Here is a 144179-nt window from a genome sequence, read left to right as displayed (position 1 = left end):
GAGAGCAGCAGCAGAAAGGAAACACCCCCTGAGCTGTGATAGGTAGAGAGCTGCAGCAGAAAGTTCACAGCCCCTGAGTTGTGATAGGGAGAGAGCTGCTTCATAAAGGATACACACCGTGAGCTGTGATTGGGAGAGAGCAGCAGCGGAAAGGAAACACCCCCTGAGCTGTGATAGGGAGAGAGCAGCAGCAGAAAGGAAAAAACCCCTGAGCTGTGATTGGGAGAGAAAGAACACACCCCCTGAGCTGTGATAGGGAGAGAGCAGCAGCAGAAAGGAAACACCCCCTGAGCTGCCAGCCTGAAAAGAATATAGAAGAGCAATTGGATCAATGAATGATTAGATCTCTGGATCCTTCTGAGTTCAAGGGCTGGTTCTAGCTTTATTAGAAATAGATTGTCATGTACTACAGTCATTTTTTTACATCAATCATGGGACAACCCTTTTAAGGACGAGTCACAGCTGTGTGGATGTCTCTCCTTCCTTTATACAACGGGTTCCTCGGAGCGGCACCGAGTCTCAGCCAGGTCATAAAACTCACCGGGAAATGCCCGGCTTAACTATAAGTGTCTTAATACAAAATGATTCCTGGGCTGTGAACACTTCATGAGCGCGGTACGCACCCCGGTGAATTTATAGCTCACGCGGCAAGTGACTGTCACATCCTGAGAGTCCCAGGGACTGCTGTGTTAATACGCTCAGTCCGGAGTAATGGCTCGTAAATAAAGCGCGCACATCTGAGAGCTTTATCTCCTAACCTGTAATAAGAGCCAACAAAGGCTTTTGTTAAATCTCCTGTGAACGGCCGCTTTTTGGGGTTTTTTAGGTATATTTACTGCCTGCTTCACCTTCTTTGTTTTGTTAGAGGCCGTATATAAGTAATGATTTATCAGCGGCGTCGTACAATCAATACAAAGCCTCCAAACCAGGGGAAAATGGTAGAAATGGTCCTGATAAAAAATATGTTACTGTTATAGCGCTCATTCAGACGACCACATCCGTTTTTGCTCTCCGTAAATTGCGGTTCCGCAAAACACGGATACCGGCCATATGCGTTCAGCATTTTGCGGAGCGGAATGCCCAGCCCTATGATAGAAATGCTTATTCTTGTCCGCAATTCTATCTTTTTTGTGGGGCCGTGGAACAGAACTACGGATGTGGATAGCACACTGTGTGGGGTCCACATCTGTTCCGCAAAATTGCAGAACAGATGCGGACTCACACATACAGTGGTGTGAATGGGCCCTTAGAAACATAGAGGAACCTGCCCTCATATTATGTCCCTTCTAATTTTCTCTTGGAATAGATACATCCCAGGTAGGAGTTTCTTCCAAGTATCAACTACTCTTTCAGTAGAATAATATTTTCGGACAATTCTTCTGATCTTTCCACCGCTAATTTCAGATTGTGCCCTTTGTTCTCAGTTTCTTCCTCCCTGAACCGTATTTAACCTTTTCATATTTGAAGGTTTCCATTGTGTCGCCCCTCTTCCTACAATATAAGTTTTTTTTTTACGTCTTTCAAGGGAATCCGTCATCTCCGAAACACTCCCCAAACTAGAGTAATGGTGCCGAGTCTGACAATGTGATTCATACTCACTTGCATTCTGACGCTGTGCCCCTATAAACCAGCAGTGAAGTGCACTGAGAGGACTCTGCACCACTTACACTATACATGCAGCAAGCCCCCGAGGGAAGAGGATGGGAGTGGTAGTCACCCTGATGAAGTGTGGTTGTGTCACATGTCCTACCACAGGCCCTCGCTCTCTGGGGTTCGATGCAATGAAAAAGGTGATGATGAAAGGAACCCGGCAGAGATGTTTGAACAAATAACGTCTTCCTCTATTGAGTGCAAAAACAAATAGCAGCACATTTATCAGCAGTTCGTAAAAAGTTCACTTTCCCTCTTCCCAGATGATGGGTTATGGTGGCTGGCAACGTGGCAAAGAAGACATTAGCTGACGCTGTCTCTCTTTGGATTCCTTTCTCTACAGCTTTACTGACTGTCCCTTGGGACTGTAGGTGTCCACTGAATGATGCAGGCTTTTAGCTTGGCCTGTCCTGAACTCTCGTGATGGTGTCTAACTGTGTTACCCACCACTTTGCAGAAGAGTCTTGACAGCTCAGTCGCTTGATCACTCTGCTGACTCGAATACGCCATAGTTTGCAATTTCTCTGTGGTCTAGGATCCTGCAGTCTCCTTGGGACAATTACATCCTCCTAGGTGAGCCACCTCTGTGGTCCACCTGGCCTGGAGGACTGGGAGAAGGATCACCCTCACGCCTCACAATCCTCTCTCCAACTCTAGACTGACTCTCCCTGGCTCAGCCCCACCTTTGGCAGGCAATCAGACCACCAAACATTGTCAACAGTACCCCATCTGCTGGTGAACAAGGTCCATCACATTACATTAGACTGCATATAAAACACAACAATAGCAGATACCATAGTAGAGCATAGCTTCTGTGAAAGGGAACCATATGGCGTCATTCTGGCTGGCATTATTTATAGGAGAATTCACTGGTTGGCATTGTTTATGGAGGCACTCTATTTCTGCCACTATTTAAGCGGGAAACTTACTGGCTGGCATCATTTATGGAGGCACTCTATACCTGGCACTATTTAAGGGGGGTATTCATTCTCTGGCTGGCATTATTTATGGATGAACTCACTGGCCGGCATCATTTATAGAGGCACTCTATACCTGGCACTGTTTAAGGGGGGGGGGGGGAAGATAATTCTCTGGCTGGCATTATTTCTGGGGTCAATCTAGCTGGCATAATCATTGTTTCCTCTGCATATCATCTATATATAATACACTCCTATGGGAGGAAAAATGCTTATCATATCCCCTGTGTTGGTCCTAGACTGCGGCCCTCATCTGAGCGGGCTGCCTACCCACCATGGTATATGCTTGAGGGTGAAAACAGGTTAAATTTACAAAAAAATAACAAGAATAAATTATAAAAGCTGTGATGCATTTTGGGTGTAGTCACTGACAGAGGACGCCTCTAGTAACCGCATCCAGAGAAATAACCCTCATGGGGGCATGTGATTAGGAATCCTCTGTAGCTGGATCAATTCTCCCTATTGTCTGGTGCCTGGGAACAGAAAAATAGCAAACGTTTTTTTTTTATAATTAATTATGTGTAAATCCCGTGTTCGGGGCACAGTTGTCCTTTCTGGTTTCTGTGGTCTGATAATGGGAGTTGTCTGCTGAGGCTCTGCTCACTTTTTCTGTTCTCAATTATTAATAATGTTTTTAAACATTTGCAAAACACGAAAAAATAATTTAAAAAATATCAAATATTTTTTATTTTTTTAGTTCATTCTTATTACACAGTGTTTTTGTACTTCAGCAGTGTCACTTTAAATGGGCTTTCTAGGATTTTTATCATGATGGCCTGTCCTCAATATCTCGACGCTCCGCAACGGGAGTAGCTCCAGTGCCAGAACTACACAGCTCCATCCATTGTGTAGTGGACGCATCTGGTTACTGCAGCATCAATACTGTGCATTATAGACATTGGAGCTATTCCCAAACAGCTGATCGTCGAGGTTGGCAGGTGTCAGACTCCCGACAATCTGATATTGATGACCTAGGACATCAAAAACATCCAAGACAACTATAAATTCCACGCCCCCAACTACCATTTATAATAATGAGGTCTTCTTATGTGTCTGGGGGGCTTTTGGAAACCCTTAGGCCTCTTTCACACGGGTGTCATGTTTTTTGCCCGGATAAGAGGCGGGTGCGTTGCGGGAAAATGCATGATTTTTCCGCGCGAGTGCAAAACATTGTAAGGCTGAGTTCACACGAGCGTGACAGATTTGGTCCGGATGCGTTCAGGGTGCGTTCAGTTAAACTCGCACCATTTTGCAAGCAAGTTCAGTCAGTTTTGGCTGCGATTGCGTTTAGTTGTTCAGTTTTTTCCGCGCGGGTGCAATGCGTTTTGATGCTTTTTTCACGCGCGTGATAAAAAACTGAAGGTTTACAAACAACATCTCCTAGCAACCATCAGTGAAAAACGCATTGCATCCGCACTTGCTTGCAGATGCAATGCGTTATTAACGCAGCCCCATTCACTTCTATGGGGCCAGGGCTGCGTGAAAAACGCAGAATATAGAACATGCTGCGATTTTAAAGCATTGCAGAAGTGATGCATGAAAAAAAATGCTCATGTGCACAGCCCCATTGAAATGAATGGGTCAGGATTCAGTGCAGGTGCAATGCGTTCACCTACTGCATTGCACCCGCGCGGAAATCACGCTCGTGTGAACTCAGCCTAATGCGTTTTGCACTCGCGTGAGAAAAATCACGCATGTTTGGTACCCAAACCCGAACTTCTTCACAGAAGCTCAGGCTTGGGATTGATGTTCTGAAGATTGTATTATTTTCCCTTATAACATAGTTATAAGGGAAAACAATAACATTCTGACTACAGACTGCATAGTATAATAGTGCTGGAAGGGTTAAAAAAAATAAAGAAGTTAACTCCCCTTATCCTCTTGATCGTGTAGTTCCCGGTCTCTGCTTTACTAGCTGTGGGCTAAATGACCTGTGGTGATGTCAGATCACATGCTCCAATCACATGGTCCATCACCACGGTGATGAAGCATGTGATCTGACATCACCACAGGTCCTTTAGCCCACAGCTAGTAAAGCAGAGACCGGGAACTACACGATCAAGAGGATAAGGGGAGTTAACTTCTTTATTTTTTTTAACCCTTCCAGCACTATTATACTATGCATTCTGTATTCAGAATGCTATTATTTTCCCTTATAACTATGTTATAAGGGAAAATAATACAGTGAATAGACTGTCACCTAGGACCCATGCGTGAAAATCGCACCGCATCTGCACTTGCTTGCGGATGCTTGCGATTTTCACGCAACCCCATTCATTTCTAAGGGGCCTGCGTTACGTGAAAAACGCAGAATATAGAATATGCTGCGATTTTCACGCAACGCATAAGTGATGCGTGAAAATCACCGCTCATGTGAACAGCCCCATAGAAATTAATGGGTCAGGATTCAGTGCGGGTGCAATGCGTTCAACTCACGCATCGCACCCGCGCGGAATACTCGCCCGTGTGAAAGGGGCCTTAAGGGGCTCCCGGTACTATAACATACCCTATCCACATGATAGGGGAATAGTGTCCGAGCGCTGGGGCCCCCTCCAATCATGAGAACGGGGGTCTATGCTCCCCTCTGCTGATCGGACACTATGGATAGAGAATAAGTGTCTTACTGGAACAACCCCTTTAAGGCCTCATGCACATGACTATGTGCCGGCCGTGCCCGTATTATGACCGCAAACAGTGGCTCTGCAATATGCAGGCACCGGCCGTGTGCGCACCGTATCATGGATGCGGACCCATTGACTTGAATGGGTCCGCAATCCAGGAGATACGATGCAGTGCGGAACAGAGGCATGGATCAGAAGCCCATGGAAGTACCACAGAGTGCTTCTACAGTCGTGGCCATGCATTGCATACCGCACGACAGGCATGGCTGGTACACGGTCATGTGCATGAGCCCTAAGGCAGCTATACGGGTTAGATAACGGACAGCTAAAGATTTGTTTAGTTAACAGCTATTTCTCCTGACTCTCCCATATTGGGGAGAGGAGAACATGATCTTCTGCAAGCGCCTTATCTCTTGTAAGAGAAAAGGATCAGACATATTGAAATCCAACATGCCCGATCCTCTTTTTCACAATATCTTTTGTCAGAAGAGATAGCCAACAACCTCATAGGCTTCTTTCACACGGGCGAGTATTCCGCGAGGGTGCAACGCGTGAGGTGAACGCATTGCACCCGCACTGAATCCGGACCCATTCATTTCTATAGGGCTGTGCACACGAGCAGTGATTTTCACGCATCACTTGTGCGTTGCGTGAAAATCGCAGCATGTTCTATATTGTGCGTTTTTCACCAATGCAGGCCCCCCAGAAGTGAATGGGGCTGTGTGAAAATCGCAAGCATCCGCAAGCAAGTGCAGATGCGGTGCGATTTTCACGAATGGTTGCTAGGTTACGATCGGGATGGGGACCCGAGCATTATTATTTTCTCTTATAACATGGTTATAAGGGAAAATAATAGCATTCTTAATACAGAATGCATAGTACAATAGCGCTGAAGAGGTTAAAAAAATAAAAATTTTAAATTAAACTCATCTCATCCACTTGTTCCCGCAGCCCGGCTTCTCTTCTTTCTTCTTCTTTGATGATGTGGGAGGAAAAGGACCTTTAGTGTCCTCACTGTGCTCATCACATGGTCCATCACATGATCCATCACCATGGTGATGGACCATGTGATGAGCGCAGTGAGGTCACCAAAGGTCCTTTTCCTCCCACGTCATCAAAGAAGAAGAAAGAAGAGAAGCCGGGCTGCGGCAACAAGTGGATGAGATGAATTTAATTTTTAATTTGAATTCTTTTAACCCCTCCATCCCTAATTTACTATGCATTCTGTATTAAGAATGCAATTTTTTTCCCTTATAACCATGTTAGGACTCATGCACACGGCCATGTTCCGCGGCTGAGAGCGGACCGTGGAAACCCGGCCGGGATTCCTCCTGACAGCATGAGCGCACGGCGTCATTGGTTTCTATGACGCCGGGGGCTTCATGCAGCCGCTGCTGTACAGTAATACACTAGTATAGTGTATTACTGTACAGCAGCGGCTGCATGAAGCGCACGGCGTCATAGCAACCAATGTGTATTACTGTACAGCAGCGGCTGCATGAAGCGCACGGCGTCATAGCAACCAATGTGTATTACTGTACAGCAGCGGCTGCATGAAGCGCACGGCGTCATAGCAACCAATGTGTATTACTGTACAGCAGCGGCTGCATGAAGCGCACGGCGTAATAGCAACCAATGACGCCGTGCGCTTATGCTGTCAGGAGGAATCCCGGCAGGGTTTCCACGTTCCGCTCTTGGCCGCGGAACACGGCGGTGTGCATGAGGCCTTATAAGGGAAAATAATTAAATCTACACAACACCTAACCCAAACCCAAATTTCTCTGAAGAAGTCCGGGTTCGGGTCTGGGTACCAAACATGCCGATTTCTCTCACGCGCGTGCAAAACGCATTAAAACGCTTTGCACTCGCGCTGAAAAATCGCGCATTTTCCCGCAACGCACCCGCACTCTATCCGGCACTCACACGAGACGCCCGTGTGAAAGAGGCCATACATGACCTCATCCCTCCGAAATTGTCAGAATTGGGTGATATTCATCTACCTCTGCTCCACGTATACATCCTGAGCCTGTGATGGCTAACCTCCGGCACTCCCGTTGTAGTAAAACTACAACTCCCAAGAGGTACACTTGCTTGGCTGTTCTCAGAACTCCATAGAAATTAACAGAGCATGCTGGGAGTCGTAGTTTCATCATAGCTGGAGTGCCGGAGGTTAGCCATCACTGTGGACCTAAGCTGAAGATATCAGCCGATCGTAGACTTAAGGTTTCCAGTTCCTGCACCAATTCCTGCTAAAAATATTGGAACGTGAAAGCAGGAGATGAAGCGGCCGTCCTATAACAGCCTCTTTACAGAATGACGCCATACAATCCTAATGCAGGATCAGACTAGCAGTCATTGTTTGTAGTCTGTTGCTATGGAGACGCACAGGTCTGCATAGGAGCTGAATAAACAAAATTGTTGGATACTTTTTAATCAAAAATATTTGCAAAGAAGCTTCATTATTTTTGCTTTAGGCACAATGGAGCACAAACCAAGGTGTTCTACAAGCCCTCCTATGCGCTGCAGCATTGCCGTAGATATTTTATAACATCTTGTACATTCACCTTTTACGTCTCACATATGTATTTTCTACCGCACGGAACAGGGCACTCTCGTTACTGAGCTTCCTGGCTTGTAAATACAATGCAATCGCTGCAGTGAAGACTGACACAAAAGAAAAGCAGCAGAAAGCTGGAACAAGGTGGGAAGGTTCACGGCGCATAATAATAGAGCCTAATATATCATGTGGTTGCCGTGGAAAAGCAGGCAACATCCCAACCATGCTAAAATAAAATAAAATAAAATTCATTTGAAGGAGAAATCTTGAGATTGAATATTACGCTTAAATTATATATTTCATGCAATCCGTTCCGGAATCTTCTAACCATAGAAAAAATAAAAAAATTCAGAATTGCAAAAAGCTAAAAGAAAATCCATCGAAATGAGGATCACGTGACCTGAGCGGCGGTCTGGAAGGTCTCATACAATCAGTACACATTTTCATTCATTGGTAGACACAGCCCGTCTCCTCCGTATATCTTTGTTTGTCCTCGGCCTTTTGTCGCCGTCGCGGAGAAGACGATTCATCTCATGGTGAATTCTGCATCTTTATTTAATGTGTAACAAGCCAGGAAGACGAGGAGGCGGGGATGAGAGAGGCGACGCAAAAAATAAGTACGACTGTTGAGACTTCTTATTAATTAGCGCCCTGTAGGAGGAGGCGCGGTTAATCATCCTTCGAGAAAAATACCAGCAGGTTTGGTGACGACGTGTAAAGCCGCCATGGATCAGGCGCGATAGTCTTGTGTACGAATCATAAGGAGATTTCCTTGCAGCGAAATCTAAATCTTTAATTATGCTGTAATCTCAAAGTGACTTACAGTCTGTGCAGAGAGAACGGCGAGACAGCAGAGTAGCGGGAGGAGCGACTGTTATCATAGAGATCCAGATGTCTCCTGGGGGGACAGTGATACTGCATTCACATCACGTTTTTCCTCATCCTTTTAAAGTATACAAAAAACGTATACGTTAAACGTTCACTATAGAGTTGAAAAAATAAATAAAAAAAATACTTATTTTTATCATTGTAAAAAAAGTATACTTTTTTTTACCGGACTGTGCCGGATACAAGAACGTGGTGTGCTGCGTTTTTGTATCCTTTTTTGTACGTCAAACAGAGGCATAAAAAGTGATGTGAACGGCCCTTAAAGGGGTTATCCCAAACTATTAAACGCCCCCCCTATGCGCGGGCCCCTCACAATGAATATACTTACCTGGCTCCCCGCTCCCTGCGCCGCTCCTGGTCCCCGCACCGCATTCACAATTCACAAGTTCGTGTCCATTTTGTGCACACAAAAACTCAAGAGCATATTGAGATCCAAGTTCTGAATTCGCAATTTGTCGTAGTTCAGGACGTGTGTCAGCGTTTTTTATCTGTGGTTGTTTTTTGCATTTTTGTGCATTCATGAAATATTTTTTTATTTTTTATCGTTTTTCTATGCATCGGATCTACAAAAAAAAAAAACAGATCAGCCATGGGTGCTGTCCGTGGTTCTCATTGACCCGTTGCATAAAATTGTGCACTCGATCCAAAACAAGGACCAAAGCACTGCACGCTTCCGCTTTTTTTTTTTATGGTGTTCCGTGGAAAAACATAGATGTCTGAATACACTTACGGAAGTCAGAGGATCCATGAAGAAGATGTGAATCACTGAGGTGTGAATAAGCCCTAACACCGTGAATTCAACCTTAGGAGTTGTGCCCCTGTGTGTACATCACATGAGCAGGACGATGAAAGTTTTGCAGGCAGAGATGGTAAAAAATACAGCAAGCAGAGATATTGAAAAGTAGGAGGAAGGGATACACGAAGCAAATGGAAACACTGTTGAAATGTTACCCCGAGAACCCAGAATAGTCCCTACAGGAATGTGGAGACAGACACAAATCTGGCATGAACCTCCCAGACAATTAAGTGGGTTGTCTGATCTCGGCAAGTGGCATTTATCATGTAGAAGAAGTGAATACAAGGCACTTACTAATGTATTGTTATTATCCATATTGCTTCCTTTGCTGGCTATAGTCATTTTTCCATCACATTATACACTGCTCGTTTCCATGGTTACAGACCACCCTGCAATCCATCAGTGGTGGTCGTGCCTGCACAATATAGGAAAAAGCACCAGCCTATGCGCACTCCCACAGTCCCGGCCACCAGGGAGGCTGACGCTTTTTCCTATAGTGTGCAAGCACGACCACCACTGATGGATTGCAGGTGGTCTGTAACCATGGAAATGAGCCGTCTATAATGTAATGGAAAAATGAATCCAGCCAGCAAAGGAAGCAATATGGACAATCACAATACATTAGTAAGTGACTTGTATTAACTTTCTCTACATGATAAATGCCACTTACTGAAGTGAGAGGACCCCTTTAAGGCCTCGGGTGTGCGCGCCTTTCTTCTATTGGCAGCTTCTTTGTTATGTAACTGATGATTTACAGTTCTTAGAACTGCTGAATATAATTATAGATAGGCCCTCATCATTAGGAACCACCCAGAAGCATAAACGCCTATTAAGATATTTAATATAATACGTTCCTAAACAAAATATGCTTCTAATTTAAAATCATAAAGATAAAAATACAATCGAAACATCATATAAAAAACCAATGAGGTCAATAGATTTCTTGCTTTATCAACTTCCTGTATATATATCTGCTAATAATATACAATTGTCACCTATGATGTGACTATTGGTAACATATAGCCGTCACTTATATGGTATAGTGCAGTATATATCACAGCCCAAAAAAACGTATAGTTTTGTGCTCGAACGTATATAGATGTTGTTTCAATTCATATAGTCCACGTTCATAGATGTGCTGGTCGCTGGTGCACATACTGTACATATATATTTGTTTGATGATTAATATTTGTTCATTATTCAGAGATGATTGATATTTATAACACATGTCCACAGTTCCCCTTATATTGTTTTCATATATCCTTGAGTTATTATTGTTTCCTCTTTAGTGATCTATCCTCAGTGGTGATGGGGTTCATGTATTCACTGTTGGTGGATAGTTGTATACCGACCGTGGCATCCCACGTGGTAATGGTACCCTTCACCTCCGTGCGAGCGCTGTCTGTACTGTAGCAGCACTCGCTAGCTCACGATGACTCACGGGATCGCCGTTCTGGCTCGCCGTCCCACGTGCTGCAGCAGATTGCGCTTAGATTGCTGGAGTAGTCACAGGATTCGTAAGGTTGTACCAGTATTGTCCGTGGAGCGCTCCACATATATCCTTATTTATCCAGCATAAGCAATCGATCTTTTTAAGTGGGTCCTGAATTTTAAAAGAAATCCTGATTAAAACCAAACGCGTTTCAGAGTTAATCCAACTCCTTCTTCAGGGGCCATATTAGCCCAGGAGATCCAACCCACGTCTCACTTAAAACCCAAAATGGACTTTTCCTTTAGTCTATATAGTTCTCTTTTCATCTTTGTGGCCATATATATATATATATATATATATATAGCCTCACATAATCGGGCTTTTCTTCTCATCTCTTGTTCACAGATTGCCTTATATCTTCCAAAAATACACATTGCGGTTTCAACGCGTTTCTAATACGTTTTTTGGGGCATGATTGCTTCCCATCTCAATTGATGGGGGTATATAGTTATTTTCCTGAATATACAAGGTGTGTAACATACAATAATCATATAAAATAAATTAAAAATGTGTAACCATAGAAATAAAAATAAATACAAATAAGAATAAGAATAAAGTAGAGACACAAATATCAAACCGTTTAGATATCGATGTTTTATCATCATCCTGTAACTTCTATACACATCCCATAATTCATCCCGAGTCATTTTCTGTGCAATACTTTCTTCATTTCCCTCACTCTATATTTCCATAATCCTTTTATATATTCTTTCTTACAGCCTTACATATCTAGACGTGTGGGGTGGGGGGCCTCCCGCCAAGGGGAGATCGGAGTGCTGGTATAACAGCGTGACTCCGATTTCCCATCAGCGAAGGGCACCCAACCTAATTCTACAGAAAACCGAAGAGTTCTAATTCTGCATTGAGTCCCCCAGGTAAGAGTGTGTCAAAATCAAATATTCTTCTTGATTCCTGCCGTGACATCCTGGAAATGTGATTTTCCCCTCTCTAATGTTTTGTGACCTTCTCGAAGGCTGCAAATTTTAGGTCTGTTGGATCTTGATTATGAAACTGTTAAAAATGTTTTGATAGGGAGGGTTTTTCACAACCATTTTTTATATTTGTTATAGGTTCAGACATTCTTTTTTTGAAAGCCCTTTTCGTCCTCCCTATATACTGCTTCTTACAGGGGCGTTGGATAATGTATATGACATCAGTTGTACTGCATGTTAAAAATTCATTTCTTTCGTAAGAAAAATAATTTTGTGTAGAACTGACCTTACTTGACTTTTTGGAGAATGTAGTATTTTTACAATTGCTACATTTTTCACATTTATATAAGCCTTTTAAATTGAGCCAATTTTGTATAGAGTGTTCCCCTCTTTTGCCCTTGACTGGATTTCCGACAGGCCGTCAAGGGTGGAAAAATAATGGTTATGCACAAGACAGAATATATGAAGGAGGCGGAACGCCAGCTGAGCGACAGGGTTACTTACATGCCCCTAAAACTAGTCCCATATCCAAACATTAACAGCAGTTGAGAACTTTATTATGGAAGTATGTCGATTTGGGAGTGTTATCGAAACGGACTGCAGAGAAGATATTTCCCCCATCAAACCAGTGTGGTATTATATGCCAAAAATCCACAAGTCACTGGTGGATCCACCTGGACGCCCCATAATTTCGGGAATCAGATCACCTACTGAGCCCTTGTCCCAGTACTTGGACTGATTGTTGCGTCCATTGTTGCAAGGGATTCCCTCCTTTTTGGAGGACACCAGTGACTTTTTGGAAGCCCTCAAAGATATTGAGTGGCAGGAAGATTACATGTTGGCATCAATTGATGTGGAAAGTCTTTATACTAGAATACCCCAGGGGCTAGGAATGCAACTTATTCGAGAACTGTTGATTAAGACAGGAAAAAGTGCATCCTATATTAATTTTGTTACTGAAGCATTATCCTATGTATTGACACATAACTCCTTCTTATTTGACCAACAATGGTATAATCAAATATCAGGTACAGGTGCACCTTTGCTAACCTCTTTTTGGCATCATTTGAGGAGAAATAGATTTTTACGGTCGATAACCCCTTTTGTGCAACATATTACAGTATTTTTAAGATACATCGATGATCTTTTTATAGTTTGGGCTGGTGATAAAGAACTGTCTCACTCCTTTGTGGAGTATCTCAACATGAATATGCCATTTACGAGTAGAATAGAAGAGAAAGAACTTGAATTTTTAGATGTTCAAGTCAGGATCAAAGATGGCAGTCCAGACCACTGTATATGGAAAGCCCACCTCCACAAATTCCCTGTTGCATTATAGAAGCTTTCATCCCCCACATGTGACAACGGCAGTCCCCTTTGGCCAATTTTTGCAATTAGCGAGAATAGTAAAAAATGGGGAGGAATTTGAGGAACAATGTAGAGATCTGAGGGTGCGATTGTTACAGAGGGTATATCCCACACGTATCATAGATAAAGCGTATGAAAAGGCGTATAAACGGAGACAAAACTATTTAATAATTCGAAAGAAAAATAAAACAAAACAAAAAGGACAGTTCCTTGAAGTCGCAAGAGCCGTGTTCAATAGTGTTGAGCGTGAATATTCGAATATCACAAATATTTATTGCGAATATCGCAACTTCGAGAATTCGCGAAAATTTTGAATATAGTGCTATAGATTCGTTTTTCGAATATTTAGCATTTTTTCCATCTGAAGTTATGATTCCTCCCTGCTTAAGTTGCTTGTCAAGCAACTTAAGCAGGGAGGAATCATGACTTCAGATGGAAAAAAATGATGAATATTCTAAATGAACGAATATATAGCACTATATTCAATTTAGTGCTATATATTAGTTTTTTAGAATATTTGTCATTGACGAATAATTTAAAAAACAAATATATAGCACTAAATTGAATATACTACACCAATATTATAGCACTGGCCCTAAAGTAATGGCTGTGAGGTAGCTACAAAGCAGATAACCTCTAAAAATACACTACACAGCTACTAATAATAGAAACGAGTTTATTGTACAATTACCAAATATAATAAAATATATGTATATGTGGCTGTACAGACACAGGACAAAAAACAAGGACTACATAAAATTTGTTAATAAATAATTACAGATTTTCCCAAACACTCCCAGGCTACCTGCAAGAAAAAAAATCTCACTATACAGGTATGTAACGTGCACAGTGCATAAGGGAGAGAGTAACCAAGGGACAATCAACTGCCATTTGTATACAGACCAGTGTAGTCCAGGCCCCGAAGCGTGTTTCGCTGTCACTTCCTCAAGGGGTATATTGAATATAGTGCAACTTAAGCAGGGAGGAATCATAACTTCAGATGGAAAAAAATGACAACTATTCTAAAAAACTAATATAACGCACTATATTCTACAGTGCTATATATTCGTTTTTGACCCACGCCTGTATTGATAGCGTAATATTCGCATTTTACGTGATCATTACCTTGCCGATTTTCAAGTAAAAAAGAATATAACGAATATTCGAAATCACCAATATTCGACGAACATTCTACAAACCGGATTCCCAAAAAGTTGGGACACGATACAAATCGTGAATAAAAACTGAATGCAATGATGTGGAGGTGCCAACTTCTGATATTTTATTCAGAATAGAACATAAATCACGGAACAAAAGTTTAAACTGAGAAAATGTACCATTTTAAGGGGAAAATATGTTGAATCAGAATTTCATGGTGTCAACAAATCCCCAAAAAGTTGGGACAAGGCCATTTTCACCGCTGTGTGGCATCTCCCCTTCTTCTTACAACACTCAACAGACGTCTGGGCACCGAGGAGACCAGTTTCTCAAGTTTAGAAATAGGAATGCTCTCCCATTCTTGTCTAATACAGGCCTCTAACTGTTCAATCGTCTTGGGCCTTCTTTGTTGCACCTTCCTCTTTATGATGCGCCAAATGTTCTCTATAGGTGAAAGATCTGGACTGCAGACCGGCCATTTCAGTACCCGGATCCTTCTCCTACGCAGCCATGATGTTGTGGTTGATGCAGAATGAGGTCTGGCATTATCTTGTTGAAAAATGCAGGGTCTTCCCTGAAAGAGATGACGTCTGGATGGGAGCAGATGTTGTTCTAGAACCTGAATATATTTTTCTGCATTGATGGTGCCTTTCCAGACATGCAAGCTGCCCATGCCACACGCACTCATGCAACCCCATACCATCAGAGATGCAGGCTTCTGAACTGAGCGTTGATAACAACTTGGGTTGTCCTTGTCCTCTTTGGTCCGGATGACATGGCGTCCCAGATTTCCAAAAAGAACTTCGAATCGTGACTCGTCTGACCACAGAACAGTCTTCCATTTTGCCACACTCCATTTTAAATGATCCCTGGCCCAGTGAAAACGCCTGAGCTTGTGGATCTTGCTTAGAAATGGCTTCTTCTTTGCACTGTAGAGTTTCAGCTGGCAGCGGCGGATGGCACGGTGGATTGTGTTCACTGACAATGGTTTCTGGAAGTATTCCTGAGCCCATTCTGGGATTTCCTTTACAGTAGCATTCCTGTTTGTGGTGCAGTGTCGTTTAAGGGCCCGGAGATCACGGGCATCCAGTATGGTTTTACGGCCTTGACCCTTACGCACAGAGATTGTTCCAGATTCTCTGAATCTTCGGATGATGTTATGCACAGTTGATGATGATAGATGCAAAGTCTTTGCAAAGTTTCGCTGGGTAACACCTTTCTGATATTGCTCCACTATCTTTCTGCGCAACACTGTGGGAATTGGTGATCCTCTACCCATCTTGGCTTCTGGGAGACACTGCCCTCTGAGAAGCTCTTTTTATACCCAATCATGTTGCCAATTGACCTAATTAGTGTTAATTGGTCTTCCAGCTCTTCGTTATGCTCAAATTTACTTTTTCCAGCCTATTTCTTATTGCTACTTGTCCCAACTTTTTGGGGATTTGTTGACACCGTGAAATTTTGAATCAACGTATTTTTCCTTTAAAATGATACATTTACTCGGATTAAACGTTTGATCTGTCATCTACGTTCTGTTACAAATAAAATATTGACATTTACCATCTCCACATCATTGCATTCAGTTTTTATTCCCGATTTATTTAGTGTCCCAACTTTTTGGGAATCCGGTTTGTACAAAATATTCGCGAAATATTGCGAATTCGAATAGGACCCCTGCCGCGTAATTGGCATATGTTGCAGAGGGATGATTCATTGAGTGACAAAACAAGGGGAACATGCCCATTGTGAGCTTCAGACAAAGCGAGACCATAGGAGATATTGTTACCAGTAGTAATTTATTTAATACTAAGGAGAATTGGCTAGATCGATGGGGACCAAGTGTGGACACTGCTCTATGTGTAATTTCGTGCACAGAGGTACACAGATACGGATGGGCGGTATAGAACTTACAGTTAGACAATTTATAAATTGTAAAACAAAATTTGTGGTTTATGTTGTTTTCTGCCTATGTGAACGTTTCCACATCAGCAAGACTTATAGAGCCCTTTGTGAGTGTTTTAGGGAGCATAGAAAATTAATAGAAACTGGCATTGGAGCTGCACGTCTCATTGAACATATACATGATATGCATCAGGGAATACAAGAGGTGCTAAAATGTGCAGGCGTAGAAGTAGTTAACTTTACCAGCACGAGGAGGAGACAGAAAGCGTACTTATAACTAATGCAATGATAAGAATGACCTCGCTATCTTTTCTTGATTATTTAGTTTTTAATTGTGAACTTTTGCATTTGCACAATCTGTTCGTGCATGTGATTGTTTCACCTGTCTGGCTGCCCAGGCCCCGAATGTTTTAACCTAGCAACGCCCCTGAACAGGATATATATATATGGCCACAAAGATGAAAAGAGAACTATATGTGTAATACCCCAGAGTTGTGTTACTACACGCCTCTACCCTGCTACTATCTTCTAAGAGCCGTTATATTGTCATCTGATGTACCGTATTTTTCACCCTATAGGACGCACTTTTTCCTCCCCAAAAGTGGGGGGGGAAATGGTAGTACGTATTATGGGGCGAATGCTGCAGTTTACACTGATACACCGCTGACCGCATGCTGCACAGTGCGGCAGGAGGGCGTATCAGCAGGGAGGGAGGAGGGGCTGGGAGCCGGCATCGGGTTACGGAATGGCAGTGGGGCCCGACGCAGTCACTGTATTCTATTGCACCAGGCCCCGCTCACTGTAGTAATCTTATCGAAGTGTAGGCATTGTTTAACAATAGAATTAATCTTCATTCCAGCAGCCTGTACTACTGTACTTACTAACTTCCGTAGCAGGCAGGAGGCCGGGCTGGAGGGCAAGCGGCTGTAGCGTAACTCACTACGTCACCTGCTCCTCCCACTTTATGAATGAAGCAGGCGGCGCGGGCGCGTGACGCAGTGAGTTACGCTACAGCCGCCCGCCCTCCAGCCCGGCCTTCTGCCTCCTTTGCCGTACCAAAATGAGCAGGGGCATCAACACTAGCAACCTCACCACCACCACCAGAATGATCCGCGACATGGCAGCAAAGCACCCTAATAGGTGGGCCGAACGCCTAGGTGTCTGCGAGTCACACCACTGCCTCCTCTTCCCCGTGTTACGTGCTGGCCAATCCCCTGTCCAAGACGCAGGCCCGGATGCTTCCCGCCCTCCACCTGGACCTTCGCAAGCACCATCAGCTAGCATGTCCACTTCTGTGCCCCAGCGCAGCGTACAGATGTCCATACCCCAGGCCTCTGAACGAAAGTGCAAATACTCAGCCACCCACCCACAGGCCATAGCATTAAATGCGCACCTTTCTAAATTTCTGGCCCTGGAAATGTTGCCATTTAGGCTTGTGGACACTGAGGCTCTCCTCAGCCTGATGGCGGTGGCCGTCCCTCGTTACTCAGTCCCCAGCCACCACTATTTTTCCTGGTGTGCCGTCCCCGTCTTACACCAGCATGTGTCCCGTAAAACATCACCCGTGCCCTGACCAACGCAGTTATTGGGAAGGTCCACTTAACAACTGACACATGGACAAGTGCTTTTGGCCAGGGACACTACATTTGCCTGACCGCACACTGGGTGAACGTTGTGGAGGCCGGGAGCGAGTCATACCCTGGGATGCCCCCCTTCTCCTTCTGCTCCACTTCTACCTCTGAATTCTCATCTTGCAGCACCAGTCAGACATCAGTCAGTAGCTGGAAGCAGTGTAGCACTGCAGTGGGGAAGCGGCAACAGGCCACGCTGAAACTAATATGCTTAGGTGACAAACAGCACACCGCCGCAGAGCTGTGGCAGGGGATAAGGGACCAGACTGAGCTGTGGCTCTCGCCACTCAACCTACAACCAGGCATGATTGTGTCTGATAATGGCTCTGCAAGCTCACACACACCCCATGCCTAGCCCACGTGTTCAACTTAGTGGTTCAGCGGTTTCTCAAAACCTACCCTAATTTGCCTGAGCTACTGGTGAAGGTGCGCCACGTGTGTGTCCATTTCCGAAAGTCATCTACAGCTACCACCGGTCTGGCAACACTGTAGCAGCGCTTACAATTGCCAGCTCACCGGCTGTTGTGCAACGTGAGCACGCGCTGGAACTCCACGTTCCACATGTTGGCCAGCCTTTGTGAGCAGCAGAGGGCAGTAGTGGAATACCAGCTGCAACATGGTCGTCACCTTTCCAGTCAGCTTCCGTTCTTCACAAGCGACGAGTGGGCATCGATGTCTGACCTCTGTGAGGTTTTACACAACTTTGAGGAATCAACACAGATGGTGAGCGGCGATGCCGCTATTATCCGAGTAACCATCCCACTTCTGTGTCTACTGAAACGCTCGCTGCTCACACTGAAGGCAGACGCTTTGCATGTGGAAGAAGTGGAAATGGGGGAAAATACAGGGTGATAACCAGACCACCCTCCGTTCGTCTTCTCAGCGCAAATTGGATACTGGTGAGGAAGAGGAGCAGGAGACGGTTGCCTCCGCTACAGAGGGTAGTACCAACAGCAGGTTTATTCCATCTGTTCAGTGTGGATGGGCCGAATAGGAGGAAGAGGATGAGGAGATTGAGAGTCATCCTCCTGATGAGGACAGCGTAGTCTTGTCTGTTGGGACTCTGGCACACATGGCTGACTTTGTTATGCTGCCTTTCCCGTGACCCTCGCGTTATATGCATTTTGGCCAACACCGATTACTGGTTGTTCACCCTTCTCAACCCCCGCTACAAATGGAACTTCTCATCTCTCATTCCTGTGGTGGAGAGGACTAGCAAAATGGTGCAATACCTGAAGGTCCTTGTGGAAAAATTGCTCCAAAAATTTCCAGCTGACAACACTGGCAGCAGAGTACGTAGTTCCTTGGGCAACCGAAGAGGGGAGACGAGGGAAACACACAGCAGTTCCAACAGAGGCAGGGCAACACTCTCCAAGGCCTGGGACAGTTTCATGGCACCCCGCCAGCAACCTCACCCTGATGCGTGGCCTAGTGTCACAAGGAGAGAAAAGTTTTGGAAGATGTTGAAGGACTACGTAGCAGACCGTGTCAGCGTCCTCAATGATCCCTCTGTGCCTTACAACTACTGGGTGTCCAAGCTGGACACGTGGCACGAACTGGGGCTATATGCCTTGGAGATGCTGGTCTGCCCTGCTGCCAGCGTTTTGTCAGAGCTGGTATTTAGTGCTTGTGGGGGCATAATAACTGATGAGCGTATCCGCCTGTCAACTGAAAATGCTGACAGGTTGACTCTTATCGAAATGAACAAGGCCTGGATTGCCGCTGACTTCTCTACTCCACCAGAGGAAAGCGGCTGAACATAAAGGCACTTTAAATGTGGCTTTTATGGTGTATTGAATACACTGTATTCCCATGCACCCCTTCCACCACAAAATAGGTTACATGGTTCAATCTTCCTTTTCTCATCCTCCTCCTCCATCATATCAACATGCTTATTAGGCTGCCCTTACACCTAATGTTTTAGAGGGTCAGCAGCAGGCCTTTTCCCATAATGTTTTAGAGGGTCACCATCAGGCCCTTGCCCTTAATGTTTTAGAGGGTCACCAGCAGGCCATCAATCATAATTTTTCAAGGGTGTATGATGCCCTGCATTATGTGATATACAGGTTGTATCGGAGTGCCTCTTTCTTGTAATTTTTGGCAGCACTTGCACTTTATATACAAGTAAATATACAGGAAAGAATGTTTCCTAACACTTTTTCCTCTAAAATCGATTTTATCTTCCGTTTTGTGCGTATTATTGTCAGTCTGTAAAAGTGGCGTACTACTCGGACAACATCGTTCCCAGCAGCGACCTGAGAGTCCAAGATGCATCCAGACATCCTCCCCATGCTGTTCCCGAACCATTTCAGTGGAGTTTCCATCAATTTCTGACCTTTTCCTGTGAACCAGAGCAGGGGGTGCCTGGTTTAATGCTCGGGTTCTCCTATTGACTTCCATTGTGCTCGGGTGCTCAGTAGAGCCCCAAAGCATCCCGAGGTGTTCGACCCGAGCACCAGAGCACTGTGGTGCTTGATCAACACTAGTGCCTATCTATAATAATTATTTTCCTATTATCCTATTTTTTGACGGGGTGAGTCATACAGATAGATTATCCAAAACAGTCCAGGTGGTGAGCCTCTTATATTTATTTTTGTATAGTCAATATACTACTGATGCATTCTTTATAGTTCACTTTTTGAATCTGTTATCTTTACAGATGTCCAAAAAATTATGAATGTAGAGGCCTAGACTTTCTCCAGTACTAGGTAAACGTTACACCTAATGATTTCATGGGTGCAAAGGCTATGCGTGTGGGTTTCCATACTCGCCTATTGGAAGCTACTATAATATAATATTTACTTTCTGATAATAATATTTTTTTATAGAAATAGTGCCACACCCATCCATAGGTTGTCTTTGAAATTGCAGCCCAGCCCGATTTAATTCAATTAAACTAAGGCTTTCTTTCACACTAGCGTTTTTACTGGATCCGGCAGAGTTCAGCAAAAACGCTTCCATTACCGTTATGAACGGATCCGTTTGTATTATCTGTAATATAGCCAAGACGGATCCGTCATGAACTACATTGAAAGTCAATGGCGGACGGATCCGTTTTCTATTGTGGCAGATTATGTGAGAGAGAAAACAGATCCATCCACATTGACTTGCATTATGTGTCATGCCGGATCCGTCTTGCTCCGCATCCCATGATGGAAAGCAAACTGCAACATGTTGCTGTTTTGCTATCCGGTCTGGGAACGCAACTAAACGGAACGGAATGCATTTTGAAGCATTCCGTTCTGTTCAGTTCAGTTTTGTCCCTATTGACAATGAATGGGGACAAAACTGAAGCGTTTTTTTTTCCAGTATTGAACCCCTATGACAGATCTCAATACCGGAAAACTAAGATGCTAGTGTGAAAGTATCCTCAGCTGCCATACCATCCAATAGAATGGACCACCTTAAAGAGGAACTGTGGAAAGCCCTCCGCTGGGTACCCCTCCGATCCAGGGAATGAAGTGGCAGACGTGAATCAAGTGAATGAGTTTAGGATCAGAAGTTGTACTACCGCTTATGACATATTTACTCATCACCATAGACTCCAAAGCACCCTATAAAACATATTTAAAGTGTTTTTTTGGAAATTAAATATTGATGGCGTATCCTCAGGAGAGGTTATCAGATTGGTGAGGGTCTGCCTCCTGGCACTTGTCCTCACTCGGACAAGCTCTGCAGCTTCTTCATAGTATACCAAGCACAGCGCCATATATTTCTTAGTGGTTGTGTTTGGTATTGCAGCTCAATTCCATTTATTTGAATGGGACTGAGCTGCGGAAAGGCCATGTGACCGATGAACGTGACGCCACAGGGGTAGGAAGAGACCGCAGCGCTCATCTTAATGCGGCAAGGTCCCTTACAACAGTGCTGAGAGTCAGACCCTCACTGATCACAATTTCAGCATTTAACCTGCATAACTGTGACAGACTATCACAGCTATGGCTGATAATGAGGATACTGAAAAGGCTAACCCTAGTGTGTCCCCTATAACTGCAGCACCTAACCCTAGCGGGTCTGCTACAACTACAGCACCTTGTATGATGCCTTTAACCATGCCGTACTATTAAGGACCATCATGGTTCCCCCCACTATAAAGGGGAAGCCCACACTTTGATGGAAATCAAAGAGAAATTGCTTGCTTGATTCAGGTTCTATCCTGTGTCCACAAGATAGGAAATACTCAATGGTCACATTCAGAGAAAAAGACGTTGAAAGATATTTGGAAGACGTGTGCTATGCATGAAACCAGGACTATGTCCAAGGTAAAGATTCTTCAGCATTAATAAGAAGGCTGGTAAGACACTCAGAGACTTATCTCTCCAGAAGGCCCTGAAGGTTGTTATACATGTAGACCCCCGTGAAGCAGAGAATCAAGACAAGACAGTGAAGGTCTCTTTACACTGCTCAATTGAGCAGAATATTGTTGGAAAGGAAGCGTTCCTTCCCGACAATCGCCTGCTCATCATTGACCACTGTATCTACATACAGTATGGGGAGAAGCGCTCGCTAATGCCATCACCCGTCCCCATACAGAATCATTGTTTGCCGGCACCCGGCAGCAGATGCTGTTTAGATGGCACAATCTGCTTCCTACAAACGGTGGTTTAGGTGACCACATGAACAATCCTATTACCAGATGAATGAGTGGCACCTTTACACCGGCAGATTATTGCTAACAAGCGTCCGTCCGAATGCTTGTTAGCGATAATATCCCGATGTTCAGGCAGTGTAAAGGGGCCTTGAGAGAACAATTCAATGAGGGTGCCAGTGCAGAAACTTTAAGGAGCCAGTCAAAGATGTTATCTGCTCAACATCCACATTCCACTTTTTTGGACTTTAAAGATCTAGCTATTAGCATTCTGGGAAGAGACCATCAACCCGAACCTGCCAAACCTGCTCTACTATCCACAAATGAGCTCCTCGTATCTCGAAAGGTAAGTCTCATGGCCAGATAAGTAGCTCAAGCTTCAGTTCCAAATGCTGTTGCTGTTCTAAGAGACAAAGTCACTCTCCTGACCAAAAGTATAGAGAAAATATACCAAAAACTTGAAGACCGAGAAAAGCCCCTACTGCTAAAGGACGAGACAGTTAAAGATGTTTTCTACTCAACATCCACATTACACTTTTCTGGACTTTATAGAACTAGCTATTAGCATTCTGTAGAAAGACCATCAACTCGAACCTGCTGAACTTGCTATAATCAGGTTAAATCCCAACTTCCTTGGCTCCAAAAATGCCTTTAAGACAAATCTTGTCAGGCAGGCTTATCATGTTCCCTAAACAGACTCCTCTACATTTACCTCCCCCCCATTCATTCTTCATACTCGCACCAAATCTTCCAACAGTAATCCAGACACTCAATTCACTAGCTCATGCAGCTCTGTTTGCACCACTCTAGTACAAAGATTGCTGGAACGTTTTATTGCTGGACATCTATCGTTACTCCATTAGTTAAAAAAAACATCTCTTGACCCATCCTGCACAACTAACTACAGACCAGTCTCCAATCTTGGAGCGTTTGGTCTACTCTTGCCTCATCCGTTATCTCTCTGCTCACTCTTTCCTTGATCCATTACAATCTGGTTTCCCCACTCTACATTCTAAAAAAACTGCCCTCACCAAAGTGACAAATGACCTCCTTACAGCAAAACGCAATGGTGACTACTCTCTGCTCATTCTCTGTCATGGTCTTACCTTCTTGCTGTTCTCCTTCGTTTGACATGTGCTGGCGGCCATCTTGGTTTCTGGGTTTCTTGTAGCCTCCCACCCTGCGGCTTCTCCTTCCCACTGGGAGGAGCTGGATGCCCAGCTCATATATATAGGAGGTCTGTAGCTTCAGTTCCTTGCTTGGTCCTCCTGTGTTCACATGCTTCTAAGACTGCTGCTGCTTCTGGTTCCTGATCCTGGCTTCGTCTGACTACCCTGCTGGTTCCTGATCCAGGCTTCGTCTGACTACCCTGCTGGTTCCTGATCCAGGCTTCGTCTGACTACCCATCTGGTTCCTGACCTCTGGCTTCGCAAGACCCTGCTTCGGTTTAGCCATCCGTTTGGACTTTTGCCTTACAGCTTGATTTTCAATAAAGCCTTCTTATTTCCACTTATCTCTTGTTGTACGTCCGGTTCATGGTTCCATGACATTCTCCTTGACCTCTCTGCAGCTTTTAACACTGTAGACCACCATCTCCTACTCACCATGCTCCAGGCTATTGGCCTAGAGAACACTGCCCTCTCTTTGTTTATTTAATATCTCTCTGACCGCTCTTTCAGTGTATCATTTGCTGGCTCTACTTCTCCACCTCTCCCTATCATGGTTGGGGTTCCTCAGGGTTCAGTCCTAGGCCATCTCCTCATCTTTCTACACAGCCCCAATTGGACAGATCATCAGCAGATTTGGTTTCCGGTACCATCTCTATGCTGATCACACCCAACTATACACTTCCCCCGACATCACCCCTGCTGTATTACAGAACACCAGTGACTGTCTGCCATCTGTAATATCATGTCTTCTTTCTGTCTGAAATGGAATCTTTTGAAAACTGAACTTTTTGCGTTCTCTCCATCTACTAACCTACCAAAACCTGATATTTTCCTCTTAAGGGTGCGACACCATCATCACTCCTAGGCAATACGCCCGCTGTCTCGGGGGGACGTTTGACACTGATCTCTCCTTCACCCCTATATTCAGTCTCTCGCTCGCTCATGTCGCCCGCACCTCAAAAACATCTCTAGAATACGCCCCTTTCTCACTATGAAAGAAACAAAAACTGTCACTGTCATCCTGATCCATTCCCGCCTCAACTATTGTAACTTACTATTAAATGACCTCCCCCTCACCAGACCCTCCCCAATCTATTCTCAATGCAGCAGCCAGAGTGACCTATCTGTCTAACCACTACTCCGATGCCTCCGCCCTGTGCCAGTCATTGCACTGGTTGCCCATACAGTATAGAATCCAATTTAAACTGCTTGTCCTCACCCACAAAGCTCTCCACAGTGCTGTACCCCTTATATCTCTTCTCTCATCTCTGTCTACCACCCTACCCATGCACTCCGTTCAGCCTATGACTTACGACCAGGGGTGGGATTCAACTCTTTAACAACAGGTTCCCTACTCAGTGGCGGATATGCGGCGTCACAACACGTTTACATATACATACACCATATATATGCTACACACATACACATAAATACACCATACACATGGCACACATATACACCATATATACACTACACACATACACTCCACTCAACGTTTGAAAAGCCTAAGGAGCCAGACTCGAGCACTGCAACAAGTTTTTTTTAAAGTGCTGACCCACAACTCTAACTCCACCCAATGTCTATCTGTACATGTCCCGACCCTGCCTAGTTTTCATTGGTTCCTCCCCCCCCCCCCCCCCCACACACAGTAGTTATGCCAGATCTGGGATGGTTGGGAGGTACATAAACAGAGTATATAGTCACTACACTTACATAATCACATATACATTATACACCCATATATGATAGATACAGTATATAAATTACACAGAGGCTACACTTACAGTAGATTTACCTACTCCATATACATTTTATACACATTTTGTACCTAGCACTAAAGACATATTTGCTAGCACATTATATTCAGTGCTATCCAAAATACAGCCCCATGCCTCTTACATCCAGTGACGTCTCCTCTGATGTAGATGTTCTCTTTCTTTATCTTCTCCATTTACACCAGACCACCATGATGACTTCTTTCACCCATCTCTTGTCTCTGCAGTTTGACAAAAAGACTTGTCCATCATCCTCCTACCTTCTGAATAACTCATCCTGCCAACCCCAATACTGTGCCCGCTGTGCTCCCAATACTATACTACAGAAACAGATAATCCCCCTGATAATAGTACTACCACACAGATAGTGCCCTTCAATAATTATTGCCACACACTGCCCTACAATAACTGCACCCGGCAAACATTATGCCCCCCAATTACTACGGGGGGACTATGGGGAACATGATTACTATTATGGGCACTATGGGAGCATTATTACTACTGGTACAAAGTGGGGACATTATTGTTAGGGCACTGTATGGGCACTATTATTACTAAGTGCGCTCTGGCAGAGAATTATTACTATTGGTGGGACTTTGGGGAGCACTAGTACTGTGAGGGGCAAACTGACCACTTAAAATGAGCACCAGTACAAGGCATGTCCCTTATAATGTGCGCCAGTACAAAAAATTCCCCCTAATGATATGCACTAATTCAAAAATGCTCCCGTTCTGTGTGGCAGTACAAAATAATTCCCCAGTACCCAGCTAATGTCTGCATAGTGCCCTCAGAATTTGTGCAAGTATAAAATACCTATATAATGCCCCCACTAAATGCCCACATAGTGCTGCTCTCCCCTACCCCATAGTGTCCCCCATAATGTGCCAAGTATAAGATGCCCCCATAGTGTCCCCATGATGTGCCAGTATAAATCCTCCCATAATGTCCCCTATGATGTGCCAGTGTAAATGTCCCCAGATGTGCCAGCATAAATGCCCCCATAGTATCCCCCATGATGTGCCCATAGATGTTCCCATAGTACCCCCCATGATGTGCCAGTAATGGCCCCGAGTAGATGCCCCCATAGTGTCCCCTATGATGTGCCAGTAATTCCCCCAGTAGATGCCCCAATGGTGTGCCAGTAATGACCCATAGTGTCCCCAATGATGTGCCAGTAATGCCCCTATAGTGTGCCCATGATATGCCAGCAATGTCCCCAGTAGATGCCCCTATAGTGTCCCCATCATGTGCCAGGAAGCCCCCATAGTGTCCCCCATCATGTGCCAGTAATGCCCCCATAGTGTCCCCATCATGTGCCAGTAATGCCGCCATAGTGTCCTCCATCATGTGCCAGTAATGCCCCATAATATCCCCAATGATGTGCCAGTAATGCACCCAGTAGATGCCCCCATAGTGTCCCCTATCATGTGCCAGTAATGCCCCCATAGTGTCCTCCATCATGTGCAAGTAATGCCCCCATAGTGTCCTCCATCATGTGCCAGTAATGCCCCCATAGTGTCCTCCATCATGTGCCAGTAATGCCCCCATAATATCCCCAATGATGTGCCAGTAACGCACCCAGTAGATGCTCCCATAGTGCCCCCTATCATGTGCCAGTAATGCCCCCATAGTGTCCTCCATCATGTGCCAGTAATGCCCCCATAATATCCCCAATGATGTGTCAGTGATGCACCCAGTAGATGCCCCCATAGTGCCCCCTATCATGTGGAGGCCCCCATAGTGTCCTCCATCATGTGCCAGTAATGCCCCCATAGTGTCCTCCATCATGTGCCAGTAATGCCCCCATAGTGTCCCCAATCATGTGCCAGTAATTCCCCAATAATGTCCCCATCATATGCCAGTAATTCCCCCATAGCGCTCCACATAAAAGAAAAAAAAACACTAATACTTACCTCCATGCTGGCAGCGTTGCAGCCATCTTCCAGTCTGTGTCCCGTGCAGTACAAACACCTGCTCAGGCGGACGCACCCATGCACCCAGAAGCACTACAGATACCAGCTAGTGACTGGCTCATACAGCTTTACATCTGTTCCCCTATTTTCCCAACATGGCTGGACCATTGTACAAAACAAGCACTTTTACCTTTTGTGTCACCCCTAATTATTGACGTCTGTTGCTATGTTATTTATGACTGTACATGAACCCCCTGATTGTAAAGCATTGCAGAATATGTTGGTGCTATATAAATACAACGACCAGACACCCTAGGGGTGGAGTGCGCGTGAGCATACTAGTGATAAGTAGAGATGTCCCGAACTATTCGCCGGCGAATAGTTCCCAGCAAACATAGCTTGTTCGCGTTCGCCGCTGCGGGCGAACATATGCGATGTTCGGTCCACCTCTTATACGTCATTATTAAGCAAACTTTGACCCTGTACCTCACAGTCAGCAGACACATTCCAGCCAATCAGCAGCAGACCCTCCCTCCCAGACCCTCCCACCTCCTGGACAGCATCCATCTTAGATTAATGCTGAAGCTGCAGTGTCACAAAGTTGTAATCACAATGCGATTAATACAGCTTATATATTATTCGCATTGCGATTACAACTTAGAGCTGGGTTCCTAATGGTTATATTGATAGAATATAACGAAGATTGAGAATATAGCGCTATAGTCGTTGTCAATTCTAGCAATACAACCATTAGGAACTCAGATCTAAGTTGTAATCGCAATGCGAATAATGCAGGTTATATTAATCGCATTGCGAATGCAAGCCAAGTTCCTAATGGTTGTATTGCTAGAATTGACAAATATAACGAATACAGCGCTATATTCTCAATCTTCGTTATATTCTAGCAATACAACCATTAGGAACCCAGCAGCTCTAAGTTGAATTCGCAATGCGATTTATAGAACTTGAATTAATCGCATTGCAATTTCAACTTTCTCAAATCCGACAGTACATTCTAGCATGGAGCCGTTCCCATGGTGACGGGGACGCTCCATGAGCACGGAAGTCGGCAGAAGCTCTAAGTTGAAATCGCAATGCGATTAATTCACGTTCTATAAATCGCATTGCGATTTCAACAGAACTTGTGCTGACTTCCATGCTCATGGAGCGTCCCCATCACCATGGGAACGGCTCCATGCTGGAATGTACTGTCGGATTTGAGAAAGTTGAAATTGCAATGCGATTAATTCAAGTTCTATAAATCGCATTGTGATTTCAACTTACCACACTCTGCGTCAACTACGTAATTTTCCATGGGAGTTTTGCCATGGATCCCCCTCCGGCATGCCACAGTCCAGGTGTTAGTCCCCTTGTAACAACTTTTCCATCACTATTGTGGCCACAAAGAGTACCTGTGGGTTTTCAAATTCGCCTTCCTATTGATGTCTGTTCGCGAACATTTGCGGAAATTCGCGTTCGCCGTTCGCTAACGGAAAATTTTATGTTCGCGACATCACTAGTGATAAGGTGCCGAGGATAGTAGTACTCACGGTTAAGTTGGCCCTTAGGGCCGGTGTGCAGTGGATGGGAAGACAGCACGAAATCCTCCAGGGCACTTTCTATTGCAGGGAACACCAGCCAGATGGAAGTTCAGGTGCCCTTGATGGTAATGGGTGTAAAGTGCTTTTGCGGCTGGGCCCCTGGCTTGTGACGCCAGCACCGCCAGGTGCAAATGTAGAGATGAAGTGAAATGATGAGAGAGGCAAATAGGAACTTTACTTGTCGGTTGTAGTCTTGCAGTGAATAGTATTTTGTAGCAGCACTTTGTATTGCATGAAATCGGCAAAGATGATAAAGCTGCAAATTCCCATTAGCAGGCTCTGTGAGGAGCTAATCTAGTTAATCTAGTACATTCAAGTGCATAAAAGAGGTGGCATATAAATACACATTATCAAAATATCACAGGTCAAATACCTTGGCACAAAGGGAAGATGGGCATTGTTCTCTATTTTTTGCTTGACTGTGACAATGCAGTGTCCCAGGGGGTCAGTAGTGTAGCTTTAGGTATGCTGGGCTTTGTAGTGCAGGGTAACCCACTAACCTGGGACTCACTGTCGTCTTCAAACGGGTCAGCACTGGAACAGGCAGGTGATGAATGTCGTGACGCCAGTGCCAATTGAACGGTGGCACACCGTGTAGTGGCAGGAAGAATAACGCAGAAACCACGTAATAGCCAACCAAAACTGGAACTTTACTTGTTTTCCGTGATTATCATGCATGGACATAGTTGGAAGCGCAGTTCCTTTGAAGACAGTTGGTTTACGCAAATTACAGACAGGCCGGTTGTAGCAAGGTGGGTTTCAGAGGGTTAAACACAGGACTTACAGTACAGGCGGCTTGCACTCTATTCCTGACTGATCCTGAAATATGGTAATTATTCTCCAAGGCCTGATGCCCTAGCTCTGGCGTATCCTTGGGTATGTCCTTATCAAGTACCTCCTCTGTTACTTTGAGTACCTCTTGCTTTATCAGGTTTGCCTCTGTTTCGTTCTGTGTCCTCAGGCTGGTTATCTATGGCGTTCCTGCTTTGACAACTAAGGACTCAGGAGGGGAACCTTCTCCTTGGATCTGGAACCCGGTTACAGGGACTACACTACCCTCTCCTAGTCTGCAGGCTCCAGGCCTGCTCTACTCTCACAGGCCCATGGCCTGGCCTTAACTCAGACACAGTCTCATCTCCTTCTCCTTCTCCCGCTCTCTGCTCATTCTACTCCCTGACTGGGCCTTATATAAACTAGGGTTCCCTAGCTCCCTCTAGTGACTCAGAGCTGGAATAACACCCCTAGCAGGCCTGCACATGCACATTTCACAGTAACAGGGAAGTACATAGCATTACATTAGGAAGATGACTTATACCAACCTCCCCATAAATAAGGGGGAACGACAGCACACAAGTGACCCTTCTGTAGTAACGGGCATTACAGCTCCCGTACACTACAACAAAACTAGGCGTAGGTATAAAAACAAGTAATACAGTCCATAGCAAAAGTCCATAGTGTGCGAAGTCCAACTCAACATTGAGGTAAAAGTGCATGAAGGGTTAAAGGGATTCTGTCACCTCCCCTAACCCAAAATCGGATTGTAAAGCAGTCATGCAGCACAGCTTACCTTGAATAGGCTGTGCTCCTCTATCTTGTAATCCGCCCAGTAGTTTATGAGAAAATCAACTTTTATGATTATGCAAATTAGCCTGAAGGTGCCCAGAGGGGCGTTTTGTTCCCCTTAGTGAGCCCAGTAACGCCCCTCTTACAGTGCCCAGCCCGCCTTCCTTCAGAATGCCTAACCTCCCACAGCCTCTCATCCCTCTCCTCCCCCTCCCTCACGGCCGAACGAATTCTCGCACAGGCGCAGTACCCAGTGCGATCTGCAGAAGACTGAGGGCAGGAGCTTCATCCTCGTCACTGGGCATGCGCCGAGCCCAGTGACGTCCGATGCTCGCTCTTCCCTCAGTCAGGGAAAAGCGAGCATCGGACGTCACTGGGCTCGGCGCATGCCCAGTGACGAGGATGAAGCTCCTGCCCTCAGTCTTCTGCAGATCGCACTGGCGCAGCCCTCAGTGGGTACTGCGCCTGTGCGAGAATTCGTTCGGCCGTGAGGGAGGGGGAGGAGAGGGATGAGAGGCTGTGGGAGGTTAGGCAGTCGGAAGGAGGCGGGCTGGGCACTGTAAGAGGGGCGTCACTAAGGGGAACAAAACGCCCCTCTGGGCACCTTCAGGGCTAATTTGCATAATCATAAAAGACGATTTTCTCATAAACTACTGGGCGGATTACAAGATAGAGGAGCACAGCCTATTCAAGGTAAGCTGTGCTGCATGACTGCTTTACAATCCGATTTTGGGTTAGGGGAGGTGACAGAATCCCTTTAAAGAGCATAAAGTGCATAAACAAGCACAGAAAGTGTCCTTCTGTGTACATAACTTAAAATGTATAAAGTTTCTGATTCAAAGTCTCAGTAAACCTGAGAAGGGGGTAAAAAGGGTAAAAATGTTGCGCAAACAAAAACAAATAGCGCGGACGGAGGATAAAAGATTGTTTTTTCCTGCTTTTACCCCATTTGACTGCAGGAAGAAAATCATCATTAGAAACACACTGCCGGCTACTTGAAGGTACTGCTGGCGGTTTGGGGTGGCTTTTGCCGCTGACATGTTCCCTTTAAAACGGCAATCCCTGAGGCTAAGGACCACTCCTCGGGTGGAAAGTAATTGGTCTAGAATATCTGGCTGGATGTACTGCCTGATATGTTGGACCTTGTCCTGAAGTAGTCCTCCAAAGTAGTCCTCCTTTTCGTTGCTCTACTGGAGACCAGTTCTCAAGTCACCACCATCCAGCAGCCCACATTTGAGAAATACCAGGACAGTCCCCCCCTGTTGCAGCTACAAGAATCCTGGCTATACATTATGGCCAATAATGGCAAACAAGTGCCAGTGGATGGATACTGGGAACCAACGGTTTAAGTAGAAGGGAAAACCCTACCACAACAGATGTTATTGTAGTACAACTCCAAGAAGACAACAATCCTCCAGTGCTCAGAATGAATGTCACAAAAATTGCTATGGAGAAATGCTTGAGAAATGTCTATGTCTACAGCTTCACCTGCCACCAAGAAGATGGTCCCACAGACGATCCGTGTACTGGGCGCTCAGTAAACATTCTATAGACTTTGGAGAGGGCAGCTTGATTTAACACACCATTCCTTCTGGCTCTCATCCTAGAAATCAAGGAGAAATACAGGTCTATACCACCAGCCATGTAGCAACCTGTCAAAAAGATTATCCAAGAGATAAAAGATGCCAAAGTAATCAGAGTCAGCCACAGTCTGTTGGCGGTACCTTTAGTGCTTGCCAAGAAGAAAGATGGCAGCATCCGATTCTGTGTGGATTACAAAGAAATTAACAACACGGACCTCTCAAGTGTCCTTCTTTTGGAGGGGCAGTCCCTATTTTTCATCCAAGTCCCTCTGTCCTTCTTTTATCCTTAAATGTCCCTCTTTTTTATCTGAGGTATAGAATTCCATTATTACAATTACAATATTGATCCAGAAATTGTTTGTCTGGTTGCTATCTATATATTAGACCCTGGTTTGTATATTATTTCTTTATTTGATGCAATTTGAATTTGAGACATTTCTATATTCAGAAATGTTTTGTTATTGTGTGCTAAGAAAACTATTAAAGTGTATAAATATACAGGAAAAATGAATCCTTCACATAAGAAACCATAAGTGTCCCTCTTTGACCGTCCAAAAAGTTGGGAAGTATGACAACATAACTCACAAAGATGCTTGTCCTCTACCACTCATAGAAGAACAGCATTAGGATCTTCGGCCTACTTTTCCACTCTGGACTTAACAAGTGGATACTGGTAAGTACCTATGGCCCCAGCATAAAGCGCGCCCTACCCCATGGACCTACTTGAGTCCATTTACATGTTCTTTGGACTTTGACATGCACAGGAACTTTCCAAAGACTGATGGAACGCTGCTTTGGCCACAGGAACTTTGAAACAGTTCTGCTGTACTTGGGTGATGTCATCATGTACACCAAGTACTATGAAGACCATCTGCATCACCTGGTAGAAGTTTCCCAAGTCCTTATCAAGTATGGTCTCAAGGTTAAGTCTTCCAAATGCTATCTGCTGAAGCCTGAGGTCAAGTACCTGGGACATGTCAGCTTTGAAGGAGTGAAACAATCCAAAGAAGATAGCTGCAGTCCAGAACTGGCCTACCCTACTACTGTAAAGGAAGTGAGGAGTTTCATTAGTTTTGCAGGCTACTACAGACGCTCCATCCCTCATTTTGCTCAAGTTGCTGAACCATTGCAAGAACTTTTGAAAGGACATCCAAAGAAGTATCAAAAGACCCAAATACCTTTAAAGTGGAACAAGGACAGGGAAATTGTCTTCCAGCTCCTGAAGAAGGTAACTGAACAGCAGGGCCGGTGCAAGGATTTTTGCCAACACAAGCAAAACTACATTTTGGTGCCCCCCTTGCAGCTCACCTGGCCCTGGTCCCGTCTGCAGCAGCTGGCTTTTCCTCTGTGTGGTCCTGGTATCTTCTCTCTGCTTTAGACAATCGCTGGTTTGAGGACCATATTTTTTGCCCTCTAAGACACACCCAGGTTTTAGAGGAGGATAATAAGAAAAAAATATTATCCATTACACCTCAGGTCAGACCAGCAATCAGACCCCTAATGTTAATCAGACCTCAGCTCACAGCCCCATGCCAGCCATCGGCCCCCATCCATCAGCCCCCCATGTCAACCATCATGCCGCCATTAGCCCCCCATGTCAGCCATTAGCCCCACATGTCAGCCATCAGCCCCCATCCATCATCCCCCTATGTCAGTAATCATGCCCCCATGTCAGCTATCATGCCCCCATGTCACATTTCTCCCCCTCCATGTCAAATCACCCCCCTTTGTCACATCAGCCCTCCATGTCACATTTTTCCGCCCTACCCGAGGGTGCGCCCTAAGGCAGCCGCTTGGTCTGCCTTATGGTAGCACCGGCCCTGCTGAACAGCCTGTCCTAGGCTACCCAGATTACAGTCAATTGTTCCGCCTCTACATGGGCGCTAGCAAGAAAGGCCTAGATGGTAAGGAAAGAGTGATACTTACACCAGTCGATCTCTTAGAGGGAATAAAACAACCAGAACTACACTTTCTTCACAGTATAATTCCTTGCACTCATATGGGCTGTCACAAACAAGTTTAAAGACTATCTTGCATTTTTGGCCTAACCCGATAACAATCCTCTAGTACAGGGATGCTCAACCTGCGGCCTTCCAGCTGTTGTAAAACTACAACTCCCACCATGTCCTGCTGTAGGCTGTCCAGACATGCTAGGAGTTGTAGTTTTGCAACAGCTGGAGGGCCGCAGGTTGAGCATTCCTGCTCTAGTACATCGGAAGACACTGTAACATAGTCAGCGCAGGCGCAGTGAGGAAGCCGGCACCAGGAGCGCGGCATTCACTCACTGCGCCTGCGCCGAATACAGAAGCGCACGGCGCAGGCGCGGGAATCGGTACAAAATACTTAGAAGTTTCACGTCAATCAACAGGAGCGGGGCGGGCCGGATAGATGCGATGGGCAGCAGAAATGGTTAGTGGAAGGAGCCTCTAGGTGCTGAAAAGACGCCCACATAGCACCTAGAGGCTAATTTGCATATCAATAAAAGTACTTTTTAAGGTTAACGCAGCAGACAAAGTTGATAAAAGAACACGGTTAGGTACTGACTGACACTAGCGATGTGCTAGTGTCAGCAGCTAAATAGGTCAAAATCTGGTGATAGAAGCCCTTTAAGCACCACCCTGTCTTCCACAAAGTCCAGTCTCAGTAGCCAAGAGTCTGGTCAACAGAATCCTCACCCTGATCCTTCTTCCTCCCACCATGGAGAGTCTTGCCAAACAAGTGATCCCAGACTTGGATATTCCGAGGAGCTCTTTTCATCGCCATTCCTTGATTTGGGCCTCTCGCAAAGCCCGCTTGAAGAGGGACATGAGGAGATCGTGTGCACTGATGCCCAAACTCGTGAGCATCCACAGTCACAAGAAGATGACGGTGGGGAATGGCAATTAGTGTTTCACGAGGTGGATTATGATGATGAGACACAGTTGCCAATAAGTCAACGGCAATTAGTGTCTCAAGAGGTTGATTATGAGGATGAGACACAGTTGTCAATAAGTGAGGTTGTTGTTAGGTGAACAAGTCAGGAGGATGATGAGAGTGAGGAAGTGAAAGAGGAGGTGGTGGACGATGAAATCACTGACCCAACCTGGGAAAAGGGCAAGCCAAGCGAGGACAGCAGTACAGAGGGGGAGGGATCCGCAGCACCACAATAGGCTGGAAGAGGCAGTGGGGTGGCAAAAGGGAGAAGGCAGACCACACCATACAGGCCCACAACTGTTCCCCGGAGCACACCCTTGCGGCAATCTCCCTTGCCAAGGGGTAGGTGTTCCGCAGTCTGGCGCTTTTTTGAGGTTAGTGTGGACGATAAAATAATTTGCAACCTGTGCCGTGCCAAAATGAGCAGGGGTGTGAACACTAGCAACTTCACCACCACCAGCATGATCCGCCACATGCCATCAAAGCACCCTAATAGGTGGGCCAAACGCCTGGGTCCAGAATCAGTGTCTGCGGGTCACACCACTGCCTCCTCTTTCCTGTGTTACATGCTGGCCAATCCCCTGTCCAAGACACTGGCCCGGATGCCTCCCGCCCTGCACCTGGACCTTTGCAAGCAGCATCAGCTAGCAGATCCACTTCTGTGTCTCAGCGCAGCGTATAGATGTCCATACCCCAGGCCTTAGAACGAAAGCGCAAATACCCAGACACCCACCCACAGGCCATAGCACTAGATGCGCACCTTTCCAAATTGCTGGCCCTGGAAATGTTGCCATTTGGGCTTGTGGACACTGAGGCTTTCCATAGCCTGATGGCGGCGGCTGTCCCACGTTACTCAGTCCCCAGCCACCACTATTTTTCCCGGTGTGCCATCCCTGCCTTACATCAGCATGTGCCCCGAACATCACCTGTGCCCTGACTGACACATGGACAAGTGCTTGTGGCCAGGGATGCTACATTTGCCACGGGTGAACGTTGTGGAGCGAGTCATACCCTGGGATGGCACAGGTACTACCGACACCAAGGATTGCAGGCCCTTCTTGCATCAGGATTTCCACCACCACCTACATTAGTGGCTGCAACCTCCCCTTCTCCTCCTCCACTTCCACCTCTGAATTCTCATCTTGCGCCATCAGTCGGTAGCTAGAAGCAGTGTAGCACTGCAGTGGGGAAGCGGCAATAGGCCGTGCTGAAACTAATATGTTTAGGTGGCTAACAGCACACCGCCGCAGAGCTGTGGCAGGGGATAATGGACCAGACTGAGCTGTGGCTCTCGCCACTCAACCTAGAACCAGGCATTATTGTGTCTGATAATGGGCATAACTTGGTGGCTGCTTTGGAGCTCGGCAAGCTCACACACATACCATGCCTAGCCTATGTGTTTAACTTAGTGGTTCAGCGGTTTCTCAAAACCTACCCCAATTTGCCTGAGCTACTGGTGAAGGTGCGCCGCGTTTGTGCCTATTTCCCAAAGTCATCTACAGCTGCCGCCGGCCTGGCAATGCTGTAGCAGCGCTTGCAATTGCCAGCTCACCGACTGTTGTGCCATGTGAGTACGCGCTGGAACTCCACGTTCCACATGTTGGCCAGGCTTTGTGAGCAGCAGAGGGCAGTAGTGGAATACCAGCTGCAACAGTCGTCGGCTTTCCAGTCAGCTTCCGCTCTTCACTAGCGACGAGTGAGCATGGATGTCTGACCTCTGTGAGGTTTTACACAACTTTGAGGGATCAACACAGAAGGTGAGCGGCGATAAAGCTATTATCAGCGTAACCATCCTACTTCTGTGTCTACTGAAACGCTCGCTGCTCACAATGAAAGAGGATGCTTTGCATGTGGAAGAGGTGGAAATGGAGGAAGACACAGGGTGATAGCCAGACCACCCTCAGTTCGTCTTCTCAGTGCAAATTGGATGATGATGATGAGGAGGAGGAGCAGGAGACTGTTGCCCCCGCTACAGAAGGTAGTACCCATAACAGGTTTATTCCATCTGTTCAGCGTGGATGGGCCAAAGAGGAGGAAGAGGATGAGGAGATTGAGAGTCATCCTCCTGATGAGGACAGCGTAGTCTTGTCTGTTGGCACACATGGCTGACTTTATGTTATGCTGTCTTTTCCGTGACCCTCGCGTTATACGCATTTTGGCCAACACCGATTACTGGTTGTTCACCCTTTTCGACCCCCGCTACAAAGAGAACTTCTGATCTCTCATTCCTGTGGTGGAGAGGACTAGCAAAATGGTGCAATACCAGAAGGTCCTTGTGGGAAAATGTATCCAAGAATTTCTAGCTGACAACGCTGGCTGCAGAGTCCGTAGTTCCTTGGGCAACCAAGGAGGGGAGACAAGGGTAACACACAGCAGTTCCAACAGAGGCAGAGCAACACTCTCCAAGGCCTGGGACAGTTTCATGACACCCTGCCAGCACCCTCACCCTGATGTGCGGCCTAGTGTCACAAGGAGGGAAAGTTTTGGAAGATGGTGAAGGAGCACGTAGCAGACCGTGTCAGCGTCCTCAATGATCCCTCTGTGCCTTACAACTATTGGGTGTTCAAGCTGGACACGTGGCACGAACTGGCGCTCTATGCCTTGGAGGTGCTGGCCTGCCCTGCTGCCAGCGTTTTGTCAGGGCGGGTATTTAGTGCTGCTGGGGGCATAATAACTGATAAGCGCATCCGACTGTCAACTGAAAATGCTGGCCAATAAGCCAATGAAATGTATCCGTTTTTAGCAGACTTTAAAAATAGATCCAAAGATGATAAACGAGATAAGCAACACCTTTCCAGGGCACTTATTGTATTAGGAGTTTAGGTTATTAGGAGTTCAGGTTCTGTCACGGACGTCCCAGCGACAGTGGGTGACAGAAGATCTGTGAGTCTGGCAACACGTGCTTTGATCTGGCAGGTTTCTTTGTGGATCAATAGACGTCTGTGTTGTTTCTGATACTGGCCATATCTCTAACCTCCAGGTGTGGCTATTGTGGTCATTTAACTTTCCTTATTTATAGTTGCTTCTCCCACTATGCTGTGCGGTTTGTAGCTTCAGTGGTATCTGTGGTCTGCTGGTGTTTGGTTCTTGGCTGAGTTCTTGTTGTTGCCATAGCTACTGGAAAGTTAAGTGTTTCCTTTCCCTTTTGCATTTTGTTTAGGTTTATCTGTGTGTTGTTTTTCCCCTGCCCTTTGTTGTAGGCCTGAGGGAGACTCCTGGTCGTCCTTTCTTTCTGGAGGAACAGGTAGTCTCAGTCCTGACACTATCGCCAGGGTTTTATAGGGTGAGTTAGGACTCTAGGTACTCCTGCGTATGAACTCACCTACCTTTGGGGTCTGTTCATACTGATAGCCAGTCAGGACTGGGACTAGGGATTTGACTAGGAGGTGTACTTCATTCATCCCTTGCTTTCAGGCCTTGTTCCCATTGCTTCTTTATCCGGTGTGGTGTATCCCTCCCACACGGGTGTGACACATTTATTCCCTGTAATTTCCTGAATCCTTGGCCCCTAATAGAGTCTTTATTCTGCCCCAATGTAATTTATTAACCTAAAGGATGCAGTAAATGACAACTGATTTGTACAATCCATCTCTTATCTTACCTTATCTTACTCATGTGTCGCAATATCATACACGGGAGTGACAATAAGATATCAGGAATTGTGAGTAAAAATTCAGATCAGGCAGCAGCACGTTTCTTCTAGATCATGAGATATTCTAAATTACTTGGTGATCATAGAAGCAATATACAGATCGTCATAAATATTACATTAATGATGCTCAAAATAGCTGATTTTGGCGGGATTCGCTGACAGTCTACTGTGCACAGATCCTTTGTTCCTAATTCTGTGTCTCTCAAGCTGTTGTGAAACTACAACTCCCAGTATGCCTGGACAGTCGTTGGCTGCGCAGGTATGCTGGAAGTTGTAGTTTTGCCAAATTTGGGGGCCACAGAATGAAGACCACTGCCCCAGAGGAAAAGCCAAAGACCACTGCTTTGGGGGAATATAGTAGAGGTTATTGTGGGGGTTATTGTTTTTATACCCATATATCACTTTAAATGGTAGCACAGTCTGGAAATTTTTCTGATTAGATACAACTTGGAAATTTTGGAAAAAACATGAAGGAAATGTATCATAACTTAAGCAAGAGAAGCATTGTTGCTGTTTCCTGAAATCACTGGTTGCCAGGGGTAACAGCCATGCACTGGAGTATGCACTGCGCCTTATTTATGACAAGGCCTCCACCTCATCATAAATGAGGTGCATCCTCCGGCAGCACAGGGGCTATCAAGGACTGGCGTAAAATGATAGCCTTTGATAAATGACCCAAGATATTGTTTATATTGTTTTTTTGTTCCACGACACTAAGAAAAGATGAATTGAAATACGGTCCTTATTTCTTTCGCACTGAATTTCACCCCGGGGTGTTATAGAAATTGTAATCTGCAGCTACATCGTTTTCCTAGGCCGGAAACCCGGAAGTACATGCTTTATGGGCAGGAACGCCTCCCCCGGTGTAGATCGGGGAAGGCGTTACATATGAGCAATGAGCTTGAGCCTGTGCTAGGCTTCCAGGCTCATTACTTATATATTACAATTCAAGCCAGCAGGTGGCAGAACTGAATTGTAATATAGCTATTTCAGCCTAGCAGTGTTGCCGGTGACTTCACTTCAGCGCAGGGCAAGTGAAAGTATCGGAGCATGAAATGGGGCATTTATAAATGATAAATGCCATTTGCTGAAGTGAGAGGACCCCTTTAAATTTAGATGCCCATATGGCATAGAGATATGTATTAAATAGCCCACGTACCTACTGATTTTAATGTATCTGTTCATGTATCAGTACTTTTTTAATGACCGAAGGGTCAGTGAAAATATATATCGCAGAAACATGCGTTATTTTGGCCCCTGATGTGAACCAAACACGCCCATTATGGGGCCATGAGAAAACATGCACGCAACAAGGACGGCATCCGTGTTGTGCCCGTTTTTCACTGACCGCTGACAGGAGATGCTTCAGAAATTTATTTTTCAGCTGAGCAGCAACCATGGAATATGGATGACACATGAAGGGCAAAAAACGGACACACGGACTAAACATGGAATTCTTCACGGATGAAACACAGACTGATTTTTTCACTGATGTGAAACAGACACAGAAATGTGAGACAAGGCCTAAAGGACTCAGATGGGCCGGGAGTATATGATAAGTCCCTGAGCTAATGGCTCTCGTCCAAGAGCCGCTGATAGACCTTTCACCCGGAAATCTGGCTTGGCGGGTGGACCTAAGTAACGGCCTGTAGTTTAAAGGGGTATTCTCCAATTCTCATTAAAAGGTCGGTGGGGGTTCAACCTCTGAGACCACTACAATCCTGAATATCAAAGGTCCTCCAGCACTCCTTGTGCAGCGTCACTGCGACTACCCTGCTGTGCAGGGAACTGCTGCTGACCCCATGTACTTGCTGAGGTTATGCTCCAATTCCCTGCCTAGCAGGATTGGGGGTGCCACTGTGCAGGGTAAAATAATAAAGGGGACTAGGGTTGTGGTCACTTCATTATCATCATTATGGTGGTCCTGCCCTATATATATACAGTTGCAAGACACAGTATGTGAACCCTGTGGAATGATATGGATTTCTGCACAAATTGGTCATAAAATGTGATCTGATCTTCATCTAGGTCACAACAATAGACAATCACAGTCTGCTTAAACTAATAACACACAAAGAATTAAATGTTACCATGTTTTTTTTGAGCACACCATGTAAACATTCACAGTGCAGGTGGAAAAAGTATGTGAACCCCTAGACTAATGACATCTCCAAGAGCTAATTGGAGTGAGGTGTCAGCCAACTGGAGTCCAATCAATGAGATAAGATTGGAGGTGTTGGTTACAGCTGCCCTGCCCTATAAAAAACACACACCAGTTCTGGGTTTGCTTTTCACAAGAAGCATTGCCTGATGTGAATGATGCCTCGCACAAAAGAGCTCTCAGAAGACCTACGATTAAGAATTGTTGACTTGAATAAAGCCGGAAAGTGTTAGAAAAGTATCTCCAAAAGCTTTGCTGTTCATCAGTCCACGGTCAGACAAATTGTCTATAAATGGAGAACGTTCAGCACTGCTGCTACTCTCCTAGGAGTGGCCGTCCTGTAAAGATGACTGCAAGAGCACAGCGCAGACTGCTCAATGAGGTGAAGAAGAATCCTAGAGTGTCAGCTAAAGACTTACAAAAGTCTCTGGCATATGCTAACATCCCTGTTAGCGAATCTACGATACGTAAAACACTAAATAAGAATGGATTTCATGGGACAATTATTAAGGCTACTTTCACACTTGCGGCAGTGTGATCGGGCAAGCGGTTCCGTCGTCGTAACTGCAGATAAACGTGATGTTCTTTGTGTCTTTCTTTTATTTTGTTTTCAAATTGAAGCAAAGCAACATACGGCAATAGGTGTAAACGTTTTCGGCTATGCAAAGCCTTCCTCAGACACTGTGCCGCAGAAGGTGTAGATAGAGTCAAAAAATAGTGGTGTAATCACCTCAGAAGAAAGGGAGCTATGCTCCAAAGCACTTCACAGTGGGTGTGGAGAAAAAGAGGCACAGCACACCAACATCAAAACCTCATTCCAACTGTGAAGTATGGTGGTGGGGGCATCATGGTTTGGGGCTGCTCTGTTGTGTCAGGGCCTGGACGGATTGCTATCATCGAAGGAAAAATGAATTCCCAAGTTTATCAAGACATTTTGCAGAACTTAAGGCCATCTGTCCACCAGCTGAAGCTCAACAGAAGATGGGTGTTATAACAGGACAATGACCCAAAGCATAGAAGTAAATCAACAACAGAATGGCTTAAACAGAAGAAAATACGCCTTCTGGAGTGGCCCAGTCAGAGTCCTGACCTCAACCCGATTGAGATGCTGGGGCAGGACCTCAAGAAAGCGATTCACACCAGACATCCCAAGAATATTGCTGAACTGAAACAGGAGTCAGACTCAGTACATAGCAGAGACTGTAGCAGCAGGGAGTGTAATATGATCCTAGAGTGGAAGCCAGGCTTCTGCCAGCCCCGCCCACCCCGGCCTGCAACCAATCAGATCTGTGAGTCTAAGAATGTAACGAGAGAATCGAATGATTCTACTTACGCTACTTTCACACTGGCGTTTTGGCTTTCCGTTTGTGAGATCCGTTCAGGGCTCTCACACGCGGTCCAAAACGGATACGTTTTGCCCTAATGCATTCTGAATGGATAATGATCCGCTCAGAATGCGTCAGTTTGCCTCCGTTCCGTCTCCATTCCGCTTTGGAGGCTGCCTGCTGCGTTTTGGTGCCCGCCTGACGAAACGGAGCCAAACGGATCCGTCCCCATTCACTTACATTGTGTGCCAGGACGGATCCGTTTGACTCAGTTTCGTCAGACGGACAGCAATAGAAAACGGATCCGTCTCCTATTGACTTTCATGACGGATCCGTCTCGGCTGTGTTACAGATAATACAAACAGATCTGTTCCTGACGGATGCATGCGGTTGTATTAAATAAAAGGATCCGTTTTTGCAGATCCATGACGGATCCGCCCAAAACGCGAGTGTGTAAGTAGCCTTAGTTATAGACTCATTTGATTCTTTGAGTTAGAGAATGGTGCGTCATCAGAACATTATACATTGAGTCTAATGGTTTTCTTACAACAGTGATAAGAGACAGACAGCCGGACAGACAGATATAAGAAATTACATGACACTGAGTTTAGATTAGAGGAGATCCTCATTCAGATTTAAAGGGGTTCTACCACCAGATTTTCACCTATTTAGCTGTCTGACACTAGCGATCTGCTCTGCTGTACCTAACCATGTCCATGTATTACCTTTGTCTGGAGCGGTTAAGCTTAAAAACTTAGTTTTATTGATATGCAAATGAGCCTCTAGGTGCTACGGGGGCGTCTTTTCAGCACCTAGAGGCTCCATCTACTCACTATTTCTGCCGCCCACCGCGTCCCTCCAGCCCGCCCCTCTCCTCTAGATTGACAGCGCACTTCTCTCCATCTCGACCGAATTCTCGCGCCTGCGCCGTGTGCTTCTGTATTCGGCGCAGAGACTGTCGGACCGCTCCCTACGATGGCATGATTACGGCGCAGGGAGCGGTCCGACAGTCACTGCGCCTGCGTCGAATACAGAAGCACACGGCGCAGGCGCGAGAATTCGGCCGAGATGGAGAGAAGTACGCTGTCAATCTAGAGGAGAGGGGCGGGCTGTAGGGACGCGGTGGGCGGCAGAAATAGTGAGTAGATGGAGCCTCTAGGTGTTGAAAAGACGCCCCCATAGCACCTAGAGGCTCATTTGCATATCAATAAAACTATGTTTTTAAGCTTAAGATCTGGGGAGTTTCACAGACCCAAAATGTCAACGTTTTAGTCCCCGAGCCACTTAGTTATCACTTTTGCCTTATGGCACGGTGCTCCATCGTGCTGGAAATGCATTGTTCTTCATCAAACTGTTGTTGGATTGTTGGAAGAAGTTGCTGTTGGAAGGTGTTTTGGTTCTATTCTTTATTCATGGCTGTGTTTTTAGGCAAAATTGTGAGTGAGCCCACTCCCTTGGATGAGAAGCAACCCCACACATGAATGGTCTCAGGATGCTTTACTGTTGGCATGACACAGGACTGATGGTAGCGCTCACCTTTTCTTCTCCGGACAAGCCTTTTTCCTGATGCCCCAAACAATCGGAAAGAGGCTTCACCGGAGAATATGACTTTGCCCCCGTCCTCAGCAGTCCATCCACCATACTTTCTGCAGAAGATCAATCTGTCCCTGATGTTTTTTTTGGAGAGAAATGGCTTCTTTGCTGCCCTTCTTGACACCAGACCATCTTCCAAAGTCTTGGCCTCACTGTGCTTGCAGATGCGCTTACACCTGCCTGCTGCCATTCCTGAGCAAGCTCTGCACTGGTGGCACGCCGATCCCGCAGCTGAATCCTCTTTAGGAGACGATCCTGGCGCTTGCTGGACTTTCTTGGACGCCCTGAAGCCTTCTCAACAAGAATTGAACCTCTTTCCTTGAAGTTCTTGATGATCCTATAAATTGTTGATTGAGGTGCAATCTTAGTAGCCACAATATCCTTGCCTGTGAAGCCATTTTTATGCAACGCAATGATGGCTGCACGCGTTTCTTTGCAGGTCACCATGGTTAACAATGGAAGAACAATGATTTCAAGCATCACCCTCCTTTTAACAGGTCAAGTCTGCCATTTTAACCCAATCTTCCTGATATAATGATCTCCGGCCTTGTTCTCGTCAACATTCTCACCTGAGTTAACAAGACGAAAACTGAAATGATCTCAGCAGGTCCTTTAATGACAGCAATGAAATGCAGTGGAAAGGTTTTTTGGGGATTAAGTTAATTTTCATGGCAAAGAAGGACTATGCAATTCATCTGATCACTCTTCATGACATTCTGGAGTAGATGCAAATTGCCATTATAAAAACTTAAGCAGAAACTTTTCCAATTTCCAACATTTATGTAATTCTCAAAACTTTTGGCCACGACTGTAGACTGGGTGACATTGCGCGCCACCGCTCCTGTCCTGAGCTTCGGTTCACTTCCTTGTCAGCCAAGATTCGATCAACTGCGCATGCGCATTGCGCACCACCTCAGCTTCGGTTCACTTGCTTGTCAGACGACTGAGCAAGTGAATCGAAGATTCGATTAATTTGAATGAACTGATTCATGTAAAAGATCCGAACTTCCCATCTCTGGCCTGGACACAGCCCTTCATAACCATAGTGTGCTGTCTGACAACCTGGTTGCTAAGGAAACCTGTCATCACCTTTATGCTGACCTCACTGAGGGCTGCATAAATTAGCGACAGAAATGCTGATGTCAGCGGTGTGTCATTCATCAGCTAATAGTAAGTGGTTTCTGAGAACCACCAGCATAATCATTGTAGCTCAGGCCTGGAAAAGAGTCAGATCTACCCGAGAAGAGTCCTGGTTATTCCTAATCTTAGACTGTCAGTCACCAGCAGGTGGACGGGGGAGCAGGAATCCATGAATAACCGGGACTCTTCTCAGGTGGCCGGGACTCTTCTCAGGTGGCCGGGACTCTTCTCAGGTGGCCGGGACTCTTCTCAGGGGGCCGGGGATCTTCTCAGGGGGCCGGGGATCTTCTCAGGGGGCCGGGACTCTTCTCAGGGGGCCGGGGATCTTCTCAGGGGGCCGGGACTCTTCTCAGGGGGCCGGGACTCTTCTCAGGGGGCCGGGACTCTTCTCAGGTGGCAGGGACTCTTCTCAGGGGGCCGGGACTCTTCTCAGGGGGCCGGGACTCTTCTCAGGGGGCCGGGACTCTTTTCCAGGCCCAGTCTGCAATGATTGTGATGTTGGTTCTCACAACCGCTGACATCCGCTCACCTGTCTCTTCTTTATGCTGCCGTTAGTGAGGGCAGCACAAAGGTGATGACAGGTTACCTCACAAACAGGGAACCCTTCCATAACAACCAGTCTCTAAAATGACTGAGCTCTCCATCTCCAGGCAAAGTGGCTGCCAATAATGGCGGACGGCTTCATTTTTGTACATGTTTATTACAAGACATTTAGCCTTGTAAGCTCCTCTACAAGGACACGCTCCCACGGCCGCCGCCGCCGCCGCAGCTCCACACAACCTCCCACCTGCCCTTCACACGCTGAATGAGCGGATCTTCACAAAGCAGACTTACAACCAGCAGCAAGCTCCGCCCCTCAGCTGTGATTGGTTACAATACTTCAGTCTGTCTTTGCCATTGGATATCTCTTCCGTCAGTCTGACTATCAGCCTCTACCAAACATTTGCAATTCGATGGGGGGTTAGTTAGACGCGCTGCGGCCGCTCTGCTTGTACTGGAACGTGTTGTTCTGTGGAGCGCCCCTCCCTTCTCTGTTCGTGGTTCGGCCTGACTCTGGTGTTCGGTGCATTGGGTCCCGCCCTCGCTCGCCCTAGCGCTGTGCAGGGTATGAGGACTGAGGGCGGCTGTGGTCTGGCGGTCTCTGCGGACTGTGCGGCGCTCGTCTCGGGACAGATGGGCTATGGAAGCGATGCCCGCTGCGGTCTGTGATCGCTGTGCTCCGGAGAGGCGTGCGTTCTGCTGGGCAAGGATGCGACAATATCACCGAGACGTGCCAGCTATCAGCAGGTAACCGGCTCATCACCGCGACGTGCTGCCCATACAGGAGCGCCCACCCTGCGCCGGGGAGACCCGAGGGTGCTGCCTGCTGGGCAAGGTGCCCGTCACTGGTCCTTCAGCTTACTATACCCCCGTCATTATGTCCACTGGCCTTCCAGCACAGGGCACTCCTGTCACACTGCCCCCCACACCGCACACTGACCGGGTGCAGCCCCGCACACTGACCTGTCACACTGCCCCCCACAGCGCACACTGACCTGTCACACTGCCCCGCACACCGACCTGTCACACTGCCCCCCACACCGCACACTGACCGGGTGCAGCCCCGCACACTGACCTGTCACACTGCCCCCCACAGCGCACACTGACCTGTCACACTGCCCCGCACACCGACCTGTCACACTGCCCCCCACACCGCACACTGACCTGTCACACTGCCCCCCCCACACCGCACACTGACCTGTCACACTGCCCCCCCCACCGCACACTGACCTGTCACACTGCCCCCCCCCCACCGCACACTGACCTGTCACACTGCCCCCCCCCCACCGCACACTGACCTGTCACACTGCCCCCCACACCGCACACTGACCTGTCACACTGCCCCCCCCCACCGCACACTGACCTGTCACACTGCCCCCCCCCACCGCACACTGACCTGTCACACTGCCCCCCCCACCGCACACTGACCTGTCACACTGCCCCCCCCACCGCACACTGACCTGTCACACTGCCCCCCCCACCGCACACTGACCTGTCACACTGCCCCCCCCCACCGCACACTGACCTGTCACACTGCCCCCCCCCACCGCACACTGACCTGTCACACTGCCCCCCCCCACCGCACACTGACCTGTCACACTGCCCCCCCCCACCGCACACTGACCTGTCACACTGCCCCCCCCACCGCACACTGACCTGTCACACTGCCCCCCCCACCGCACACTGACCTGTCACACTGCCCCCCCCACCGCACACTGACCTGTCACACTGCCCCCCCCACCGCACACTGACCTGTCACACTGCCCCCCCCACAGCACACTGACCTGTCACACTGCCCCCCCCACCGCACACTGACCTGTCACACTGCCCCCCCCCACCGCACACTGACCTGTCACACTGCCCCCCCCCACCGCACACTGACCTGTCACACTGCCCCCCCCCACCGCACACTGACCTGTCACACTGCCCCCCCCCACCGCACACTGACCTGTCACACTGCCCCCCCCCCACCGCACACTGACCTGTCACACTGCCCCCCCCCCCACCGCACACTGACCTGTCACACTGCCCCCCCCCCACCGCACACTGACCTGTCACACTGCCCCCCCCACCGCACACTGACCTGTCACACTGCCCCTTCACACACCGCACTGGTATGCTGCTCTCTGGCCTCCTAGCTGGCATGAGTGCACCCCCATTATACTGTGCTGCACTTTGACCCCCCCCCCCCCCTTCCCTAGCATAACCAGTATGAACCCCCTTTCTGCTCACATTGGCTTTCACCCTCTATGGCACCAACCCTCCACCTGTCCAGTCATTGACCCCTATATAAAACGGGCTGCGCCCCAAACCCTGTGGCACCACTGCCCGGTCTGGGTTCTCTGCTTGCCCTTGCGGTCAGATATCTGCAGGACTTACCCTGTCTGCTCCCCAAGTTTTTGCAGCAGGGGGTTATTTGGTGAATTGTGGGCACCAAAGTGTACGGATTGTGCCAAGGATAAAACTTAGTAGTAATTACCCATGTAGTACCCGGGCATCACACAGTAATCTGTATGCGGCAGCGGTTATGCCGACCCAGCCAGCAAGCTGCGTATAGCCTATGGATTATAATACATCCCCAGGTTGTGTGTTCAGTGCGTACGCTGTGGGTGCTCACATGGTTGTCTGCTCCCAGCACCCTCTTGGAATACTTTCTGCAGTTTTACTTTTTAGAATTAGTGATTTTTAAAAATACCTTTATTAGTGATTATGTGGGTATAGGTATGTATATACCGACAGAATGTGCTACAGTTTCACAAGAAATTATATACGTATATTTCTTATGACTGGGGAGTAGTAACCCCTACAACAAAACATCTAGTGATACAAAATATCAGTAGGTCTAGGAACTTCGAGGATCCAGTTGAGACAGGGTCTGAGGAAAAGGGCAGGGCAGACACAGTGCTTACCCTACAGAGCCCTCAATAACTGCTCAGCCCAGGGTGACCCCCTGATGGTGGGGGTTCCCTGTCCCCGAACCTAAGACTAAACAAATCCCTAGGTTGACCCTAGCCAGGGAAAGATATAAAATAAAAGATAACTATAATCACGGTAAATCGTGAAAGGAGGGTGGTTTAGTATAAAAGGGTCGCCACCTGCCCCTTCCGACGGATTAGAGATAAGATTGAAATTCACAGTTAGGTTAACAGAGTGAAAAAAGCTTTCCTGATAATACGGAAATCATCATTCCACTCGTTAATACAGTACGCACGGTTTTTTCATAAAAATATACACATCTTAATACATATACCACGACGCGTTTCGCCTGTATACAATCAGGCACATCAGGAGGTAGGTAAAGAAATGGACAGAGTCCAATTTAAGATGTAGATGCGATTAGTAATAAATGGATGGTAAATAAACTGATACTTAGCTACCGATGTTCAAAAAGGGGGGAGGGCGTGGATAAGGCATTACCAGAGGGCATGATGGTTACAACCATAGAAGATATACATAGTAATGGTGCTTGGCAAAGTCTCCCCCAGTGGCCTAATTTGGGCCCAGGTCCTGGGCCTTTCTGCAGTTTGTCACCCGCTCGATTTCCCTTTTATCCTGGGGGCACCATATAATCGCCTTTGCCTGTCGGTGCTGAGGGCACTTTTCTTCGCGGTCATGATGTCGCCCGTCTTGCGCCGATTGCTCTGCATATTTGCTCAGCGCAGTTATTGTAGTCCAGTCCTTGCTCCTACAACCCCTTGTTCTCTTATCTTATATTTGCCTACATTTCAGGACTTTTCCTCGATGTCCTTGAGCCGTATCCTTCTGTAGGAAAGCTGGGTAATAAACTTTAGTGGCGGTCCTATTGTCGCTCAACTTTCCCCATTGCTCCGATGCTAGCATACAGGGCAGGAGAATATACCGGGGGCCACAGCGGGCGAACGGAGCTGCGCCCAAGAATAATAGTAGGTGCAGTGAGATCCCAGGGCGCTCGCTACATATTCTGATAGTTAGTTTACAATGTTTGGACCCATGAAAGGTCCTCTTTAACCTTTAATACAGAAGGCAGGTGCCGGCAACAGAATCACATTGTCGGCACCCTGCCTCTGACAGGGAGCTGCGATCAGTGGCAGTTAACCCCCTGGGGCTCCGATCGGTTACAATGGCAGCCAGAATGCTACAGAAACCCTGGCTGCCATGGTAACCTCCCTGCTGCTGTGTACTATTGTGCATATTACACACAGCAGCAGGGAGGTTACCATGGCATATTACACACACACACCAGCAGGGAGGTTACCATGGCAACCAGGACTTCAGTAGCGTCCTGGTTGCCATGTTTACCGATCAGAGCCTGTGCGGGCAGCAGGGAGATTGTCGAGTGCTATTCACCCTAATAGAGCTCTATTAGGGTAAATAGGACAAGGGGGGGAAAAGATCCCAGGTTCTAGCCCCTAAGGGGGGAAATTGTTATTAAATAAAAAGTTTACAAAAAAACACAGATATATTATGTATAAATCACCCCCTTTCCCAATTTTATATATAAACATATCACATATTGCCATGTCCAAACCATTCAAATATTTAAAAAATCTATGCGATTAACACCGGAACAGAAAAAATAAAAAAATTAAAACTGTGCAATTCGCAATTTTTTTTTTAAAATGCGGAATGCACGTGGCTTTTTTGGTGGTTTATTTTTTTTCGCTTGGTATCGAGTATCGCAATACTTTTTTATGGTATCGAAATCTAATAAAAATTTTGGAATCGCAACAACTCTACGCCAGATGGGTCTCGACGTCTCGAGGGGGTCATCTCTGGGAGCGCTGCATGGACCGCTTTCTGGAGATAGTGGACGCTCTGGGTTGCTCCTGCCGCCTGTAACGCCATTGCATGCTGTAATAGCAGCTGGTTGGTTTCATGCTGCTGCTTATTAGCCTCCCGCTGCTGTGAGTTGGCCTCCGCGAAGGCTTTCACGACAGCTTCCATTTTTTTACGGGACACTGTAATCTGGCTGGTTTGATGTAAGACATACAACCGTGCCCAGAAGAAAAATTAATAAATTTGGCTTTCGGGCCAGCCTCGCTGCACCTGCCTGCTTCCTCCACCAATTGTGGGGATTCGCTCTGGTAGGCGGCAGGTTAGCGGATGCCGTATAGAGGCAAAGGACCAGGTTGTAAATCACTTCAGTGTTTATTTACAGCCACACTAAATGGCAAAGTGTCAATCGGCATTAGCTGTCGCTGATGCATGAGAATACTCGCTCTTACCCCACTTGGGGCCAAACCTCGGTGACACATACCTACCATCAATGACGACCCCTTGTACCTTCCTTTCCTTCCTACAGCCCTCAGTAATAGTAATGCCTCAATTAGTGCCCCCAGAATTAGTAATGCATCCATCAGTACCCCCTAGAATTAATAATGCCCCTATTAGCACCCCCAGAATTAATAATGCCCCTATTACCACCCCCCAGAAATAATGCCCCCTAGAATTAATAATGCCCCTATTAGCTCCCCTAGAATTAATAATGCCCCATTAGCACCCCCAGAATTAATAGTGCCCCCCCCCCTGTAATAGTAATGCTCCCATTAGTGCCCCCTAGAATTGCTAATGTCCACTTCTCTTCTCTGTGCAAAAAAAAAAAATAACTTTCCATTTGATCGCGCTGCTGACTGGAAGCTCAGGACAGGACCTCCTGGCTGGGTGACAACTCTAGCTGGGGACCGCCGATCACAAGAATGGGGGGCCTGTGCTCCCTATTTGAATGGAACGGTGGATGCACTGCTTGGTTACTTTTGGCAGCCCTATAGAGCTGAATGGAGCAGTAGTGTGCATGCATGACCACCAATCCATTAAAACTAGAGAGCATGGGCCCCTGTTCTCTTGATTGGCGTGGATCCAGAGGTCGGACCACTGCTGATCACCTCTGGATGGATAGTTGTCTTAATACCCCACTTCCCCTGACGAAGCCACGCAAGTGGCAAAACATGTCGGGAGGGGTGTATTAGTGTAGTGTGTTTTTTTAGACAGGGAAAGTGAGTTAAAGGGAACGCTGCAACATAGACAGTTAAAGCAGACATAGTGTGAGGTCCGAAGGGTTATGTTGGAAAACAACTAGTACCATTGAGGTTAGAAGTGTAACTAGCAAGCATTGAGGTCTGAAGTATAGCTAGCAACAGGAGGTTGCAGTAGATTCAGTGTGAGATACCGAACAGTGTCGTCCATTAGGAGTATGACTGGACTGTGCCTATAAGTATATAGAAGTGGCCCACATAGATCGCAACAATTGTAGCGTGTTGGCAATGAACTGCAGTTGAAGACACAAGGAAGGTGCTACAATAAACAGTTAATCATTTGAGGTTACTAACATAACAATTAAAACAACACTCCACAACCTAAATATAAAGGTTGGTTTGAGTGACTGTTGTGAAATACCCCACGGCTTTAGCTGCTATGTACTCTGAGCAGCGCCCCCAGTAGGCACTAGTGATGCCTATAAACACTCACGGCACCCTGAAAATTTTTAATTGGTTTCTTTAGTGTTTGTATGTTATTCATAGATTTAATAAAGATAAGAGTTATAATCACATTAGTTAGGGACCCCTAAAGGGATTATTGGTCCTATAGACCATGTTTTGAATTATTGTCTTAATGGGACAGCCCCTTAAAAGGGTTGTCCAGGGAAAATTATTCTACAGTTTTCAAACCAGCACCTGGATCTGAATACTTTTTTAATTGCATGTAATTAAAAATTTAGTGTAGCAACGGAGTAATTCAATAAAATGTATCTGTATAGCGCCACCTGCCTTTTTTTTTTTTTTGGCCGCACATGCTCAGTTTCATCCTTCAACTGCCTCCTGAGCTGTGATAGGGAGAGCTGGGACACGCCTCCTGAGCTGTGATAGGGAGAGCTGGGACACGCCTCCCAGGATAGACACTCCCCTGAGCTGTCAGCTTGATATAAATCTAGCAGAGCAATGACTGGGGAGATCTCTGGATCCATGTGAGGTACAGGGATTTTTCACATTAGTCGTGGGATAACCCTTTTTAAGTTGTGCTGGACGTTCAGCATTTAATTGGACCGTCCAGAATGCCCCTCCGTGTAAGCGTTTTCGGTGCCAATCCCCTTCCCTTAAGGCTTTATTAACCCCTCCTATTTCATAGGTATTGGGGGTGATCAAGCATGTTGAATTTCAACATGCCCAATCCTTTTGTTCTCGGGGGAGGTAAGTCTCCACCAGTGGTGCCAGTCAGCGGCTTATTCCGCTCTCTCCATTGAGAATTTATGCCCTTCCCTCTGAGCCGAGTATGCATGTGTATGGGGGGGAGAACACCTGTCCCATCTGCGTTCGAGGTTCTTCAGGACTTCGCTAAAAAATAGGAGAAAATAGTGCAGCGTGGTGCCGTATTTATTCTGATAAAATGATGGGCGCCATGCTGGGGCACATTTATGAAAATTGTCTGAGACCCCACTTCACGCATAAATTTGGCTTGACCTTTCGTATGTATTTTTTTTGTGGAGGTCTCTTCAGACATGTATGAAATGTTTATTTTTCTCCATAGAAAAAGCTGCTGAAAAATGCCATCTATTCCTACAAAATTCTGCCTTAAAACAAAAATATAAACTATAAAGCACCCAAATTGGACCAAAAAAACCTCACGTGCATTTCAGCTCGCATCTGGAGCAGACCTATTTACATTGTCAGAAATTTAAAAACAAAAACCCTATTTTTTTTGTTTGCAAGTTTATTACAGCTAGGCATGTATACCTGAGTTAGTCTGTCAATGATTGCTAAAAGATCTGTAATTGCCTTATAATAACAGCTTTCATTAATGTCCCGTGTCCCTTTCCACTGCTCCCTTAAGACTGTTACTAGGGCTTGTCTGTCTCCCAATTTAATGTAAACAGAAGACGGAGGGGCGGTCCTTCACACTGCATGCCTGCATTAGGCTTCAGAGTGAGGAGGCGTGTCTCTCAGTAATCCAATCTGATTGGCTGACAGGGAGCTGCTGGCTACAGCAAGTTTGTATGTGAAGTGAGGGAAAGCAGTTTTGGCCTCAGAACTGGCAGAGGAGACATCTTGAGAAGATCTTCATAGTGTAGGATTCAAAACGGTCGTAACTAAGGGGAAAACTGTGGTATGTGAAGAAACTAAAGATTGCTTCATGCATAATGCTGCTGCAGCAGTAACATGCTAAAATAGATTTTGATGAAAATATGACAGTTATCCTTTAAACTGTCAATTCAAAACTGTATTTCTTGGCCAGAAGAACCAATCACAGCACAGCTTTCATGTTTGGTGCGATATGGAAGCTGCTCTGTGATTGGCTGCTCTGCGCAATAAAAGCAAGTCTTTCAGGGATGCCCAACCTGCGGCCCTCCAGCTCTTGCGAAACTACAACTCTCAGCATGCCTGGACAGCCTTATAGATATTAGGATATGCTGGGAGTTGTAGTTTTGCAACAGCTGGAGGGTCACAGGTAGAGCATCCCTGTTTAGACCATTTTTGTAAGTCAGAGCTCTGCCTCAGATTGTACCGAAAACCTGCTGCATACCGGATTTATTAGGTGCGTTAGATGTGACGAATGGCCTCTACAGAAGGAAGCGTGGCCAGGAGTCAACGTAAAAAGGACGGTTTAATGGCAGCAGTTCTTGTCGGGCAGCATATTAGCGCACAGTAAGCCGACCAAAGCGTTAGGCGATGTTCACATCTGCGTCCGAGGCTCCGGTAAATAGATTCTGTCTAAATGTGCTTCTGCTTTGTTAGGTTCCGTTGGGCGCCATTGGTGTCCGTCATGCGGCTGTCACTTTCTGTATTCTACGATGGAGCAAAACAACGAAGGTGTGAACAGAGCCTAAAGTTTCTAGCCAAATTCGCAGATCTGAGCGTGTGCCGCTGGGGTGAACTTGGCTCAGGTTCTTCCGGTCTCTTCTGGGGTTATACTGTCTAAGTCTAACAGTCTTAGGCCTCATGCACACAAACATGTATTTTGCGGGAACGGAACAGCCGGCCCCCAATAGAACAGTCATAGCCTTGTCCGTAATGCGGACAATAATAGGACATGTTCTATTTTTTATGCGGAAAGGAAATGCGGACATACGGAAACAGAATGCACACGTAGTAACTTCTGTTCTTTTTGCGGACTCGTTAAAATGAATGGTTCCATATATAAAGAAAATCCGTTCATGTACGTGAGGCCTTTAAAGGGGTATTCCTAGAGTAGAATATTGAAGACCTGTCCTCAATCTGATTGGTGGGGGGTCCAACTCCTGACACCCACACTGGTCAGCTGTGAGCACCGTAGCTTCCTCACAGCTCACCAAACACAGCACCATCCATTATATAGTGGCTGTGCTTGGTATTGCAGCCCAGGCCCATTCACTTGTATGCAGCTGAGCTTCACATAGGCCATGTGAGCGTTGAGCGTGATGTCGGTCGCCTAGGAAGAGGCGGTGGGGCTCTTGGTGCGTTGTGGTCTCTTCAAACAGCTGATGGGGTGTTGGACCCCCAGCGATCTGATATAGGTTATCAGTACTCTGTTCCCAGGGAACCCCTTAATAACATAACACGCCTGTAGAAAAGTTTGCATTAGACCAGCAATAACTAACCTGCAGCCCTCCAGCTAATGCAGAAGTATAACTCCCAGTATGCTTGGGCAGCCTACAGCTATTAGGGCATGCTGGGAGTTGTAGTTTTGTATCAGCTGGAGGGCTGCAGGTTGAGCATCCCTGCATATTAGACTTGCCTTCTGAAGTTGGGGAGATGGGCTGCTCGGGAACGCAGTCACATGATCCCCCTTTTCTGAAAATCCAGATTCCGTCGACATTGCATCCTTTTACTAGTTTTTTGGCCTGGGCAATGGACGGAACGTCACTTCTCCTGTGGATGGGACCAGAACTGTTCCTCTGTCTGGTGCATGAATTCACCTCATCTGTGCACAAGCCAGGAAGAGGAACAGTGCTGGTCCAAACCAGAGCAGAAGGGACGCCCATCCATCAGGCCGAAAACTTGGTAAAGGACGTGACGCTGGAAGCAGGATTGTCAGAAGTGGAGCATGACGTGACCTGGTTTCCATGTGTCCGATCAACGTAGGATCTTGGGCATATTGTTAGCTTTCTCCTACATTCTTATCTTTAAGGTGGGTGTACGGGACTCGCTGGGTCCTGGAATACCCCTGTAAAAAAAATCCTCCTCAGTGCCACGATCTTAAAATCTTCCAGTCCACTTGCGGTGTCCCTAACATCTTCTGTGTGTTTGGCTCCATCTGATTGTAGTGTATTCTAGTCATTCATGAACCGGAGCAGACTTGATGTGTGAAGCGGGTTGCGAGTCCTTTGTATGTCAAGACGTGTTTACTTTGTGGTTGGTCTTGTCTCATTTCAGACTCTTAAAAATGAAACTTTACTTTGATATTGTTGTCATTTAGTTATATTGTTTTAGATGTTACGTCTCCCGAGGATGTCGTCTATGTAACGGCCGTAGCAGCAGATGTTATCAGGCGCGTTCACTTCGGCCCCGCGTTCCTTGGTTTTTGATGGGGATAGGGGAGTAAGCCACTACCACATATTTGATGTCACTCTGTCCTGAGAAAAGTTGGGAGTTCACTGTCGAGTGGGGGGGGGGGGTGCAGGGGGTCATCACCCCCACCCTTCATTCACATAAGATGGTTGATCAGTCCCACTGAAAGCGGATAGTTATTTTGACTCTTCTATGTAAGGCCACCTTCAGTCGAGTAAATATGGCACCATGCCATAAAACTCTGCCAGGAATGGTGAGGATTTTGCACCCTTGGGCTTCCAGATTATGTGGTATGCAAGAGTGTAAAGCACGAACCTCATGCGGAAACCATGTATGTGAGCCTGTCCAATAAAATCTATCCAATACCGCCAAAACCTCCTTCATTGAAGCAATGTCCGGTATCGTGGGGCGTAATGGTGGAGGAAAGATCTCTTAGGAGGTGCATGAAATATGTGAGGGACTAGGTGATTGATAGATATCTGGCCTGTTTTTCTGCTAGAATCCCTTTAAGGGGTTTTCTAAGGCTTGATGACCTATCCTCAGGACCCCCACTGATCAGCTGTCGGGAACTATACAGTGGATGGAGCCGGAAGCTGAAGTCTCCATCCACTGTGTAGATTTCGGTGATCGGGTTCCTTTCAAGTGAGTGGGAAATGAGCTGAAGTGCAACAGCACTGGAAACTACCCTGTGGATGGAGACTTCTGCTTCTGGTCCTGACTACTGTACAGTTCCTGGTTCTTGTCCAAACAGCTGATCAGTGGGGGTGTCAATTGTTGGACCCCCACCAATTTTTGATACTAAGGATCTGTTTGGAAAACCCCTTTTAAATGTAAGGTAGACCTAATATTTCTACTGATACATTGTATCCCCAGCCTAGGTCAAATCCGTGCGGATTGTAAACTATCCATGCGGTCATTGCCTATCTTTCTACAGCGTACAGCCTGTCATACGCATTAATGTCCAATATAAATTCTGGAGCATCTTTTCTTAGAACTCTTCATTGTGCAATTCCTCTGTTATTCCTTTGAGAAATCTATGAATGCGTTGCCAACAGGGTGGTACTATTTGACGGTGTGCCCCTGCTCAGTCTGACACTGACCGGTCAGTGCTGCTGGTATCAGACTGTGCAGGAACAAATCCCTTTTTTGACAAGAGGAATCATAATGCCCACGTAGGCATTTCTAGGAGGAATAACAGAAAAACGACACTGAATTCTAAGACTAATACACAAATTTACTAAAATAGATGGGTCGGAAGAGGTGTTGGGCTCTCTCGGAGACCTTGTGTGATATCTCTTTGGTGTGGGCAGGTGCGAGTCCGCCCACTAGCAAGGGCAGGTCCCAAAACCGGTATTTTATTTGATTCCAGGAACAAATTATAGATTATCATCACAAGCTGCTGCCCGGCACTGGGTGACAGGTTTGTGTTTCACAGAAACTGGGAGCAGGACCGTCGCTGTAACTGGTAGCCGCTTCATACGGGTGAGGTTGTGGGTTCTGAGGTCGTCGCTATATTGCTCTGCAGTGTCTGGTGTTTATTGTATCTAGCGGGCTCTGGTGTCTTTTATACATTTCCTCATTGCTGCCCGGTCTTCTGCTGCTGTTTTTGTACCCTGCTGTTGTTTTTGTACCCTGCTGTAGCACCTGCCCCCATCTTTTTTCAGTTTCCTCATTACTGCCCGGTCTTCTGCTGCTGTTTTTGTACCCTGCTGTTGTTTTTGTACCCTGCTGTAGCACCTGCCCCCATCTTTTTTCAGTTTCCTCATTGCTGCTCAGTCTTCTGCTCTTGCGATGTCACATATATTGTAGTTAGATGCTAAAAACAACGAACGGATTTAGTTTTTGTGCTGTTATATATAGATTAGTTCAGTGGTCTTAGGCCATGGCCGTCTCTTTGGCTCCTCCCAATCTATATACATGCATGCTCTGCTCGTCCAAGAGTGCATGTGTTCGGGGAAGGGAGAAAATGCTGCCAGACACCCCTAGCCGCTGATTTTTGCCTAGCTGAGAATGAAAGAATTAGGCATGTTGAAATCACACTGCCTGAGCCTCTTCTGCCATGTCCAGTTTGGTGGGATGCATTCCGTTCCTAGCATCCAACTCAGCAGGACATTTAGGAGGACCAGAGTGAATAGAGCCCTGAGTATCAGCTGTCCAGTTGGCATTGCTGAGGAGTCAACGAGTAACGTAGGTTGCGTGAGAGCTGCTGGCAGACACCCCCTGCTTCTATCAAATGTCCTTTTCAGATGGATGCTAGGCAGAGCATACATCCAGACTCTGCTGAATGTTCCTCTTTTTCATGAAGGGTTTTAATAATTTTTTTTGCGGACTGCAAAATATGTATGGTCGTGTGCATGAACCCTAAGGATGGGGGCCTGGTTTGGTACTTAAAGGCTATGTTTTTATTTTTTTTATGGTTGCATTTTACTTATTGTGTGATTAAGGGTCCATTCACACGTCCGTAAGTGTTCTGCGGATCCGCAAAACACGGACACTGGCAATGTGCATTCTGCAATTTGCAGACGGCACATCGCCGGCACTAATATAGAAAATGCCTAATCTTGTCTGCAATTGTGGACAAGAATAGGACATGTTCTATTTTTATTTTATCTTTTTGCTGAAACGGAAGCACAGATGCGCAAGTGTGAATCTGCTGATGTGAATCTGCGGAGGCGGACAGCACATTCCGGCCCCATGGAAAAGGAATGGGTCTGCACCCATTCCACAAAATTGCGGAACGGATGCAGACCCATTTTGCGGACGTGTGAATGGACCCTAAGGGTACTTTCACACTTGCGGCAGAGTGATCCGGCAATCTGCATGCAAACGGACAGCATTTGTAGACTGATCTGACTCGCAAATGCATTGCAAGAATTGATCAGTCTGTCCGTTTGTCATACAGACAAACGGATCTGTTTCTATGGGTTTTTTGTTTCACATTTTTAAAGGTCTGCGCATGCATTGTGGTATGTTTTAATTCCGGATCCGGCACTAATACATTCCTATGGAAAGGCATTTAGGCAAGTGTTCAGTTTTTTCGGCCGCATGCTGCGGTTTTATCTCCGTCCTGAACAGTCAAAAAGACTGAACTGAAGACATCCTGATGTATCCTGAACAGATTGCTCTCCATTCAGAATGCATAGGGTTAAAACTGATCAGTTCTTTACCGGTATAGAGCCCCCTAGGATGGAACTCCATGCCGGAAAAGAAAACCCTCCTAGTGTGAAAGTACCCTAAAAAAAATAAAAAACAAACAACATTTTTTTCAGTTTGTTTATTAAAAATGTTCAGCGTTTTTTTAAAAACAAGGGTTAAAATCAGTCTGTTTGCAAGCTTGTCAGTTTTTTTTATTTTGTTACTTCCCCAACCTCATAAAACACTGATAAGAAGAATTGAGCTATAATTAGTGTTTATGGGTTCAGGGGATCAGAGGTAAGTGCTACGTGTGAGCAGTCAGATGATGGGATTCAAAGAAAACAGACTGTGACAGCATGCACACAAACTGATTTTTAACCTGTTTATTTCAGAAATGGCTGAACTTCTTTAAAAAAAAAAAAAATATATAATTGAGAAAACTTTCTTTTAGCCCAAAATTAGTAAAATGCAATCATATAAAAAAAAATGTCATAGCCTTTAAAGGGTAACTGTCATATATTTTATTTTTATTTTTTGTTGCTAGTTTATTAGCGCTCGGCATGTATACCTGAGTTAGTCTGTCAATGATTGCCAAAAGGATCTGTAATTACCTTATAATAACAGCTTTCATGTCCCCTGTCCCTTTCCACTGCCCCCTTAAAAGACCATTGCTAGGGCTCATCTGTCTCCGGCTAGGAAGACGGAGGGGCGGTCCTTCACACTGCATGCCTGCATTAGGCTTCAGAGTGAGGAGGCGTGTCTCTCAGTAATCCAATCTGATTGGCTGTCAGGGAGCTGCTGGCTACAGCAAGTGTGTATGTGAAGTGAGGGAAAGCAGTTTTGGCCTCAGAACTGGCAGAGGAGCCATCCTGAGAAGATCCTCATAATGTAGGATTAAAAACGGCTGTAACTATGGGGAAAACTCAAGGAAAACAGTGGTATGTGAAGAAACTAAAGATTGCTTTATGCATAATGCTGCTGCATTAATGACAGTTATCCTTTAAAGGGGTTGTCACTTCTGGAAGTTTGGCATATAGACCGGATAAGCCAAATATGTTAATAGGAGTGGTTCCCAGTTCTGGAATCCATTCCGAAGTGAACCGAGCACGCTGCACATGCATGACACCACCCTAAACAGGACATCTGAAAATGTCAGAACCACTCGTCCAGCTGTTATCAGACGTCCCTTAGTGGTGAATGGAGGGTGGCCATTCATGTGTAGTGTGCTGTCCATTCACTTTGGAGGTCCACTCTTCAGATAGTAGTGGGTGGGTGTTCTAGGCTACAGATATTGATGAACCCCCTATTGATTAGAGCAGTGTTCCTCAACTCCAGTCTTCAGGTCATGGTTTGAGACTATCCCACAGAATGAATACCTGTGGTAAGTCCTGATGCACTGACACAAATTATTTCACCTGCTGAATGCTAAGGAAATTCTGAAAACATGACCGTCAGGTGGGCCCTGAGGACTGGAGTTGAGGAACCCTGGATTAGAGGATCGTGCTGCCAGAGATTAGCTTTCCTACAGTGCCACCGCAGGTGGAATAAGGTATTGCATGTTTTATGTATTTATTTTATTAAAACTGATGGGCGTGCCAGTTCCTCCCGCAGTCTGGCTAATAGATGAGTATTCTAAATGTTGACCCCAGATGTGCAGTGGTCACACATGGTGGTCAGACAGACATGAAAAACAGTTTTCCCAGCTGTTCGAGTATGTCTCGATATTGGTGTTCTGTAAGGCCTCTTTCACACTTGCGTTGTCCGGATCCGGCGTGTACTCCACTTGCCGGAATTACACGCCGGATCCGGAAAAACGCAAGTGTACTGAAAGCATTTGAAGACGGATCCGTCTTCAAAATGCTTTCAGTGTTACTATGGCACCCAGGATGCTATTAAAGTCCTGGGTGCCATAGTAGTAGTGGGGAGCGGGGGAGCGGTATACTTACAGTCCGTGCGGCTCCCGGGGCGCTCCAGAATGACGTCAGAGCGCCCCATGCGCATGGATCATGTGATCCATGCGATCACGTCATCCATGCGCTTGGGGCGCCCTGACGTCACTCTGGAGCGCCCCGGGAGCCGCACGGATGGTAAGTATGATGCTCCCCGCTACACTTTACCATGGCTGCCAGGACTTTAGCGTCCCGGCACCCATGGTAACCATTGAGAAAAAGCTAAACGTCGCATCCGGCAATGCGCCGAAACGACGTTTAGCTTAAGGCCGGATCCGGATCAATGCCTTTCAATGGGCATTCATTCCGGATCCGGCCTTGCGGCAAGTGTTCCGGATTTTTGGCCGGAGCAAAAAGCGCAGCATGCTGCGCTATTTGCTGCGGCCAAAAAACGTTCCGTTCCGGAACGGAAGACATCCTGATGCATCCTGAAGGACGGACTGTCCATTCAGAATGCATTAGGATAATCCTGATCAGTATTCTTCCGGCATAGAGCCCCGACGACGGAACTCTATGCCGGAAGAAAAGAACGCAAGTGTGAAAGAGCCCTAACAAAGTGAAGCATCGAATGGTGCCTGCGCTGAAAACTCTTCACCTGCAGAGACAGGCCTTTTCCCAGGGCGGGGCTCTTCATCCGCAGGAATAGGCCCTTGCCAGGGTGGGAGGGGGGGCTCCTCATCTGGGGGGACAGGCCCTTGCTCTTCAGAGACAGGAGGCGTGCTGGGCACTGCAGGGGGGCGTTACTGGGCACCAGAGGAGAGGAATAACGCCCCTCTGGGCACCTTGAAGCTTAATTGGCATACGGTATTTTAAAAATTGCTTTTTGATCAAAAATGAAAACTTGAATAAAAGACCCTTGCTGGAATGAAGGTACTTTATTGAGCATTGCTATGTTAACCGTTTAATATGCTCAAACTAGGTGACCGATTCCCTTTAACTAAGGTTTTATATAAATTTCCTTGATTCTGCATTTAGGAGGCAGTTGCACAATAGTGAACCCCGTGTAGAGGCGTGCCTAGCCTTTAATCCTACCACATCCTTTATCATATGATTTCCTGAAACCTTCAACTACAAGACGGCGCCTACTATGAAGACGTTATTCGGCAGCCGCCTGAGTCATCTACTGCAGGTTGTAAATCTCTCTGGGTTTCAAAAGTTTTTTTTCTCCGCCGGGAAATTAATTTAATGTACTAAGCCAAAGGCATCACAAGCCGCGGGTCTGAGAATTACCAGACTCTTCCTATTAGGAGCGAATGTTGCTGAGGGCATGAAGGGAAGCGGGCGCCCCTGTGAGCCCCCAGGTAGGAGACGCGGAATCGCACGGAGCTCCTAGCCCACCATTAAGGCTCTATGGATGCTGGTTTAACCCTTTCAGGTGCTGGGTGACAACCCAGCTTTCTTAGACTTCTGAATGGCAGATAACCAGTTGTCCAACATGTCTCCCTTTTTATCATTTCAAAATTGTACTATACGGTTTTATTGTGGAGTTTGGGAAAGCTGTGTGACATCACAAGCCACATGAGAACCGCTTTGACCCCCACCCCCCATTATAGTTGTCACTCGGCTTTCCGTTAGGCAGTTTTGGTAACTGAGGCCCATAGTTCTCACAGTGAGTGCCTGTGTTGCCCATAGCAACCAATCAGAGTTCAGCTTTCATTTTTCCAAGGCAGTTTAACCACCTCCCGACCGCTGTACGCACCGATGCGTCCGGGAGGTGGTTGATTAGTTCCTCCTGGACGCATCGGCGCGTCTTCTCGCGAGACGCGAGATTACGTCACAGCCGGCCCGCGCATGCGCATCGCGGGCCGGCATTTCACTGCAGAGTATTTCGTCAGCAGCCTGCCGGCCACGATCATTGGCTGGCAGGTTGCTGATTTTCAAAAAATCCAATCAGCAGCCATTTAACCCCACATATTAGTAAATATGATGGGGTTATATGGCTGCTGTGCTCCTCTGCTCCTTCTTTTGGTCGGTTGGTTCCAGCAGAGGAGCACATCATTACTGTGAGTACCCACTACACCACACTTAGCCCCCAGATCACCCCAATTAACCCTTTGATCACCCCTTTTATCCCCCCTGTCAATCACTAGTGAAAGGAAAAAAGTGATCAGTGCAAACTGTCACTTTTTTTTTTCACTGGTATTGACCGTTAGGTTTCAGTATAGTTTAGGCCCCTTGGTTAGGTAGTTTAGGGATCGGTTAGCGCCCAGCCCACCGCACCGCAGTCCGTTATTCGCTGATTAGCGTATCGCTAATCAGCATTTGTACTTTTATAGTATCTGGAAGTGATTAAAACTGACCACGGTCAGATCTATAATTGTACTAGTGTCACTTTAGTTCGCCCTCCACCCAAAACGCAGTGTTTTTTGTTTTTTTTGATCGCTGCACATTCACTTTACACGCACTGCGGCGATAAAAAAATCAGTTTTGATATTTTTTATCAACCGCAGCGGCCTCCGGTACTTCGCTAGCCTCCCCTTTGTAAGACAGGCTTGCTTTTTTTTTCTTGGGTAGTCTCAGGGAATACCCCGAAATTTAGTTGCCCACATGTCTAACAGGGGGTATTCTTCTGAAGAGGCCTACAGGCTTCTGACCCAGTCGGATGAGGAGTGGGAACCCTCATCTGATGAATCCAGCGGGTCAGAATACGAACCTGTAGAAAGCAGTGGCTCTCTGACCCAAAGTTCGGACGAGGAGGCTGAGGTCCCTGATAGCACCAGGCGTACCCGGCCCCGTGTCGCTAGACCGCAGGTTGCGCAGGATCCGCTTCAAGAGCAGCAGAGTGGGGCTGGTGCTGTCGGATTACGTGGTGAGGCATACACCAGCAGCCCAGCCCTTCCTGGACCTAGTACCAGCACTGCCGTACAACCTGGTGAAGTAGCGAGCACCAGAAGGGCAGTTGAAGCTGGTACGGTGGCACGTGCAGTAGTGACCCCGTCGCAGCCACCGCAAAGACGTGCCCGTAGAGCCCCTAGAATCCCAGAGGTGCTGGCAAACCCTGATTGGCAGTCCCCAACTTCAGCCGCACCCGTAGTTTTCCCTTTCACCGCCCAGTCTGGAGTTCGGGTTGAGACGGCTCAGATCGGTTCGGCCCTGGGATTTTTTGAGCTGTTCTTGACTGCGGAGCTTTTAGACTTAGTCGTGGCAGAGACAAACAGGTATGCCACACAATTTATCACCGCTAACCCGGAAAGCTTTTATGCCCAGCCTTTCCGGTGGAAACCAGTCCAAGTTTCCGAATTTAAAACTTTTCTGGGCCTCCTCCTCAACATGGGCCTGACAAAAAAGCATGAATTGCGGTCATATTGGTCCACGAACCCGATTCATCACATGCCCATGTTCTCTGCTGCTATGTCCAGGACACGATTTGAGGTCATCCTGCGTTTCCTGCACTTTAGTGACAACACCGCCTCCCGTCCCAGGGGCCACCCTGCTTTTGACCGGCTCCACAAAATTCGGCCCCTCATAGACCATTTCAACCAGAAATTTGCAGATATGTATACCCCTGAGCAAAACATCTGCATAGACGAGTCCCTGATACATTTTACCGGGCGCCTTGGCTTCAAACAATACATCCCAAGCAAGCGCGCCCGGTATGGGGTCAAATTGTATAAGCTCTGTGAAAGGGCCACAGGCTATACCCACAAATTTCGGGTCTATGAGGGAAAAGATCAGACCTGGAGCCGGTCGGTTGCCCTGACTACCTGGGGAGCAGTGGGAAGACAGTTTGGGACTTGGTGTCACCCTTATTCGGCAAGGGGTACCATCTTTATGTGGACAATTTCTACACAAGTGTGGCCCTCTTTAGGCATTTGTTTCTAGAACGGATTGGCGCCTGTGGTACCGCGCGAACTAGTCGCGCGGGCTTCCCCCAACGGCTCGTTAGCACCCGTCTTGCAAGGGGGCAGAGGGCCGCACTGTGTAACGAAGAACTGCTCGCGGTGAAATGGAGAGACAAGCGTGACGTTTACATGCTCTCCTCCATTCACGCAGACACGACAATACAAATTGAGCGAGCAACCCGTGTCATTGAAAAGCCCCTCTCAGTCCACGACTATAACCTCCACATGGGAGGGGTGGACTTCAATGACCAGATGTTGTCTCCGTATTTAGTTTCCCGCAGAACCAGACGCTGGTATAAGAAGGTGTCTGTATATTTAATTCAATTGGCTCTGTACAATAGTTTTGTTCTCTACAGTAAGGCTGGGAGAACTGGATCCTTCCTCAAATTTCAGGAAGATATCATCGCGAACCTCCTGTATCCAGGAGGTTCCGTGGCCCCATCCACCAGTGTAGTTAGCAGTCTACACGAGCGACACTTCCCCAGTGTCGTTGCTGGTACCTCAAACCGACCGCCACCCCGAAAAAAATGTCGTGTCTGTAGCAGGAGTGGAATAAGGCGTGACACCCGCTATTTCTGTCCTGACTGTCCCGACCACCCTGGCCTATGCTTAGGGGAGTGTTTCCGAAAGTACCACACACAGGTACACCTAGCATAGGGATCACATCTCACCAGGATAGGCACACAGGGCTATTAGGGCCCATTCACTCACTGCTGCTGCAAACGTCTCCTTTCACATGGGACAAAGTGCATAACGCACTTCGCCACATCTTTGGGCGATTTGCGCTTTGCACATTGACCCATGGGGAAGGAGAGGTTTGTTCTATAAAGGTAAAAAACCCCAAAAAAAAAGATAAGGTAAGCAAACAGGTTAATGTTTAGTTCCAAAAGTTAAAGTTACAGCAGGTTCTGTTCCAAAGTTAATAAAATTATTGCGTTGTGGCCTGTTTTTTTTTTTTTTTTTTTTTTTTTTGTCTTTTTACCTTCCAGGTAACCGATCGATCAGCTGCAGCACCGATGTGCATTCAGACAGAAGCATTGCGCTGCTGTCAGATTACACGCAAGTCGGTGTATGCGGCGCTGCAAGACGAGATTTTCTCCTCTGCAGTAACAGATATGTTTGCCAAGGCATACGAGCTGAGGAGGAGGCGGCGTTCCTATGCTTTGGCAAGCACTTTGTATATGTGTATATATATATATATATATATATATATAAAAAAAAAATCCCGGCAATGATTTATTCATCCACATCGATTGATGCGAATGGAGAAATCTGGTTTGCCAGGGCATACGAGCTAAGTGGGTATGGATGTAGGGCGGAGCTCCTATGTCCTGGCAGACGCCTTTCCCCTCCATTTTTTTTTTTTGGCAGAGATTTTTTCATCCACATTGATCGATGCGAATGAAGAAATCTGTGCCGTTCATTTTTTTTCTTTCAGCCCAGAGGCTGAACGGAAAAAAAAAATCTCATTACCTGTATGCTCAAAGGAGAATAGCAGAAACTCCTAATGCTGGCCATACATGTAATGATTGCGGAGACCCTCAAATGCCAGGGCAGTACAAACACCCCACAACTGACCCCATTTTGGAAAGAAGACACCCCAAGGTATTTGCTGAGGGGCATATTGAGTCCATGAAAGATTGAAATTTTTGTCCTAAGTTAGCGGAAAGTGAGACTTTGTGAGAAAAAACAAAAAAAAATCAATTTCCGCTAACTTATGCGAAAAAAAAAAAATTTCGATGAACTTGCCAGGCCCCTCATTGGATACCTTGGGGTGTCTTCTTTCCAAAGTGGGGTCACATGTGGGGTATTTATACTGCCCTGGCTTTTTAGGGGCCCTAAAGCGTGAGAAGAAGTCTGGGATCCAAATGTCTAAAAATGCCCTCCTAAAAGGAATTTGGGCACCTTTGCGCATCTAGGCTGCAAAAAAGTGAGACACATCTGGTATCGCCGTACTCAGAAGAAGTTGGGGAATGTGTTTTGGGGTGTCATTTTACATATACCCATGCTGGGTGAGAAAAATATCTTGGTCAAATGCCAACTTTGTATAAAAAAATGGGAAAAGTTGTCTTTTGCCAACATATTTCTCTCACCCAGCATGGGTATATGTAAAATGGCACCCCAAAACACATTCCCCAACTTCTCCTGAGTACGGCGATACCAGATGTGTCACACTTTTTTGCTGCCAAGGTGGGCAAAGGGGCACATATTCCAAAGTGCACCTTTCGGATTTCGCAGGCCATTTTTTACACATTTTGATTGCAAAGTTCTTCTCAAACATTTGGGCCCCTAAATTGCCAGGGCAGTATAACTACGCCACAATTGACCCCATTTTGGAAAGAAGACACCCCAAGGTATTCTGTGAGGGGCATGGTGAGTTCCTAGAATTTTTTATTTTTTGTCGCAAGTTAGTGGAATATGAGACTTTGTAAGAAAAAAAAAAAAAAAACATCATCATTTTCCGCTAACTTGTGACAAAAAAATAATAATTCTAGGAACTCGCCATGCCCCTCACGGAATACCTTAGGGTGTCTTCTTTCCAAAATGGGGTCACTTGTGGCGTAGTTATACTGCCCTGGCAATTTAGGGGCCCAAATGTGTGAGAAGTAACTTTGCAATCAAAATGTGTAAAAAATGGCCTGCGAAATCCGAAAGGTGCACTTTGGAATATGTGCCCCTTTGCCCACCTTGGCAGCAAAAAAGTGTGACACATCTGGTATCGCCGTACTCAGGAGAAGTTGGGGAATGTGTTTTGGGGTGTCATTTTACATATACCCATGCTGGGTGAGAAAAATATCTTGGTCAAATGCCAACTTTGTATAAAAAAATGGGAAAAGTTGTCGTTTGCCAAGATATTTTTCTCACCCAGCATGGGTATATGTAAAATGACACCCCAAAACACATTCCCCAACTTCTCCTGAGTACGGCGATACCAGATGTGTGACAAGTTTTTGCAGCCAAGGTGGGCAAAGGGACCTACATTCCAAAGTGCACCTTTCGGATTTCACCGGTCATTTTTTTACACATTTTGATTGCAAAGTTCTTCTCACACATTTGGGCCCCTAATTTGCCAGGGCAGTATAACTACCCCACAAGTGACCCCATTTTGGAAAGAAGACACCCCAAGGTATTCTGTGAGGGGCATGGCGAGTTCCTAGAATTTTTTATTTTTTGTCGCAAGTTAGTGCAATATGAGACTTTGTAAGAAAAAAAAATAAAAATAAAAAATCATCATCATTTTCCGCTAACTTGTGACAAAAAATAAAAAGTTCTATGAACTCACTATGCCCATCAGCGAATACCTTAGGGTGTCTACTTTCCGAAATGGGGTCATTTGTGGGGTTTTTCTACTGTTTGGGCATTGTAGAACCTCAGGAAACATGACAGGTGCTCAGAAAGTCAGAGCTGCTTCAAAAAGCGGAAATTCACATTTTTGTACCATATTTTGTAAATGCTATAACTTTTGCCCAAACATTTTTTTTTTTATCAAAGACATGTAGAACAATAAATTTAGCGAAAAATTTATATATGGATGTCGTTTTTTTTTGCAAAATTTCACAGCTGAAAGTGAAAAATGTCATTTTTTTGCAAAAAAATCGTTACATTTTGATTAATAACAAAAAAAGTAAAAATGTCAGCAGCAATAAAATACCACCAAATGAAAGCTCCATTAGTGAGAAGAAAAGGAGGTAAAATTCATTTGGGTGGTAAGTTGCATGACCGAGCGATAAACGGTGAAAGTAGTGTAGTGCCGAAGTGTAAAAAGTGGCCTGGTCATGAAGGGGGTTTCACCTAGCGGGGCTGAAGTGGTTAAGAAATGAAAGCCGTGCTCTGATTGGTTGCTATGGGCAACACGTCTCACTATTTGACAGCTCAGATAAATGAGGCCTAGCGTTTTTCTCTTTTTGGGAAAGATGGGTGGAAGCCATATTGGTTTCCAGTATAGCTGCTACTGGGTTGTTACTCAGACTTCTGAGCAAAAGAACAGAAGGGTGGACATCCAATTAATTCCCACCCAGATTTAAGGGCATCTGTCAGCAGTTCTGTACCTATGAAACTGGCTGACCTGTTACATGTACACTTGGCAGCCGAAGGCATCTGGCATCAGGCCATTTCTCCTGAGATATATATATTCGTGTCCTAGGTGTAGGAATGCCGAATAGTGTGGTGCGGTCTAAATGTCTCTGTGTGTCACGGTGCTCCTACCTGGATACAGATGGACCCCAGGATTTGGCTCCGAAGCAATAAATAGGGGGATTAATTGAGGGATTTGAAGAAACTTGATTCCAGACCTTGAGATGAAGTTCAATGGCAGCTTTAGTTGAATAAACATTTCTCCAGTTTCAGGCTTTGTCTTGGTTCCAGCAGGCTTTAGCATTAAACTGGGAGACAAACTCCTCTCTGCTATATCTGTTTCTCTCTGATCTGCTGTACTGACAGGCTGGCTGTATAACTCGGCTCCTTCTGTATGCTGCACTTCTCTGTAGTCTGACTCTAGGTTATGCTAGGGAACTTTCCTCCTGGCTCCAGAGGCTTTAAGCTTTGGTCTCCATGGCCAGCAGAGCTTAGGGTGCTCTGGCTGGCGTGGGCATGTCCAGCACAGACGTGCCCCTGCACACCCTTCCCCTAGCTGGGGGTTTAACTAGACTAACTCTGACTGGTCCCTACCCTTCCTGCAGGAAGTAGACTAGCCCACTTCTCTCCAGAAGGGGGTTAGAATGGAAAGTTCCATTTTCTCTAACTATAGCTCTGCTGTGTTTGCTGCCACCTGCTGGTGAACCAGGCACATTACATATGAACAGTTACATAACAAAATAGAAACGCTCATTGTGGAGGACCTGGAAAGACATACATAAAGATGACATGGTGTTGGCCAAATAAAGACAGTAGCAGGGTGCAGGAGTGGTAACACCACTCTGGGGAGTTACATCTGCATTGCTGAGATTTTTTATTTATTTTTTTATATGTAAATTAACTTCTAGGAGCAACGGGGGCGTCGCTATTACACCTAGAGGCCCTGCTCTCTCTGCAACTGCTGTGTCCCCTGCACTTTGACTGGACTAGGCAGTGTAAACATCCTCACATGTGGCCCTTTTAAAAAGCAGAGGGAGCAGCACTTGCAGTGAGAGCCGAGTCTCTAGGTGTAATGGTAACGCCCCCGTTGCTCCTAGAGGCTCATTTGCATATATTTAAACTTCCTTTTTCCCAGCAATGCGGGCACATATGAACATGGGACCAACACAGATGTCTTCAGCTGCCAAGTGCACATGTCACAGGTCAGCCGGCGTCATAGGGACAAATCTGCTGGTAAATAGAATATTTGTTTTGGTTACAGTTTTGTGGGAACTGCAGTAGAGTTAAAATGGTTGTCACCCGGCTTTGCAATAGGAAATACTAAATAAAATGGTAAATGGAATAATTTTTTTCTCTTTCTGGGAAAGCTGGGCTTCGATCACTTTGGCCTATATTATGGCTACGTCTACACAACGACATTTTGTTGCACTAATGTTGCGCAACTATTTTTATAATGGCAGTCTATGGTGTCGCACTGCAACAGGCTGCGACTGCGACGCAACAGTCGCAGAAAATCCATTCGAGATGGATTTTTCTGCGACTGTTGCGTCGCAGTCGCAGCATGTTGCAGTGCGACACCATAGACTGCCATTATAAAAATAGTTGCGCAACATTAGTGCAACAAAATGTTGCGTGACAAATGTTGCGCCCTATCTGTCGCACGACTTATTGTCGCGCAACAAACGTAGTCGTGTAGACCTAGCCTATATCTTCTTCAAGGGAGTGGCTGGTTAGACCATTTGACTTGATGGGAAAATTCACCTTTTTGTGCTGCAGCCAATGTCTTAGAGGAAGCAGGCATGGGGGGGGGGGGGGGGGACACGCTGATAGGCCGTAGTCCTACAGGTCTTGCCTTCCTCATTCTTTAGGTTGGTAAAATTGGGGCGCCCCTGGGAACACCCCACAGCTCCACCAGAAACGCCCACTTAGGGGTCTGGTGGTTAGCCCTGCCCATTTTTTGGCCCCCAGGCAGCCCATATTTGCTGGGACGGCCTCTGAAAATTAGGGGACAGTCCCTGCGAATTCGAGATATTTAAACTGAAGAGGAAGCACAGTTGTCATCAGGTGTGGCGTATACGAAACGGACCACTTCCTTGTGCCATCATGTTGGTGGACTTTGCACATCTGACATGAAAGCATATAGTTTATATTGGCATATTAACACCCAGGACATAACCGATGGGGACTTTGACCTCAATTATACAGGTGGGGGGGGGGGAAAGTAGCCACGCTTTGCTAATCATGGACAATCCCTTTAAGAGGGGAGATTCGGACTAGCTGCTGATGGTACAAGTATACATTTTCTGAGAATCCCTTGTACAGCAGCTGTGATGCCAAGTGCTGCCAGTATAGATCACCCACTACATTGAGGCACCCCTTCCATGGGTGGGTTTGCTGAGACTTGTAGTTCTAACCCCCCTGCCCATCCTGTATAGTGATGCTACACTGGCGTTTAGCCGCGTGCGTTTGGTTATCGGTTTACCTCCTGGTTTAGGTATTAACTTTTTGTGTTGGTCACATCTGAAAGCTGCTGACTTAACCTTGAAGCTTCTGCGAGGCCTCCGACCCCGCGGCCCCAGACATGGATTCCTTCCCGTATAGCTTCCCACTTTCATTTTTGGGTTCCTGCTTCATCTGCATCTTTCCTTGAATTGTTCTGCTTGGCGGCCCGGTGACTCTCGGGTGTGGCCAGAGAAATAAAGGAAGTAAGATTTGCTGCCCCTAACAAAAAACCTAAAAACTACTAATGCCAGCCATCGCCATAGGAGTTTTTTTTACTCGGATACGTACTTTAATTTGGTGGTACCTATATAATACTTTTAAAGGTCTCCCGTCGACGGGGTCATATCCCTATTAAACCAGACATAATGCCTGCTAGGGTTGATCCTGCTGATTTAAAATGATGCCTGTCTTGCAGCAATCCAGAGCGAGTAAAAAGACTCTAATTCTTTCCATAGATGAGGGTTTCCGTGCACACAGGGGCATGGCCACCACTGGATAGCTGAGGTGCACCGTGGGGCTAGAACCTGCCCCTCGAAATGAAGCCCTTATGTGCACAAAGAATAAAAGTCTTTATTGTATTTTTTTTATTTTTTCCTCGTGAATGCCACAACTGAGTTTTCACAATATGGAGATCATTTTGATGAGCAGGCTTAACCCCGATAGGCAGTTTGCCTGGTTAATACGTTTGCTCCTGCTGACCGGTGCTTTTTAAGGGGGTTATCCTATGATCCGTTTCACACCAAAGCCCTGAAAAGCTGTTAATGGCTGAATCATTTGCAGCTTTTTTTACTTTTAAGCTGTCTTCTCTTGGAGCTGGTGCTCATCTGTTCTGTTGGGGGCGAGATCTGAAAAAAATCTGTCTCCTTCACCCTCTGGCAGCTGACAGTATAGTCCCCTTTTACTTGCCTTGCAAAAGGCGTATCCTGATCTATTCTGCAGAGCCGCTGCTACTTTCCTGACAAGCAAGGCAGAAACCCATTCCTATTGGCTTCACTGTGCAGAGACCTGACTGTGGGAGAGGGACCGAGCATGTGTGTCCACCAGCACCCAGTTCGTTAGGTGGTCGTGCACAATTTTCTTTTTTTACAAAACTGCATGTAAATGGTAAATATGCTTTTTTTTTTTTTTTTTTTTTCTTACGATTCATGAACTGAGTTATATTTAATTGGGGGGGGGGGGTGCCTTTATGGAAGTATACCAATGTACTCTAAGTACCTGCTGTATTTCAGGGGTGCTGTATCTTCATCGTCCAGCTGCTTTGCCGGGCCTCTCCTTTCCCTGTTGATGGCCGACATCCTATGGCTCCCTTGAAAGAGCTCTTGAAGCCCCTTTGTAACATTTATCTGTTACTTTGTGCTGTTCCTCTGTTGTTCCTCCTGGAAATGTATGAATACGTTGACAACTGCCTTACCATTGTCAGTGGGTGTATCCGTTCACACCATGTACAGATTCAGTACTAACTGTGTGTAAGGACACTTTATATCGACAGAGGAAATGGTAAGGCCAGCCTGTCGCCACCTTTTAAAGGGGTATTCCGAATGTTTCAATTTGATTGCCTATCCTCCAGATAGGTCATCGACATAAGATTAGTGGGGGTCCAACTTCTGGCACACCTGCCGCTCGGCTGTTTGTTCCTAGGCCTGTGACGTTTCGTTCATCAGCCACACATGGCTTAGGCACGGCTCGATCCCGTTGAAGTGACGGGGGCTGAGCCGCAGTACCAAGTACAGCCATTATCCAATGGACGGCGCTGTGCTTAATGAGCTGTGAGGAGGCAGCGGCATTCTCAAACAGCTGATCGGCGGGGGATGCCGGGAGTCAGACCCTCATCGATCTGACATTGATATTGCTGAGTCATCAAACACTGGGGAAAACCCCTTTAACACATTTGCAGGAGGAATAACAGGAGGACGCCTTAGGAATGCAGTCAGGTTTAAAGGACGCCTGTGTCATGGGAATGCATCGATGGCCTCTGAGAAGGCCACACTGGTATATCAGAGAGTCCTGCTGGCTCAGAATGGGGCACGTGCATCAAATGCCCCATGTTACTGGGCAGGCGAGGCAGATGTGTCCCTGTACATTTACAGGCCGATGTTTGCAGAATTTCACGGCTGGTATCGTGCAGATTATGGGAACAATGAGGGTGATGTATGGCGGTGCACCGTTGTAACGTGGTGACATCTTTGTGCGACCCCATTCCCTTCTGTCTCTTATCTGCCTTGTGTGACAGCTCCAGGTGCTGTCATCTTGGCTCCTCGCTTATCTGGACCATTACCCGGCTCCTTTTTGTTGGCAGCAGCAGCGTTGGGGGGCCGCCGCCGCCGCCACCGCCGCTGTGTACTCAGCTGCCGCACAATGTTAAAAGCTTCAGATTGACTTGTCAGGAGTATTGATTTACACGCGGCGGCTGATGTAATATCTCAGACGACATGGGCGACCTGTCCCCGCTACAAGACTTTTGTTCCCTGTAATTATAGGTTTTTAGTGTTTATATATTTTTTTTTTTTTCAGTAATCTGTTTTTGTTTCTGCCTCCGATATTCAGCGCAGCCAGTCACAGCCTCATTGATTTTTTACCTTTTGCGTCTGTTTATATTGGGCAATTTCCGTTCCCCACTTCACACCTGAAAACTGTTGTTAAATACCACAGTAAAACCACTACCCCCAACATCCAGAGTAAGGACGTCGTACACGGCAGCACGCGGAGGTTATTCAGATCCTTAGTCCAGGGCAGCGCTGTTCTTACTGTCAGATCTAGCAGAATTCATGATGGAGACTCTGAACAACACAGGTGTGAATGCAGCCGTACAAGTGGCGGTGGGCACCCCGGGAGTTTTTTTATTTTTTCTAAATTTCATTTGTATTCACTTAAATATTAATTTTTAGCTGCAGTCACAGAATTGCGCTTCCTTCACTCAAAAATTTCTATTTTATTTGTTAAATATAAAAAAATCTCTCCACAAATAACGCTTGCGTCCCCCCCCATACTGCATGCATTTTTATGGCACTTTCTTGAGTGGAGTTTTTGTCCGGATTTGAGTTGCTTTTTTTCCGGGCTTCCGCCCTATAGAAGAGGGAATCAAAAAATATTGGAAAAAACACTCCTTCAACAAGCAGCATTTATTTAACAAACAAAAAACAAATGCGGGTGCGTCCTTCATTCCATATTTCCCAGAGACTTTAGTTTTTTTCATCCCTGTACCCCCAGGCTGCTTGCACATGGTTGTGTTTGTATTTCGGTTTGCAAAAAATGGATCAGCAAGATACAGATAACTTCTGTATTTTTTTATTTATTTTTCCTCACTCCCATGAATAGAAAAGGGGACGTGGGTGTATAGGACATGGGCTATCCATTTTGGAACAGTCACATGTATCCCCTAAAAATCCAGATGTTTTCATGGCCCCATAGAAATAACTGGGTCATTGCGTTATCTGCAAAAAATGCAGAAGGTGCACTGAAAAAACAAATACAGCCGTGTGGATGAGCCCTTATAGGGGTTGTTTGGCCAATAAAAAAAAAAAAAAAAGTCCTAGCGATCTACTGCTGCTCCTGTTCTGACCCTTGTGATCCCTTCTGGTCCCTTGTGATCTCTGCCCATCGGTCCCTTTCGTAGACTGCCATGTAGTCGCTTATTTAGTGTAACCAGCTCTGTTAATATTCCTTTGCTGCGCTGACATTTTGAGCTCTTGCTGCTCCTATGGACACGTGTGTATTTTTTCACTGTGACATTAGGGAGAATCACTCCGTCGCATAAATTAGTGCATTTGACTGCAGAAAGTTGTAGTTTCCCCAGCAATAGCAGCTGATGATGGGAGTCCTGCAGTCATGACCAGCTAGTCCGCAGGGTATCGGGCATGTGTGGGAGTTAATCATTCTGCTTTGCTTTTTGGATGTAAACCAAAGTGCCCATGAAAGGGCATTGCATAGCAGGGAGTATCCGGGCTCGCCATAAATGGATGCTGCTTGCATTTCTGTATTAATGGAAGGGTCTTGGCAGGATGGCTGCTGGGTGTTATGCCTAGGGTGGGGTGTGATACTGTGACCCTGTCATGCCCTGTCCCATTCAGGCCCTGCAATAGTTATAAAACAGTTGGGAAGATTGAGGCCATGTGAGGTTATGTTTTGTGGAAATCCGCATCCCATGATTGTGAACTGAGATTTCCCGAGCTTAATCACACGCATAGGAACATTTTGTGCGGATTACAGGCTGGCTGTGGAATTAACTGGCCTGTCACTTATTTTGGGCAGAAAATGCAAGGATTAGCCCTAATAAATGGTCTCAACTTTTAATACAACTTTGCATAAATCAATAGTCCATTCGACCACAAGAAACTTTGTAGTATGCTTGATCAGTGAGAAATGTCTAGTTCTCCTGTTATCCTGTTCCCCATGCTAATTTGGTTTTAAATGTTTAAAATGCCTTAGGGTGCAGCTAATTGTTCAGGTGCTCTTCATCTTCAGGAGGATCATATTACACATGTCAGTGCAAGTCTATGAAGGGGGGGAGGAGTGAGCAGGAGCTGAAGAGACTGGCACAGCTAAATAGGAAGATTGTAGATCTGCACAAGTGCTTCATTCACAAAAATACAAGTCAGTACTCCTCTGTAATTCCCTCCATTATCCTGGGCCTCCTAAATGACTGTGAGACAGTTGGGCAGGAGATTCCCCTCTACTTTCTGTATGTGAAGTGGATGGCAGCTAGTCTCACTCTCTACCCATCATGCCTAGGAGAAAGGCAAACTAGACTTACCAGTTTTCCTCCTCTGTGCTTTCTGTATAAGTGGCAAATGCTAAATATTTTGTAATATAAATATAAATATTTTTTTAAGGGCTCACGTGCACTGACATTTCCCAGTTGGATTGCAGCTCCCCTGACCTGAACTAATTGTATTATAATAATCTACGATTAGTCATTCGTATATGATCGCTGGGTTATTGCAGTATACTTAGCACCTCCAGTCTCCATCCGTCTACATCAACATGGACGTAGTCATGAAAAGAAGTAAAGGCTGGCACTCAAAATATGTGGGATCAAAAGAAGTGACAATTTAATATATAAAAACCTATACAATACACAATAATATATAAAAAAATGCACAAAGGTAATATAAAAAAATGCCGCAATATCAACATGCACTGTGGGCTGCAATCTGGGGGCAGCTCTAAATAAGTCTCTTGGTTTGCTCTTGTGGTCGAGCTTGAGCAAAGTCTCACTAGAGTGTGAGATAGAAGTCCTCCTTAAGGTAATCCTTTACTGGGATATACGCTATAGTGAAAACGGCACTCTGGCCGGATGGTAGTGATGCGTCAGGAAATAAAGTCCCGCTATTATAAGTCTGTCGCACGGTCACTATAAGGCTGCAGGTGGGGAGTAAGGTATAACCGGTATGTCTTACCCTATTGGATCGGGTCCGGTAGCTGGGAGATCTCTTCCTCTTACCGCTGGTAAGATACCACTACTCGCCACCATGCGCCAGCTTCTCCTCACGCTGTTCGGCGTCCTCGCTCGAGACCGTTGTACGTCCTTACTCGTAGCTGTTGTATCACGTGACGTTGGTCTCGCGGGGTTAGCCTTACAGGGGGTTCAGTCTGTTCTTTCCTCCGGCTACTTTCGTTTTAGGTATCTGGTGGAGCGCTCCAACATCCGATAGGTTTAAGAACTTGTTTAATGATTCCGGATCTTTTCTTTGGGGGTGAACTCGCCAGACGCGTTTCGGGGACGTCTCTCCCCTTCCTCAGTGGCTCTACCCCCATTGTAGTGTCACTTCCTTTTGTAGTCTACTCAGTACTCTCCAAAATCTGGATCAAAGAATCCGGTTTGCACTACTTGCGGTATCAGTGCGATTTTCATGCGGTATTTTAACCGCATATGCGTTTTCGATTGCATTCTCTCCTTTATGTTATAGTAATGTCATATAGTAAAGGAGGGGTTTCCGCAACCATGTTATCAGCGGCAGATCGCATAAAACATAAAAAATATATAGATATACATATAAATACATAATGTAGATATTTGGTCATCTTCTTTACTATATAAGAACAATATAGATGCGGTCTTGGTGTTAAAATACCATAGAATAAAATGCAATTATGTAAAACAATAAAATGTATATAAACTATACAATATGAGAAGGATATTAAAACAACGTCCAATCTAGTGGGTGCCAAGGCCCAAAGTGTATGATGGAAAAGAGGACACGGATTTCTAAACCATCACTCAGATGTGATGTTTAAGGTCATAAAGTCTAGTGGCAAAGATTCTCTATATTTCTTCTGATATTCATCAATGATGTAATGGGTGTGTGGGCCTATCTCCGAGGGGGGGGTCACAGCGCCGATAGACGGCCTGACATGTGATCCCCTATCGGATGAGAGGCACACAGACCAGCCACTTTGGAAGACCAAGAATCTATATAAAGCCAAAAATCTCAAGTTCGGCATTGAGACCTGCCGGAATCAAGCTACCAAAATCATAGATACGTCGTGATTCTGCCCGTGACATTCGTTCCACATGTTTCCCCCCCCCTCCAGTGTATATCTATTTTTTCCAGAGCCATAAAGAGCAATCCCCTAGGGTCTTGGTTGTGTGCCTCTTTAAAGTGCTTTGAAAGTGAGTGTTTGGGATATCCTTTTCTGATGTTAGAGACATGTTCGGATATCCTCACTTTCAAAGCTCTCTTTGTTCTCCCTATATACTGTCTCGAACAAGGGCATTGAACGAGGTATATCACACTCGTTGTATTGCAAGTCAGAAAATCCCTGATTTCCCATGAAAAATTGTTTTGTGTTGAGCCAACCTGTTTAATATTTTTAGGGGCTTTGGTCACTTTGCAGCCGGCACATTGGCCGCATCTGAAAAACCCCTTGAGGCTCATCCAATGTCCGGTATCTGGGGATTTTTTCAATTTGTTTTTTACTGACGGGGCTATTTTTATTCCCAAATTTGGTGCCCTTGTAAAGGTGATTTGTGGTCTTACTGGGATCAATGTGCCTAAGATTTTATCTTGTAGTAAATGAGACCAATGTTTTCTGATTATCTCTTTAATTTTCTTATATTGGACAGTGTAGGGGAGTATTATACGAAACTGGGACTCTTGTTGTAATTCTGGGGGGGTTTATTTGTTAGGAGCCTACTTCTAGGTATTTTCCTAACATTCTCCAACGCACTATCTAATAAGGCACTTGGGTACTGTTTGGAAACAAATCTCTTCTTCATGTCCAATGCTTCTATCTCAAATTGGGAATCTTCGGTACAGTTCCGTTTCAGTCGACGTGACTGTCCGAATGGTATGTTTAGTAACCAATTGGGCAGATGGCAGCTAGAGTGCAAGATAAAAGCATTTCTAGCTGAAGGTTTTTGGTAAGTCTGGCATACATATTTATTATCTCTCTTAGTGATTAATAGATCCAGAAATTCCGTGCTCTCCAACCCGATCTTGGTAGTAAAAACTAGGTTAAAAACGTTGTCATTCAATAATATTATAAATGAGCGTAACGTTTCCTCATCTCCTTTCCAGATTAAAATGACGTCGTCTATATACCTCTGCCAGAGCACCAGATTGCCCCCGCGATGTGGGTCGATAGCAGTCTGTTCCCAATGTGCTAGGAACAGATTTGCATAACTGGGGGCAAATCTGGTGCCCATGGCAGTCCCTCTGATCTGTAAATAAAAATCCTTCTCAAAATAAAAATAATTGTGTTGTAAAATATGTCTGATTCCTTCTAGTGTATATTCGATTTGTTCAGACTTCATTAGGCTAGCTTTCTGCAATTGTCTACTAATGGCTTCAATTCCTTGTTCATGGTCAATAACCGTATACAACGACTGGATATCCAGTGTGGCTATAATCCAGTCTGGGTCGACAGTGAGTTTTTCTAAAATGTCAATAATTTGTGTTGTGTCTTTTAGATAAGACACGGTTGTTTTTACAAGTGGTTGCAGCCAGGTATCAATATATCTTGAAAGATTCGACGTCAGGGAGCCTATACCAGATACTATGGGGCGGCCCGGAGGGCTCCCCATGTCTTTATGTACCTTAGGAAGGCAATAAAAGACTGGGAGTCGTCCGGGCGTCCCCATAATAAAACTGGATTCTTGATTAGATAGGATCCCCATCTGAGATCCCCTCTCGCAATAGTCACATAGACTCTTGCGGAATTCCAAAGTTGGATCAGATTTCAATTTTTTGTATGTTGAAACATCCGAGATAACGAATACTGAGGTCAGCTCGACCAATGAGCTATTTAGAGAATTAGAACATCTCGTTCTCAAACAACTTAGATAAACATTGGGAAATTAGCTCATTATGCCAATATTGGGAAATTAGCTCATTACGCCAAATCACCTTTACAAGGGCACCAAATTTGGGAATAAAAATAGCCCCGTCAGTAAAAAACAAATTGAAAAAATCCCCAGATACCGGACATTGGATGAGCCTCAAGGGGTTTTTCAGATGTGGCCAATGTGCCGGCTGCAAAGTGACCAAAGCCCCTAAAAATATTAAACAGGTTGGCTCAACACAAAACAATTTTTCATGGGAAATCAGGGATTTTCTGACTTGCAATACAACTGAGTGTGATATACCTCGTTCAAGTGCCCTGTTCGAGACAGTATATAGGGAGAACAAAGAGAGCTTTGAAGGTGAGGATATCCGAACATGTCTCTAACATCAGAAAAGGATATCCCAAACACTCACTTTCAAAGCACTTTAAAGAGGCACACAACCAAGACCCTAGGGGATTGATCTTTATGGCTCTGGAAAAAATAGATATACACTGGAGGGGGGGAAAACATGTGGAACGAATGTCACGGGCAGAATCACGACGTATCTATGATTATTCGGCAGGTCTCAATGCCGAACTTGAGATTTTTGGCTTTATATAGATTCCTGGTCTTCCAAAGTGGCTGGTCTGTGTGCCTATCATCCGATGAGGGGATCACATGTCAGGCCGTCTATCGGCGCTGTGACCCCCCCTCGGAGATAGGCCCACACACCTATTACATCATTGATGAATATCAGAAGAAATATAGAGAATCTTTGCCACTAGACTTTATGACCTTAAACATCACATCTGAGTGATGGTTTAGAAATCCGTGTCCTCTTTTCCATCATACACTTTGGGCCTTGGCACCCACTAGATTGGACGTTGTTTTAATATCCTTCTCATATTGTATAGTTTATATACATTTTATTGTTTTACATAATTGCATTTTATTCTATGGTATTTTAACACCAAGACCGCATCTATATTGTTCTTATATAGTAAAGAAGATGACCAAATATCTACATTTATGTATTTATATGTATATCTATATATTTTTTATGTTTTATGCGATCTGCCGCTGATAACATGGTTGCGGAAACCCCTCCTTTACTATATGACATTACTATAACATAAAGGAGAGAATGCAATCGAAAACGCATATGCGGTTAAAATACCGCATGAAAATCGCACTGATACCGCAAGTAGTGCAAACTGGATTTTTTGATCCAGATTTTGGAGAGTACTGAGTAGACTACAAAAGGAAGTGACACTACAATGGGGGTAGAGCCACTGAGGAAGGGGAGAGACGTCCCCGAAACGCGTCTGGCGAGTTCACCCCCAAAGAAAAGATCCGGAATCATTAAACAAGTTCTTAAACCTATCGGATGTTGGAGCGCTCCACCAGATACCTAAAACGAAAGTAGCCGGAGGAAAGAACAGACTGAACCCCCTGTAAGGCTAATCCCGCGAGACCAACGTCACGTGATACAACAGCTACGAGTAAGGACGTACAACGGTCTCGAGCGAGGACGCCGAACAGCGTGAGGAGAAGCTGGCGCATGGTGGTGAGTAGTGGTATCTTACCAGCGGTAAGAGGAAGAGATCTCCCAGCTACCGGACCCGATCCAATAGGGTAAGACATACCGGTTATACCTTACTCCCCACCTGCAGCCTTATAGTGACCGTGCGACAGACTTATAATAGCGGGACTTTATTTCCTGACGCATCACTACCATCCGGCCAGAGTGCCGTTTTCACTATAGCGTATATCCCAGTAAAGGATTACCTTAAGGAGGACTTCTATCTCACACTCTAGTGAGACTTTGCTCAAGCTCGACCACAAGAGCAAACCAAGAGACTTATTTAGAGCTGCCCCCAGATTGCAGCCCACAGTGCATGTTGATATTGCGGCATTTTTTTTTATATTACCTTTGTGCATTTTTTTTTTTAATATATTATTGTGTATTGTATAGGTTTTTATATATTAAATTGTCACTTCTTTTGATCCCACATATTTTGAGTGCCAGCCTTTACTTCTTTTCATTATTTAACCCTTTTGACTGATTGGGTGATCAGTCTTTAGGCTAGAGCACCAGCTCTGTCTGAGGAGGAGCGGTGAGCTATCCACTAGTGTGCTATTCAATGGACGTAGTCATGTTCGCTGCTGCAGCCAACCACTCGCCTTAGCAGTGATGTGCCATTAAAGCCTCAATGAACTTTCAACAAACTTTGGATTAACCAATAGTACCGTGTGTACATGAGGAATAACACTATTTCTGGATCTCCCTTTCAACCCGTAGGATACCAGCGCTGTACATGTACGGCGCTGAAAAGTGGGTCAGAAATACCAGCGCCGTACATATACATGATCAGCTGCAGGGGTCCGGCAGTCACTGATGGCTAGACCCCTGCTGTATGCGCCGACATCAGTGAAAACACCGAAGCTGGTGCATTAACCCTTGCACTGCCGTGGTCAGCGTTGACTGACAAAGTTTGTAAAATCAGTTCTGAATACCTTGACAGGTATAGTTTCTAAAATGGGGTCATTTTTGGGTGATTTCTATTATGTAAGCCTCACAAAGTGACTTCAGACCAGAACTGGTCCTTAAAAAGTGGGTTTTGGAAATTTTCAGAAAAATGTCAAGATTTGCTTCTAAGCCTTCTAACGTTCTTCCCCCCCCCCCTCCCCCCCAAAATAAATAAATAAATGGCATTTACAAATTGATCCAAACATAAAGTAAAGTAATAACTATTATGAGGTATCACTATCTGTTTTAAAAACTGAGAAATTGAAATGTGGAAAGTTGCTAATTTTTCCAATTTTTTTTGTGTGAATTTGGTATTTATTTTGTAAAAATGATGAATATTGACTGAAATTTACCACCATCATGAAGTACAATGTGTCACGAGAAAACAGTCTCAGAACGGCTTGGATAAGTAAAAATGTTCCAAAGTTATTACCACATTAAGTGGCACATGTCAAATTTGCAAAAAAAGGCCTGTGATTTAAAGTGAAAAGTGGCTCGGTAGTGAAGGGGTTAAACCTCTTAGTTAGGCCCCATGCACACGGCCGTTGTTCACGGCCGTGTGCGGGCCGTGGAACCGCGGCCTGGATCCCTTCCTGTGAGCTGGAGCGCACGGCGTCACTGGTTGCTATGACGCCGTGCGCCCCCTGCTGCCGGCACAGTACAGTAATACACTGGTATAGATCATACCAGTGTATTACTGTATTGCGGCGGCAGCAGGGAGCGCACGGCGTCATAGCAACCAGTGACGCCGTGCGCTCCAGCTCACAGGAAGGGATCCAGGCCGCGGTTCCACGGCCCGCACACGGCCGTGAACAACGGCCGTGTGCATGGGGCCTTATGTTGGCATCTATGCCGCAGTGTACAGGCTGTTGTCTTACTCTCATCTGCAGCATTATAATTGTACCTAATTGTTAAAAATTACCCACTTCCCTGTTTGATTTTAGTTCTTTGTGCACCTGTCACCCTCAGGGCGAATGGTTATAGGGCGCTGCCTGTGTACATCAGGTTCTTGATATACATAGTATTTATATAGTATTTTATAGGAACTAAAAGAGAACTTGTTCATGGTGTATGTATATTTACTAGGATCCCCTCAATGTAACCGTGCCATCCAGTATAAAAATGCCACTGGCTACAAATCAGCCATGTTTACTAATCCTGGACAACCTTAAGGACACATTCACAGTGGACGTTTTTCGGTTTCTCCCCTCTTCCGTTATGTTGTCCAGACTTGAGATTTTCTATGGCTTAAGTCCAGAATTAGAAGGTCCCTTAAGGCCAGATAAACACTTGCCATATCTCCTTGAATGTTGGAGAGGTTCCTGGAAAAAACGGGAGCTCCACCAAAAGAGCTGTCAAATATCCCAGGTGCTGCGTACTTCCTCGTGCCACCACAGTCCATGTTTGGACACGGGACACAGCACCAGGACAGTTTGTGTGGTGGTGCCCAGGGGTGAAGCTAGGATAATGGAGGTCTGTATTTGTCTAGAGGGGTCTGTCTCTATTCATAGCTCCCTTCTAGAGGGCTCTGTCTTTGGTCATGGCTCCAGTCTAGAGGGCTCTGTCACGGGTTATAGCTCCAGTCTAGAGGGCTCTGTCTCTGGTTATAGCTTCAGTCTAGAGGGCTCTGTCTCTGGTTATAGCTTCAGTCTAGAGGGCTCTGTCTCTGGTTATAGCTTCAGTCTAGAGGGCTCTGTCTCTGGTTATAGCTTCAGTCTAGAGGGCTCTGTCTCTGGTTATAGCTCCAGTCTAGAGGGCTCTGTCTCTATTCATAGCTCCAGTCTAGAGGGCTCTGTCTCTGGTTATAGCTTCAGTCTAGAGGGCTCTGTCTCTGGTTATAGCTTCAGTCTAGAGGGCTCTGTCTCTGGTTATAGCTCCAGTCTAGAGGGCTCTCTTTGGTCATGGCTCCAGTCTAGAGGGCTCTGTCTCGGGTTATAGCTCCAGTCTAGAGGGCTCTGTCTCTGGTTATAGCTTCAGTCTAGAGGGCTCTGTCTCTGGTTATAGCTTCAGTCTAGAGGGCTCTGTCTCTGGTTATAGCTCCAGTCTAGAGGGCTCTGTCTTTATTCATAGCTCCAGTCTAGAGGGCTCTGTCTTTATTCATAGCTCCAGTCTAGAGGGCTCTGTCTCGGGTTATAGCTCCAGTCTAGAGGGCTCTGTCTCGGGTTATAGCTCCAGTCTAGAGGGCTCTGTCTCGGGTTATAGCTCCAGTCTAGAGGGCTCTGTCTCGGGTTATAGCTCCAGTCTAGAGGGCTCTGTCTCGGGTTATAGCTCCAGTCTAGAGGGCTCTGTCTCGGGTTATAGCTCCAGTCTAGAGGGCTCTGTCTCGGGTTATAGCTCCAGTCTAGAGGGCTCTGTCTCGGGTTATAGCTCCAGTCTAGAGGGCTCTGTCTCGGGTTATAGCTCCAGTCTAGAGGGCTCTGTCTCGGGTTATAGCTCCAGTCTAGAGGGCTCTGTCTCGGGTTATAGCTCCAGTCTAGAGGGCTCTGTCTCGGGTTATAGCTCCAGTCTAGAGGGCTCTGTCTCGGGTTATAGCTCCAGTCTAGAGGGCTCTGTCTCGGGTTATAGCTCCAGTCTAGAGGGCTCTGTCTCGGGTTATAGCTCCAGTCTAGAGGGCTCTGTCTCGGGTTATAGCTCCAGTCTAGAGGGCTCTGTCTCGGGTTATAGCTCCAGTCTAGAGGGCTCTGTCTCGGGTTATAGCTCCAGTCTAGAGGGCTCTGTCTCGGGTTATAGCTCCAGTCTAGAGGGCTCTGTCTCGGGTTATAGCTCCAGTCTAGAGGGCTCTGTCTCGGGTTATAGCTCCAGTCTAGAGGGCTCTGTCTCGGGTTATAGCTCCAGTCTAGAGGGCTCTGTCTCGGGTTATAGCTCCAGTCTAGAGGGCTCTGTCTCGGGTTATAGCTCCAGTCTAGAGGGCTCTGTCTCGGGTTATAGCTCCAGTCTAGAGGGCTCTGTCTCGGGTTATAGCTCCAGTCTAGAGGGCTCTGTCTCGGGTTATAGCTCCAGTCTAGAGGGCTCTGTCTCGGGTTATAGCTCCAGTCTAGAGGGCTCTGTCTCGGGTTATAGCTCCAGTCTAGAGGGCTCTGTCTCGGGTTATAGCTCCAGTCTAGAGGGCTCTGTCTCGGGTTATAGCTCCAGTCTAGAGGGCTCTGTCTCTATTCATAGCTCCAGTCTAGAGGGCTCTGTCTCTATTCATAGCTCCAGTCAAAAAAAAAACATCAAGGAGCCATTGGCTCCTAATCTGAAAAATTTAGGAGCCAAATGAATTTTTTTTGTCGCCAAATCTTTGTTGTAACATAAGGGTCAGAAACAGGGTTTTCTTTAGCCTCTTGGCTATTAGTTTTTCCATTCATTAACCTCCACATTGAGCTCCCAGCAGCAGCTAGAAGCCTGCAGAAAACATCCGAAGTCGATTCGCATAAAACTTCGTTCCCTAATTGCGACCTCTCCCGCTCACCAGGTCTGCGATGCTGCATGCCCTAACTCAAGAAAAAAAGACCAGCACTCGCTGAAATGGATATAATACTGCTTTATTTTTTTTATTGCCACATGGAGGAACAAAGGAAGTGACGCGTTTCGACACTGTTCCTGTCAAAATGAAAACCTGCCAGACCCCATTATAAGTCATTGTGCCCCCCCCCCTTCCCCAAACCAACGTTGGCTAGAGGTGGTTGGAACTGCAGAAAGCCGAGCAACCTCTGCTTATGCTGTTTCTGTAACTTTTATGATCAATCGTCGAAACTCGCTGTGCATTTTTATTTTTTTTATTTTTTTTTTTCTCTCCAAAACACGGCGCAGTCCGCTCAACTGTTCCCACAATCTTGGCCGCTGCTTTCACAAAGGAACTGGGTCACAGGGGATACATGTGGGTCCCAGAGGCGATGCTGTAAATGTCTGCGACAGGGTGACAGTCAGGGGAAGGTTATGCAGGAGTTACTAGCATAACTTGGTTATGACATTGAGCGCCCGTTGCGGTATTAATTTTCACAATTTCCTGTAGGGAAATTCCCAGTGATTGAAATATCTTCTCTGATCTGTGGTACAGATTATATAATGTATGTATAGTGATGTAGATAATGTAACAGTGCGGCTTCATAGAAACTTTCCTCCTTATCTGGACGTCTGAGATCACGGTTTCTATTTTTGCAGATGACACTAAGCTATGTAGCGCTGTGCAGTCTATGGCAGACGTCCAGAAACGACAAGCCGACTTGGGCATCCACTTGGCAAATGAGGTTCAATGTGGATAAATATAAAGAGTACAGATAATTTGCACGCATCCTATGTCCTGGGCGGGGGCACACGAATCACTTGTAGATAAGTATTTGGGTGTCCTCATAGATCATAGATTAATTAACAGCACAATGTCAGTCAGCTGCTTCTAAGGCTAGCAGGATATCTTCGTGTATTAGGGTACTTTCACACTTGCGTTAACGTTTTGCGGTATTGCGTTCCGTCACAGGGGCTCAATACTGGAAAAAAAACGCATCGGTTTTATCCTAATGCATTCTGTTCAGTATGCATCAGGATGTCTTCAGTTAAGTGCCTCTTACGGTATTTGGACGGCGAAAATACCGCAGCAAGCTGTGGTATTTTCTCCGGCCAAAATTCAAGAACAATTGCTGTAATGCCGGACCCGGCATTAACTTCCATTGGAATGTATTAATGCCGGATTCGGTACCAAGTGTTCCGGAAAACCGGATCTGGTTTCCCGGTCTGCGCAGACCTTTAAAAATGCAAAAATAAATACTGGATCCTTTTTTTTTCCGAATGTCACCAGAGAAATCCGGTGTTTTAATGCATTTGTCAGCCAGATCCGGAAACAAATACTCAGTTTGCATACAGATTTTCGTATTCAGCAATGGAACTGCCTGCCGGAATCCAACAACGCATGTGTGCAAGTACCCTGAAGCGAGGCATGGACTCGCAGGGCAGGGATGTAACAATACCACTTTATAAAGCTTTGGTGCAGCCTAATCTGGAATATGCAGTTCAGCTCTGGGCACCAGTCTATAGAAAGGATCCCCTGGAGCTGGCGAAAGTACAAAGGAGAGCGACTAAACTGATAAGGGGCATGGAGGGTCTTAGTTATGAGGAAATTTTAAAATAATTAAATGTGTTTAGTCCTGAGAAGAGACGTCTAAGGGGGGGGGGACATGATTAACCTATACAAATATAGAAATGGGCCGCATAAAAACTGTTCCATGTAAAATACCCTCCAAAGACCAAGGGCCCTGCCTCCAACTAGAGAAGAAAAAGTTCAGTCTCCAGAGACATCAAGGCTTCACCATAAGAACTGTAAATCTGAGGAATAGTCAACCTTAGAACTTGATAAGGTTAGGCAGAGATCACGTCTCCATCGGTGAGATCCAGCAGGTTGTTCCAGCACAGATCTCACAAGATCCAGCATTGCTGGATTCTCTACTTCACCGCCAGATCCCTATTGACTGTAATGAGGTCCGGTGGTGGTCTGACTGCTTTCCTACATAAATGCTGAGTTTTGTCCGGACAAATTCCGCAGCATTCGTTTTTTATTTTTATTTTTATTTTTTTTGTTTTGTTCTTTGGTCCAACCGACATTTGTGCCGGATCTTCTTGATCTTGACTAGGCCTTAGTACTGATGACAATGTGTAGAAGTTTGGCTTTCGCTACCCTTTACTAAAATTCAGAGCTTTAAAAGGGCCAAAAGTTACCTAAACAAATGTGGGTAAGAATGAGAAGTTCTTATGATGGGAGAACCCAACCCTTGAGTGGTTACCCCACACATTCACCATATTGACTGATAAAACCTATGTTAACACCAGATGTTTTTTTTTCTTTTCTTTTTCTTTTCCCAGCATCCCGGAGGTGAAGGGAATGGTTCTGATCTGCTGAATGGTGCGACTGCAGGCACACCTATGAACGTCCATGCCATGGGTGTGAACGATTACCGCGAAGTTTGAAAAATCGCATTGACAGAAAAATATCTGCTGGGGAAGGTCATGGCTCACTTTGCTCCTTGGAAACTTTCTTCTCAGAAGCTCGGCTTCTTCCTGGTGACTTTTGGTTTCATATGGGGCATGATGTTGCTTCATTTTACGATTCAGCAGCGAACTCCGCACGAGAGCAGCACCGTGCTCCGCGAACAGATTTTGGATCTCAGCAAAAGATACATCAAAGCTCTGGCGGAAGAAAATGGGAACGTAGTAGACGGCCCATATGTCGGCACCATGACAGCATATGGTAAGGACAAAAATCGTCTGCCTGCGCTTCTAGGAGAATGGATGACATGTCTTTATTAAAGCTCCGCTACGTAGACGATCGGTGGGGGGGGGGGGAGTTGCCTTTTTCCCAATTCATCTTTTATTTTGTTGAGATGATGCAAATTATAAAATGAATTGAACCATCTGGTCCTAAGTGATACAGTATATTATTCTAAGGATTTTCTACTGCGCTTTTATTTTCATAGTTTAGATAGTTTACACTTGACAATGGGAGCAACCAGTAGTAGTAGTATGGTTATATTCTTGTACATAGGAGCAGTATTATAGTAGTTATATTCTTGTACATAGGAGCAGTATTATAGTAGTTGTATTCTTGTACATAGGAGCAGTATTATAGTAGTTATAGTCTTGTACGTAGGAGGCAGTATTATAGTAGTTATATTCTTGTACATAGGAGGCAGTATTATAGTAGTTATATTCTTGTACATAGGAGCAGTATTATAGTAGTTATATTGTTGTACATAGGAGCAGTATTATAGTAGTTATATTGTTGTACATAGGAGCAGTATTATAGCAGTTATATTCTTGTACATAGGAGGCAGTATTATAGTAGTTATATTCTTGTACATAGGAGCAGTATTATAGTAGTTATATTCTTGTACATAGGAGCAGTATTATAGTAGTTATAGTCTTGTACGTAGGAGGCAGTATTATAGTAGTTATAGTCTTGTACGTAGGAGGCAGTATTATAGTAGTTATAGTCTTGTACGTAGGAGGCAGTATTATAGTAGTTATAGTCTTGTACGTAGGAGGCAGTATTATAGTAGTTATAGTCTTGTACGTAGGAGGCAGTATTATAGTAGTTATATTCTTGTACATAGGAGGCTGAATTCATTTTACGTCTGTGCTCCCATTTGGCACATCCGTATTCAGTGACTAGTCTGTACTTCTTATACTCACTCCCTGTAGTGTAATATCACTGTCTTGGGATTGTACTATTTAGGAGTTGTGTATCTTAGACACAGGGCTTATTAGGATGGAGTCACTGCTGGATTCCTCACCTTGGTCAGCAGCCCAGGAGTTTCGTTCTGTGCCGCCTTGTTCTTATTAAATCTGTTTTTCAGTAGTGTTGGGAGCAGCGTGAGTTGTTTTTGCCAATTTCTTTTTTTTTTTCTTCTTGAATCTTTTCCAGAAGAGTAATTCGGGGATGAGGTTTGTACTGCCGGTTTCCACAACAGACTCACAACTCTTATACTTCGCTATTAAAAATAAAAGCTGTGTATTTTTTTTTTTTTTTTTTCTTCTTGCCTTTTACCAGACATTTGGCCTGTATTATAGGGAGTCATGGCTGAAAAATTAATCTCCATATTAACTGTTCACTAGACTGATTCTCCAACATGTGGCTAACCATGTGTTGCAGAACTACAACTCCCAGCTTGCATTGATGACCTTATGCTAGGAGTTGCAGTTTTGCCTTAGGTTGGTGATGACTACACTAGTTATAGAGTATGTACCAAGATGGAAACATATATCCTCTATCCACAGACTAGGGGATAAAATCTGGTGGGGATCAAATCTCGGAGATCCCAAGAACGGTTAGGCTATTTTTCCGGCGGGCTTTTCCGGCATAAATGCAGCGCTATTTGTCCAGTTGAAAGGCGACATTTGTGCTGTAAAGCGGTGGTTCACTGCTGGATCCCAATATAGTCCATGGGGATTCAGTGAAGAATTGTAGAATCCTGAGAATTGACAGATACTTCGTTTTTTTGTTTAAGTTTTAATGAATCTGACCCATAGTTTTGGTACCAGAGGACTCCACGCCCGCTATCATTAGAATTGGTATAAAATGCACTTAAAATGTCGCTTAAATACTCTGCTTTCTTTGGTTACTTCAGGTTTGGATTGCACTTGCCTGATGTATATGGAAGATTAGGACTAGAGATGGCAGCATGCAGCGTATGTCTGTCTGAATGTGTCACTTTTAAATTTGCACTTTCTCGGATTATTCCGTATTAATGTGACCTAATAATGGATTGAAGTCGTGGTGCTGGACCTTCAAATCTGTAGGCATTGCCTAACACAGGGATGCTCAACCTGCGGTCCCCCCCAGCTGTTCAAAAAAAGAACTCCCACCATGCCCTGCTGTAGGCTGTCTGGACATGCTGGGAGTTGTAGTTTTTTCTAACAGCTGGAGGGACGCAGGTTGGGCATCCCTGGGCCCTAACACAACATCCATCTACATGGAGATACAAGGCAGCACTTCCTTAGCCGCCAGTCAGTCTTTGAGACCTCCTGGGTCCGTGGTGGCGAACCTATGGCACGGGTGCCAGAGGCGGCACTCGGAGCCCTCTCTGTGGGCACCCGCACCCTGGAAAGTCTATGGTGTACCAATATGCCTTAGACCTTTCCTGCCATTCCTCAGCGCAGGGTGCACTATGTACGGCATGGGCAGCGCACTAAATGTAGTCAAGCTATTATAGCGTATATGGAAGATATACTATACTGGACTGTAGTAATCGGGGTAAATTGCCGTGGCACTTTGCAATAAATAAGTGGGTTGGGGGGTTGCAGTTTGGTCACTCTGTCTCTAAAAGGTTCGCCAGCGCTGCCCTAGGTCCTCTGATTAAAGGGGCTGCCGAATTGTATGGCGTGCAACATATTTGCTCTATAATTTGTGACTTTTCATACCTACACCCCAAAAGTAGACGAGACAACCATTCTCCTGTACATTGTACTGATGTTCATACTAATGCCTAGTCCGAGGGGATGGGGCGTGCAGAAACGCTGCGCATCCGCTTCAAAACTGAATTTCAGGCTTGGGTTTCTGCCGCAGATTCTTTAAAGGGAACCTGTCACCAGGATTTTGGCCATAGAGCTGAGGACATGGGCTGCTAGATATCCACTAGCACATCCACAATATCCAGTCCCCATAGCTCTGTGTGCTTTTATTGTCTAAAAAAACCGATTTGATACATATGCAAATTAACATGAGTCATATCCTACTCGTGTGACCAGAGAAGAGTCATATTTTCAAGCTCTGACTCATCTCAGGTTAATTTGCATATGTATAAAAACCGATTTGATAAAAGGGTATTGCGGATGTGCTAGCCGCGATCTAGCAACCCATGTCCTTACCTCTATACCCCAAATCCCGGTGACAGGTTCCCTGTAAAAAAATAAATAAATAAATAAAAAAAATACATGTTGGATTTGCAATGGGCAGCTCCTGAACTTATGAACAAAGCCCTTATATTAGTGAGGAGCAGAATCCCTTCTGTGAAATTATTTTTTATTACTTTTTTTTTGTTAATTCTAGAAAGTCCCTTTTAAAATGCAGCTAATAAAATCTGCTGATAAATAAATATCCCCCGTCAGTGACCACCGTTCTATTAATGTACATAATCTCTTCCCATTGACAACTCCTAATCCATTGCGACATCCAGCTCACGAGACCGAAACATTCAGAACTGGCCAAATATTGCATCCGGACAAGGTCATTTAGGTTGAAACATGTGCGGCGGCACCGTGGGAACGCTCTATGTAGAGGTCCTCAACCGTGCCAGGGAAGCCGTTGGCATTACTCAGATATTACATTATTTTTGGTTACATGTGTTCAATTTCCAAAAAGGCCAAATTTACTTTGTGACCTTTATCTAGTTTTGTCATTTTTTTAAAAAGGGTTCTCTCACTTCTGCAGATGGCATTTATTATGTAGAGCAAGTGAATACCAGGCACTTACTAATGTATTGTTTGTCCATATTGTCTCCTTTGCTGGCTGGATTCATTTTTCCATCACATTATATACTCCTTATTTCCAGGGGTTGTGGCCGTGCTAGAACACTATAGGAAAAGGCTACTGCCTCTCTCGTGGCCGGGATCGTGGGATGCGCGTAGGCACGCATGTGCAGCAACTCTCATCCACCTCATATCTGCGCTGCAGCAGTAACTGGCATAGAAGCTGCTGTGCATGCGTGCCTGTGCGCATTGCCCCGGTCCCCAGAGAGGTTGGCGTTTTTTTCCTATACTGTTCTAGCACGACCACCACTGACTGATAGCAGGGTGGTCTGTAACCATGGAAACAAGCAGTATATAATGTGATGGGAAAAATGAATCCAGCCAGCAAAGGAGGCAATATGGACAAGCACAAAACATTAGTAAGTGCCTTGTATTACAGTAACTTCCTCTACATGATTTATTCAGAGGGCCACCCTAATTAAAACGTAGCCTTTAATCAAAGCGCTAAAAATTACCCAACACAAAGTATGCAAAACACAAAAGAAATATTAAATCAAAAGAAAGGCTGTGTAAGTACAGCAGTCATTTGTAGTCCATAATACGGGATAGGGCGGATTTCTAGGCAGGATGGTGATGGTGTGATGGGGGGACCTTTCCCTGATTCTCACCCTGTGCTATCGATCCCTGCATATAGAACGGAATGGCCGCCCCGATAGGGGCGATCCCGTATTCAGGAACCTCCTGCAAGCCCTCGGATGCCCCTGAAGACAAATGTGCAAGGCACCTAGATAAGGTGCCCTAAGGCGGGCCTATTAAATACCCTACTATAAATACAAAAAAATAATAAACAGAGTACATCAAAAGAAAACAAACGAATACTAAATACGTCAAAATAGATGCGGAATACACCAAGGGAAGTCATTGGTCAATGCATGCTCTGCATGATGAATGCCATCTGCTGAAGTGAGACAACCCTTTTATTTTATTTTATTTTTGTCTGTTTTTCTTGTTAAATATCTATTATACCCATCCCTCATAGAAGGAGAAAAAAAAAAAAGTAAATACCTAAGTGGTGGTAGCGGCACCTGGCCACTTGTTTACTGGGGTTAATTTAATCCCGTGATTTATAAATATTTAGCAGATGAACAAACATGTCCCTTGCGGGTCCGCCGGGGGAGTATTATCCAGAGCAAAGTAATTCTAGGTTGCTAATGATTTAATTACAGGCGTGCACAGACTCGGCTTGTGCTGTGCGTCATAAAGGGCAGAAAGCGTTTGTTTTTTGGTGGAAAAAAACCCAGCCACACTTGTATTTATATTTTTTAAATTTTATTTTTTGGTTTGTATTTATTGAGATTCCAGGACTAAAAGGTGATTCCTACTAGTCTTCTTAAAATGCTGTTACATTGTTCCTTACAGTGCACATCTCTCTGCAAGAAGGTCCACCACTGATTCAGATTTATCCTTTCCATAAAGAGGTTCTGCAGCAGATGGGGCATGCACTGTGAGGTTCTGCGGCGGCTGAGTGGTGCGTTTGGAGGTTCTGTAGCAGGTGGGGCATGTGTTAGGAGGCTCTGGGGCTTGTGTTGGCTGGGGCGTGTGTCGGGAGGTTCGGCGGCTGGGGCGTGTGTCGGGAGGTTCGGCGGCCCGGGGCGTGTGTCGGGAGGTTCGGCGGCCCGGGGCGTGTGTCGGGAGGTTCGGCGGCCCGGGGCGTGTGTCGGGAGGTTCGGCGGCCCGGGGCGTGTGTCGGGAGGTTCGGCGGCCCGGGGCGTGTGTCGGGAGGTTCGGCGGCCCGGGGCGTGTGTCGGGAGGTTCGGCGGCCCGGGGCGTGTGTCGGGAGGTTCGGCGGCCCGGGGCGTGTGTCGGGAGGTTCGGCGGCCCGGGCGTGTGTCGGGAGGTTCGGCGGCCCGGGGCGTGTGTCGGGAGGTTCGGCGGCCCGGGGCGTGTGTCGGGAGGTTCGGCGGCCCGGGGCGTGTGTCGGGAGGTTCGGCGGCCCGGGGCGTGTGTCGGGAGGTTCGGCGGCCCGGGGCGTGTGTCGGGAGGTTCGGCGGCCCGGGGCGTGTGTCGGGAGGTTCGGCGGCCCGGGGCGTGTGTCGGGAGGTTCGGCGGCCCGGGGCGTGTGTCGGGAGGTTCGGCGGCCCGGGGCGTGTGTCGGGAGGTTCGGCGGCCCGGGGCGTGTGTCGGGAGGTTCGGCGGCCCGGGGCGTGTGTCGGGAGGTTCGGCGGCCCGGGGCGTGTGTCGGGAGGTTCGGCGGCCCGGGGCGTGTGTCGGGAGGTTCGGCGGCCCGGGGCGTGTGTCGGGAGGTTCGGCGGCCCGGGGCGTGTGTCGGGAGGTTCGGCGGCCCGGGGCGTGTGTCGGGAGGTTCGGCGGCAAGATATCTAACAGGAGAAGAGCAGCGCCTGTAGCACCTCTCATCGCTGTATAATCCTCAGATATTACTCAGATGTTGTTCCTTTAATACATATTGTTATGATCCATTTAGGAGATCCAGATAATTCGGTAAGAAGGTCCTGTAGTATGGACGGCGCTGATTAATCTTGGTAGATCGTTGATTACCAGGATAAAAATAACTTGTCTGATTCTTTTGTTCTTCAGACCTGAAGAAGACGCTGGCAGTTCTTCTGGATAATATCTTGCAGCGTATCGGGAAGTTGGAGTCTAAAGTAGATACGCTGGTGATGAATGGTACTGGATCCAACTCTACCAATGGTACCACGACGTCCATGCCCAGTATTGCTGCTGCCGAAAAAGTAAATGTTGCAGGTAGGTGGAACATCCATTTTCTGTCTGAGTCATGCACACCACATATGCAATCCACGTCCATATGCAGACCTGTTTTTAATTGGCCTGTGGCCTCCGTTCTTCGGACGTGTGGATATGGTAAGCACATGGCTGATCCGTGTGCTTTCCCCATCTCCAGATGGAACATGTCCAATACTTGTCTGCAAAATCTGATCCCATTTGAAGTCAATAGGTCCGCAAGAAAATGTGGATGCGACGCAAGCCATGTCCGTATTTTGTGCATGCACGATTTGCAGACTGTGCCGGGGGCTTAAGTGTGCGGTGGTCAAGCTCTGGCCTTAAAGGGATTCTCCAGCTTTACAAAACACATGGCCTTTTTCTCTTGCCTGAATGTGGGATCGTCAGTAGGGTTTAGGAAAACCTGAAGGCATCCATTTTATCTCCCCATCCTCTTTCCTCATGGAAAGCTGGCCATAAACGTTGGTAAATTCATGTATCATCTGTTTAGGAGCAGGAGAGTGGAAACGACGGATTCGGCACATAAGTGAGCCAAGCGGAACCTAAGGACCCTGTAGACTATAATGGGATCCGTTAGGTTTCCGCTCAGAAGATGATTTTGGAGCGGAGACAAAAGTTGTGGGCGCAGGACTTTTGTCTCCGCTTCAAAAATCTTCCTCTGAGCGGAAACCTAACAGACCCCATTATAGTCTATAGGGTCCTTTAGGGTCCGTTCGGCTCAGTTATGTGCCGAATCCGTGTGAACGAAGCCTAATCGGGCTCCATCAGGCATGTTGGCTTTATTATCCCTGGTCCTTGGTTTCCCTGGGAGTTAAGTGGCCCCAATCCTTGTGGTAGGTTGAACCTGGTCAGTCTGGAAGGTGGTAGCCTCTGACTCTCGGATTAGGCTTTGGATCCTGTGATGTTGATCTTGTCTGGAAGTTGAACTGCTTCCTTATTCTGCATGCTCCGGCCATTGCAATGACTGCTCTCTTCCATATGAATAGCTCTAAATACCGTAAGCCCTGATCTGATGTGCTGCGTTTTGTGGACAAGAATGGGCAGTTATATTAATAGCTGTCCGTGCCGTTCTGCAAATTGCGGAACGCACACGGACGCCATCCGTGTTTTGCGGCTCTGCGGGCCACAAAACACACAACGGTCATGTGCATGAGGCCTTTCTGTGAGTGCTTGTGAAATGAGCAGAAATCCCCATTTGCATGGTTTCTGGCTGCTTAGACCACACAACTAGGGGTCGGAAAGCGGGAAAATTGTCCCTGCGAGCAGAGGATTTATCCTCCTTGTTCAGCATTTGGTTTGAAGTCCCGGTGTCACAAAGTATTTGGATAGGGATGAAGCCCCCCCCCCCATCTCTCGGCCTCAGTGAACATGTACAGAAGATCTGTACAGCAGCGAGATAAAAGGACGGTAGTTTACACCACAGACCCTGAAATGTAAGAATGTTGGATTTCTACCAACGGTCCTGGTAGCGGAATCAATCCTCTATCTGCCGGGCTCATCTTACCCGTATTCAGGGGCACTTGGCACAGGTCAGGATCCCGGATTGTGTGTCTGTCGTTGGTTTGTTCAGAACAAATGGACTTGGGCAAAGACTTAAAATGTGCGGCGATAATCTCTTATCAATGTGCTTATTATGTCTGCTAATTTTTTGTGTGTATGGAGCAGAGTACGAGCCAGGTCTGTGCGGACACTTTCTCACAAAGAATATGGAACGTATAATCATTAAGAGGATTATGTAAAGTCTGTCACAGTCCACCACATAGTGGAGTCACTGCATATACATTACTTGTCTGTACTGCAGAGCTGCACTCACTATTCTGCTGGTGCAGTCACTGTGTACATACATTACTTATCCTGTACTGATCCTGAGTTACATCCTGTATTATACTCCAGAGCTGCACTCACTATTCTGCTGGTGGAGTCTCCTGTGTACATACATTACTGACCCTGTGTTACATCCTGTATTATACACCAGAAAAAAAACATGCTGCCCAAACACCCCCTCCCCCCCCCCCCCCCCCCCCCCCCCCGCTTATGTCCATGTGTCTATAGCGTCAGATTGCAGCTCTAAGCTCACATGGTCATTCTGCCAGGACTCGGGCATTAGTGAAGCAATGATTTTCATTTCTGCATCGGTGCAGATTACTCTAGTTTGTGGATTAATCCATGTGTCACACCAGTAATTTGTGCTCCAGACAAGAATGAGGAACATTAGGTTTCGTCTGAGGTAGAAGACGCCATGCTAGTGTAAACCTCACTGACCTATCGGGTCTTATTTGGTAACTTAAAGTTATTGAGACTGCACCCTCTGCAGGAGCAGTATTATAGCAGTTATATTCTTGTACATAGGAGGCAGTATTATAGTAGTTATATTCTTGTACATAGGAGCAGTATTATAGTAGTTATATTCTTGTATATAGGGGCAGTATTATAGTAGTTATATTCTTGTACATAGGAGCAGTATTATAGTAGTTATATTCTTGTACATAGGAGCAGTATTATAGTAGTTATATTCTTGTACATAGGAGCAGTATTATAGTAGTTATAGTCTTGTACATAGGAGCAGTATTATAGTAGTTATATTCTTGTACATAGGAGCAGTATTATAGTAGTTATATTCTTGTACATAGGAGGCAGTATTATAGTAGTTATATTCCTGTACATAGGAGCAGTATTATATCAGTTATATTCTTGTACATAGGAGGCAGTATTATAGTAGTTATATTATTATACATAGGAGCAGTATTATAGTAGTTTTATTCTTGTACATAGGAGCAGTATTATAGTAGTTATATTCTTGTACATAGGAGCAGTATTATAGTAGTTATATTCTTGTACATAGGAGGCAGTATTATAGTAGTTATATTCTTGTACATAGGAGCAGTATTATAGTAGTTATATTCTTGTACATAGGAGGCAGTATTATAGTAGTTATATTCTTGTACATAGGAGGCAGTATTATAGTAGTTATATTCTTGTACATAGGAGCAGTATTATAGTAGTTATATTCTTGTACATAGGAGACAGTATTATAGCAGTTATATTCTTGTACATAGGAGCAGTATTATAGTAGTTATATTCTTGTACATAGGAGGCAGTATTATAGTAGTTATATTCTTGTACATAGGAGCAGTATTATAGTAGTTATATTCTTGTACATAGGAGCAGTATTATAGTAGTTATATTCTTGTACATAGGAGCAGTATTATAGTAGTTATATTCTTGTATATAGGAGGCAGTATTATAGTAGTTATATTCTTGTACATAGGAGCAGTATTATAGTAGTTATAGTCTTGTACATAGGAGCAGTATTATAGTAGTTATATTCTTGTACATAGGAGCAGTATTATAGTAGTTATATTCTTGTACATAGGAAGCAGTATTATAGTAGTTATATTCTTGTACATAGGAGCAGTATTATAGTAGTTATATTCTTGTACATAGGAGCAGTATTATAGCAGTTATATTCTTGTACATAGGAGCAGTATTATAGTAGTTATATTCTTGTACATAGGAGGCAGTATTATAGTAGTTATATTCTTGTACATAGGAGCAGTATTATAGTAGTTATATTCTTGTACATAGGAGCAGTATTATAATAGTTATATTCTTGTACATAGGAGCAGTATTATAGTAGTTATATTCTTGTATATAGGAGGCAGTATTATAGTAGTTATATTCTTGTACATAGGAGCAGTATTATAGTAGTTATAGTCTTGTACATAGGAGCAGTATTATAGTAGTTATATTCTTGTACATAGGAAGCAGTATTATAGTAGTTATATTCTTGTACATAGGAGCAGTGTTATAGTAGTTATACTCTTGTACATAGGAGCAGTATTATAGTAGTTATATTCTTGTACATAGGAAGCAGTATTATAGTAGTTATATTCTTGTACATAGGAGCAGTATTATAGTAGTTATATTCTTGTACATAGGAACAGTATTATAGTAGTTATATTCTTGTACATAGGAGCAGTATTATAGTAATTATATCCTTGTACATAGGAGCAGTATTATAGAAGTTATATTCTTGTACATAGGTGCAGTATTATAGTAGTTATATTCTTGTATATAGGAGCAGTATTATAGTAGTTATATTCTTGTACATAGGAGCAGTGTTATAGTAGTTATACTCTTGTACATAGGAGCAGTATTATAGTAGTGAGTCTTGTACATAGGAAGCAGTATTATAGTAGTTATATTCTTGTACATAGGAGCAGTATTATAGTAGTTATATTCTCGTACATAGGCGCAGTATTACAGTAGTTATATTCTTGTACATAGGGAGCAGTATTATAGTAGTTATATTCTTGTACATAGGAGCAGTATTATAGTAGTTATATTCTTGTACATAGGAGCAGTATTATAGTAGTTATATTCTTGTACATAGGAGGCAGTATTACAGTAGTTATATTCTTGTACATAAGAGCAGTATTATAGTAGTTATATTCTTGTACATAGGAGGCAGTATTATAGTAGTTATATTCTTGTACATAGGAGGCAGTATTACAGTAGTTATATTCTTGTACATAAGAGCAGTATTATAGTAGTTATATTCTTGTACATAGGAGGCAGTATTATAGTAGTTATATTCTTGTACATAGGAGGCAGTATTATAGTAGTTTTATTCTTGTACATAGGAGGCAGTATTATATTAGTTATACTCTTGTACATAGGGGCAGTATTATAGTAGTTATATTCTTGTACATAGGAGGCAGTATTATAGTAGTTATATTCTTGTACATAGGAGGCAGTATTATATTAGTTATACTCTTGTACATAGGAGCAGTATTATAGTAGTTATATTCTTGTACATAGGAGGCAGTATTATAGTATAGTATTATGGGAATAACAACAGTGAAATTTTTTTTTTTTTTATACATTTCCAGGGCGTCCTCCATGACAGCACCACATGGTGGATGTCTCCCCGCCCACTATTGGGACAGGAAACAGAGGTTAAAAGTCCCACCCCACACACACCAGTGTTTTCCTGTCCCAATAATCGACAGGGTAGAGATGAGGTCTCAATAAATATTTGGACCAGGGCGGAGGTCGGGATTTGGGGTGGGGGGGGGAAAGTTCCTCTCCTTCCTCCTCTTGACGCCTGGCTAAAACTCTCTAAATGAGGGTTCTCTTAGCTTCCCCAGCCCCTCCGGTACCTGGCGGCCAAGTGGCTGGTTCTCAGAATCAGAATATACGGCTACGGGCTAGGGATTGGAAGACGCAACCCCGGTGGGGCTCTGGGTTCCAGACTTGCTCCTCCTCCTCAGCGTGAATCCCTACGGCCACATGTTTCGGGAGCACAGCGTCTGATGTCACTTCCTGTCAAGTATGGGCAACTGGAAGTAAGATGGCGCCCATCGGGGAGTTTTCCAGGAGTTGGAACGCAAGTGCGCTCCACACAGGCACCCGGAAACAATATGGCGGCGCCCTACAGCAATGTTCATGGTGTGGGACACTTGAGGCTTGGCTTACCGGCCTCATGTCCCATCCGGTTGACTCTTAGGATGAGTTCCAGAAAGGAAGAGGAGGGGCATCGGGACAACAGTATGGGTAAGTGCCGAAGACATTTAAACCAGAAGGGGGTTTGTAACAGGGTCCTTACATTATGGATTCTATCAGCTCTATTCGGAGAGGGCAATCCCCAGAGCCTCCTGTCCAGGGTCATGTGAGTAGAAACTAGGGGGATAAAAAGACTACTCTAACGTGGAAACAAAAAAGCCTAAAAGGTGCGCTACCTGCAACAAAAGGCTTCAAGATACAATCCACGCATAATTTTTTTTTGCATATGTTTTTGCATATGTATCAATAAAATCATGAAGGAAGAACAGCCTTCTCTCTTAACTGACCTTAAAGCAATTATAAGGGAAGAAGTAAAGGCTTCGGTGACATCCCTTGTACCCCTTCCAAATATCAGCCATGCCCGGAAAGCTAAAAGACCTAGAGTCGGACGAAGAAGATTAGGAAAAAATAGATTCTCTACCCTCCACATCCTATGATGAGCAGCAAAAATACTGCTTCTTATCAGATGATATGGACTCTTCTCACTGCCATTCGGGAAACGATGGACATTCTAGTCTTAAACAGATTATTTTAGAGGAATGGGAAGATGGGGGAAAAAAGACTCTATTCCCAGGGAATTGAAGAATCGTCTAGCCTTTGATAAACAGGAGACAAAATTGTGGGAAAAAATCCCGAAAATGGATATTCCTGTGGCTAGAAAAACGCCTATTCCCTTTGATTCATCACAGCTAAAAGAACCAATGGATCGAAAGGCGGAAGGGTCTCTTGAGAAAAGCGTGGGAGACATCGGCAGCCTTTAAAAATAGGGACTCCCAGGGAGGATGTACTGGATTCCATTCCTCTCCTAAAAATGGCGACTGCATTTGTAGCGGATTCATCGACTGAGTCGGTCAAGTTTGCAGCAAAAAACTGAGCCCTTATAAATACAGCAAGAAGAGCCTTATGGCTAAAAAAATTGGTCGGGTGACCTTGCGTCTAAAAATAAATTTATGCGCTATTCCCTTTTGAGGGGCTTATGTTTTCAGCCCGGTACTGGATAATAATCTTGAAAAGGCCTCAGACAAAAAGTCTTTCTGGAGGAAAAGCCCAAAAAGACTCTTCTTTTTCGTAGAAAATTCCAACAAAAAAGTCAAACGTATAAGGACAAAGGAAAATCGGAAAGATGGTCCTATCGGAAAGGAGGAAAAGGGAGTTTTTTTTTTTTACTTTAACCCCAACACCTCCCAGAACAAACAATGCCGGCAGGCTGGTGGTAGTGAAGGGGGGGGGGGTGTAGGCTAAAATACTTTCTCCTGCATGGCGCCAGATAACTCAGAACCTGTGGGCGCTCCAAATTGTACAGGAAGGCTACAAAATAGAACTTTTGTCAATTCCTCAACAGAAATATTTGCTGACCTGGTAAGGAGAAAATACAACTCAAATCTGATAGACGTCGCAAAATTAAAAAATATTGGTGCGGCGATTGAGGTCCCAAAACATCAGGTAGGCAGGTATTCAAGACTGTTTCTTGTAAGGAAACCAGATGGTTCGTTCAGGACCATAATAAATCTGAGACCTCTGAACAAATCGATAAAATATCGACGCTTCAAGATGGAGTCTATCAGGTCGACTATACCTTTTAATTCCTCCAGGAGCGGTAATGTGCACCCTGGATCTGAAGGATGCATATTACCACTTGCCAATTCACCCAGATTACCAGAAATACTTAAGATTTGCAATGAGGGAAAAAGGCTGATTCAGTCATTACCAATGCCTTCCATTCGGAATATCATCGGCCCCTCGGGTATTCACAAAGTTGCAGTTTCCAAATTGTGGCTTTTCTTCAGGGTGAAAGTAATAAAGATCGTACCATATCTGGACGACTTTCTTCTAATTGCAGACTCGGTACAGATGTTAGTCAATCGTACTCAGACTGTGAGTTCCCTCCTACAAGACCTAGGTTGGATCCTAAATTGGGGAAAATCAGATCTGACACCCGATGCCAGGAACATTTTCCTAGGGACTTTTTTAGGTTCGAGATTGCAAAAATCCTTTCTTCCAAAGAGAAGACAGTAAAATCTGATAGAATTTTTTTTTGCATTTTTCAGAGGAAATCCATTTGTACGATCAGAGAGGCAATGAGTATCCTAGGCCTAATGACAGCTTGTATCATGCCCGTGCCATGGAGCCAGTTTCGCACAAGATCGTTTCAGAAGATGATTCTCTCTGCTTGGGATGGGAACCATCAATTCCTAAATCAAAAAATGTATCATAAGACGACGCTTGGAGATCTTTGAAATTGTGGAAGAATATGGACAACCTGTCAAAAGGATTTCCCTGGAATCCAAGCCCTTATATTGTTGTAACGGATACTAGTCAACAAGGATGAGGAGCAAAATTGGAGATCATTGCTACCAGGGAGCTAAGGACCAAGAGATAAAAGGGAAATCCTCAAACTACCGAGAACTCCGAGCAGTTTGGGAGACTCTGCAAGAGGGTCAGGATCTTCTGCTGGGTCAGCACATAAGAATTTTGTCGTACAACATGACGACTGTGGCATTTCTTAAACACCGGGAAGGGGGACAAGATACCCTCTACTTCAGAGTCTCTCCAGCAGGATTTTTTTTCTTGGACAGAGGTAAGAATTCTATCAATTTCAGCGGTTCACCTTAAGGGGTCAAAAAAAAATCAAGGCATTACCTAGACCCAAGCGAATGGTCCCTAAACAAACGGGTTTTCCTGGATCTGACAGTGAAGTAAGGACATCCCAAAATAGACCTTTTTGCCACTCGGAAAAATACTCAAACAAAATCCTTCTGTTTAGAAGCTACCAGTGGATTTAGGCAGAACGCTAGTCTGCTCATACAATTTGCCGGCCGAAACAAGGGTAAGAGAACCTCTAAGACAACGTTGGCCAGATGGATAAAATCGGCAATAATGGATTCCTACCAGTTGCAGGGAATAGCCTGTCCGCAAGATATCAGAGCCCATTCCACCACAGCAGTTGCAGCTTCATGGGCAGAACACGCAGGAGCCTCTATCGACCAAATTTGAAAGGCGGCTACATGGTCAAATTCTCATACCTTTTGCAAACACTATAGATTGGCTATTGTGGGAAACCTTGACCAGAGGTTTTGGACGGAAAGTTCTCTAAGCTGTGGTCCCCTTCCTAAGTTTGTATATTAATTTAAGACACTAGGGTGGGTGGGGGGGACTTTTAACCTGTTTCCTGTCCCAATAGTGGCCGGGGAGTCCTCCTCCATGTGGTGCTGTCATGTCGGACTCCTGGAAATACAATTACCGGTAAGACTAATTCTTACTTTTCAACCCTTTCCGGGACGAACTGGAATTGCAATGAAGTCTGAGCTATAGCTTTGTGCAATATTCTGTTAGTAACAGCTGTATATAAACGCACAAACCTATGCAAGTCCTTGCCTGCATGGACAGCGGAGTGTCTGATGGGGAGCAAATTGATGTTTTCAGATGTGAAGACATGAATTGGGTGTATCAAAAGATCACCCGCACAATAAAACCATTGTCTCGTTTGGGTTAATGTTGCGCAACTGATCCCCTGGGGCGAGTGATGACGGCGTTTGATCAGATCTCCAGGGATTAGTCATGTGAATAAAAGCCTGGTGTTCAAGCACTGACTTCCGTTGGTTGAAGGCTATCTAGACTCAAAGTGCAGCCGCTCATACGTATAATGGCTTCTAATGGAACTGAAAGCAGATAAGTGTGTTGGGGTGGACGGTTTATTCTCAGAATTTGGATATTTTATGTGATTTGCAGTTTAAATTTTTTTTTTTTTCTGGCAGACTACAGCATCCAAAAAGGTGTAGAACCAGTAGGTGTATATCCGTGACTTTACATAGAGCAGGGGTAGGGAACCTCCAGGACTCCAGCTGTTGTGAAACTACAACTCCCAGCATGCATTCTTGCTCTGCTCCTCTGAGAACTCTCATAGAAATGAGTGGGTCATGCTGGGAATTGTAGTTTCGGAACAGCTGGAGTGCCGAAGGTTGCTGATCCCTGACATTCTATTTAAAGGGATTATCCGTGATTGATGTAAAAAGTGAAACTCTGACCTTGTATAGTACATGACAATCTTGAATAAATCTAACACCAGTCCTGTACCTCGCATGGATATTGCCCCAATTGGTCTGGAAGCTGGCAGCTCAAGGAAGTGTCCTTTCTGCTGCAGTCCTCTCCTTTATCACGGCTCAGGGGGTGGGTGCTTTCTGCTGCACCTCTCTCCCCATCACAGCCCAGGGGGTGGGTGCTTTCTGCTGCCCCTCTCTCCCCATCACAGCCCAGGGGGTGGGTGCTTTCTGCTGCACCTCTCTCCCCATCACAGCCCAGGGGGTGGGTGCTTTCTGCTGCCCCTCTCTCCCCCCATCAGAGCCAAGGGGGTGGGTGCTTTCTGCTGCACCTCTCTCCCCCCATCAGAGCCAAGGGGGTGGGTGCTTTCTGCTGCACCTCTCTCCCCCCATCACAGCCCAGGGGGTGGGTGCTTTCTGCTGCACCTCTCTCCCCCCATCACAGCCCAGGGGGTGGGTGCTTTCTGCTGCCCCTCTCTCCCCATCACAGCCCAGGGGGTGGGTGCTTTCTGCTGCACCTCTCTCCCCCCATCACAGCCCAGGGGGTGGGTGCTTTCTGCTGCACCTCTCTCCCCCCATCACAGCCCAGGGGGTGGGTGCTTTCTGCTGCACCTCTCTCCCCCCATCACAGCCCAGGGGGTGGGTGCTTTCTGCTGCACCTCTCTCCCCCCATCACAGCCCAGGGGGTGGGTGCTTTCTGCTGCCCCTCTCTCCCCCCATCACAGCCCAGGGGGTGGGTGCTTTCTGCTGCCCCTCTCTCCCCCCATCACAGCCCAGGGGGTGGGTGCTTTCTGCTGCCCCTCTCTCCCCCCATCACAGCCCAGGGGGTGGGTGCTTTCTGCTGCCCCTCTCTCCCCCCATCACAGCCCAGGGGGTGGGTGCTTTCTGCTGCACCTCTCTCCCCCCATCAGAGACCAGGGGGTGGGTGCTTTCTGCTGCCCCTCTCTCCCCATCACAGCCCAGGGGGTGGGTGCTTTCTGCTGCCCCTCTCTCCCCATCACAGCCCAGGGGGTGGGTGCTTTCTGCTGCCCCTCTCTCCCCATCACAGCCCAGGGGGTGGGTGCTTTCTGCTGCACCTCTCTCCCCATCACAGCCCAGGGGGTGGGTGCTTTCTGCTGCCCCTCTCTCCCCATCACAGCCCAGGGGGTGGGTGCTTTCTGCTGCCCCTCTCTCCCCATCACAGCCCAGGGGGTGGGTGCTTTCTGCTGCCCCTCTCTCCCCATCACAGCCCAGGGGGTGGGTGCTTTCTGCTGCCCCTCTCTCCCCATCACAGCCCAGGGGGTGGGTGCTTTCTGCTGCACCTCTCTCCCCATCAGCATATGCGTCCACCTCAGTAAGGTGGACAGAGAAATATGGAAAAGAACAAACGGCCGGTGCTCTACAGATACTTTTTATTGAGTAACTCTCAACTATACAACATTTTTAATTACATGCAGTTGCAAAAGTATTCAGCTCCATGGGCTGATTTGAAAAATGTAGATTTTTTATTTTATTTTATTTTTTGGTGGCATAACCCCTTTTAAAAGTTTTTTCCCAGCAATACGGTGCTTTTCCTTTTTGCTGTGTTGTATAGAAACATAAAGTAGTGAGAGAGACTGAAGCATCAGATCCAGCATATGCTGGCCACCAATGACACCTGGCAGACCCCATTGACTTTAATGGGGTCTGTCGGGTTTCGGTTCTGGTTTCCATCATTCTGACGGACAGAATAGTGTACCCTACAACATGCAGTAGACTCACCAGGGAAGTCAAAACTTTTCTTTTTTCCAAAAATATTTTCGCCGCCGGTCTCATTTTTCATGTTTATTCCACGGCGCCGCTGATCTTATTTGTACGCATCTTAAAGATACTTATAATGGGCACCTTTCATAGAGGACCTTGTTTATGCCATCTGTGTGAGCTTGTTTTTGTCCCTGGAGGGGGGACTGTGGACGAGCTCCAGAGCCTTTTCGTGGTATCGGCCCATGGATCAAAAGGGCATCTGTTCTTCCTCTGGAACGTCGTGCTTTGCAGGATGGAAAACGCTTATGAATAGACAGATAAGGAACCTGAGCCTAACAAAACATGGCACCGACCTTCTACGTCCGACCCAAGTAGTTTCTACAAGTCTTAACCCCCCCCCCCCCCATAGAGGGAGAAGTATTGCAGTAATTTTATGGGAGAAATGACTGCAGCTCGCTGCGTGCGCTCTGGATGTTTTTATCTAGAACATCTTGTGATGCTGCGGAGTCTAAAATTCGCCTTTTATTTAATATTTCCAAGCCAGTGATCAGAGGAAGATGCTGTCATATCCAGTTACTGCTGTGAAAGATGGAGTGGGGGTCCGGACCGCTGCTTTGTGGCTCTTAAGGAAACGATGCACAAAGCTTTGCTAGGGTTCGCCTATCTAAAGAACTAATATGGGGCCCCTAGTCCTGCCTAATGGTGGTAAGGAGGAATTTGTGTGGAGTTGGGGGTCAAGCTTGAAATGCATGCGACTGGTGCAGAAGAGCTGGCGACCCTTGACCCCCCCCCCCCCCTATATTAGAGCAGGGGCCCCAAGCTATCGTACAGTGGTTTGTAGGGCAGCGCAGTGGTTGGCACTGGTGTCTTGCAGCGCTGGGGTCCTGGGTTCATATCTGACCAAGGAGAACATCTGCATGGAGTTTGTATGTTCTCCCCGTGTTTGCGTGGATTTCCTCCGGATTCTCCAGACTTACTGATGGGGAACTTAGAGTGATGGTGATGTCTGTGCTGTGGGATCTGGAATTTCACTTTATTTTCACTTTCAAACTCTCTGCTTGCTGTCGGGTAATAAAATATTTATAAAATACCTAAAGCTGCTCACATATGTTTCTGATTGTGTTACAATGTATCAGTCTGGAGTGATACAAGGGTCTTCCCATGTTCTAAAGTGGTGGTATATCTCTGACGTGATCCCTTTTATGATCGGTGGAGGACTGATCTCTGGGACCTGCACCGATCCCGAGAACGAAGGTGGATGCTACTCTGGTTTATCTCTGCGTCCCCTTCTAATTTTACCCTTGGCGGCAGCGTTCCTGCCATGTAATGGGACCACACTGTAATTCTCTGCACCCGCGCTGCATCCCCTTCATTTTCAGGATCGGCGGACGTTTGAGGTCAGATCCCCACTGATCCTAAACCTTATCATTACGACATGGGCATACCCCTATAAGGGAGTTGCTTCGATCAACTACCCCAGTGGTTGACCATTTGTCAGTTTACTCATATGCAAATGAGGAATGGGAGCTTCAGGAGGCGGGGCTGAATACTCTCAGCACTGCTTTGTAACCCACCCCTTCCTTGATTGACAGGGCTTGACATGCTGAGGGTAGAGCTGTGGGGACCCCTGCATTGCGGTCTGTACCCCACTGTAATGCCACATATATAGGTGTGAACCTTCACCTGCTGCTTAGTGAGCGAACACCAAATGCCTTGTAATGTTGACCATCAGAATATGAGAAATTTGTTGCTGAGATCACTACGCTGTCCTGAAATGCTCTGTGCTGCTGAAGGCTTCCCCCCCCCCCCCCATTCCCCCCACACTATCCAACTAGAAAGGTCACTCTCACTAGATTGAAACAGTTTTCTGAATTGCTCTGTGCTGCAGTGATACTACTACTTCCTGATTGTGCCCCTGTCACATGTAGCCTTCTCCACTGCATAGACTCATTGGTGGACAGGTCGCTGCACTATGTGTCATGCAAGTCATCTCTGAAATGCTCTGTGCTGCTGGGATACTAATCTGCCTGCTATTTGGTCTTCCGTCCCTCTGCTGTCCTTTGCAGCTCCTGTTACTGAAATAATCATGGGTTCACTACTGTCCTGTAATACTCTGTGCTGCTGTAAGTCCTATATAATTCTCAGTATGTCTGATACTATATAATATGAAATAGACCTTGTTCTATAGGAGGATCCTCTCGACCCACCCCCATCCCACATATTTAGGACACTCTGGCAATACCGCAACTTCGCTCTTTGTCGTTACTTATACGTAGGGTGTAAATTCTGTTAAATGTGACCCCTAACTTTTTATATTTTTTTATTTTTACCCCACAGATCTGATTAATGGAGCCCAAGAGCAGTGTGACTTGCCTCCCATGGATGGCTACCCTCACTGTGAGGGTAAAGTAAAGGTACGTTTCCTATTTTTCTTGCAATCTTTAGTCTTCGGTGACATCACATTTCTTCTCCGGCGCAGCGTATAGAGCATACCCCGATGTTCTGTCCCTTATACTGCACTGCTGTAGCTGCAGAGTTCTCTCTATCCCCTCCGTGCACTCATCCCTGTGATCAGTGCACCGAGGGAACGGTCTGTTACAGCCAGGACCAAGCGGTGAGACCCCACCAGACACCAGTATGGATTAACCCCTACACTACCCTAGACGACTAGGGATTTTAAAATGAATCCCTGGTGGTTTAGGGCACAGATGGGGTTCGTGTTAAAAATCCCTGCTGGTCCAATGCAAAAAAGGGTTTGCTTTTAAAGGCCTTGCTAGTCTAGGGGGATCTTAAATTGACCTTCCCTAGACCACCTATAATTTTAAATGTAAGCCTTTCGCTACCCTAGGCCACCAGGGATATAGGCATTATCCTCTTCTCCACCTTTTGTGGTGAAATTAACCTGTTCACTGACTTTTAGGAATACAAGCAGTAGTTTCATCAACCCTTTCTCTGCCACAGAGCACCAGGGATGCTGTCATTAACCCTTTTTCTGCCCTAGCATACCGGGAATGCCTATTTTAAAACCGCTATATCTGCCGTAGATTTAATGAGATCTGGCATTAACCCCTTCTCTGTTGCAGACCACTAGGGGTACAGACATTAACCCCTCCACTGCCCTAGAACCCAGGGATGTTGCCATTGACTATGGTTAATTATTTGGCGCTATACAGCCGACATTTTAAAACTGAAATCCGGCATTGTAAGCCCTGCCCTATTTAACAAGACTTCCTACCTCGAAATCACACGGGCACCCCTTTTTCCGTTTTTAGTACCAATTTGCCCCTTTTGTGGTCTAATACAGGAAAATATCTCCATTCTTTAGCATTGCTGAATCGGCCTTGTGGACTGACACTGTTTCTGTGCTTTCCCCCCCAGTGGATGAAGGACATGTGGCGTTCTGACGTTTGCTACTCCAGTTACGGCGTTGACGGATCCACCTGCTCGTTTTTTATTTACCTCAGTGAGGTAAGTGCGCTCAGATTACTCTCCCTGCCTCTTCCATTAGGAATTCTTAGGCTCCTATTCTGATTTTCCTCTGGTGTCGTGTTGTCGGCTGATTTGCTGCCCTGCAGGGTTTCGAAGACAATCCTGCATCTGACGAGGGGAATTTGTCAGAATATCTCAGTAGTGCAGCCTCAGGCTTTGGGCCTGAAAGCTCAAGCGATATATAGTTGTGCGTAGTAAGATATCCAAACTGTCTTCACGTTTTTAATGCGCTTCAAAGGGCCGTTAGTGGTTTAATTCTGTTAGGGCTCCTTTTAAGAATTTTGGGTTTATTATTCACACAGACCCTTAAAGGGGTCGACTCATCAGACTATGGGGGCATATCGCAAGGATATGCACCCATTGTCTTATAGGTGCGGGTTCCGGAGCCCCAAAAGTGGTGGAGGGTGCACTGCGCATGCGCAGCCACCCTCCATTAATTTTCTATGGGGCAGCCGTCAGGCCCATAGAAGTGAATAGGAGCGGTGGTCGCTCATACGCCGTGCGCTCTTATTCACGTCTGTAGGGAGCGCTTGGTGGTGGCAGGACCGGAGTCCTCCAGCCGCCACTTTGCGGGGCTCCGTTCCCGATTTAGGTGCAAGTCCCAGCGGTGGGACCCGTGCCTATCAGACAATGGGGGCATATCCTAGCGATATGCCCCCATTGCCTGTGATGAGGCAACCCCTTTAAAGGGTATGTCCACTAAATGTTTTTCCTCAACTACTTCCAGAATGAAAAATGAACCAACTTTGCAAATAGTCTTGATTTGAAAAATCTCCGTTTTGTGTACACAGCTCATATGCAGTCCTGTGTAGTCCGATCCTGCAGTCATCCTCCCTTGCATCTATGTTGGACTACACACTTTGTTTTGGCTGTAGACACGGAATAGTAGGACACTTTTTTACTTTTGTGAGGCTCCTTTTTAAAAATCTAGAGTTTATAATCTGCCCAGACCCTTAAAGGGTTTGTCCACTAAACACATTTATGATTATTTCTCCAATACTTCCAAAATGATGCTGAGACCGTGGGTCTGAGTGGGTAACGCCTTCCCCGAAAACACTCCTGACCTCTGTCCTATATCAGTGCCAGTTTCCCTTGATAAAAAGCCTGCCCTCCCCAACCAGGAGGAGGATCACCCGGTATCTCACTGCTACAGACGGCAAATATACCTTCCCTTGGCAGATTTACTGTCCAAGTGCAGACGATCAAACCCAGGTTCATGTTTGATTAGCAGGGACGCGTGATGATCCCCATGATGCCGTATGAGCTTTCTGGAGGATGGGGTGTTGCATAGGCTTTGCCTCTGGCCCCCTGATGATAACCTATGGGTGGTCCTACACCCAGGGGCCCCGCCAGTCAGCTGTCACTTCGTGATTGTAGCACCCTCTTAGGCCATTGATGTCAAGTTCATCAATCACATGACCTCCCATTCAAGTGAATACCAAGCACCGCCACTGCAATACCAAGCACTGCCACTATACAGTGTACGGCAGTGTGCTCCCTGAACAGCTGGATGTCGCACCCCTGCTAATCTCATTTTGATGACCTACCCTGAGGGTAGGTCATCAATGTGTAAATCCTGGAGAACCCCTTTAATTCCTGTTGTGTAGCTCCTGATGGAGCGCGTTGAAGCGCGTGAAGCGTACACTTACGAAGATTAGCTCAGTTACACACACGTAAATTAGGGTGAGGCTTCTATTTTTGGAGAGCAGACCAGCGAGATCTAGCAGGGGTGCCGGAATCTCAATCTCCTCCTCCTACCCTTACTGGCCTAAAGCGGACTAGCAACTGGGACATGAGTGCTGGGCGCCGCAGGAGTCGGCGGCGGCAGCACGATATTGGACAGGGAGCAGCATACAGGGCAGTGTTGGGGTATATGGTTTGCACCACACAGTCAGACCGGATGATACAATGTAACTATTCTAGGCTGATTGAAACAAACACCGGCAACTTTGTAACCTTACACTGAGGGAACAGTGTCCGTAATATCCACGAGGACGTGTTTATTTACAAATAACATGGCGACTGTGCACAGTATAGGGCGGCATACAGCGCAGCAGTCACGGCTTGCCCGTGTATACAGAGTGATGCTGGGGCTATAGCCCACACTGCTAGTTTTGTATTTGAATAAACTATATGTTCAAATTATTTTTTATTTTTTTCCCCCCAAGTAGTGATTTATCGGCGCCAACCCTTTCAAAATGCAGGCACGACCACAGGTCCCATTCCTGGCACCCCCGGCAATCTGCAGGTTTTATCAGGGGGAAAGCCGCTCATTTTCCCGGTCTGCTGCAGGGATGATGTAGTACTACACGGGCGTCCATTCTTAGTGGCTGTAGTCCACCAAAATTGGAGGCACTGTCATAGTGACTGTTCTGATTTATTTGGGGGGGTCTGAGCAGGCCTCCCTCCATGACATCCATATGTGATGATGGGGCATACGGGCAGAGGTCGTCTTCATCGGACAACCCCTTTTGATTTGACTCGCAAGAGGGACATAAGGTGATATTTAGGCCCCGTTCCTGCTAAAATTAAGACTCTCCTGTTTTTAACTGAAGCAATGGCAGAGTGAAGCCAGTAAAGACCTTTCTTTAGCAATGCGATCACATCTCTGTGCAAATATCTCTGTGTGGTATCTGGCGGGGTATGGAGGGAACCGAGGAAGCAGATTGCCTGCCCTGCTGCTTGCAGATGGCACGAAGAAGAAGGTGAAGAGGCTGAAAGGCAGGACGTGACTCTTGTGTCAGAACTCAGAACGCAAAGTGCAAAATCAGATACGAATTATTATTTTTTGACTGTATCAGTTTGTTAAATTATGTAACACTGAATACCAAATTATTATTTTTTTTTTTCCTGCCTTTTGTCTTGAAACTGAAGATTCCTTGTCTGACAGGAAGGAACGTGCTGTGTGTGTGTGTGTGTGTGTGTGTGTATGTATATATGTGTGTGTGTGTATGTGTGTATATATATATGTGTGTGTGTGTGTGTGTGTGTATATATGTATGTATGTATGTATGTATGTATGTATGTATGTATGTGTGTGTGTGTGTGTGTGTGTATATATGTGTGTGTGTGTGTGTATATAATATACTTTCTGTGACTACTTCATTTTTTATATCGCTACATGTGCCAAAACAGTGGTCACCCAGACAGGACGTTGAGTGGTTACTGTGCGACGTGAGCTCTCGGGTCTACATGGTCTCGGTCTTGGCAGCGTTCAGCTTTTATATAACCTTTTAGGTCATTAGAATAGTAATGAAAGCAGCCCTATGCACCTGTCAGCTATGGCTCATGACTCCCCCCTTTTTTTAAATATAGTTTTGGCTTTGATCCCACTCCGTAGAATTCCTTTTTGTAGCGAAACATGAGGATCCTAAATTCTTTCCAAGAGTGGATGCCCACTGACAACCGTTGTGCCACTAATGCTTGTCTTTTTTTTTTTTTTTTTTTTTTTTTTTTTTTTTTTTTTTTTTGCAAAGAAGCAAAAAAAAGTCAGGTGAGGAATAACCAGGGTTGGAAAAATATCTGCTCTAAAACAGCACCACAAGTGTCCACAGGTTGTGTATGGTATTGCAACTCGGCCCCATTCACTACAGCACAACTAAGCTGCAATACCAGATCTGGCCGGTAGACTGGCACGGCTCTGTTTCTGAAGGCAAGCAGAGATATTCTTCTACTCATGCTCAACCCCTTTTAAGATGGCCTATTAAATCTATAGGAGGAGACAAATGACCTTTTAATATTTGGAAGTGTGCGTCCAGGACTTGCAGACTCCAGGACCATAACTCCCAACATTTAAATTACTGTACGCAGGGCAATGTTAATATACCCTTCCCCCTTTGAGGCAATGCCATGAAAAAGGGGCTGGTCGGGGAGATATGCTTAGGACTCCTGGCATGCTGCTCCCTATGTTGGATTCTAAATGGGGAGCCTCCCTACCCCCTGTGCCTTATTCCGTGGGGGATGGGATTGTGTTGGGTCTTCAAGAAGCTCAATGTACGATTAAATCACTGCAGCCATGGTGGCAGTGGCGTCGCTACAGGGGGGCGAGGGGGGGCAATTGCCCCCCCCAGGTCATTCCTTGCCCCCCCGGGTGCCCCCCCGCTGATTCGCTGAATATCTCTGAGTCTAGCGCTAATCGCTGCTTGCTGCGCCGGCCGCCCGCACTAAAAGTACACACACTGACAGAGAAGAGAACACACAGATACGTAACATACAGTCAGTGCCAGTCCGTCGGCTATGGAGTGGAGTCACATGACAGATGGGGTGGTGCCGTGGTGGGGGCGGCGTTTGGACCCAGCGGACTCGCGGAGGCAGAGCGTGCAGGGCGCAGGCTGGGAGTGTGGCAGCCGCAGAGACGAGTTGACGACTTGACGTCACGGTCGTCAACACGTAAAGCTGCGCTGCTGCGTGCCTGCCCGCCCGCGCAAACGGACTTTGCAAATTGCTGCCGCCTGCCAGTGAGTACCTTGCCTTCCCTTCATGTTCTGCGTTCTCTCTGCTCCTGCTAAAAAGTTTTTAAAAAATGTACCCCTATACCCCCACTACCTCGCCTCATGGCCTGCCCTCCCATCTACTTGGTTTGCGCCCAGACCCTCCTCAACCTATCCCTGATGATATGGTTACCCCTATAACTTAGGGTATAATTGGTAGTACATTATACAAGGGTAATATGCCGCCTGCCAGTGAGTGCCTTGCCTTGCCTTCATGTTCTGACTCTGAGTTCTCTCTGCTCCTGCTAAAAAGTTTTTAAAAAATGTACCCCTATACCCCCACTACCTCGCCTCATGGCCTGCCCTCCCTCCTGCTTGGTTTGCGCCCAGCCCCTCCTCAACCTGTCCTTGATGATATGGTTACCCCTATAACTTAGTTATATTACCCCTGTATAATGTACCCTGATACCCCTTAGTTATAATATAACCCATAATGTCCCCTGACTGATACCCCTCAGTTATATAACTGAGGGTAATCAGGGTACATTATACATGGGGGTAATATAACCAAGGGGTATCGGGGTACATTATACAGGGGGTAATATAACTTATATTACCACTGTATAATGCCTGACAGGCCTCCTGAGTAACTTATATTACCCTTGTATAATTATGTACCAGGATACCTCTTAGTTATATGATCTCAGCGGGGTTATATAACTAAGGGGTATCAGGGTACGTTATTATACATGGGTAATATAACTCAGGAGGCCTATCGGGCATTATACGGTGGTAATATAGCTTACATTAACTCTGTATAATGTCCCATGATAGCCCTCCTCAGTTATATTACCCTTGTATAATGTACCCTGATACCCCTCAGTTATGTTACCCCTGCATAATGTACCCTGATATCCCTTAGTTATATAATATAACTAAGGGGTATCAGGGTACATTATTATACAGGGGTGATATAACTCAGGAGGCCTATCAGGCATTATACGGTTGCAATATAGCTTACATTTTATCCTGTATAATGTCCCATGATAGCCCTCCTCAGTTATATTACCCTTGTATAATGTACCCTGATACCCCTCAGTTATGTTACCCCTGCATAATGTACCCTGATATCCCTTAGTTATATAATATAACTAAGGGGTATCAGGGTACATTATTATACAGGGGTGATATAACTCAGGAGGCCTATCAGGCATTATACGGTTGCAATATAGCTTACATTTTATCCTGTATAATGTCCCATGATAGCCCTCCTCAGTTATATTACCCCTGTGTAATGTACCCTGATATCCCTTAGTTATATAATATAACTAAGGGGTATCAGGGTGCATTATACAGGGGTAACCTAACTGAGGAGTGCTATCCTATCAGGGACGTAATACAGGGGTAATGTAAGCTGTATTACCTCTTTATAATGTCTGATAGCCCTCCTCAGTTATATTATACCCAATGTACCCTGATACCCCTTAATTATATTACCCCGGCATCAGGGGCGTAGCTGCAGGGGAAGCGGCTGCTTTAGTATTTTTCAGTAGTATGATTAGCTGGCGAAAATTATTAGTGCCCCCCCCATTTTTGACTGTGTATCTTCTGTGCCCCCCCTATATATTGATCCTAGAGTCGCCACTGCATGGTGGACCTTTCTTAAATCCATGTTAGCGCCGTCTATGGTGTCTCGAGTCTGTCTACAGCTCCTGCGAACATTAGTCGTGTAATACGTCCCCGCTGCCTGTCAAGTCCATGTTTTCTAATCTCCATCCTCATTCATTTCAGGTTGAAAATTGGTGTCCTCGCCTGCTGTGGAGAGCTGTTAACCACAAAGAGGAAACGGATAAAAGGACAATGGTAAAACTGCTGATAACTCATTATTGACCCAACGGCGTGCGCGTAGATCCTCAATATTTAGATAAGGCGTTATGGCCTAGGGAAGGCAGCCAAGGCAGGAGATGCAAGTAGCAGCCATCGCTTTCTTCCAGGAATATCTGATGGCAGATTTAATCACCGCATTTTAAATGGCGATAATGATTGGATCTTGCCATTAGTGGTGATTTGTAGGACTTTACACCAAGGTTTATTTAAAGGCAATGGACATCTTTGCTATGGGGAAATAATTTTATATATGTTCAAATTTGTTTACTTGAGCTAACCACTAAGTTTCAGGCTGCAATCTTAATTCCTTCATTTTATTTTGAGACACCTCCTTTCCCAATATTCAGTTTGAACTCTGCTCCTAGTTTCAGACTGTATGTGTCTCTTCCAATAATACTTGCTCTGTGTGTCCAGAATGCTTCTGTCTTTCCTAGCTCTCTTGTATCAGCACACTTTCATTCTGTGGTGGGTGGTCCCTCTCTGTGCACTGATGCACAATCTGTCCTTCACTCTCACTCCTTTGTGCTTTCCTCTCTATCTACAGCCTGTGTGCGCTGCACTCCTTGGATGGGTTTCATCTCTCCACTCTCTGATCTGCCTTGTATAACTTCCTCCTCCTCCCTCTTGCTATCTCTTAGACTATATGCACACAACTGTATGTGTATTTTTTTTTATTTTTTTTTGCGGATCCATTGTATATGCTTATCCTTTTTAGGACATGGTAAAAAAAATTTTTGCGGAATGGAACCACTGACGCGGAAAACAAACTGACTATCCGCATTTTTTAACAGCTCCATAGAAATGGTGGGTCCGTATACGATCTGCAAAAAAAAAAAAACTGAATGGATGCATAAACAAAATAAGTTTGTGTGCATGTAGCCTTACACTGAGAAAAGGGAGATGGAGAGCAGAGAGTGACATGATTGATAATGCTCTTTGCATCTCTGTGATCTTTTTACTACAAAATTCTGGTGACAACTTTATCTCACTGTTATTTTGTAGTAAAAAGAGCCCTAAAGGGGTTGACCCATGTCATACATTGGGGACGTATCGCTGGGATATGCCCCCAGTGTCAGATAGGTGCAGGTCCAAGATGAACGACTCGCACCTACTTCTACATATGATCTGTCAAAGTGAAAGAAAGCAGAGCACTCGTGCGCAGCCTCCCTCCATTCATTTCTATGGGAGTGTCAGAAATAGCCGAGCTTGTGCAGTCTGTTCCCCTTCGTGCTCTGGGACCCATCAGACATTGTGCCACCGATATGCCCCCAATGTATGAGCTGGTCCAACCCCAGTACCAGAGACGGCAGGTCTTGTATGCTAATGTTAAAGTAGATTACCATTCTGGAGCTCGCCCTCTGTTGGGTCGTTTTGACCATGACCTGGTGGTACTTGGTACACAGTATGAGCCTCTGGCTTGTTGACACCAGCACCCACTAGGATGGTGAGGAAATGGTCACCTGACTCTGTGGGATGTCTTCTGTGAGCCGAATAATCAGAATGATGATGACTATGTTAACTTCTGAGAAGATTCCATGATACCTCCTAAAACTGTCTGATGCCATCCCAACAATAAATCTTGGGGTTACTGGTTGTCGTAAATCTCTCCTTAATGAGAAGAGGACCATCTTTATTAATTTTCTTATTTATGTGATTATGTATTGCTCTGTGACACTGCAATTTCCTTTTGGGATTAAAGCTCCTCTTCTCTAGATCTTTGTTCCTTTATGACCATCCTTGGACGGTTTGCGTAGCTTAAAACATTTATTATGGAGGAAGAGATGGCAGCCTATTGGCCCTTAACATGTCATGAGTCAGACTAGTATCAACATTGTGGTTTGTTTTTTACCAGACCGAAATCCATACAGATTTTGACGAACTCTACAAAGTTATGTCAAGGCGTGAGGAGTTTCGCTGGATGACGCTGAGAATAAAGCGGATGGACGATACCTGGATAGAAGCAATCAAATCTCTGGCAGAAAAACAAAATCTGGAGAAACGGAAAAGGAAGAAGGTATGTGGGAGCTGTCACCGCCATCATGGGAGTCTGGAATATTGTGAACTCCATGGTGAAAGTTCTTGCTTAAAGGGTCTTGGAAGCTACTGGTTCTCCTTGTGGAGAGCCAACTGGTTTCTTACAGGCAATGCTACCTGAGAAAAGCCTGCAAATTAGCTCTTCTCCAGAATATGGGCATCTCCTCCGTAAGCCAATGTCCAACCCATTAAACTTTAACACGGCTCCTTCAAAACCCTGGATCTGCCTACGGAGATCTAAAGGGTGAATCAAAGTCCAGAGCCACCCAAAGACCTTCTAGACCCTTCACAGGCCAAGTGACCATCTCTGTTACAGCTCACTTTCTATTAGTCCAATGTGATCTCCATAAATTATGAGCTGCTTGCTTCTCCAAACCTAATTTTGAATGTATTTTTAAAAACTTTCCTAAAAAGGTTCAGGTTTCTGACTTTCGACTCTCCCTATAATGGTCACATTGTCAGGTCTCGTGTCGTGTCAGAGACAGGATATTGCAGTGTCTTTTGGTTTTTTCTTTCAGTGACCTTTTAAAGACAAACATCCCTATTTACTTTTGTAAATTTCCTATGGCCAGACCATCGCTCTGCAAATGCGCTGTGTTGTCAGTCGTACCGTGTTTGTGCCGCAGCCTGGGTTTTCCCAGTAATGGTATAGTAGTACTGCACGATCATGAAAGGTGCTGATCTTCACCACTGGTCAATGCTTGATTTTTTTTTTTTTTAACATTGGCCAAAGTTTTGTGCAGACTTATTTCATGATACTTTGTAGAGGTTGGAGCTCCATTTTTATGATGCAGAGCGCCAATAGCCATAGAGAGGTATTCCCAGTTCACCTCTATCCACTGAATAGGGCATAAATGTTCGATCAGTGGAGGTCCACCCATAACTAGACTGGGGGTCCCGTGCTCACCTATAAGTGGAGCAGAGTTAGCCCAGCGCTGTACCCGGCTATCTTTGGCAGACAAATGAAGCAGCAGTATGCATGCTCAACCTGTCACTCCATTCATATAGGGGCACGAGACCCCCCCACCTTTGTGATCGGTATGGTCCCAGAGGTCAGATTCCTACCAATATAACAGTTATCCTCTATTCGTTGGATAGGAGATGGCTTGTTTTAGGCAGAGTACCTCTTTAAAAGGGGTTGCCTCCACTTCCAGAGCTGCCACACTACACTGCTCTACAGTGGATGGTAATGATGTGATCCCGCCTATGATATGCCATCATGGCTGAGCAGCCTGACAGGAACACTCATCGATGTTGTAGTATCGGTTTATGTGTGTAGCAGCTCTGGAAGTGGAGGCAACCAGTCCTGCTCACATTCTAGGACAGCTTGCTGGTGGCCATTTTAAATAATTCCCGGAGAACCCTAAATGTTCTTGGTTTCCTGCAGTCACCACAAGGCGGAGCTCATGCATACATACCGATGGAACTGCATTCTATTAAGCTCCCCCTAGTGGTGGCAGCAGGAAAACCAGAATTTTATGTATCAGAAATACAGAGCTCTGACTTCTATTAAGAAATGAACATTCACTTTAAAGGGGGTGGCGTCCTTTAAATCATAGGACGGTCATTTTCATTGGCCTCTTCTATCAGATCTTGAAGGCCCCATACATTAGCATATTCTAATTACAAAAAGCCGCGCTCCCCGTTCCAGTTCACGGCCTCCTTTTTGTGTAATTATTCTATTGAAAAATCCAGAATTTTATTCTTTAATAAATCACTGCTTGACGCGAGATAAGTTTCACAGTTTACCGCTCTCCTATTGTGATTCTCTGATCTGTCGTCTGTGAAATGACTTCCCTTTTGAGTCCACCTTCAATGCAATTACATGGAATAAATGGCTGCCCGAGTCTTAAAGGGGCACCTCTGTCACAAATCCTCTGTTCTCCCCTGACAAAGTCCTTTATAGTCCGTCATTTATCTTTCTCCTCTGGAGGTTGCTGGTAAAATCTGCTCCACCCGTCAATTGATCTTGAATCCAGGGCGATCTTGGGAGAAGATCATATTTACCTTCTTACGGCACAAGACGCCTACTTTTCTTTCTTCCTTCCTCCTCCTGCTACCGTCTTGGAAACTGAGTTTAAATTAGTGTCCGAAAAGCTCCCCCTAGTGCACAGCCATAATTGTATCAGGTAAAGGGTTTGTCATCTGAGATATTGGTGCCATATCGCTAGGATGTGTCGGAGGGTTGAAGGGCTCGCCTCTGAGATTACACCTATCCCTAGAACGGGGCCCTCAAAGTAAGAGCGAGCGCACTGCCACCTCTCCATTCACCTCTATGGGACTAGTGCCAGTCCTCCACTATTTTCAGAGCTCCCATAGAAGTGAAAGGAGGGTGGCCACACTTGCTCAGTGCACTCTTGTTCAGAGGTGGGACCCGCACCTACCGCTAGGATATGCCTCACCCCTTTAAAGATTGCCTGTCACCAGTAAATTATATTCATTAAATACCAGTTCTCGGGCATCTTCATCTCAAAATTGTGTTGTGCCGTTCCTGTTATTCTCCCTAGAAAGGCATGAATGAATTTAAAACCTGGTTATTACCATTTGGGGGGGGGAGGGGTTCCGAATCCTGCCGATCAGTTTTTGAAGAGGTGCTCACTGGAGCTGCCGTACATTGTATAGTGGCTGTCCTTGGTATTGCAGCTCACCCCCATTCACTTGAATGGGACTGAGCTGCACCTCGGTCATGTGACCGATGTACGGTGACATCACTGGCTTCGATCAGCTGATCACCGGAAGACCCAGGAGTTAGACTCCCGCCGATCAGATACCGATGACCTAAGGATACGTCATCAATGTCAAACCCCCAGATAAGTCCTTTTAAACCATGGGTGCGTGAAGGGGATTTGGAGCTCTGTGTCAGAACGGAGCTTAGACCCTCTGAAGGCCGCATTATACAATGTATCGTCGAGGGCTTTCTTCATTTGAATATGTTTTATTTAAGTCGTTTGTGACTTGAATACATGGATGATGCCTTTTCTCTCTTCTCTTCCAGATCCTCGTTCATCTGGGATTACTGACAAAGGAATCGGGATTCAAGATAGCTGAAAATGCGTTTAGTGGCGGGCCGCTCGGTGAATTAGTCCAGTGGAGTGACTTAATTACATCTCTTTACTTATTGGGCCATGATGTCAGGATTTCAGCTTCAATAGCCGAGCTGAAAGAGTAAGAAGATTACGTTCAATGCTAAAACCGACTTCAGTGCTAAACCGAGCGAGATAGTAGACGCTGCTCCTCGCAGAGGCAGAATCCAAGAATCCCGGCCCTAATTGTCTATAAGGAGCTTATGGTCTTTAATGGCTGATTTTAAGTACGGTAGAAAAAGAGAATTGTCATCGTAATTCATAAGGGCTGGCAGAATTCCCTTAATCTGACATCCGTGGGACTGAGCAGGTTCCAGATTATCAGATACTTTAGTTATAGAGTATAAAACATCCTTGAGATTGCTGGAAACCAATGACAGATGATTATCATCTGAATTAAAGGGATTGTCCATTTTTTTCCTTCTCCTAAACCTGCCCCAGCAAATCTGTATTCGCCTGCTCCCTGTTCGGTTCCGACTCCCAGGCTATCTTCACTGACCCCTGCACAGATGCATCATGTGCACCGCCGCAGTAACGTCACGAAGGCCAGTCATTGGCTGCAACAGCCCATGTGACCCCGTCTGTGCGGAAGTCCAATGAAGACTGATTCAACAGGTCCTGCTGGATAGGGGATAGATTTAAAAAAAAGAGAAAAACCTGGACAACCCCTTTTAGAGGATGCCAGAACAAACACAGAATATAGAACATGCTGCGAGTCTCGTGTAGCGCAGAAATGCGTGAAAAACTACGCTCCTGTACACACACTCATTGAAATGAATGGGTCCGGATTCAGTGCGGGTGCTATGCGTTCACTTCACGCATTGCACCCGCGCGGAAAACTCACTCGTGTTAAAGGGGCTTTAGGGACTCTTTCTTTCGAATGCCTGTCCTCGCTGATAATTGCCTGTCTTCCAAGAAAAGGGAATTCTGCTAAGCAGTTATTAAAGGGGTTATCAAATACTATAAACCAGTGTTTCCCAACCAGTGTGCCTCCAGCTGTTGCAAAACTACAACTCACAGCATGCCCGCACAACCAAAGACTGTCCGGGCATGCTGGAAGTTGTAGTTTTGCAACAGCTGGAGGCACAGTGGTTGGGAAACACTTCTATAAACTAATTCTCTCTCCCCCCATACGCCGGGCCCCTCACAGGGAATATAGTTACCCCGCTCCTGGTCCCCGCACCGCCGCTGCTGCTTCTCCCCGTGTGCTGATGAAAACATCTGGTATCGGAGGGCAAGCCTCCCTAGCGTCACCTAAGATGCTAAGGAGGCTCGTCCCCGCCTGCCATTGGCTGCACACCCAACCCCCTGACACCGGATGTTTTCATGTGCGCACAGGGAAAAGCTGCATCGGCGGTGCGAGGACCGGGAGTGGGGTAAGTATATTCCTTGTGTATGAAGGGGGCTGTTTGTAGTATTGGATAACCCCTTTCATGCACCCACCCCCAGCTTCCTGAAGCTGAGATATAGGGTGTTTGTTGGAGCCCTCCGTGAAAAGCTGTATCCTGCTCGGCTCAGAGTGAGAACCTGGTCAAACAGCTCCCAGCATCTCAGCTTCCTGGACTTCTGTAAGTGCAACGTTGGAGGGAGTCGATTATGATATTGAAGTTTCAGGTATCATAGGCGGTGTCCTAACTCCCAGACCTCTGGTGTTGTCCCTAGATGTTTCAGAGGTACGAACACTGCTCCGTTAAAGGGGGCTGTCTAATCGGAGACCGCCCCTTTTCAGAATGCGGCCCCGGGACGATTAGCTGATCAGCTGTAGTCCCGCTCCCAAACTGCTGATATTGCTGGCGGATGCTGCAGATAGCAAGGCATGTCACCTGCAGCGCCCACTGCAGGGGAATTGTAGTATTGCATGTAATGAGAGGATGGGTTGTGTGCGCCATAACAGGAGCTGCTTCTACACATTGGCTCTCCGTTCTAGGGGTCCCACTGTGATGTCCTAATAGGATGGCGATTGTCCATTTAAGTCATCTATTGTATAATCACTCTCCAAACCAATCTCGGTTATGATTTATATAGGACATTTGCTGGCTCATCCATATGCCATTATCCCATCCTCCCCCGTCTGTACACGGTGTAATGTCCCCGTCTTAATGCCTGCAGTCCTCCTGTGCCCGACCTCCATGAAAGGTTAAGTGGTTGGCGACCAATATATATGACTTTCTTCCTCTACTCCCCCCCCCCCCCCCGTGTCTCCATTAATCAGCAGTGATACATAATTCAGAAGAAGTTCACCTCTTAATCAGGGGAAGCCGGGCGCGGAGCAGCACTAGAACTTGTTCATTTAGTAACATTATGTATTCTAGAATGGAAACTGATACAGAATGTCTATATAGTAATAACTTTAGATTTCTCGTTAATTAGGATCATGAAGAAAGTGGTGGGGAACAGATCGGGATGTCCTACCCAGGGAGACAAGGTGGTGGAACTCATCTACATAGACATCGTGGGACTTGCGCAGTTCAAGAAGACCCTTGGTCCATCCTGGGTTCATTATCAGTAAGTAAGGAGCCTGAGATGTTCCTCATTACCGGTTAGAAGTCTTTATTTAGTAGAGGAGAAGCCACATTGCTGTATCTGCTTCAACCTGACATTGAGAACCCCACCCAATATAGGAGGCCAATGCTGATGGGATGAATGCTTGTACTAGTCTACTAGCATTAGCTTTTTTTTTTGGGGGGGGGGGGGGGGTTGGTCATGTGGAGTCTAAACCTGCACATGGCTAGGTCTTCTCTCAGCTGAGCATTCGTCACAATTGTATCCGGTCTGTGCGCTTGCTGCTAGTTTGCTACAGTGTGTCAGTCTGGGGTCCAGGCTGTTTAGCTCATAGAGCAGGGATCAGCCGCCTTCAGCACTCCAGCTGTGGTGAAACTACAACCCCCATCATGCACGCTTGCATGGCTGTTCTGAGAACTCTCGTAGAAGTGCATAGAGCGTGCTGGAAGTTGTAGTTTCCCTGTCATAGAGCAATATCTAGACTGGATGCAGTGGTATTGACTTCTCAGCGGAGAGCAGGACAAGCGATGTACAGGTTTACTGCCTATGAATTTAAACAGTGTTCTCATTCACTGACAGCAAGAGGAAGTTGAGACACGAAGTAAATTACAAAGTTTTGTAGAAAATCCTTAGCTCACGCCTGTCACAATTCTCTTCTGCGTCGGTCTTCAGTTCCTGCTACATGGCAGAAGTGGTTTTCTAACGGTAGATTTGGAGGAAGTCATTGGCAGTTATCGATGGTATGAGCACAGGTAGAATTCTACCAGAGTTCTGTCATTCCCTTTAAATCCAAAGAATCTCCTTTTGATGTCGGCAGGAATCTTGGTCTGAGAGATGACCTGCCCTGTCGGCCTCCTCTGCAGTAGCTGTCGGTGTCTTGACATCTGTCTATCAGTCATAAGCTATTTCCATCCACTGCTTCTGCAGCTCATAGAAATCCAGGGGTATAAGTGCTTGGCGTGCTTCAACAGCTTCATGCCCCCTTAAAGGGACCCCCGGTCTAATTATCTGAGGGCCCCTCAGTGATCGGGCATTGGTCATTTATCCTGATGGATAGGTGATAAATATAATTTGTATGAAAAAAAAAAATTATTCCTTTTAATCCATAGGTCCTTTATGGTGTTGGATTATCAACTATTTGGGATGATTGACCAGAGTAACGCACTACTTTTACATGATCCCAGTAATCTGGCATTCTGTAATCCAGAAGGTCTGAATGGCCGGCATTCGTTTTTTTTTTTTTAGTACAGAATAGATCACGGTTATATCGTCCTTCCTCTATAGGGGGCACTGATGGAGGAGATTGTTACATGGGTAACTGTGGAGAGTGTCATAAAATACAGTTAACAAGCGTGTGTGTGTGTATGTGTATATATATATATATATATATATATATATATATATATATATATATATATATATATATATATATATATATATATATTATTTTTTATTATTATTTTTGCATTTGTCAGGTGTATGCTCAGAGTTCTGGACTCATTTGGGACGGAACCAGAATTTAATCATGCTCACTATGCGCAGTCGAAAGGACACAAAACTCCATGGGGGAAGTGGAATCTGAACCCTCAACAGTTTTACACCATGTTCCGTAAGTTTCTTTGTTTTGGTATAGATATTGCTCATTTAATAACCTGAATTGAATTAGAAAAATCTGATTAATACAGCAGGCAGAAGATTGAAATGAATTAGAAAAATCTAATATATCAGGCCGGTATAGTTACTGCTAGACTGGTGTTTTTTTTTTTTTTTGTTTTTTTTTGTTTTTTGCAGCTTCCGCAGTACCAGCAAAGCTAATTCCTATAGAGATATAGATCTAGTTGTAAAGAGAGTGCAGATTTGGTTGACACCAGAGGATGGTTTTGATGCTGCATGTACCTTTTCACTGAAAAAAAAAAGAAACAAACAACTCGAAAATACTCCGATGCTGGATCCAATAGTTTATTGCAGCATTGCAGATTTATTTACTGAAATGAATTAGAAAATTCTGATTAATACAGCAGGCAGAAGATTGGTGTACTTACTGCTAGACTGCATTTATTTTTTCATGATACATTGGAGTGCTGTTCATTTATACACATACACACACGCACACGTATTAGTATTATTATTGCCATAATAGCCACAATCCTATTGAAAGCAGTAAGCTCCTGCAAACGTGGCCAGGATTATAATATAAGCAGGTGACACAGACTCCTCTGGAGAACGAGTTTGTGAGATATAAAACCCTTATCCTAGGGGAGCCGACCTGATTCTTTACCGCCTTTTAATACATTTAATTTTAATGAAGTACTGTAGTTTCCAATTGACGGTGAAAACATCAGCTAAGTGAATCCAAATTGCTTATTGATCCCTGCTGCTCGTTTTATGGATTTGTCTTCAGTTTATATAGACGCAGAAGCCGGAGACATCAGATGAGGTAGCAACAACCAGGACATTTGATCCTCACCCTAAAATTATAAAGCCTTAGGATCCCAGCAGGTCACATATACTCAGTGTGAAGTCTGTTGAATTAGACCTGATGTGGAGTTTGACATATAATCCTCATTTATTAGGTGTAGTGGCTCTTTAAGGGATTGTGTGCAATGGAAAATTGATGGTGATGGTTGGGGGGGGGGGGGGGGCTTTTAAAAAAAATAGTTTTTCAGACCTTGTTGCACCATAACAATAACTTATCATGTGATTAAGTGATATCTGATTGGTGGGTTCCCCAACAGGGTCCCGAGTGGGTGGAGCGATGGTTGCCCGTGTCTAGTGCCACGTCATTAATCTATATGGGCCTTCTGATGAGAGGCAGCGTACACCTGGCAGTCCCATAAAGATGAATGGAGCAGCAGAGCTGCTAGTCGTCATTGCATTTTTACCAATAGGAGCATTAGCGGCAAAGAACATGGCATGTATTTATGAGGCTCTTTGATGGAGGGGCTCGGCTTCATCCCATCCCCTTTGCTGTTGGTGCCGGCCTCCCCTCCCCAGAGGAACTATATTGTCAGCAATCGCAGGGGTGCAGAATTGGCCCAATGGTCACACAAAGGGCATGAAAACAGACTGGCAAAGTAGTTGGGGGGGGGGGGGGGGGGCACAAAGTTTGGTCTTTTATCCTCTTCTGTGCGCCCTGCTGGTTCTTCATAGTTTTTTATATTTATTTTTTCCATTTGTTATCGATATGTACAATCTTATGAATTTTTTTTGAGCCTTTTCATATCTTAATATTCTATCTCCAACTGACAGGAGATATATATTTTTTATATTTTTTCCATAACAGATATGGACGAGTAGATGGAGAAACGTTATTAATATTCTGCAGCGTTCCCCGCCTGAGACTCGCGAGCTCTCTGGCCAGTGATTCATTTTTCTGAAAACTTGTTAAAGTACGATTTACCCTTGAAATATATATTCCCCCGTCCTCCTGAGGTCACGGGAAACCTGCCTGCAGCACTGACAGCCGAAAATTAATACCAACTGACAATTGAAAGCATTTTCTTTCATTTCATCATAAAAGCGGGAATAGCGGGATTTATTTCCTCTGTTTTGACCTTCCCACACACAATAACCGCAGCCACAGAGAGGAGCGGAGGCTTCCCGTCAGTTACGAGTAGATGATGGGGAAGTTGTGCACAGGTTAGGAATAGATGTATGGATTTTTATTGCTGGACAGTAAACCGATACCAGGTAAAATGGACATCACCTTATTTGTTAGGGAGTGATCTAGGAAAAAATACAGCTGTGACTAGTGGGGGTCAGGGTTGGTGCTGTGAGTACTGGAGGGTAAAGGTGGGGGGGGGGGCTGTGTACTGATTACAATCAGAGTAATATATAGTGGCTTCTGGGGAGTCTGCTCTGACTATTGGAAGTTCAGGAACATGCTGGCACTGCTGGGGAGGGGGTAGGTGCGCTGCATTGACTAATAGAGCTGGAGGGGGAGACAATGCTTGGACTGCTGGTTAGTGGGGGAAGATATGGTCGCTACTGGGATTATAAGACAGTGCAAAGACTATTGGCAGTGGGACACAATTCTGTAACTACTGGGGGAAGTGAGACCATGCAGGGGGTACTGCGGAAGTGATGGACTATTTTTTAATTCTAGAGGATATGATGGACATAAATGTGACTACTGGGGGGGGAGGAGTGATAGCCTGAGCTGTTTCTTTTGGGTTAATTGGGAGACCATGCTTCGACTATGGGGGAAGTAGGAGACTATGCTGTTACTACTTGAGAAAGTGGGAGACTATGCTTTGACCACTAGGGGGAATGATAGCCTATGCTGTCATTTTGGGCTAAGTGGGAGACATTGCTTTGACAAGGGGGTAAATAGGAGGCGAGGCTATGCTGTTACTACAGGGGAAAGTGGGAGACTATGCAGTGACTACTAGCGGGAAGTTATAGCTTATGCTTTTAATTCTGGGGCAGTGTGAGGTCATGCTTTGACCATCGGAACAGAGGGAAACTACGCTGTGACTACAAGGGGGAAACCATGCTGTTACACTAGGAAAGTGGGAAATGTTGTGCTGTTACTACTGGAGAAAGTGGGGGACTATGCTTTGACTGCTAGGGGGAATGATACCCCAAAATGAAAGCATAGGCTAAGTTGGTGACGTTGCTTTGACAAAGGGGAAATAGGAGGCTATGCTGTTACTACTGGGGAAAGTGGGAGACTATGCAGTGACTACTAGAAGGAAGTTATAGCCTATGCTGTTACTTTTGGGGTAAGCGGGAGACTGACTACTAGAGGGAAGTGATGGACTATGCTTTTAATTCTGGGGCAGTGTGAGGTCATGCTTTGACTATGGGGACAGTGGCAAACTATGCTGTGACTACAAGGGGGAAACCACGCTGTTACACTGGGGAAGTGGGAAACTTTATGCTGTGACTACTGAAAGGGAGTGAGGCTATATATATATCTCCTGTCCCGTGTATTGCGGCAGTGACATTATGACAAGTCGTCGTCTCCGCTGTTCTTGTAGAGTCAGTGCTACGCTCTAGATAGCGTTCAAAGACAAATGAAATGCTAAAACGTTTTGCTGCGAGATTTCCCGTAGAGCGGAATAAACGTCCTTGATATTCACTGCTCTGTGTCTCCTCTGTTCCCCGGGGTACAGCTCACACACCTGACAACAGCTTCCTGGGGTTCGTGGTTGAGCAGCATCTCAATGCCAGCGACATCAGACACATGAATGACATCAAACGCCAGAACCAGTCGCTAGTCTACGGGAAAGTCGACAATTTCTGGAAGGTAGGTGGATTTTCATTTTAATGAGTTTAGTCCTTGCAGCTCCTGTGGCTTTTCAGAGGTTTTTAATAGAACGAGCAAGAGCGCCAAGTGTTTAGCATCTGGCCCCCGTGTATAGGGCGAGGGCTGATTTCTGGGAAGACCCCCGGAAAAACATTATTGGGGAGGGGGCTAACTTTGTGTGTGTGTGTGTATAGGGATTTGACTGCCGGACTTAGTGATGTGCGGCAGAACAGCGTATACAAGAAAATGTCACATGGCGCCAAAGATCTAGCCCCAATTAAAGAGGAGTCAGACTTTCTTAAAGGGGCATTCTGGGCTATAACACTTTAGACTGTTGGTATCCAGTGAATTAGTGAAGACAGCTAACCCGCAGGTATACCGATCCCAATGCTTGAAAGGGGTACTCTTCTTTTAGTATCAGTCAAGGAATCGGGGCCTGTGTGTGTATAAATGTATATCTTGGGCCTAAATAGAGTTTTTAATTAGTTCCATAGATTTCTAATAAGCTGTGGGTTCAATCCCTCCAGTTTTTAAGATCTCTGTTTAATGTCAGTGAATGGTGGTGGTGTTTACACCCAGAAGCTGAAATCCCCTCCTGATTATTCACAGCTGAGGGTTCGCTATAATGTCTCTGGTAGAAACGGTCCTCTGGGAGCTAAACAGTTAAGGCTTCTTTCACGTCATTCCAGTTTTGAGATCCGGCCCAAACTGTTCCGTTTTTAGGGCCAATGTATTGTGAATGGGGTATGCTCCGTTCAGGATGTCTTCCGTTCTGTGACCGGACACACAACTGCTGCAAGCTGCGGTTTTGTATCCAGTCATCGAAACGGAACAAACAAGATCGGTCACTAAAGACAATGCAAGTCAATGGTCCAGATCTGTTTTTAACCTAAAAAAAACTGATCTGTCACCCATTGACTTGCATTGTGTTTTTTTTTTTTTTTGTGCAGAACGGGTGCATCCTGATGTGTTAAATCAGAGAGAACCGTGTTGGTCCGGTTTTGAGATCCTTTGGCGGATCTCAAAACCAGAAACCAAAACGCAGATGTGAAAGTAGCCATATTAGTACCTGCACTGATACATTGTAACATGTTGTTCACCATTTGCTTTCCGATCTGGTAGTTTTGATATCTGAATCTGGGATTATTTTGTGCCTGGCAATAATTTACCGCTTATATCAGTACAGAAAGTGTTCGGTGGCGGGTTTATGGTCTGGGGGTTGCTCTTCATGGTTTGGCTCTTGGTTCCATTAAAGAAAAGCCTTGAAGGCTAGGGGCACTTCTGATATCCACTTGTCATGTAATGCATTGCAAATAGTTTTGATCTTCTACCGTTTGGTGTATACAGTTCCTATGCAGACCCCCCCGTCTTGTAAAGTCTGGTCAGCAGGAAGAGGGATTGGAAGTAACAGGACTACAGGATTTGCTTAGAGACGCACAGGCCAGCGTAGTCGCTGTATACCCAAAACGGTAGCTCGCTTTTCATAAAGAGTATTAGCAGATTTGCCAGTTGGACACAAGGAGGCTGTTATAGCTTTATAATAAAGCCCGTGGATGTGGCCCTTTAAGGCAATACCAGGTTACATAGTCTGTTATCCGCTTCCTTTCCTCGGGGTGTGCAGCAGAGTAACGAACACTATATTTAGCAGAGGTAAAATATCATAAATAGTGTCGCCATCTGGACCACCCCACGAGATTGTTTTCGGCAAGAAACTCACCTCTTGGCAGAGAGAATTGGGATTATATGGATTTCCTTTTCGAGCGGCTTGCACACTTTTGCATGGTTAAATAGTTGACACTCGTTCTTTAGTATTTTGCGAAAACGAGCGAGGGATAACGGTGGAGCCTTAAGCTGTTCTCCATATGGCGCTGTCACTGAGCCACCCGCTTGATGAAGCCGATGCGTATTCATTTCCTTCCTTCGCTGTGGTCCGAAGCACAGAGCATATGATCTTGGTTAAACTGCAGAGGCTTACGTTGTGTGAAGGTGACCTGGGTGCCCAGTTGTGGGGGGACTTCGCGGCCGTCCTAGGCTTGTAGTATTTTCAAAGATCTGTTCCAAAAGACCCCAATACATAGACCGTACCGGAGCGATATTGTGTTTTTCATTAACGTCTTAACAACATGGGGACTTTTTAATTTGCATTAATCCGTTTTCTAATATCTCTACTTGTTGTCAGTGAGTGAGAACATTCTTATTTACACCTAGAGACCAAATGACTATTACAGCTGAGGGTTTGTTACAATTGTATCCAATGTAGACATTCCTTCATGAGCTGAATAATCCTGTATTCCCAGCTGATACATTTTACATGCAGTGATACATTGTAGTAGACCACAAGGCATGTGAAGGATATGTAATGTTTAGACCAGGGGTCAAGCTATTGTGAAACTACAACTCCCAACAGGCTCCATTCACTTGTATGGAGATTTTGAGAATAGCTGAGCACATGTGCATGCTGGAAGTTGTAGTTTCACAACAGCTGTTGCGTGGGTGAACTCCCATCATGCCCTGACTGCCTAATGGCTATTGGAGCATTGATGGGGGTTGTAGTTTTTTCAGCATCTGGAGAGCTACAGGCTGGAGATCAAAGGCTTAGACTGATTCACAGGTGAGCATTATTGGGTCCATGCAGGTTTTCTGCCTCTGGACGTCAATTCACTGACAGCAAAGAAATATTTTTTCTGCACTAATACATTGTAACAAACTATCAGGAGAAGAGATTTATGCTGTCTAGCTCAGAGGATTAATAAGACTAATATACAATAAAGCAGTGACCCCCGTCTGTACCGCACTGTGATCTGTGTCAGTGTACACCGCAGCTGCTTGTAATAATAGTCAGGATTTATGACATCTGGGATGACTTTGAGTAGAAGTTGTAAACGGCTTAAGCCCCTGAAAACCACTTGTAGGATTTCGGATTCTGCTTCGTCACGCGGCAGTATTTAAAGCTTGCGTATGGTCTGGTTCACGTAGGCCGGAGCGATCGTGACTCCGCTATTGTACGGTGTAGTGTGGGTTGGTATCAGATTGCTTTTCCTCTGGAATACCTTTTCATTAATCCTTTTCCTCGCACGGGGTATTTACGGGAACAGCGGGTGCTTGCCTGGCAGATTCCGTGACTTTCTCTTGTGTGCCCTGAGTGGTACAGCATTGTGGCAGGACGGAGGCACACAAGACATGGCATAGCTGGGGTCGGGGTGCTTGGACCCCTTCCGATCACTAAACTAAACGGGAAGGAGTGTTTAGCTGAGCCCAGTTCATTTCTGCAGTGGGCGGATTTGTAGAAGGCCTATAGAAGGGGCACATCGCTCAGGTATTGTTCCCACTCATCGGTCACCTGCATACAGGCCGCTGGCTGCACTTGACTTACTGCTGTGTTTTCTGCAGGACAAGAATACGTATCTGGACATCATCCACACCTTCATGGAAGTACATGGCACCGTCCATGAGAAGGGTACAGTCCACATGCCCAATTACGTGCAGAATCACGGAATACTCAGCGGACGGGACCTGCAGTTCCTGCTTAGAGAGACCACAGTGAGTCTGCTGCCTCTGATTGGCTCATATATGGAAATCCGTTTATATTGATGTGCAAATTAAAGGGGTTGTCTCATCAGACAACGGGGGCATATTGCTAGGATATACCCCCGTTGTCTTATAGGTGCGGGTCAACCCAACTTATATCGAGGACGGAGCCTCAAAAATGGTGGAGGGCGCTTCTATTTTCTATGGGCCCGCGCTCGGCTATTTTCGGCGACCCCATAGAAAATGAATAGAGGGTGGCTGTAAATGCACAATGCGCCCTCCACCACTTTCGGGGCTCCTTTCCCAGCGGTGGGACCCACACCTATGACAAGAGGGCATATCGCTAGGATATTGTCTGAGAGGAGACAACCCCTTTAACGTATTTAAAGGGAATCTAATGTAAAATGCTGGGAAAGTGCAGAGCCTTGTGGGTGTCCAGTTGACATGTATACAGTCCAGCCCCATCTACACGGGCAATAAGGAGCCCTGATCACGAATACTAGAACCCGTTTACTTCCATCAGTCGTCGTTAGTATGTCCGGGTAATTGTTATGCATTCAATGACAAATGATTGCATGCGTTTGATCAGCGAACATATTTACAATGGGCACTGATCAGGTATGAACAATCGATCAGCGAATCATCGTTGCGTGTGATTGGGCCATTTACACGGTTTCTATGGTGGTCTACCGCTGTGGAGGTAAATAGAGTTAGATTTACAAAAAATGTAATCTAATTATTTAAGGCTTCACTTTATGGAGATTTAATCTGTGAAATGTTAGAGTAAAAAATCTTATAGTAAAAGTTGCAGGATGGCGCAAATGGATAAGCTAAATACATTGGAATTCTTATTCAAAATGCAGAAGGTTGGACTGGCTGGCCGCCGGTTGCCCCCATACGTTTCTACAGAATGGCTAGGTCCTTTATGTAGATTGACTTCTCCTCCTTCTTTAAGAACCCCCCCCCATAAAAAAAAAAATTGTCATTGGCTTTTTGAGCAGTTGCCATAAGGCACTTTCCTTGTATTAATGCGCACGCCTCGGGCGGTATGTTCTGTGGCTGTAGCTCGGTGAGTTCATGTCGGCTTTGTCCTGTTCACTGAAGAGCAGCTGGAATAATAAGAGTATTAGTACTTCCCGGTTCTGCACTAATCCCCTGTATTTACTCTCCTAATACCCTGAAGTGCTAAGCAAGCAGATCCTATCTCCGCGTTCACCCTGAAACCAAAATATCAATTTCCCTGGAGCGTTGGAGGGGTAAATATTACTGGCATTGTCCGCACGTAATCCCTTTAAGAGGCAGGATTTGTGCATCAAAGACCCATTTATACCAAAATGTAAACTGAGATTTTTGTATGTGGAGGATCCTAAAATTCTGATAGAGTAAGGGCTCATATAATTCAATAGGGCCATGTCCGTGATTATCACTAGAAGTATAGGACATGTGTTTTTTTTTTTTTTTTGAGGAGCCGTGCAATGTAAGAAAAGGGCCCAATAGAAGTGAATGGGACAACATCTAATCCGCAATAAAACAGATCCTCTATACCAGTGATGGCTAACCTTGGCACTCCCGCTGTGGTGAAACTACAACTCCCAGCATGCTCAATTTAATTCTATAGAGTTCTGAGAGCAACCAAGCAAGGGGGGCATCTTGGGAGTTGTAGTTTTACCACAGCTGGAGTGCCAAGGTTAGCCATCACTGCTCTATACTAGACCGCACAGGAGAGCCGACAGATCCCCTCTACTACACCACACAGGAGAGCTGACAGATCCTCTATACTACACCACACAGGAGAACTGACACATCCTCTATACTACACCACACAGGAGAGCTGACAGATCCTCTATACTACACCGCACAGGAGAGCTGACAGATCCTCTATACTACACCGCACAGCAGAGCCGACAGATCCTCTATACTACACCACACAGGAGAGCTGACAGATCCTCTATACTACACCACACAGGAGAGCTGACAGATCCTCTATACTACACCGCACAGGAGAGCTGACAGATCCTCTATACTACACCGCACAGGAGAGCTGACAGATCCTCTATACTACACCGCACAGGAGAGCTGACAGATCCTCTATACTACACCACACAGGAGAGCTGACAGATCCTCTATACTACACCACACAGGAGAGCTGACAGATCCTCTATACTACACCACACAGGAGAGCTGACAGATCCTCTATACTACACCACACAGGAGAGCTGACAGATCCTCTATACTACACCACACAGGAGAGCTGACAGATCCTCTATACTACACCGCACAGGAGAGCTGACAGATCCTCTATACTACACCGCACAGGAGAGCCGACAGATCCTCTATACTACACCACACAGGAGAGCTGACAGAATCCTCTATACTACACCGCACAGGAGAGCTGACAGATCCTCTATACTACACCGACACAGGAGAGCTGACAGATCCTCTATACTACACCGCACAGGAGAGCTGACAGATCCTCTATACTACACCGCACAGGAGAGCTGGACAGATCCTCTATACTACACCTCACAGGAAGAGCCTGACAGATCCTGTATACTACACCACACAGGAGAGCTGACAGATCCTCTATACTACACCGCACAGCAGAGCCGACAGATCCTCTATACTACACCACACAGGCAGAGCCGACAGATCCTCTATACTACACCACACAGTAGAGCCTGACAGATCCTCTATACTACACCACCACAGGAGAGAACTGAGCACATCCTCTATACTACACCACACAGGAGAACTGACACATCCTCTATACTACACCTCACAGGAGAGCTGACACATCCTCTATACTACACCTCACAGGAGAGCCGACAGATCCTCTATACTACACCACACAGGAGAGCTGACAGATCCTCTATACTACACCTCACAGGAGAGCCGACAGATCCTGTATACTACACCACACAGGAGAGCCGACAGATCCTCTATACTACACCGCACAGCAGAGCCGACAGATCCTCTATACTACACCACACAGGAGAGCTGACAGCTCCTCTATACTACACCACACAGCAGAGCTGACAGATCCTCTATACTACACCACACAGGAGAGCTGACAGATCCTCTATACTACACCACACAGGAGAGCTGACAGATCCTCTATACTACACCACACAGGAGAGCTGACAGATCCTCTATACCAGGGATGCTCAACCTGCGGCCCTCCAGCTCTTCTAAAACTACAACTCCTACCATGCATCGCTGATGGCTGTAGGCTGTCCAGGCATGTTGGGAGTTGTAGTTTTTCAACAGCTGGAGGGCCGCAGGTTGGGCTCCTGTGCACATTTGATATCTTCTGCAGATTATTTAGTTTTTTGTGCTTTTCTTATTTTCGTTATCTATTTTCGTGCGGAGTGAGCGATCCGGCTGGAACGGCCCCTTTTTTCTTTGTATGCCATGTCCTCTATGCCCAGCTGCTCACAGATTTATAGGCTTGGTGACACATGCTGAATAACCTGAAGAGTCCAGATGATTGCAGCCTTGGACCCCTGCTGTTTCCGTATAGTTTGGCATGTTCTTTGGCAGCAGTCAGGCTTGCGTGGGTGAGCGTTCCCTCGCTGTGTCACAGTTCAGCATTTACACACAATAAGTCGGACCAGCGCAGTGTGCCTAATGTTAGATCTGCTGCCTGACATGATTTCAATGGCACCATTCCATTCTTTTAATTTTTATGGGTAAGGGCTTGCAGCACCGAGTTTTTCCATGATTCCTATTTTACCGATACTTCAGGACAGTTCGGTCTTTCCGGGTGGATTGGAATTGCTAGTTAAGCTCTTGTGACATGTACAGCTAAAGAGTGGACTTACTATGGTGGGCAACGGGACCGTGATTCCAAAACCTCCTAAATGTAATCGGTCAAGTACCTTTCAGATCAAACGATGACTGCCTCTTTGGAGGGTCAATGCCAACCGCGGGGGGGGGGGGGGGGGGGTCTAATACAGCTTGGAGCTGACAAATTGACAGACCAAAGTTTAAATAGATGGATTGGCTCACTCTATCAATCACAACGCGAGGGTGCTCCCCCAAAAAAAGATATCCCCAATCTTTCAGAATAATTACGAATAAAAATGACGTGAGGGGCACACCTGCACCTAGAAATCACATGGAAGGCCAGCCAAAATGTATGTGTAACAATAGTTTTATTAACACACACTATATGTACAGAATGTATATAAATATAAAATGAGGATCCTCAACTTTCACATAAATCAATACATAGATATTAAAATGCATAGAAATTTAGAATATCTATGCAACAATTTAAAATTGACTAAATGGTGCAGACTTGTTGTATTTCGAATGCACAAAGATGGAGGCGCACTGACTCTATTTCTGGTCACCACTGAGGAAGGAGTCACTGCCAACTCCGAAACGCGTCTGGTATCAAGTCTCAACTAAAAAGGAAAAAAGCCGCAGCGGATTTACCTGCGCACCACTACAGAACTTCCGGAAGCGCTTATCCACACATTGGACAGAAAGGAACACAAGCGGTGAAGTGATAAAGTGCCTTGAACTAAAGACACTAAACAACGCCGAAATCTACACCGGGTCCCGAATACGTTTGACCCCGGCGTCTCAATCACTGCTTATCCTGTCCCAACAATCCGCTTGTCAGTTAAAAAGAACAGACCGGAACCCAGACCACCGATGCTGTAACACGTGGGACGCTACGCTAAGCACGGAGGATCGGGTATTGTACCACATCAGAACAGTGAGTAATGTGGGTACATTAAGTACGGTTTAACAGCAGTTTCAGAGACATGGGCTGTGAAGAAACCTCACTATAAAGACTGTTCATATAAACACCTTTACCGGCCACACAGGTGCGGCATTATTAGACTATATACCAGCTACATAGAGCGGTTTTTCAGCAAAGCAAGCCATATAAGCTGTGAAAACATTTTCAATCAGGATTGGATACCATCACTGACCATAGTCAGAACTTTAAATAGAGTCAGTGCGCCTCCATCTTTGTGCATTCGAAATACAACAAGTCTGCACCATTTAGTCAATTTTAAATTGTTGCATAGATATTCTAAATTTCTATGCATTTTAATATCTATGTATTGATTTATGTGAAAGTTGAGGATCCTCATTTTATATTTATATACATTCTGTACATAAATTGACAGACCAGTTGCTACAGACTCTTCTGACGACCTCTGCATTAGGCAGTGTATTCCTAGCGACCAGTCTGGAGGGTTTTTCCATCCAGTTTAAGACTCGCTTGGCCCTAAGTTGACTGCAGACATGGGGCCGAGCAGCCTGGTAAAAGTGCTGCCATGTAATTTCCCATTTTTTAAACACCAGGTTCATTGTGTAGTGATGCGGCTCAGTGGATCACGCTGTCTTTTTTGTTTTTCTTTTATTTTTAGCTTTTCGTTGGCTTGGGTTTCCCATACGAAGGTCCAGCCCCGCTTGAAGCCATTGCCAATGGCTGCGCTTTCTTGAACCCCAAATTCGACCCACCAAAAAGCAGCCGAAATACGGACTTCTTTAAAGGCAAGCCGACTCTGCGAGAGGTGAGTATGAAGGGGTTGACTAAATATAAGCAAGGGCACAGAAAAGGAATGGATGCGACTGCCGGAGATTGCAAGTACAAGAGCCCGGCTATCCGAGTCCCATAGCGATGAATGTAGCGAGAGTGCGCAGTTGTGACCGCCTCTCCCCACATACTGTCATAGAGGGGGACATGGGACAACCATTTAATGGACTGTCTGTAATGAACGGTTCCTCCTCTATTTGGGTGGTCTGCGTCACCCTTGACCGTGGATGCCCTGCTATACCATACTCGGGCCATGGAAAAGGGTGGCGCTGTTTCAGTGGAAATCATTTATCAATCTCTTCTGTTGCAGTTGACATCGCAGCATCCGTATGCTGAAGTGTACATAGGGAAGCCTCACGTCTGGACGGTGAACATCAACAACCCCGATGAAGTTGAGAAGGCCGTGAAGGCGATAATGAATCAGAAGGTGGAATTTTTTTTAAAATATTTTTTTTATTTTCTTGCGACACCTGCTCTTTACACCACTGCGTCCCCTCCCCTGAGTTTAACCACTTCCTGGCACAACACGACAACCCACAAACAGATCTTGTAATCGGTTTCTAGCGGAAACGCCCTTTACAGGCTGATAATAGGGTCATGCTGAGGAGCAATTCTGAGCATGGAATTTGCTCCCCATCTGTGGCAGACTCCAACTCCCAGCATGCCTCGAGTTGTAGTTTACAAACCGTTGGAGAGGCATGGGTTGCACATTGCTCATGTATATGTGATAAAATTAAGGCTGCTTTCACACTCGCGTTTGAAAGCAGATCTGTTCAGGTCCAAAACGGATCAGTTTTGCCCTAATGGATTCTGACTGGAAAAGGATCCGCTCAGAACGCATCAGTTTGCCTCCGTTCCGTCTCCATTCCGCTTTGGAGGCGGACACCAAAACGCTGCTTGCAGCGTTTTGGTGTCCGTCTGACGAAACAGAGCCAATCCATCGTGAACTCTATTGAAAGCCAATGGAAGACGGATCCGTTTTCTATTGTGTCAGAGAAAACAGATTCGTCCCCATTGACTTTCAATAGAGTTCATGATGGATCCGTCTTCGCTATGTTACAGATACAAGAGCCCGGCTGAGTCCCTTAGCGCTGAATGTAGCAAGAGTGCGCAGTTGTGACCGCCTCTCCCCACATACTGGGAAACATGGCTCCCGTTCATGACGGATGCATGCAGTTGTATTATTGTAACGGATCCGTTTTTGCAGATCCATGACTGATCCACCCCAAAACGCGCGTTTGAAACTGGCCCAACAGTCTTTTGAAATTCCCTTTGGTCAGCCTTGTGCCCTGTCCGAGGACGAGGTTAACACCACCTCATGGTGACAGATATCTGGTCACGCAATTTCCACACTATCTGTACTGTGTAAAACTTTCCCCGTCGCTAGCCGAGAAGCAGAAGCCGCTCCATTGGGATGAAGGTGTCTGGCGCTTTGATGTAACGTACACTGACGTGCGCGCAGATCCAAGCATTCAACCCATTTCGCTTGAGCTGTTCGCACCAAAGTAACGTCTCTTGATGTCGCAGATTAACTTGTGTGTTTTTTTTTTTCTTTTTTTTCTTCCTTTCTTGCAGAATGAACCGTATCTGCCCTACGAGTTTACATGTGAAGGGATGCTGCAGAGGGTGAACGTCTTCATTGAAAAACAGGTAAGGACGCGCTTAAAGTGGACTCACACTCCCGTCACCTGCGTTTCCCTAGGGGGCAGAAAGTTGAGGAAGTCATAAAAATTCTGAAATGTTAAGATTACGTGTCAGTGGTGGTAACGCCAAATTTTGCCGTGAAGCGTATGGTGAGCACTAGACGTAGAGCATCAGCGGCATAGCTATGAGGGTAGCAGGGCCTCCAGCGCCCGAGGTAATCATTAGAGCAATGATCACGTGGCTCGTTATTCATGCAGATTATGGTGAGTATTCAGGACAGAAATCCACGTGAAATCTGCCGGTGGTGTAGTTTGTATGGCCGTGTAGCGCTCCTCTGCGCACATCAAGAACCTTTTCATATATGGAACTTTGCTGCCACCTGTAGGCTGATGCCTGTCTCTGCAGGCTGCATTTTCACGTCGGTCCTTTTTCTTTCTCTCCCCCTCCGCAGGACTTCTGTCACGGACAGGTCATGTGGCCGCCATTAAGCTCCCTGCAGGTGAAGTTAGCACAGCCGGGTAAGTCCTGCAAACAAGTGTGCCAGGAGAACCAGCTCATCTGTGAGCCCTCATACTTCCAGCATCTCAACAAAGATAAAGACCTGGCCAAGTGAGTGTAACCAATGGCAGTGCACGTTGAGAGTTGTAGTCTTGTGGCAAATAGATCTCCTTTTAAAAGGACTGATTGGGTTAATGATGACCATTTAAGCTCTGACCTTCTTGGCATTATCACAAATGGATCTGTCGCTGCTTCCTGCTTTTTTCCTGAAATACTCTGTGCTGTTGTTTACCGCTCCCATTATGCCATGTAGCCCTGACTTCAGGATCATAGCTACATGAGCAGACAGGCCAAAACTCCCCAACGGGATCAGCACGCTTCTTTCCTGAAATACCATGTGCTGCTGTGTACCCAAAATCTACTTTGTGGCCTCCCACTTGTCTCTATATTCCTCCCCTCATCATGTTACATGTAGCCCTGTCCTTACTGACACCACATGTGTACAGGTCACTGCCTCCTACAAAATCAACACACTGTGCTGCTGCAAGTAACCTCCCACTCGCCTCCATGCTTCTCCTCCCATCATGATCCTGTGCCATCCTGCGTAGGTTACTGCCCCTCACAAGATCAGTACACCCCTCTTCTGAAATACTCTGTGCTGCTTTGTGTCCTGCTCCTCCCACTATGTAACACTCAGTATGTGACCTCCCACTTGCCTCCATGCTCCTCCTCCCATCATGTTCCTGTGCAGTCCTGCGTAGGTCACTGCCCCTTACAAGATCAGTACACCCCTCTTCTGAAATACTCTGTGCTGCTTTGTGTCCTGTTCCTCCCACCATATAACACTCAGTATGTGACCTCCCACTTGCCTCCATGCTCCTCCTCCCATCATGTTCCTGTGCAGTCCCGCGTAGGTCACTGCCCCTTACAAGGTTGGTACAGTCCTCTTCTGAAATACTCTGTGCTGCTTTGTGTCCTGCTCCTCCCACTATGTAACACTCAGTATGTGTCCTCCATGCTTCTCCTCCCATCATGTTCCTCTGCAGTCCCGTGTAGGTCACTGCCCCTCACAAGGTCGGTACACCCCTCTTCTGAAATACTTTGTGCTGCTTTGTGTCCTGCTCCTCCCACTATGTAACACTCAGTATGTGACCTCCCACTTGCCTCCATGGTCCTCCACCCATCATGTTCCTGTGCCGTCCTGCGTAGGTCACTGCCCCTTACAAGGTTGGTACAGTCCTCTTCTGAAATACTCTGTGCTGCTTTGTGTCCTGCTCCTCCCACTATGTAACACTCAGTATGTGTCCTCCATGCTTCTCCTCCCATCATGTTCCTCTGCAGTCCCGTGTAGGTCACTGCCCCTCACAAGGTCGGTACACCCCTCTTCTGAAATACTTTGTGCTGCTTTGTGTCCTGCTCCTCCCACTATGCAACACTCAGTATGTGACCTCCCACTTGCCTCCATGGTCCTCCACCCATCATGTTCCTGTGCCGTCCTGCGTAGGTCACTGCCCCTCACAAGGTCGGTACAGTCCTCTTCTGCTGCTCTGAATTTTGCATGGTGTATGGGTTTGAGGATCTCCCCATGATCAGTGTGTGCACCGGATGGGATGACATCTGTATATTCCCCTCTGTACCGTCTTGTCCGTCGACTACTAATTCTAAATGTGTTTCTACCACAGGTTCGGGATCCACTGCCAGTCGTCGGACACTGCGAATGACGTTGTGGCCCCGTCGATTGACGACAGCAAAAAACAATGCATCTTTCAAGGGGATCTGTTGTTGTTCAGCTGCGCAGGGTCTCACCCCAACCACAGGAGGGTCTGTCCCTGCAGAGACTACATGAAAGGACAGGTGGCTCTCTGCAAGGACTGTCTATAGCACCCCATGCCCCCCTCATCCGGATAGAATCCATTCAGCGCTGGTGCCGGGGTATGGTAGGATTTCTTGCCCTCTTTAGACATCGGCATCCTTGGAAATGGGCAGGTGTCTCGCCCTTAAAGGGACGCTCTTCTAATGCCATTTTCCAGTGAACTACTTTGAAATACATGAAAAAAAATGGTTGAGAGAACATGTCCACCTCTGCTCTGGTCACGCAGCAGATTTCCCAAACCGTCCACTGTTGTACTGAGCAGGCCCCGTCTGATAAGACGTCTCGGGAACGCAAGGGCGCCGTCTTGTACTCGGCCCTCCACGCATGCTGCAGAGGTGGTGGAGGAACTCGTAAACGGCCAACCGCGTGCGACCGCATGACTACTCCACAAGATAAGCTACTGATGGTCTGCAGAACGGTGGTTGTCAGAATTTGAGGCCGTATGCTAAAAAAAATAAAGTAATCCTGCCCAGCCCGTTTCAGGTTCCAGACACTGCCAGGCGATTGGACGACGGCACGCTTGACTCTTCCCAGGATCCTTTGGGACAAAAAAAAATGTTTGTAGAGCCGTTGTGTGGTCATAATGCTGTCTTAGCTAGTGATGGAGGTAGTGTAGCCAAAGCCAGTGCTTAAAGAGACGGTAGCATTAGAATTACAGAGGAAATATATATATATATACGTACACAGCTTGTACAGGATATTGATTTTTTTAAGGGCATGTCTGTGAGATAATTATGTATATATTTAATGTGGAGTATTTTTATTTATGACACAGAGAGGGTGCGCATTTTTCTAAGTTCATAATAATTTAATGTTTTTTTTTTTTTGTTTGTGTAATTTGACCTTTTTGCTGCAAAGTGAAGGGAGCCATTTTGTCAGGTTTTCAGCTTCATGAGGTATGAGGCACGTGAAACCTCAGCGATGCTTAAAGGAAAGGGTCTGCTTTTGCAATAACTTTTCATTGCACCAGTGCATGTGAAATGCAGTCTCAATTAAAAAACCCCCATCGTTCTGTGCGTACAGCTCCTATGCAGACCTTTGTTTCTATGGTAACAGACTACAAACAATGTGTAGTCTGAGGTTGCAGTGGTATTGCCATGAGTCTGTCCTCTAGTTCCTGCTAACCTACAGAATGTAAGCTCTTAGAAAGTAGGGGACCGATAGAGATTAGTGCGAGTGCAGGCTCTGACTACGCCATGTAGTCTGTTACCATGGAGATGCATAGTTCTGCATAGGATATGTAGAGACAAACGTAAAAGAATTTTTTTTTTAATTTTTACGCTATATTGAGAAAAAAAAATTGGTTGTGAAGGTGCGCCTTGCCTTTAGGGACTGGAATCTCATGCACCTGCTACAAAATAAATTGGGGGCTTTGGGATTCACTGCATGACCGTACTTGCTTCATCTGTATTGGATTGGGGGTAACCAAAGCTTGCACTTGAAGTGTGAGTTTGTAGTTGGGCTGTTACTTTGCTACTCGAAGGTGATGCTTTATGGGTTTGTGGGTTGTTGTTTTTTTTGGAGGGGGTGTTTTTGTTTTTACTTTTTCGTAAATTAATGAAATAAAAGCTAAGGGTAGGATTTGTAAAAGAGCTAAAAAAATAATAATTTGAGGACCAATTTTTTTTAGAGGTTGTTTAGGAATTTTTTGGAAAACAGCGCCACACCTGGCCACAGGTTATATGCAGTACTGCTGCTCGGCTTAATTGAAGTGGATGATGCTGAGCTGCAGAGCCATGCACAGTGAGGGCTCATTCAGCCGGTCATATGTGTGTTTTTGTTTTTTGCTGTCCACAAAAATTCAGATCCGTTTTTTTGGGGACCTTTCAGCACGTTTGCAGCTGGAAGAATTAAGACACAGCTTCTCCAGCTGTTATATAGAATTTGTTGTTCTCCATGTTTCATTTGGAGAACTATAGCATGTTGCGTTTAAAAAAAATAATAAAAAAAAATAAATCCATTCATTAAAATTTTGCTTTTGGCCCCAACAAAATAGCTCACTTTTGAATGGCCTTCAGGTGGTTGTGGTGCAGTAGTCGGTGTAGTCAGGACCGCCCCCACACGTCGCTTTCAGTTATGAGCTAATTAGGTTCGGTCCTGACCAGGGCTGTGGAGTCGGAGGCAATTTTGGGTACCTGGAGTC

At 45.9% G+C, this 144179-nt stretch overlaps 1 protein-coding gene across 3 annotated transcripts; it reads left to right on the top strand.

Moving 5' to 3' along the window:
- The first annotated feature begins 46010 nt into the window (after window positions 1-46010).
- MGAT5 (alpha-1,6-mannosylglycoprotein 6-beta-N-acetylglucosaminyltransferase) lies at window positions 46011-143423 on the top strand. Of its 3 annotated transcripts, none has more exons than XM_044302781.1 (17): window positions 46011-46235; window positions 88073-88457; window positions 94769-94936; window positions 108595-108671; window positions 109636-109725; window positions 115968-116039; window positions 117916-118077; window positions 121093-121262; window positions 123551-123685; window positions 125158-125291; window positions 128800-128933; window positions 132324-132473; window positions 137852-137998; window positions 138332-138448; window positions 139597-139671; window positions 140117-140274; window positions 141846-143423. In XM_044302781.1, the coding sequence occupies exons 2-17, from the start codon at window positions 88217-88219 to the stop codon at window positions 142042-142044; spliced, it is 2229 nt and encodes a 742-aa protein (XP_044158716.1). In that variant the 5' UTR covers window positions 46011-46235; window positions 88073-88216; the 3' UTR covers window positions 142045-143423. The 3 variants fall into 3 exon arrangements, with proteins under 3 accessions (XP_044158716.1, XP_044158717.1, XP_044158718.1); XM_044302782.1 differs by lacking the exon at window positions 46011-46235 and adding an exon at window positions 57338-57427; XM_044302783.1 differs by lacking the exon at window positions 46011-46235 and adding an exon at window positions 62027-62158.
- Window positions 143424-144179: the final 756 nt, after the last annotated feature.

The sequence above is a fragment of the Bufo gargarizans genome, chromosome 8 (assembly GCF_014858855.1).
Source record: "Bufo gargarizans isolate SCDJY-AF-19 chromosome 8, ASM1485885v1, whole genome shotgun sequence".
Classification (NCBI taxonomy): domain Eukaryota; kingdom Metazoa; phylum Chordata; class Amphibia; order Anura; family Bufonidae; genus Bufo; species Bufo gargarizans.
Note: the sequence above shows the minus strand (reverse complement) of the source record. Positions and strands in the feature narration are given on the sequence as shown.

Coding starts and splice junctions, on each gene's coding strand:
- MGAT5 (XM_044302781.1), top strand. CDS start 88,217: ATGGCTCACTTTGCTCCTTGGAAACTTTCTTCTCAGAAGCTCGGCTTC. Junction 88,458..94,768: donor CGGCACCATGACAGCATATG/GTAAGGACAAAA, acceptor TTTGTTCTTCAG/ACCTGAAGAAGACGCTGGCA. Junction 123,686..125,157: donor CCATCCTGGGTTCATTATCA/GTAAGTAAGGAG, acceptor TGCATTTGTCAG/GTGTATGCTCAGAGTTCTGG.